This window comes from Apteryx mantelli, chromosome 15 (genome assembly GCF_036417845.1).
Source record: "Apteryx mantelli isolate bAptMan1 chromosome 15, bAptMan1.hap1, whole genome shotgun sequence".
Taxonomy (NCBI): domain Eukaryota; kingdom Metazoa; phylum Chordata; class Aves; order Apterygiformes; family Apterygidae; genus Apteryx; species Apteryx mantelli.
Window position 1 is genome coordinate 15,962,926 of NC_089992.1, and position 138,557 is coordinate 16,101,482.

The 138,557-nt window shown below is 39.1% G+C and overlaps 6 protein-coding genes and 1 long non-coding RNA gene across 20 annotated transcripts in view; 1 reads left to right on the forward strand and 6 right to left on the reverse strand.

The window, feature by feature from the left end:
- Nucleotides 1–5,376, reverse strand: part of RSL24D1 (ribosomal L24 domain containing 1) — an 8,552-nt gene extending 3,176 nt beyond the window's left edge. Inside the window, exons 1-3 of the mRNA XM_067305355.1 lie at nucleotides 5,252–5,376; nucleotides 2,574–2,687; nucleotides 237–309 (exon numbers count right to left, since the gene is read on the reverse strand). Of these exons, the coding sequence (XP_067161456.1) occupies nucleotides 237–309; nucleotides 2,574–2,687; nucleotides 5,252–5,332 (268 nt within the window). The 5' untranslated portion in view covers nucleotides 5,333–5,376. The remainder of the gene's footprint in view (nucleotides 1–236; nucleotides 310–2,573; nucleotides 2,688–5,251) is intronic.
- Nucleotides 5,377–10,106: 4,730 nt separating this feature from the next.
- RAB27A (RAB27A, member RAS oncogene family) lies at nucleotides 10,107–49,645 on the reverse strand. 5 transcript variants are annotated; one of them, XM_067305457.1, is made up of 8 exons: nucleotides 49,311–49,402; nucleotides 36,534–36,651; nucleotides 20,630–20,802; nucleotides 18,872–18,957; nucleotides 17,991–18,094; nucleotides 17,168–17,291; nucleotides 12,714–12,895; nucleotides 10,107–10,637 (listed from the first exon to the last, which is right to left on the reverse strand). In XM_067305457.1, the coding sequence occupies exons 3-8, from the start codon at nucleotides 20,780–20,782 to the stop codon at nucleotides 10,621–10,623; spliced, it is 666 nt and encodes a 221-aa protein (XP_067161558.1). In that variant the 5' UTR covers nucleotides 20,783–20,802; nucleotides 36,534–36,651; nucleotides 49,311–49,402; the 3' UTR covers nucleotides 10,107–10,620. The 5 variants fall into 5 exon arrangements, with proteins under 5 accessions (XP_067161558.1, XP_067161555.1, XP_067161557.1 ...); XM_067305454.1 differs by having other exon boundaries at nucleotides 12,660–12,895; XM_067305456.1 differs by lacking the exons at nucleotides 36,534–36,651; nucleotides 49,311–49,402 and adding an exon at nucleotides 49,633–49,645 and having other exon boundaries at nucleotides 12,660–12,895.
- Nucleotides 49,646–51,926: 2,281 nt separating this feature from the next.
- PIGB (phosphatidylinositol glycan anchor biosynthesis class B) lies at nucleotides 51,927–61,596 on the forward strand. Of its 3 annotated transcripts, none has more exons than XM_067305498.1 (12): nucleotides 51,927–52,107; nucleotides 52,192–52,325; nucleotides 52,633–52,752; nucleotides 53,337–53,441; nucleotides 53,607–53,737; nucleotides 54,305–54,445; nucleotides 54,868–54,919; nucleotides 55,367–55,578; nucleotides 56,878–56,942; nucleotides 59,327–59,537; nucleotides 60,353–60,533; nucleotides 61,106–61,596. In XM_067305498.1, exons 1-12 carry the CDS (start codon nucleotides 51,993–51,995, stop codon nucleotides 61,223–61,225), a joined length of 1,587 nt encoding a protein of 528 aa, XP_067161599.1. In that variant the 5' UTR covers nucleotides 51,927–51,992; the 3' UTR covers nucleotides 61,226–61,596. The 3 variants fall into 3 exon arrangements, with proteins under 3 accessions (XP_067161599.1, XP_067161602.1, XP_067161600.1); XM_067305501.1 differs by having other exon boundaries at nucleotides 55,520–55,578; XM_067305499.1 differs by lacking the exon at nucleotides 53,337–53,441 and having other exon boundaries at nucleotides 51,975–52,107.
- Nucleotides 61,597–61,853: 257 nt separating this feature from the next.
- CCPG1 (cell cycle progression 1) lies at nucleotides 61,854–89,882 on the reverse strand. 8 transcript variants are annotated; one of them, XM_067305493.1, is made up of 13 exons: nucleotides 89,788–89,882; nucleotides 87,197–87,233; nucleotides 86,362–86,737; nucleotides 85,679–85,758; nucleotides 82,512–82,583; nucleotides 76,990–77,101; nucleotides 75,855–75,934; nucleotides 75,465–75,666; nucleotides 74,365–74,460; nucleotides 71,031–71,285; nucleotides 67,364–67,485; nucleotides 64,301–65,706; nucleotides 61,854–62,328 (listed from the first exon to the last, which is right to left on the reverse strand). In XM_067305493.1, the coding sequence occupies exons 4-13, from the start codon at nucleotides 85,679–85,681 to the stop codon at nucleotides 62,151–62,153; spliced, it is 2,526 nt and encodes an 841-aa protein (XP_067161594.1). In that variant the 5' UTR covers nucleotides 85,682–85,758; nucleotides 86,362–86,737; nucleotides 87,197–87,233; nucleotides 89,788–89,882; the 3' UTR covers nucleotides 61,854–62,150. The 8 variants fall into 8 exon arrangements, with proteins under 8 accessions (XP_067161594.1, XP_067161593.1, XP_067161596.1 ...); XM_067305492.1 differs by having other exon boundaries at nucleotides 87,197–87,237; XM_067305495.1 differs by lacking the exon at nucleotides 85,679–85,758 and having other exon boundaries at nucleotides 87,197–87,237.
- Nucleotides 89,883–93,604: 3,722 nt separating this feature from the next.
- On the reverse strand, nucleotides 93,605–102,938 carry DNAAF4 (dynein axonemal assembly factor 4). Its single transcript, XM_013957262.2, has 9 exons — nucleotides 102,803–102,938; nucleotides 102,104–102,251; nucleotides 101,215–101,348; nucleotides 99,655–99,895; nucleotides 98,752–98,897; nucleotides 98,056–98,165; nucleotides 97,194–97,347; nucleotides 95,942–96,047; nucleotides 93,605–94,352 (listed from the first exon to the last, which is right to left on the reverse strand). Exons 1-9 carry the CDS (start codon nucleotides 102,923–102,925, stop codon nucleotides 94,243–94,245), a joined length of 1,272 nt encoding a protein of 423 aa, XP_013812716.1. The 5' UTR covers nucleotides 102,926–102,938; the 3' UTR covers nucleotides 93,605–94,242.
- Nucleotides 102,939–111,307: 8,369 nt separating this feature from the next.
- On the reverse strand, nucleotides 111,308–120,339 carry PYGO1 (pygopus family PHD finger 1). The gene is made up of 3 exons (XM_067305722.1): nucleotides 120,230–120,339; nucleotides 115,634–115,719; nucleotides 111,308–113,750 (listed from the first exon to the last, which is right to left on the reverse strand). Exons 1-3 carry the CDS (start codon nucleotides 120,276–120,278, stop codon nucleotides 112,629–112,631), a joined length of 1,257 nt encoding a protein of 418 aa, XP_067161823.1. The 5' UTR covers nucleotides 120,279–120,339; the 3' UTR covers nucleotides 111,308–112,628.
- A 5,829-nt stretch (nucleotides 120,340–126,168) lies between these two features.
- On the reverse strand, nucleotides 126,169–127,596 carry LOC106496457 (uncharacterized). The gene is made up of 3 exons (XR_001294608.1): nucleotides 127,563–127,596; nucleotides 126,273–126,359; nucleotides 126,169–126,181 (listed from the first exon to the last, which is right to left on the reverse strand). It is a non-coding gene; the product is annotated as an uncharacterized lncRNA (long non-coding RNA).
- Nucleotides 127,597–138,557: the final 10,961 nt, after the last annotated feature.

Sequence of the window (138,557 nt, forward strand, 5' to 3'; positions counted from 1 at the left end):
AGATTAATGCTGCACCTGGTTTTCTAACTGTTTTCTGAAAAAAAAAATTAAGTGAAAACCCACACCTGCTCACAACTCAACCCATCCTACATTAAGAATTTGGTCATGATTCCAGTACTTTCAAAGAACAATCACTACAAGCATCAATATTCTGTGAAGTCTTCTGAAAACATGTGCATGTAAAAGAAAATTTCACTGCTCACAGCTTGTCTTTTGCTTTTTCTAGGATGACTCACCAGTCTTGCTCCACAACTCTCTCTGATACTTCACTGGTTCATTTCTACGTTTTTCAAACTCAAATGAATTATCCTATATAAATAAAAAGTAAATACAGATTTACATACAGGAGCATACGTAGATCAATACATACTTATTGTAGCACTCATAATTATCAGATGTGATTTTTGTTTTTCTTTTAGAATCTCAATTCCTACACTTCAATGACCTTTGGAGATTAGCAAACTAGAAGGGAATATCAGAATGCTCAACCTCAAAATGCCAGACACCACAGTGATTTGTCTGCAGAGAATTATTTACCAAAATATCTCCCTGGGCTATTTTCTTTCTAACGAGACAAAAGGAACAGGGAAGTCCCAGTCTGGAGTATGAAATAAGGAGTAGACTAGACAGGTGGAAGGCAAAATTGACAAGATGAAGTGCTAAAAACATTTACTGCAGGTCAAACAATTTTTATTCAATAACCCATAATTTTTGAAAGGTTCAAAAAAGAAACATTGTCTTAAGGATATTAAAAAAATATAAAGTCATCTGAAATTGCAATATATTTTGATTTGATGATGTTCTGTATTTTTTAAGGGTTTGGACAGATTTTTTTTGCTAGGTATACTTAGTTTTATACGAAGTTTAACTGAAGATCTTTCCCTGACAACAGGATCTTTTTTGTAATGGTAGAGCAGAACTATCAGATCAGCTGATAATCTTCACTTGAGCAAAAGACAATGAGAGAAACAATATACAGTAGCAAGAAATGCCACATACGCACTCCCAAGCCATGCTCAATTACAAAGCTCTAGGACACACAGTATACTAACATCTACAGGTCGTTCTTCTCGTTCTTCCAAAAATTCCCTAAAATTCATTTTTAACAAACTGCCACACAGTACCACAACATCAGTCATTGCAGATTTTCTCCTAAACTGAGTCAGCTTTTACCTGTTACAACATACAGCATTGTTTTGTATCACACCACAAACATAGCCAAAGGAAATATCGTAAGAGTAGCAGACACTCAAAGTGCCAGGATCTCCTAAACTATGTGCATGAAGATATAGATAAACTACTGCTGCCTCACACTGGCCAATGGATCTTTTCAGTTCCAAAGCTGAGGGGACAACTGAATGACTGCACAAAAACACTGGAAGCTGGAATAAAGACAGTCCTTCAGAAATATCTTATGAACAACTGCCTGGAAAGCCTATGACCTTCTGAATGCCTTTTTTTTTTTTTAATATATATAAATCTTTTAAAAGAAGAACACTGAAATCCAGGAAAACAAGTAAATACAAGTAAAACAAGTAAATACATATAAGCTCTATCCAATGTGCTTAACTGTTCTAAGCAGTGACAACTATCACCTTCTTACAAACTACAGTATTTCTCATTACTACAAGCCTATTCAGACATCCCCCCAAAGCTTGCTTATGAAAGAATACTAACTGTACTAAAACAAAGCACTACTCTTATGTATTGTGTTTAACACATAGCATAGATATATTGGATCTCAAAATAAGAGCACTGTTTCACTTATTTAGACATGCATGAAGTAAATTTAAATTAAGATCTTAAATTCTTTTCAATAATGTAATTCAACTTAGCCAGGAAGAACTTGAAAGCAAACAGCACAATTACAAAAGATGGTAATTAAAGATGGCGCCTGAGAGTAACATCAAATAATAATAAAAAAAATCCTTCCCATAAGAAGATCCAGACAGCAGCAGATCATTGTATCAAAAATACATACTGAATTGTTAGTATTCTGTCAAAAAAGGGTAATTAAATCAGAGTAATCCATGAATTATTTAAGGATTGTCCTGCCAAATATACATATTTAGTGTTTTTACCACTGAAGTAACTTTGTCCTGAAACTTTAACATCCCATATGCTCTTATTGAAACTTTCCTATCCATGCAGAGACTCCTTCTATATATTCTAGGCTTTATGGAGATTTCAAAAGGTAACTGTCCTACATGGTTTTTTTATATATATACACACACACATATATATACATACATACACACACACACACACACATATATATATATAAAATATAGACTTCTGAAGGGTACCCCATAACCCAGATTATTGCTGGCTTCCACACTGAAGCTGAAAGGAGATGTGTTACAGTTGAGCTAAATGAATAAATCACTCCCAAGAAAAGTCTCACTTCGCCTTCCACAGTCCCTCCTTTCCCCCACTTACTCCATCGCTGGCACTCATCTAATCAGGTGGTAAAGCATTCAGCTAGCTAACCTAACCTGTCCGCAAGAGGAAGAGGTTTATTTTCTGCCATTTTAGTGAGTTAATGTGAAGTGTACACTGGTTTGTCTTCTTACCACTGTCAATTCTTTGCCAGCTGCTTTCCGGAAGGCTTTGGTCCATCTGATCTTTCTAGGATTTCGCTTCTTTTTAAAGTTTTTGTGGCATTTTGATTTGCAGAATCTAAATATCTTGAGAAAGAAGAAAAAGTTTACAGTCAAACTATGTTATTCCTGCACAGTTCCAAGCAAGTGTGATATCAAACACTTCTCTAACATCACCACTCATTGAAAATGACACTGACCTTTCAAATTTCGAAGGTTTAATTTGAGATATAGCTATTAAGTAACTACAAGGGATTTTATTTTTTATCATTCAGAAAATGAAACCGCACTTTGGTGATTACAGATGCTTTATTTTCATTCTCTGGTCAGCATACATAAATTTGTAGGGTTACAAAAAATTCTAAGGTTTGATTATAGCTGGCTATTTGCTTGGCTTGAAACCCAAAAGAAACATGTTAATACTCACTTTCTTTTCCTATCACAGATTACAGATTTCCCATATCTTAAGTGTTAAATAAAATATGGATCTTGTCCAGTAAGACTATACTATTCCAGAACACAAACTGTAAAATATGACACACAAAGAAGAATTACCAAAATTCATTCAAATTACACTGTATTCTTGAATTCAAGAATTCACAACAGCATAACCCTAGTTACCTGCTGGGTAATGGATTGAAAAAAGCAGCTCAATATTCATTTTCAAAGTAAATAAAAAGAAATTAGTCTGTAATATAGCTAAGTCCCATTGAAAATACCATTAATTTTCCAGAGCTTAAATATTACTAAAATCATGCTTTATTGCTTAAGGAGGCCTTTGAATAAATATGAACCTAGTAAGGTCATTCATGCCACACAGTGACCTTAAACTGCAAACAGCTTATATTTTCTAAGCCATTCTACATTTCTTTTAGAGTTAACATATACAGTTAATTTTCAATACATTAAATCAAACTTCACACTTTCATAAGAAAAAGAATAATGTTAAATATTTGCTCTAACGTTGTAGCATTAGTTTTATTTACTTTAAATTACAGAAAAGCAACGAACAGTTAAAGAGAGCTTCTCTCAAGCAGGTTCCCAATACTGCTTGATAAACTGTGCAATTACATCACGCAATAAAGCAAGCAGAGAAGCAGAGGAAGTTACTACAGACAAAATATTTCAAAGCAGTCTTTTATTCTGCCCATGAAATATTAGCTGTTGTACACCAGGCCTTCTCATTACTGGGAGAAGAATAAGCTAAAGATGTTCTGAAGCCTTTAATGGTTATCAAAACATAATACATGGGACAGCACAAGACTGTAACTACCACAGCATCACAAGAACTAATCCATAACAATTTTTTTTTCCCATTACATTGTTTCTAAATATTTTAGTCATGAAGACCTGACAAGTCAGTTTATTTCCTCCTCCTATATCTGGATCCCACTCTGGCACTCACAGCTTAAAATATCTTTTCTGAGTGTAACTATTGAAAAAGATGCAGAGTTTCAATTTTGTAACTATGTTATTCTAGACTCAGGTTAGGCATCTGGCACAGTTACCCATGAAAGTTCTGTATGTTTATCCAGAGAAAGTTTTCAGGTACACTAATGATGCCTAAAAGAATTTTCATTATGTGTACTTCGTATTACACATAAACTAATATTCAAATTATGTGACAAACAGCTGAGCTAAAGAACAATCTCCCATCTTTGACTCTCCCACATCCAACCGGCATTTTCCATTCAGAAGGAGTACATCGCTTTGGTGTGGCAGAACAGCAGTGAGACAAGAACAGGAAGGAGAGAAGAAACATAATCATATCCCTAGCTACAGTTCTTAATCCTCCCTGAATTTGTATATCACTTTGAACCACCCTTGGCTGTCTAGTATCCAAAGCAAAGCTGAAACTTTACTTAAAAATATTCAAACTAACATTCATTATTCATGAGTTTTAAAAAATCCCTTCTTCAACCATACCATAATTCCATTCCCACCTAATAATCACTTCTAAAGAAAGCATATACAAAAGAATATGAAATCTTTAGTTGATGTAATCATCTTCAAAAACATATTTTTCCCACTTTTACCACGTTTTTTCCTTTCTTTACTCAGTCAGATCTACGATCATCTTTTGCTCTTTTACAGGCAACCTGCTCACAACTAAACTTCTACTTTGCTGATCTTTTTTTTTAAACCTCATGGCCATTTTCTAGCAAACAGAACTGCTCAAGCTGTGACAGCGACGAGCGACAGAGCTGAACCCAGAGCTGTTTTGGCGTCTGCACAGCAGAAGGAAGCCGCCCGGGTAAGCCCCATTGCACGGCGGCTCCCGCAGCGCCCCGCGGCACTGACGGGCGCGGCAGAGCGCGGACTCGCCCCGCGGCGCCGCCCCGCGGCGCTCGCCCCCGGCCGCCGCGCGCCCCGGCCCGACAGCCGCCCCCGCCGAGGGGCCCGGGGACGCGAGGCAGCTACGCGCCCCGCCGCAGGGACACGAGCCTGCGGTTCCGGCGCGCAGCGCCGCGGACCCGGCTCGCCCAGGGGGCTCCCGCAGGTCGCTCCGCGCGCCGAGGCCGAGGCCGCCCCGGCCCGGCCCGGCCCGCCGCAGGCCCGGCCGCGCGGGAGTGAGGGGACAGCAGGGGACAGGAGAGGCCTGACCGGGCCGGGGCAAGGCCGGGAGCCGGCGCCGGCGCGGCGGGCGGTACCTTGCAGTCGTTGCGCACGAACATGACGCCGTGGCCCGGGTAGATGGGCCCCGAGCAGAAGTAGCACTTCTCGATCCGCATCGCCGCCCGCCCGCGCCGCGCCGGGCCGCCCGCCCCGCCGGAAGTGCGCGCCCGCCTGACCGGAAGCGGCGGGGCCCGCCGCCGCCGCCGCCTCCCGCCGCCGCGCCCCCTGCTGGCCGCGCCGCGCCGCCCCCCGCGGCCCAGCCCGCACGGGGAGAAGCAGCTGCGGCTGCAGCGGGCGCCGACGCAGGCGCCAGAGCAGGGGCAGCGCCTTTCACGTCGTGCCGCTGCCGCCCGGGCGGCACCCCGGTGTGCCCCGCTTCCCCACCGCGGTTTGGCTTCACGCAGCCGGGAGCAGAGCGAGCCCCAGGCCGCAGCGAGGCGTCTGGCGCGTGCAAGGCTTAATGACTAGAAGAGAGAAATTCCTTAGAACGGGTCTGGAAATGCCAGGTTTTCCTCAAAAACAAAACACAGAATTGAAGTTGGGAGAAACTATTGGACTGTATTGCATCCTTAAAAATAAGCTTTTCTCTTTCCCAGGTGACTCTTTACTTCCCTGAAGCAGAAGCTCACATCTTAGAGTGGAAATGAAATACAAATTATGAGATTTTGTGGTCAACTTGCATTTGATCATCTCTGGGTTCTCATTACAAAGACAAAATTCTATTTTAAATGGGAAAAATGAGTGAAGCAGAAATGGCCCAGTATTAACCTCAGGATAGAGACAGTAATTGAAGTAAAGGATGAGGAGTCAGATGTAGACTTTAAAATCTACAGCTGATTTGCTCTAGAATTCAGGCAAATCACTTCTTGCTCCATTTCCACATTTGTAAGATCTATGCTTTCTACAGGGGAATTAATTTTTTTAAGCAGAGTTTGAAGTACTATCTAAAACTGATGGCTCTACATCCATTACTCTAAGGAACCCCTTCCTCCCACTGCTCCCCCTCCTACAATGTTCCCCGTTTCTTGTGCAAAAACGTAAGTGCTGGGTGCCCTGCACCTTCCTAGACTGTTTGGGCCTGGACCGGGGTCTTCTCTCTGTTCCTTGTTCTCTGATCCTGGGGTGCTATCCCAGGCTCCGAGTCTGAACTCTTCCTCGGGCTGTGAGGCTCTAAAACCATGACTGCTGCTTCTCCATTTAGAAGGACCTAAGCATCAGAATCTGTTTGGAAAAATCCATGTGCTAAATAGCACATGCCTTTAGGGCTGTTTTTGTTTTCTGGTTTCTAGAACAATAAAAAAAGGGGGCTGCATCACAAAAGATGGAAGGAAGAAAACAAAAATTGCTTTAGTCGGGCAGATTCACCAACGTCATCAGCACAGAACTTGTCCCCGATCTGTCTGACAGCCAGGCCTCAGCCACATCCTACGGCAGGAGCCCCAGCTAGAGTGCATGACCGGTGACTAGCACTCACCCCAGCCCCCAGGAACAACAGCCTCAGCTGACTCCGCAAGCGAGATAGCACTGCACAGGATATTAGTCTCATGCTGCGTGCTGGAGGGAAGGCTCTGTGGCTGTGACAGAAAATGGCAACCCAGCTGATAAGAGGAAATAGTAGAGACACATAGACAAGACAATATTGGGAGGGAAGCTATGAAGACACCAAGTTTACAACTAGAGGCAAAACCACAAGGCAGTAAACAAGTTCACTTAGGTCTAGGGCAGCTGCGCTTTAGTATATGCAATTACAAGCCTTCTTCTCTTTCACTCTGATTAGTTTGAGTTTCCTGCCCATATGACCTTTTTCCCATGGGCTTATTTATTTCACTACAGACAGCTTGCTCCTGGCACAGTATTATATTGTGAGATCTTTGGTGGCTTCTATGATTTAAGCAGTGCAGATTAGACTCCGCTACCAATGCCTCCAACAGACAGATAAGATAGGAAGGCAAGCATTAACAATCAGATGTTTTTTTTCCTCAATACAGTTTTCATAACAAGGTGCTAATCTCCTTCAAATACATACTCAAAACAGAATCATTATGTTGAGGGTTTGAAGTGCTCACTCCTGAGCTTAAGGCAATGCAGACTGAAGATTACTGGAGTCAAAAATCTAGATTAATTATTGAAAAAGTGTATTTGACTTTACTCTCTTAACAGTTATTCACAGACAGAATTAGGTTTCCAGCTGGAAAACAGCCTTCCTGGAAGAGGAGGTTTTGCAGCAAAATGAATGGCTCATTTGTTTGGTTTTTAACACAGATTATTATGGCAAGGATTGTTTCACAAGATGTCTCAACACAATAACTCAATCAAACTTGTAACAAAGCTCCAATCTGCAAATACTTACGTACTTTTCTAGGTTTCCCAATAGGAAGGGTGCCAGCAACTCTCACATGCAGATACGCACTTATAGATTTGGGTTCATAAAGAACAGAATCATGTAGGTTGGAAAGGACTTCTGGAGGCCATCTAGACCAACCTCCTGCTCAAAGCAGGACAAATTACATCAGGTTGCTCAGGGCTCTGCCCTGACCAGTCAATTTTTGTTGTTGTTTTTTGTGGATTCCACAGCCTCTCTGGGCTCCTGTTCCAATGTGTCGCGTGAAAGGGAGGGACGGAAGGCCCTTCCTTATCTTTATAATTTACGTTTGCCTGCCAGAGCCCCCCTGTTTGAGGACTTTCCCTGGGTCAGTTTCGCAAAGTAAAAAGAATCTGTGTAATTTACATTTGCCTGCCAGAGCCCCCCTGTTTGAGGACTTTCCCTGAGACAGTTTCGCAAAGTAAAAAGAATAAGATTTTATTAAAGCGACAGATACAACAGGTTCGGAATTGCCGTTGATAAATGCACTTGCTGCTACAAATGTTCTTTCTATGAGCTCAAACTAACAATTAAGCGCTTTCAATAATAATATATTTTCCCGGGTAACGTCCGACGTTTGTCGGAGGCGCAAGTCTTACCAAAGAGGTGTCCCTGTTTGGGGGAGGGAGAAGGAGGCTCGCTCGTCAGCAATCTCCAGTGAACAGGTCGGCGGTTCAATTTTCTTCCCTTCCAAAAACTTTAGTGAGCTATCCTCTGTTTTATAGTTGCTGAAGGTGGGATGTGGAAGTGCGGCAGACATACTTCATTGGCTAGATTGCCATTTGCGCGGTTGTTGGGGGTATGCCCCCCTTATTTACATATCGTTATGCAGCAAAGGGTGTGATTTTTAATATGGTAAGCAGGGATAATGAGGCTGGGGGTACTATAGGTCAACAGTTAGTCTGTGAGCAGCAATTATTTTTTGGGATGCAACCCTTTGTGGTCAGGGGAGGACCGTGATACCTCCGTATCGCTCCCTCCTCCGCCGTGCAGCTGGAACAAGCTGTCTGGCCTTCACCAGCTAGTTCGTTACTCATGTTGCAAAAGGGTGATGTGCTTTGGCTGCCACGTACTGTTTTTCCCGTGTGCCCCCTTATCTTTCTCCCTGAATTCTCTCTTGTTCCCACACAATGTCTGCCCACCTGCATGGTCAAAAAATTTTCCTAATATCTAATCAAAATTTCCCCATGTACCAACTTATGTCTGTTGCCTCTTATCCTATCACTGTGCACCTCTAAGAAGGGTCTGGCTCCATCTTCAGTATCCCCTCCCCTTATACAGTTAAAGACAGCAGTAAGGTCTTCCTTAGCCTTCTCTTCCTAAGGCTGAGGAAACCCCCTGTGCTCCAGCCCATGGTGGCCCCTGCTGGACTCTCTGCAGTATGTCAACATCTTTCTCATACATCTCAACATCTTTCTCATTTTGGTGCCCAAAACAGGACACAGTGTTCCAGATGCCACAGGGGCACACTTTTGGCTCCTGGTCAACTTGCTGTTGATGGCCTTTTGCTGTTGGTTGTTGCAGTTGATGGCAGTGGTCTTTTCAAAAAATTGCTTTCCAGCCAGTCAACACCCAGCCAGTACTTCTGCATGGGGTCATTCCACCCCGGATGCAGGACTTTGCATTTGCCCTTGTTAAATATCATGAGGTTCATGTTAGCTCATTTCTCTAGCCTGTTGAGGAACCTCTGAACAGCAGCCCTGCCCTCCAGCATATATCATATCTGGGCATCTACATGGCTCTTCATGAAAGCAGCTGGTCTGAAAAATAAGGCTTCTCACCTTCGTAGAAGTGATAGGAGATTTTACAAAATGCATTGCCTGATTCTAATTACTCTGTACAGGCTATGTGCTCACATCAGCAGCTTTCTGAACATCCTATGAATGCAGAAGTGTAATAACTCCCTGCACTTGGCAAAAGATATCAGAATTACATGCCACCTCTGTTATTCCCATGAAGTTCATTCATTCAAGAAAAAGCAAGTTTGAGATGCTGCATAAGTCTTGGAAAGCAGGTCAGAAATGCTAACTAAGACGACTGTTAAGTACCAGCCATTTTAGTACTTTACTACAGTTGAGGATAGAATTAATCCAGAAACACCAACACACTAGGCAAAAGCCAGGATTATATGGAGTGGATGAGAGAAGTACGCTTTTGGTGACAGGAGGTACCTTCAAGTGTGCTGTCCAGCATGGATCATTCCTGTGGAGGAAGAATCTTGAGCCTCATTTTTTTTTTCCATCTGTTTGATATCTGTCTGCGCTCACTGGAGTCACTACTGTGCTTCAAATCTCGATCTTCTACGGGTTGGGCTCCTTGTGGCATCACACAGGATGCATCAGCCCCCATTGGACTGGTTCAGTCAGTGCCAGAGGGGAACACCAAGGAATACTCACGCCACAGAAGAAAACTTACAAGTATTTGAACTAAAAAAGCCATAAGGCACAGAGACAGTGCATTTACACAGGTTAACACTGAACTGAGACAAAGCAAAATGCTACAATTCAGTTCAACAGATGCAGACAAAGTTGAGATCAGGAATATTTAACTATTTTATAGTAGCAAGAAGTCCTGGGACAAAGCATCTTAATGCAAATGCTTTCCAAAACTTTCTGCTCCATTACAGAACTTAATAGTTTCATCTGATACAGGATGGAAACTTTTCTTGAAATAAAATTTCTCATCACATGAAAACTCTGATTTATTTTTTTTTTAAACCAGTGCTAGACTAGTAAGGATACTGTAATTCACAGTCGGTAAACATTCACCATGATTTCTCATGAAAGCTAAAAAGGAAGCAAAGTTTTGTCACAAAATAATTAAACTGAAGTGTACCACAAGATTTATGGCTTTACATCAAAGCAGTTTTATGTAGACTCTCTTTATACAGTAAATAGTTACATATAATATGCAGGACAAAAATATGACAGTTTCAGTATTTAATATCCAATTTAAATGTAGGTATCCAAAAGGAAAATTTTTTTTACACTTTTTTCAGTAGTCACTTAGCTCAGTAGTTGGCTGCAATAATCCTTACTGTTTTCAGGAACTGGATGGAGCTGTAAACACAAGAACTCCCATTAAAGTTAATGTATGACAAAGTTCCACTGCAACTCTCTGAAAAGCAGAGTTACTTTAAAACAAATTCAGACACTGAAGTACATTGAAATGTGTTGTGTTCTACAGTAAAGTTTAATACTCCACTGGTCAGAAACGTGATGATAACTTCAAAAGGCACTCTGAGTTAAACTACAGTAACTCCGGTCCACAAGCATTTTAGATTCTTGGTATTGTATAGTAGAAAAACTATATTTATTCAATACAAATTGCTTTAACCTCTGTCCTAGCAGTCAAATTATATTGCACTTTCAAATATTCTGTGTATGTTCTGATAAAAATCTAATATTTACATCTTGTGTTTGTTAAAGAAAAATACATTACTTTAAAATATTTTAATAACCAAGTTTTAACACTTATTTTTGTATTTCTAATATAACCAGAGGCTACGTCAAAGATACAATTTCATAATTAGCTCCTATTTTAGTAAACATTTTTGGTCCTTCAAAAAAATTTGTTATGTTGCAATTCATGTTGACAACTGATGTCAATGTTTGCCTGAACTTGCAGTAGCCAAACAGATAGAATATTTAAATAAATAAATACATAATTTCTAAAGTAGTAATAGCTTTGGAGTTTTGTAAACAAACAGTTATGGAAAGTCTGTAAAAAGACTCGGTTTGGCATGTTATGAATTTAATTGGCAATACTTTAGACTCTGCCAGGGTAGAAAACAGTTTGGTAGGCATATCTCAAATCAGTCTGGAAAAAATAAAAATAAAAAAATAAAAAATACTGATTGTTCCTTATGTTGTCATAAGAATAAATAAAAATGATCAAGGAGTAACATCATCCACTGAAACCAAAACAGATATTCATGTGATCTAAAAGAAAAAAAAAAAGGGGGGGAGGGGAAAAGCAACTCTATTCATTTTTAAACACAACCTAAAGGAAATGAACAAGTCATATACGATAACCAAGATTTACAGGATGCAAAGTTCGGCAGGTGAAAATGAGCACTATGAATTTACAGAAATACTGATTTAGACAGAACTGGTATCTTAGACAGCTACGTCTCACAGAAGACAATCATTGTTCATTTCTCAATCCAAATTCAAAGAAACATTCAAATCTGTGTTTGGTAAAACAAATTCAGCACAAAGCACTAGCCCTGATGAAATTTTGCTGACATCTAGGTTGCCCTACATTCCTGTTAGAACATGAGTGGTAATATAAAAGAAACATAACAGATGTACACTTATGCCATTTACATATAAATATATGTATATGCATATTCTAGAAATTCAGATGATGCCAGGAGGTCTCATACGTGTGTTGGATATATTTTATATAGTACAGCTGTAGTTTAAACGTTCAATTTCATAGCATACCCAAACTGGTTTAAATGTGCACCCGCTGTGCTTCTCTAGACAGTTTTTTATTCCATATAGAATAGTTCTCTTTTAGCTTTCATCACTAGAAGCTGATGGTTTGCAAGAGCAAAGAAAAACTATTTGTATGCTTTTGTGGAAAATGCAGGATTTGTTCTTTACTGTTGTTATTTATTGATGAAATGATGAAACATTTCTGTTCAAATAGAATCAAGAACTGTTCTGTTCAAAGTCAAGAACCCTGTTGGTAAACTTACTGTTAGTAGAGACTAAGAGCAGTCACAATATCTAATCTAAATGCTTAGTCTGTGTATTCAGTGGAGCCTTCAAATGGCAACTGAGAATCCAGTTCAGATGCCTACCCTTTCCTATTGCCCATACAGAGAATTTTTTCTAAGTTTGGTGATGAAAACTCCCCTCCTTCTCCTCCCTCCAAAGAAGAGAATTCAGGGAGCATCCAGTGTTACACCAAATTGATAAACCTCCGTCTTATCCGCTAATAAATTGCATACCTTCCAAGCAACAGCCAATGTTATTCAAAAGGAAACACCAAGAATTAATATAGCTTCATAATATAACTATATGATACTATTGGTCCATAGGTTAAACAGTTAAGCTGCAACTGTACTATACCTTAGCATACACATTAAATTCAATTGTTGTAACTGAGTTAGCAGCCACATTTGCCTTTTTCTTGCTCCTCGTTCAGTTGTTCTGTAGAGCTGTGCCCATTGGAGCGCACTACCCCTTCTGGGATCCAGGATTTATCCACACACCGTTCCATGCGCTTCATGATGAGGTCAAGCAGAGTATCGATGGCTTTGCTTACATTACTCCCATTAGCTGCACTGGTTTCAAAATATGGTATTCTGCAGAAGATTTAAAAAACCACAAATTTAAATCATACAGTTTATATTCACAGGAACAAAACCAATACATGATTACTGCCACATACTTAGAAAACACACAAAGGCTATTACTGATACTCCAGAGGAGAAAGGGTCTAAGTGCTCAGTGGTCTGAAATACAAACGAAATGGCTCACACTGTAGATGGGGCAGAAGGATAAGCATGAGGTTACATTGTAGAATCCACATTTTACAGAGAACCAGTAGGTATGAGTTCCCAAAGTCATGCTACTGAAGTCTGTTTTTCCAGTTCTGCTCACCCACAAGAGATTCAATTACTTTACATAGCCTTGTCTGCGTATCAGCATTCTCCTTACCCATCTCCACATCAGCTACAGCGCCAGTGCAAGACAGGAGTGCTAGCAGGCACGTTCCCCTGCAGGCGAGGCAGCAAAGACCCCGAATGTGGTGCTCTTGCCATCACTACAAAAGGTGTCACTGAACTGGGGCAACACTTGCTTTAAAATGCATGTCAACAGCCCCAACAGATGCAAAATGTTACTGCCTTAGAAGTGTATCTCCAGCATAGAAGAGTTAACGATAAGATATTCTTCCTTCTATTGAATTCACCAACCCCTCCCCCCCTAGGGAGCACTCCAATTCTCACATGCCCCCATCCATAGCAAATAACCACAGCCAAACATGAAAAAAAAACATGAGTAAGCTGCCAGGCATGCTGATCAGGGATCCAGATTTTGGGGGAAGCAGTGCATCCATGTTAAAATGGAGACTGCATACAGGATATTTTCTCCTCTCTTTTCATTGCTTTGAATGCCCTGTTCCTATCAAGATAGGAAAGGAGCAGATACAACTGTCAAGACAGATAAAGGAGAAAACAAAATGAACCAGGGGAATGGACAAGAGATACGAATTCAGGTTGTCAGGGTGAATGGACACAGAAGAAAGAACAAGAAGGGCAAGCAAAAGCATTATCAAGATAAAAGAAGGAGATGAACAAAGCTAGTACAAATGAAAAAAAGCTTAAGGAAGGGGAAGACTGAATAAAAGAAGATGATAATAGGGATGACTGAAAATACAAGTCAGAGGGGCAAAAGGAGGAATAAAAAAGCAGGATACAGGAATAGAAAGATGAGGATAATTATCTCCAGTGGATGCTTATGTACTTAAAGAGGTTGATGAGAAGGGGGCAAGAGTGTCAAAAGAGACAGGAGGAGAGTGATAAGCAAATAAAAAGTCTAGTGGATGTTGACGTTCACCAGGTTGAAGTTAGTCACTGCTTTGATGGAGGATGACTACAGATGGAAGAAGAGAACACCAAGCAGTAATAAGCAGTAGATGAATGCAGAATATTCTTTCCATTATTTTTTGAAGCATAAGGTTAGAAGAGTTAACTTTGGAGTCAAAGGGAAGAGGAGGAAGAGGAAGTAAGGGGAGGAAAATACTGGGGGTTTCTATCTGTACACTAATGCCAGGATAAACAAATGTAACTGGTGTCAGGAGCAATGGATAATAAATAAGTTCTTATTAAGAAGAAGGAGCCTGCAGACAGTGCCATGCCCCGAAGGACACCATTGCATTAACTAAATTTAATTCCAACTCCTGCCAGAAAAAAATTCTGACTCTGGCGTAACAGTGAAAGGGCAGATGCCTGCTGCAGTACTTTAAACTGTACCCTAAACCGGTAGGGGACCCTCATTTTAAAGGATTTTTACAGAGAGAGAAATGTATTATTTAAGGCTCCCTCCAATCATACCCATTTTAACACTAAGTTATGGCCCATGTTGTATCAGACCCGACCAGAGCATTTTCAAGCAAACACCTGTGTGCTTTCCCCAGCGTGCCCCCTCGCGCTGGGGAACTGCTCCCAGCAAGCGACTTCCAAATTCTCCTCAAACTCTTGCTTTTCTAGAAGACTTCTGAAAGCTCTTGACGACGTTTAGGCTGGGGTGTGGGGATACCACTTCCTGTGGTGCTGATTGCAATCCTCCGTGCCGCTGCATCTTGTTTCAACCATTTCAATTTGTTTCAACTGTAAACTCTATTTAAAAGGTTTATCCTGTGTTTGCACAGTGCTCGGCCCACCTAGGTCTTGGCTAACAACAACAGTGTGAGCACCTTGGCATCGGCCATACATTACCACTTTTCACGACTGCCGAGGGTCAGGGTGTTTCGACAGTTGCTCTGTAGGCTTCGGCCCTCGGTGCTCAGTGCTCCCCACAGGGTGGTGCTAGAGCAGCTACCTTAGGGCTGCTCCCCAAGTGATTGAAATAATCACTTCGTAACTTTAAGTATTTCTTGTTTATCTCTAATTTGCAAGACTCAGTGAGTGGTCAAAAATATTATACTCCTGTCTCAGTATCTATGTCTCCTATGAACATTTTCAAAACACATCACCTACTAGTACAAGGCCTTTCCACAGGAGCGATATTCAGGATCACACACTTCTGTCATGAGCAGACTGTTTGCTGTGGCAGGATTTATCTTGCTTCCTCCCAGCAGCATTTGGGAAAGTCGAGCAGCTATCCTGCCTCATCTCCACGGGGCAGAGAAGGCTGTAACTGCCTGCAGATTGGATGTGATCTATAACTTTGACTTTTAGTTCCCTATTCCTAAATTAGGTTGGCATTATCAGCCACCATGATAAACGTTTCATAAATCGCTTTTTGCAGAAGGTGAAGTGCCATGCAGAAAGATCTCTTTCAAATCTTTAAGAAATTGCTACATGCCATCTGTTGCTGTTCAATCCCAAAAGTTTTTGCTCCTTCATAAGCAGCCAGTTAAAATACCATATGCACTTGCTGTTAGCTGTGTAATGTGGAATTCAAACACGCATTTTGGTAGGAGGAGGAAAAAGGAAGCAGGTAATATTGCACTCAACCCATTTGTCTCTAATACACAATTAGCTTCAGATTTGCCTCCCTCCCATGATTCTTCAAGGTCAAGGAGAGCTAATTTGTGACTACCTCTGTGATAGCAAACAGTGTGGCATAACAGGACCAGGCCTGCAGAACAAGCCAAATAGGGCTGAGGACCCAAAGTTCACATTATAGGTGTTTTGCAGGTCTTTGGACCAGCGCTATTTCAATGCCCTGAACTGAATGCACATTAGCAGCTGGAACACATCTTCTGGTTTAGTTTTTATTTGAAAAGAAATCGAGTTCACACGCTACAAGGCTACTCCACAATGTGGATCAAACCATCGCAAATGGCTCAGAAGACTTACTTCAAAAATACATATCTGACCTTCACTAGAATGCAAATATAGTCCAAAGATGAGACTCATGGAATTGTTAACAGGGTAGAAGAGTCCTATGGAATTTACTATCAGAAGAATCCCATCAGAAGAAAGCTTTGCCACTGTTCCTTTAGGGACACATGACCAGTGCCAGTAGGGATGGGGAAAGGCAAGGCTGCTGTCTCCTTCAGCTGGCCTGACTGATGTGCAGTTTTGGGACTTCCAGGGAAAGATTAAGAGAGCAATTAGATGTCTTCAAGAAAACACGGCTGAGGATTGAGTACCTTTTGAGGACAGCTGCTAAGAACTCATCTAAGGTACAGGTCCAGCAAAATTCCTTGAACAGCTGAAGGAAATTCAAACAGCTGAGAAGAAAGGGCAAGGAGGGGAAAGGGCAGCACAGCACACCACGAACAGCTTGGGGAAGCACATGGGGAACTGTGGTCTGGACCAGAATCACTCTTTTGTAGGAACCCAGCACTCTATAAAATAAACTCTTGGGATGCCTGCAAGTGGTCCAGAGGCTCTCAAAGAAACTGAGGCAGCATGTTTCAACAGCCATGCCAGTTACAGCAGCTGCCCTACAACAAACTTTTGTGATAAAACTTAAACTGTAAATTAGGATATCATTGTTTAATACTATTCTTGTTTTCCTCAAAAATCTGAGAGAGATGGGTTCTCTGTGCCCTGTAGAAAGCCTCAGCACAGGCAAGAGCAAGTTATACCATTGTTATTCATCTGCCTTCCCAGCTAAATTCCACCTCTTTTCCAGAACATTTGTGAAATGATTTACTTTGTTTCCTACCAAGGAAAGAAGATCACTTGATCTCCAATGCAAGATTATTACAAAATCAAGTATGTATTTTTAGGCAAAGCAAAAAACATTGACCTCTGACAGAAACAAGATATTATACAGGCCAGTTAAGTGTTCTAAAATGCTTATTCTCACAATAACCTTCCAGTATACAGAAGTGGCACTAGAGAGAGCATATTTCATTTTGCTTTAAACAGAACAATAACTGGAAGGAAGTTACTTACCCATATTTTTCTGCAAGTTCCTTTGCCTCTTCTTCTTTCACCATTCTTTGGTCTTCCAGATCACTCTTGTTTCCACATAATACAATGTCAGGGTTTTCACAATATGCATGCATTTGTAGCTGACCTAACAACAACAACAAAAATCAGGCTCACATCTTGCTGTTCTCACTAAGAACATTAGTACATTTAAGGGGACACAAGAACTTCAGGAAGATGACTCTTAGAAAGAGAGAAAACAAGTGTATTCTCTGTTACCTAGCAGGATTTCTCCTATTGCACAGAGAAGTCAGAGAGCAGGTGGACATCCACTATCACACACCCAGTGAACAAGTTGGGAAGCAAGAGCCTGATAACATTAGCACAGAAGCTGTGTATTTGTAGCTTGAGGAGTTGTGCTCACCAAGCATCTTCAGTGAGCTGCTAGGAAGGGAGAAAGAATACTTTCCCTCTCCTGATGTGCCACGGGTTTGGGAACTGCTTCCCCTAGACACACCAGCCTAGCAACATTTGCTTTCCATTAAGCCTTGCTGGCAAAGCTGAAGCTGAAGCTTTGCATAGGCTTTCCACAGACTTAAATTCCTGAATGACACTACAGTCAGGGATACAAAGTTTTCTCAGCTTGCTTACATATACATTCAAAGCTGAATTTCAGGTAAGCACTAGACACTACCACTAACAGTTATTACAATTATGAATGCAACATTTACTTTCTTTTTCCCTAGAAAGCTTTAAAAAACAGAATTTTCAGTTCCAACTATTTCTCAGTAAGGCCTCCATATTTGCAAACATAGCCCTGCAAGCAAGAAAAAAAAAAAAGCCATACTTATCCAGTTCCTGACGTTGAGGAAGCTTTGCTCATTTGTCAGATCAAAGAGTAGAAGAAACCCCATTGCATCTCTGAAGAAAGCTGTTGTCAGGCTACGAAACCTAGACCATTGAGGTGAAGTTAGCTGGCACATCTGATAAGTTAATTTGAAAACATAACTGTATACAGTTATAAAACTGAGGTAACTTAAAACTCAACTAGCTAGAAAAAAATATTCATCATAATTATTTCTGCTGATGTGGAGATTGGCTAACATGAATTGCTAGCATTACTGTGGCCTGATCCAGGGCTCAGGAAGTCAAGGAGACCTTCCACTCAAGCCTGAGAGCTTTAGATCAAGCCCCATATTGTAAAGCACACCTTAATCAAGAAATTAGAAGAAGAGTAAAGTTCATACAACACTGAAATTTTTTACTGTGCAGATCAGTTCTTGATTTTAAGATAATCAGCTGCAAGGATGCTAGTCTTTTAATAGACAACTAGAAAAGAATCCTTTGACTTGACTTCATCTGTCTGACTTTCCCAAGACCTCAAGATATTCACAATAACAACAACAACAATAATAATAATAATTATAAAAGGTTTAGAAATAGCTACATTAATTGGCCATGAAAAAAGTACACTGAAGGTTTCCATAAGACAGAAAAAAATACAGTTTTAATGTTTTAATTTAGCACAGCTGTAACTTAATAAGTACCCATGGGAAACTGCTTCCACCACTGTTAAAACCAGAGTAAGAGCACTTATCTGTCAAGTCATACAACTAAAATACAACAATCAATAAATAAAATTCTTATACTTAGTTGTGTTTTGTCTAACTTCATGACAACCGCCTTACTTGCTAGATAGAGAAAAACAAACAAATAAAAACAACATACCTTTCCTGCCCTGCAGTATCCCAGAGCTGAAGATGTATCCTCTGTCCTCTGCCACTAATGCCATCTGGCCCATTGGGTCTATAGACCTACAAAAGGCAAGTTTGCAAGACAGCATTAGCAATCCATCCTCTATAGAACAGCAATAAAACCCTGATATTTAAAGTTGTTGAATGAAGCAAAACTAGCATTTCTGACTCAAGGCCCAACTACAGCTCAAACCTTCTGCTTTATATGACTTAGTAACAGGGTTGCATTTTAATTATGCATGTAGTTGAATATTTAAAAACAAGAGAAAAAGTGAAACTGGAGAAACAGTTTCCAATAGACCGTGGACTCCAAACAGATATTCAGAATGGCCATTGAGTTTCCTTAGGCAAGTTTACTTTTTTATTTCAATTTTCTATTTTTTACTATTATCTCATATCCTGTTCAAATTAAAATGTAATTATAAGAGAGCAACAATCAGATCATGCAATCTGGCAATATATTTGTACAACTAACAGAACCTCATTAGCAAACACAATATACTCATAAAGATAATGACATTTCTTCTTAACTGCCAAAAGACTGCTGAAAAAGAGCTGAGGGTAGATCTTATCATATTCTAGCTTATAAAAGCAGAAATTGGATGCTAATAATAAATGCTGAAGAGTTTACTCAGCACAAAAGCATAAATAAGGACATCTGTTAGCTTTGGAAGGATCAGATAAAAATAATATTCGTGTATTATAGAACACTTCAGGTTGGGTTGTCTTCTTTTCCTTGAACTATCATTGTACCTTAGATTACTGGAGATAGAAATATATCTTTAAGGACATGTAAGCTTGCTGAATTTGTGGATAATGTGAATCAGGTTGCTAAACATAATCCTTACTTTGAGTTACCAAATATATTAATCGAGTAACCCCACCACTTCTATTGTCCCAAAAAAGGAATACTAACTTATTCAAGAGACCAGCGTCTCATCAGGATATTTATTCCTTCCCACTACTGTGGTGCAAGTCACCCTTCGAAAGCCAGTTTACACAATGTCCATTTCACCATCCAGGTTTCTGGACGCTGGGGAAGTCGCAGTGGGCTGCACTGAAAGGTGTGTAACACTGCTGCAGGAGAAAGGAAAGGGCACAGTGCCACCTCCGTTCCTTAGGGCAGTAAGGACCAACATCCAATTGGTTATAACATAGTGTTCTGCGGCCTCAAATTAAAAATATGTTTGCCTTACATTTAACAACAACTCAAGAGTTAAAAAAGCCTTTCTATTTTGTTTTTCACAATTTTTCTCTGGTACTGGTAACTCCTTAGGAAGCGAGAACAACTCCTTTTACCATGATATACCATTTCATTCTCATTTTCTTAAATGGTTTTTAAATTAACATTGCAGTCTTTGGTCACTAGCCATTTCAGTTCAGAAACAGCAAAACCATTTTTATTTCAGCCCAATCAGTCCTTGCATAGAGAGGTCACCAACAGAAGTGCTACTTGGGGTAGTATGAGCACAGTTCACCAAGCAGCTGTGCTCATCAGCACTGGCTAGAGAGCAACGAGAGGTTGCTGAGAATCAGCTCTTCTTATTTTAAGTTTGGGGGAGCCAGGGGGGCAGACTACTTTCCTTATCAGGAGATTAATTACACAGTAACTGTGGATTGCATGCCTCCACACAAGCATCAGAAGGTTAGATTTTTTCAGAATAAAACCTAGCCATCATGAACATAAAGACAGCTATAGTTTTAAAGGAGCGTACTGTTTGTGAAAACTCACCACTCTCTTTTCCCGAAAGTCAATGCCCACCGTTGTGATAAATTTGGAATTAAATTTGCCGTCTGTGTACTGGTAAAGAAGGCTGGTCTTTCCTACTCCAGAATCACCAAGTGCTAGAAATTTGATGAGGTAATCGTAGTCCCCATCAGACATAGTGAGAATTCAGGAGACACCTTAGAAAGCAAAGCAAAAAGCATTAGTTATTCAACAACTGTGCTAAAGCATCTTTTGCCACATGTTTAAAATACAAATCACTATTTGAACTACAAAGAATCCAGTAGTGGGACCAATTCTGTACTCTTCTACACTGGTTTCACATTAAACTCTCAATTATGGCAGGTATCAGTATCAAGTCCAGCTGGAAAATACATCATTTATTTTTTATAACGCTCATCTTACTGCAAAGAGGTGGCAACACAATTTTAACTTCTTCAAGAAAGACCGAAAACCAAGGTCAAAGAAAACTCTTCAAGATATCTGTAGCATGACTTGCAGAACTGTTTTAATCTGTGTGGAAGCTGGAAGAAACTACTTTAAACATATCGGCAATATAATTCTGATCTTGCGTTCACTGTGAGATTATTAATATACAGGAATAATTCAGATCCCCCACAATATTTAAATAAAAAGGCACCATATTGCCTCAGACCTTAAACATTTATTGAACTTTTTGTGAATACATAACAAGAGGCTCTCAAAGTAGTTTAACTAAAGTTGGTTCATGTCTTCTTCTGTGTGATAATCATTTTCTATTAATAGCTATGTTTCAGTGTCAAAAAAGTCCTTTCATACCAGGAGGAAAAATAACCATGCAACATTTTCTTTCAGTTTGTAATGAAACAAGAGAACAATCTTCCAATTTTAAGTTTTATTCCCGGTAGTAGCAAATCATTTAAACTAAGTCTTGATATCTAAATGTCATTAAATAACACACACATTTTTCCATGGCCTATACACATTTAAGACATTTCCCTTTATTTTTTTTGCACCATTGAAACAATAATCACTTGTAAGATACACTCTGATCGAAGTGCAGTAACTAGCTAGAATTTACAACACAATCCCTGGAAATTTTAATGTACATTAGAAAGACTGATATAAGCGCACTAGTACTTTCCCGTTGAGCAGCTACTGAGCCTCACTTCCCCCAAAACAAACAGTAGTGAGCTGCCTTATGTTGTTTTCAAAGAAATGAATGCAAAAAGAGAAGCCTAAAATAACCACTCTAAAAACAGCAGAAATCTGGCATAAGACTGCCTTTTTTAAAGGAGGGAAATAAGTACCAAAATATACAAAAAGATAGATGATGAAATTAAAGACAAATTAAAATTTTCTGTTTGAAGTGTAAATAAGTATTATTAGAACTGCTTGTAGCTTGAACTAGATAAAACTACTCATTTCAGGTCATACACAGCAGCAGCTTGCATCAATGGCAAAACACCAATTCATTTCTTGAATATCAGTTCACAGCTTGAGGTTTGGAACAAAACTCCATATCTCAAGTATGTGGGTGTCAATCACCACCATTAAACTAAAGTCAGAATTATCTTTAAAGCCTTGACTTTATGTCAGTTCTGCTCTTGGTTACAAAACAGAACTGTGATTAGTTGACTTAGCCATTACTGGACTAACCATGATCCAGTGAAGACAACAGTTGAGTTTTACCAAGAAGTTCTCCAGCTGAAGCGTCAGTGGAAAGCGTTTGACACCTTACTGCCATCTCCAAGCTTGAAATCTCCCTTCTGCCAGTCAAAGCATATTTTACACTATGCCATCCACCACAGTGAAACCTTGAAGGACTAGGGCTTACCTAGTATTAGCTGACAGAGTTCACCCTCACTACCAAGCCACAGGCAGCTAATTCACTTTCCACTGTTGCATTTTAATATGATGTTTTGCAATAGAGTAAAAGGTTGGGGGAAAAAAAATGCACTAATCATTAACAGTGACCTTTTTACGTAAGTACACCAAAACTGCAGGTCTGCACTCACCATGTAGGTCTGCAAGAGTGGTCTATTCAAGCGAGTACGTGGAACAGACAGTGACACGCTGACGTAAGAAAATTTTTAACAGAAACGAAAAGCCCTTATTGATCTAATACATTCACACATACCAGCAAAAGTCTTTTTTGTTCTTCCTCAAGAAGGGAGAGGATAAAAAATAAAATAAAATAAAATCAGATCATCTACCTTGCAGCTCTACAAAGCCTCTTCTCATTGAAACACATTAGAAGAAAGGGAAAAATGTTTTAAAAAGCAAACATGCAGATTTTTATTAAAGATTAGATTTGGTTTAGACTTCCGCCTCTTATACAGTGCTCCTTTTGCCCTCAGATGTTCTGCCAAGAGTAAAGGGCTGTGTAAAATATAGGGCCCCTCTATTCAAGTTCATGTTATTTTAGCTTCAATACCCCTAAATCAATTATAGCTTAAAAAGGCAAATCTTATGACCAGTATATTATGCAAAGACAGGCTGGCATCATGGTTTTTATTATGCTATTGCCCTCAGACAGAAGTATTTGCCTTGTCTTCCTGATATTTTGTTAGCTAGCTGTAGGTATACAGAACATATCTCTGATAAGATAGGAATGATAGTGCCACCTGATCACTGTAAACTAATTTATGTTATAAGAAAGCTAGTTTATTTTGCACCCTGTTCAGGACCTTATGGAGGAAGAATGGGCACTACAGCAGTATCACTATTAGCGGCACGCACGGAGGCGTAGAAACCGTTCCGGTTCAGGCCTGCTAAGAGTTACAGTAAAACCTCAGTAACCCTCCACTGACCAGAGCTGGATGAAAACCTTTGGTTAGACATGGAGGGGTGGGGAACACCCTAAAGACATTACTATGTCATATCAGATTTGTAGAGTATCCATTTGTATAAGCATGCCACACCACGAGGACTACTTTAACCTCAATTCTCCATATGGCTGGTAACAAATGCAATTTGCAAATGACTGGTAGTGGACTAGGAGCTCTTCACAGCAGGTGCATAAAAACGTGTTCTCAGTGGTGATCTGGAGAAGGAAGTTCTCTCCTTTGGCTTTTGAAATGCACACACCTTTCGCTGCACCCCGTAATGTCACTCTATTATTCAAATATCTCCGGGGTGTGGTTCTTGTGAAACCCTGCACAGCTAACCTATCCTTGGAGACATGCAAAGAGTTATTTTCACAGCAGTTTCAAGCCTTGTCCTCCTCCCTGTACAAATATTTAAAAAGTGATCTCCACCCTCTGCTTCTAAGACTTGCAGTCCTAGGGGCCAGACACATCCAGCTCTCTGCTATAGAAATTAGCATATATTCACAGCAAAAGTATATTCATAGCAAAAACTGCTAAGGAGTCTTTAAAAGAAGTATTAAAGTTTCCAGTATTTCACATGCTGTTTACTTAGTTTTCTTTAATCTAATTTGTTATTACATGTGGCTATGCTTTCACAGCAGAATATTTACACGCGCATTCACAAAAGGACAGACGTGACAGAATCAAAAAGGAAGGCAGCTTCATGATCTAAGCCGCTGTTTTGAAACGCCTACCTCCCTGAACTCAACAGAAGACAACAGGCAGGATTTTACCCTGTCTCTGTAATTACTAGCTCAAAGGATCAGATCAGTTATACATCTTTCTAACTGGATAAGCTCACCTTCTTGCAATTCAACTTTAAAAACTTCAAAAATGTTAAGACACTTAAGAAATCCATCAAGCCTCTACTATTTGGCAGTTACCTGTTTCCTTGGTCAAAATTCTCTGTTCACCACTGCTTGTGTAGTCCATATAACGTAGCAGCTGCCACTCACCTCTGTCATACTCTCTATCTGTATATATCATATGGGAGACCTGTGTATTTTAAAATACAGGCCCTCCCCACTCTTCATTAAGTAACTGAAAGCTGTTTAACCAAGTCATGGACCTGTTACTATAAACTCATCCCATTTTTTTCTTGTCTTTCTATCCACATTTCTATACCTCTTGTATCAGAAGAGTGGGAAGAAGGAAGAATCAGAGAAAAGGGGTGATATAATTAGAATTTATCAGGTCTACAAAGAGGAAAAAAGTATGAAATCATTGTAGAATGATCATTTCCCAAAATTATTTTTAATAATAGTCCATAGCAAGCCCTCCAGGGTTTCTACTTTTGTAACCCCCCACCCCCTTGCATCCCTTTCAACTCCAGCATTGCACGTAGCCTAGCATGCAGATGGACAGGGACTACAAACAAGTACCACTGGCCTTTTACATTGCTGATGAGACCTCTACAGCTGTCACTTAGTCTGTGCAGGCATGACGGTCCCCATGGACCTCTCCCCACGCACATCCAGATCACGGTACCCTGCCAGAAGGGATGCTCCGCAAAGCAAGCGTCGCTCTTGCTCAGCGCAGTTCCCAGTCCCAGAGTTTCACATTAACGGGCATCAGTGTTACAGGCTCATATTTGTGCCTCCAGGACATAAGTATCAGAATCCTACTGTGCAATAAAACACTTGAGACTATGGCAGCATTGCTCCTGGATAAAATGAGGAAATTGGCTTGGCATGCAGGATTTCTCCCGTGCAGTACAGGACAGCGAATACACTCTCTGAACAAAAAGCCTTGAACAGAACATGCAATTCCCATGTCATTACACAGCTGGAGGAGGGAAGAAAATGAAGGGAGAACGAAGGCACAAAGTAATAATATAGGAAAACATAAGCAAAAATAAGCATTGATCTACAAATGAAAATTTACACAGACATACACAGTGAAAAATCTAGGAAATCTGTACATGCTCTTAATCAGACAGTCTTCAAGCACATCAATTTAAAATAAAGGACACCACTTACCCCAAACTCTGCTAAAGGAATAGTTAGGGCTAACTGAAGACACTACTGCTAGTAGGAGACTTTCGTAGCACCGCCTGTTCAGCGCACAGCCACCAGGCTTACGTGTCACCTGTTTGCATTCCTGCTGATGGGTGCTCGGAGATAAGAGGTGTGCCTCAGGTCTAAGGAGGGGGCTGCTTCACACTACAGCTGGGAAGCAATTACACAGTTCACATGTCCCATTTATTCCTAAAGGCAAACAGCATTTCAGAAGAGATTTATGCATGACCTACCTAGAAGCAGACACAAAATATCTGCTAAACCTGCCACAAGCCATAAAACATCTTTGTGCGAGAACATTTTTTGTCAGAAACAGTGTCGTCGTATTAATGATGCAGTATATGGATCACAACTGTCCAGTTCTGTTCATAGCTTTATGTCTTTTTCTCTCGGGTGAGAGGAGGATGACAGCAGCCTCTACTGTGAACTGCTGGTTTTTATCTTTCTGCCTTGTACACAGAGGTTTGAGCACATCTTGCTGCCCCTTTGGTACCATGGTGAAAGTCAGCTTTACCATAGATTTCTAAAGAAAACAACAGAAGAGTTATTCCTTGGCAAAGTCTGGAATGTAAAGGAATTAAATCTGACTGACTTCAGACCACACCTGCAACACCACCCATTTCACAAAGTAGTAATATGTATTTAAAGGAGACCATTTTAGACAAAAGGTAGAAAGAAAGGAAACGTTTCTTTTGGGGTCCTTTCCTCACCACTCCACTGAGCCCTCCAAGAGCAAAACACACTGTTCTGTATGAAAATATTACAATGAAACCATCTGACTCAACCCACTCAGACCCCTCATGCCAAATGAAGACGATTATTTATACATCTCAGACATCACCCTAGGATACTAGATCTGCAGCACAGCCAAAGCTATTTTCTAAATAGTATGATATATCATACAGAGACAATGATAAAGGCACAGAATAATTAGAATTTGCCAAGTAACACAGATTAGGCCTATAATTAATTCACATTTTAAGATATCACAGAATTTCATCACATTTTTCTTCTGGGGAGGGGGCAGACTCTTTTGTAGTCTCCAACATCTGCAAGTGTCACTGTTTTGAGGTAGATGTTGCAGACAAAGAAAGATGAATCATGTCTTGGCCTTGCTTCCTCTGTTCAGGAAAGCCTTGACCCTACTAGAATAGAGGGAAATGAACTGGGCTATGTCCTGGAGGTAGGAGCCACACTACAGCAAAGTCTGCACGTTCTCCGTGCAATGCAGAACAACCCACCAAAAAAGGCATGAGCGTAGTGAAGAAAAGAGATATATTCTTAGGGACCCATCCCAACAAGAGTAGCATGTAACAGGAGAAAGAGCCTCAGTCTGCTTTAAAAGCTTCCACTGTGTTCATATCTGATTGAGCCATATTTGTAAATATACTGTGAAAAAAAGTCTAAAAAAATGCTTTGAAAATGAAGGTTTCCCCAAATACGGCTATATTCTTAAAACAGCAGCTAAGGCTTCATGTTCATCATGAAAGAGTTGACGTGTATTGGAGGAAAGGAGTCCAAGCCCCACATGGACAGAAAGGGAAAACACTGCAGGTCTCTCAATAGGCAGTGTGTGAAAACAAGCACAGGGCAACAATGCAGTTGCACAGGTTGGAGCATTCTGCAAGTGCAAGTAAATTCACACTAAAAAAAAGCTTCTCACTTGGATGCTACGCAGACTTAATGAGCTAACTTCAATAGCTGTTTTCTACGTCACCGGATCCATCGCAGCAGAAGCCCAGAGAAGGTGCCCCGGCCAGCAAGGGAAGCCGTTCAGCGCCCCGGCGCCCCAGCACCCGGCAGGGACCGCGCTCCTGCCCGCACGGCCCAAGCGTGGCAAATGGCCTCACCCCGCTCTGCGGCAGCGGCGGCACCTCAGCGCCTGCAAAACTGGTCAATGTCAGACACTTGCCAGCTCTGTTGTAAACAAGGAACAGGGAGTTAAACGCACTTCCTTGCCAACACTTCATAAAAACTGCCCTTGGCTAAAAGCTGCCAGATACGTGCAAATGTGACACAAACAAATTATGACAATTTTTTTTTTTTTTAATCAAGCACCTGCTATACTGGGGGAAGAAAGTTAATAAATAAGCACTTCACAGTACTGAAATATTCTGAGCTCCATTATTTTTTTCTTAGGAAAACATATGACCTGTCTGGCTTTAATTTTGGCCAAAATGACATTTTCTGGGACTTCCCTGTAATATAAATAACAGGAAGGAAAATACGCTTTCCTCTCATAAATGAGAGGAAGAGATTCATTTACTCTGAACATTTATCTTTTGGTTACTCTCAATTGCTTTAACTTAACTTGACATTTCACCGTCATGCCCTTTTTAGCTTCAACTATTAAGGAATTACAAGGGATTAGATCATCAATATCTACGATTGCCTCTTTCTTGGAAGGATCCAAGTGATTTTGAGGGCGTTCAAGGTGCATATAGGATTCTGCAAAACCGTGTGCAAAAGATGAGTTGCAAAGCTTTAGTTTGCAAATGCTGATGTCACTTCTGTCTCAAGTGAAGATGTTCTACGACACTGTCAGCACTGCTGCAAGTGCAGAGTTCTGCATAGGAAGAACAAGAATTGACAGGCACGCAAAGCAACAAGAGATGTTACAACTAGAGATGCCAGACAAAACCATGATCTCCCAACCAGAAAGGAGGCACAGAAGGGGTAAGTTAAGCAACAGGTTTGCAGATGTGGTAAGAAACTTCTACCTTGCACAACAGGGCAGGCAAGAAAACGACAGATTCTGGATTTCATTTCCAGAAAGCAAGTGAAAACTAGGAATGGAGAAGACAGGAAAGGAAACAACAGTTAGTTTTGCAACTACATTTGCATTTCAGCATAACCAAACCAAAGAAAAGGAGGTTGAATTTCAGTAGAGGATGACTCAGAGTTGCATACAGGAATGAAAGGCAGGATGTAACTGGAAAAAATTAGAAAATAAAACCAGGAATGCTGCAGGGGATACTCTCAGCATCATCTGTACTGAAGTATCTCTGTGCAGTTTCAACCTCTCTGCACAAACACAGCAAAATCTCCTACATCAGTTTTTCTTTAACATTTATAGTGCTTCATGGTAAGAAAAGGCTGTAGCTAAATAAGGATTTGCAAAAGTGTCTGGTGAAAACAGTTAAACTCTTTGAGAAGAGCTGTGTTTTTTGTGAGAACAAGAGCTTCTGCCTCCCAGGTTACCTCTCTGAACCCCCACCAGCAGCCACTTTCAGGTTCTAGCAGTGAAGCAATGGTCATGCATGCGAGTAAGCACCAGAGTAGACAAAGCAAAGATTTTTTTAAAAACAGCTCCATACTGCTTACTCTTTCCTCAGCCATTCAGCTGTTCCTCTGTTAAGGTCATTGAGCCGTAATGCATCACAAGGTATCAAGCCATACTTTTCACTAACTTATAAATGTGAAACTCCAAGTGAGACCAGGCATCTTTCCTTAATTTGCCAATTCTAACTGCTTCAGGAAGGACCCAGCTCATGGCTTACCTACAACTTCAACTTAATATGTGCAGCACATCACAACACTGTATTTGCTCTTCATAATATTAGAGTGACATAGTCATACATAGACTTGCACATAATTTCCAACCCTTTCAACTTAATGAGTCTGGCTGAGAGGTGAGAAAAGTATATAGTCACCAAGAGCAACAAGAGCAGAAGTGCAGTTTATACAAACGTGCTGGTGGAGAAGTAAGGCTAGAAGGTTACAAGAAGAAATTAAGAGTATCACAGAGGTTTACAATTTCAGTGCGGCCAAATGGTCTCAAAGATACTGTGTCAGACCTTCGGACAGATGGACACAGATTTCCTAGGACAGGCTGATACCTCTCGGCCTCATTACAGCTCACTGGCCTAAAACTCTCCGCAAATCTCATGCTGGTGAGCTCCCTCTCCAAGGGGAGGTCAGGCCATTCAGGATGGCCGTATCCAGCTCCTCACAGAGCTCCATGTACCTGAGCCCACAACACAGGAGCTGCCAGGATTTCACCCACAGAGCTGTTCATATACACAAAAGCAAGGAAACACCCAGAAGACTGCCCACCCACCCATTCAGCAAACTGACAGGACTCCACGAGAGTAAGGAAAAAGGGTGTACTCCTAGTTCAGCCATCAGAAACAGCCACTGAAAGATAAAGAAGGTACTAAGAATCACACAGCATTACAGGAACTGAGCACGTCTTTAAGCATTGATTGCGTTTTCCTGGAGATAGAAATCTCCAGCAGATAGCTGGAATAAGCAGACAAATGAGAAAGCAGAGTACAAGGGATAGGAAAAGGTAAAAATCTAAAAACTGAAAAAGAAAACAACATGCACAGTTAGAATATGAGCATAGTGATATCTCAGAGAACATGTGTGCATGCACTCATGCTAAAGAAAGCATTAGATTTTATGCTCAGCCTCTGTGGATGATTCAGTAGACTGCCATACACAGTAGTAAGGCCAGGTTCTTTGTTTATGTCCCTCAAAGCACACACTCCGTAAACAGCCAGAGGAAAATATTCTTTAAAAATGTATATATAGTTTCATTCCTCCAGGGTAGGAAAGTTCTCAGCTGTCTTTTACCTTGTTTTGGAAGACAGATATCTGGAATACAGATAATGTCTCTCCAAAAGGTCACACTGCCAAACTCATGAAGGCTACAGGATGCATACTCCATTAGAGGGAAACGATCTGCCAGAGATAAATGATCGTGATTAGGTCATTAAGAGTCTATGGGGAAGGTCGGCAACAGACAACCCAAAGATACCTACCAATCACTGCTACATAAATCTGAAATCCACACAAATATGATACAAATTGGACTATAAAACAAAACTGCATAATTCACTTAATAAGCTGTGAGTAAGCATATGAAAGGGGTGGGGCAGGAAAGAGTTTCAGTGCAGAATTTAATCCACTCTTCTCATCCTTTGGATTTGGAAATACTTGTTTCTCTTGTTCTTTTAGGAGGTAAACTGCTCCTTGCTAATTGAGATTTTTGATTGGAAGATGCAACAAAAGTTACTTTGCTTTTTGCCAGCTGCCACTATTCCTTAGCATTATTGCTTTTCTACAACGTTACAATATGTCCTTATTTTTGGAGCAAGTTATTTGATTTAGTTCAACCACTGAGGGGCAGAGGGTGAGGTGGGGGAAGCAGCATATAGCATTTCCTGAATGCTGGTCTGGCTATTTATTTCTTGGTGGCTTCACAATTTTCTCATTGCTTAGATGACATAGAAGTGTCCAAAGATTTTTAAGTCCACCAGAAGTTACTCTGTCTACATCTGCCAAATAACAGGAAAACAGCTCACTGCCAGGCACTCTAACCCTTCTGGAGCACGACTGATGGCTCAGGTCACACTTCCAGCCACGAGTGAAAGGGTCCTGTCTCAGGCTGACAGCCTTTTCCTCAGAAAAATTACTGGCTATCAAAGTTATTGACTGAGCAACTAATCAATATCCATTTGTGATGAGCTGGAAAATCTGTATTATTTATGAATATTGGACATGACATTAGGAATACTAAGAAGTTATTTGTGGAAATATTCAATCAGAAAGGTTTCTTAAATGGATCCAGCAAAAAAGGCAAAATAAGTTTATAAATATCTGTGGGAAAATAAGGGAAACTGCCAGCTGAGAAATACCCTCTCTACTAACTAGAAAGTCTGTTCTTCCTATTCCTTAATCTAGAATCCAACATGCTCAGACTTGAAGTAAGAGGGACAGTCAGAGATGCAGAGCAGGGAATGGGTGCATGCAGATGGGGATGGAAGGAGGTGGCCAGACCGACAAAACCGAGGCTCACAGCAAGCATCCACTTCTGCCAAACTCTGACAAATCACAAGCTCTCAACAGAAGCAGTCTTGCAGGTGCTAAGCTCACTGGGCCAACTAGAGATTATGCTGGCAACCACCACGACGTGGATAAAGTCAGAGCCTTGCGGGCTGGCATCAAAGAAATGGAGAAGTGGGCCTCTTATTTGAATAATCTACTCTCAAAGGGTCTCAAGAAGGGCCTGAACCCTTGAATTCAGAGCCTGTAACAGCCGCTGTCTCAGAGACGTCTCTTCAGCCAGTTCTGTGCAGTGTTTTTTAGAAAATGTATGTCTGGAAACCAATTAGCATGCATGACGCTTTCATGTTTCGTAAATGCTATAAGAAGTTTAGAAATAATTTACTGAGCGTACTCTGGGTATAATTTGCTTGCTCCGTAATAAAACACCATTTCTGCCTGAAACGGACACAGGCCATAGTCAGGCACCTACTTCTTCTCTTCGAGAAGTTATTAACATGCAACAGAAAAGCAGAAGTCTTGATCTGTCACAGCAGGACAGAGTCATCTTTGGAGCACTGTTTGCAGCTCAAAGGTAACACTCAATCTTTTCCTCACAAAGCAAAGCTAAAACTACAGTATACTTTTTCATAAGAATTCAGAAGTCAGCCCACTCCTTCAACAAGTCACGAAATCTTTTACTTGTACAGTTGCAGAACTACAACAGACATTAACACTGTCCAGGCTTTCTACTGAGGGTCTGCAGTCTGCCAAAATGTTTAGACAGTCTTTTGGCAAAATGTTTGCCTCAACCCGTGTCCCAGCACAGCTTCTTTTCTAGAGCCTCAGGGAAGGCATAATTCAAAAGAAGCACCGATTAAGCGGGCTGAACAGCACAACACAAAGCTTCCATTCAAAAAGCCTGTTGTTTTTCAGCCCAAGTTGCCGACACTATTCATCTTGCTACTCTGATCAGAATCCCATATTCTTATGTGAATTATAATTCAACCTTGATACACAGCAAAGACAGTTCAGATACTCGGCACAGCAAATGAGTTCTTACACTAATTCTTCTCATGGGGGCATGCATGAGCCTTGCAAAGACAGCAAAGAGAATCACAAGCCTGGTGCCACCCTTTGTCTGTGTTATTTGTACCAGTTATTCTCTGCTTGCAGGCACCAAGCGGGCTGCAGAAGAGCACCCTGGCTGAAAGCTGGCAGCTGTTGCCAGGGTTTTTCATGCTGCAGATGCCTTCCTCGAGAATTCTTTCTTAAAATTTTATGCAGACATACAGTTTCCCTAAGTTTTGCTTTAACAAAGAGAATTGGCATACAATAACTGGAGATTTCCTACCTCTCCCCCACAAAACTTCAATTAAAATTTTCAGAATGTTTCTGCTATAGCTAAGCAACAGCTTAGCAACAGTGAGCTTACAGCTCAACTGAGGCACAAGGGTGCACCTCTATAACCTGTGTTTCAGAACAAATATACAAAGTTATTCTAAGAAAACAAACTACCAGTCATCAGATTTCTCTAATTGATCCCAGCAGTTCCTATATAAAAAAGTACATCAAAGAATCTCATATGCAGTTTTCACACCACGGTGGATTCAGTCTGCTTTCCTAACTGAACAGCAAGTATGAAATTCAGTAGTAAGGGTCAGAAAATCTCAAGTTAACTGTAACAACCTAACCTCACGTAGTGATTTATTAGTAACTCATATATTCTACAATATGACTAAGAAAGGCACCACACCTCTAAAATGCAACATAGGATATAAAGGGCAAGTAGGTATGAAAAAAATCTTTTCAGCTACAGATTTCTATCTACAAGTCACAAGAAGCTGAGAGCATGCAATGCACCGTCCAACAAAGTTTCTATTTCGAAAGACTACTAAAATAGGCAGTGCTGTTTCATCTTCTAATAAAACACTGACTTTAGTTTGCAGTGTTTGGTTGACTTCAAATCAGTGCATATGATTTCTTATAGAAGGAAATAAATATCTAGCAGTAAAATTACAATAAAAACAACTTCAGTAAGTGAAAAAGAAAATCTCGGTTAGCATTAATCAGTACAGCCCCACTGATTTTAGTGGAGCTATGCTAACACACACCTACCGAGACTCACTCTGAGAGAATTCCCAACTCAAAGATCCCCATTCTGCTTCTATTTATGTCAACAGTTGCACCATACTATATCAAAATTAAATTTCTGCAAAGAGACTTTATTCCTATGACACACGCCCTTCACAAAATTCAGAAGCAGGAGCTAAATTATTTCCTGGTTATGAAGCCAAACTTTATAGACCAAGGAAAAGTTACTCTAAGTTTTTCTCCTTAAAAAGTTATTTCTGCTTCCCTTTGACTGCAGCTCATTTCCTTGATTCTCCTAGGATCTGGTCCAGGTCTTCCTCTTAGGAACTGCTTGTAGGATGTTTTGATTTCATTGTTAAATTCTGTGTAGTTTCAGAACTTGCGTTGATTGTCTTTTTACAATTAAATAAAATAAAAAAAGGGCACAAAATTTACAATTTCTCTTTGAAGACCTTCTTATTTTCAGGATTAACAAATTCCTAACTGAATTAGTTTCCTAGTTTGTTTTTACCAGGCTTAATTACTTAGGCTGCTTTAACATACATGCTGGAACACAGCAAATACACCAAAACCCCATGGGAGTATGGGAGGGGAAAGAGGGGCAACACCACATGCTAAAATCTTGCCTTGTTTCAAATAATAGAATCCCAACACTATCAAAAGTTAATTTTTAAATAACTTAAGCTATTACACTAAATTCTAAAAAAAAAATCTCTACCCTGGAATGTGCTAGAAATAGCTTCTAAAACATGGAACATCCAACTTACACTTGTAATGCAATAATTGAAAAGCATTATTTAACAACAATAAACCACAGTGAAGCAAATAGGATAACCAATCTATCCAGCACAGCACAGGAAAAAAATTCCAGCAAGTCAAGCATCAGTGTTTACTAAAAGCTTTGTTCACAGTTATTTTATTTAAGCTTTTTCACATGCTGTAGATATTTGTAATGAAACAGCAAGAAGACATATTTGTGTAGCTACATTTATGAATTTGTCACCTTGTCCTCACAAACCTAGGGCAAGGGGTGACGATCAGGACTAGAGAAATTGTCTTAAGATACTTTATGCAAGACATCAGTTACAACTCTGGGAAAGTCTTGTGACTTTGCCACAGAAGTGGTGGAGAATACCGTTTTCTGTTCTCTGAACAATTCCTCCCTGGTTATTTACAGCCTGCAAAAGCTGGAAGTTTTGTCCTGCAACCTCGTTTAGAAACACACTGACAAATACTTAGGCTAGAAAGGATGCCCGATTATGAACTCATGCTTGGGATGGCAGTGTAATCAGATGGGCAGTTTCTAGTTTCTTCCCGATGAGATACAAAATACAGTAACAACATCCATCCCCCATATTTCCTTTTCCATAATTAATTTTCAGACTGAAACCACTACTAAATGATTAAGAAAGGCATATGAACTAGATGAGCTTTCATGGTTCTTTGCAGGCCATTTTTTTTAGTTAGAAAAGCACAACAGACTGTATAACAAACCATTTTTTTCCTTTTATCACTTACTACACGAGAGCAAACACACTGGTGTGCAATCCAGTTAAAAACACCACCACACTGAAGGAACTAGATTTCAAGAATCCTGCTAAAACAACCACAAAAAAAAAAAAAAAAAAAAAAAAAAAAGCTGAAAAAAATGCAATCCTGGGAAGACTGAAGTTATTTGTTAAATTGGGTCCAGTGTACTAAATAGTGTGGTAAAAATGAATAGAGGGATGGAAGTTCTGAAAAACTGCCACAACATAGTTTAGGAAAAGTGAGCGAATAGTCTGGCCTGGCATCTTCAGAAGTGAGCCAATTTGCCTTCTTGTTTCAAAACTGACCTTATTTAACAACAACAAAACACATGTATAAAATTCTGTTTTGGTTTAAAGTGCAAGTCAGCCTGAACCAAAAGTGTTTGGGTAGACTCAGCACAGAAAGTTTTCAAGGACAAAATACAAAATGAAAGTTTACACTGTAGTGTCAGCATAACTCATTTCTTTCCTCCTCCATTTTACGTTTTAGCCCATCAGTAAAAATCATGTTATTTGCCCAGATTTCCTCAAGAAATTTTTATAAAATGCAGCGATTCAACACACACCCTACCACCAGCATACAGCAGAATGCTTCCTTTCAGAAGTCATCTCCTTTTGCCCAGAAGGTCCAAGCCTGCACCAAAATCTACTAGCATAGATCTTCAAGGACATGCAGAGTCTCACTAACATAATGTTAATTGTTTATTAGGTATAATTTATCTTTATATATGGTAATGAGAGCATAGGATGTAAATGCAGGAAAAAGAAAGGTTCAAGCAGCACAACATTTAGAAATACTGAGTTACTTTGCTCTGTATTATAAGATGTTATTTGCACAGCATACTTTGCTATCCAGATCTAATTCCACCCTCTAACTATAGGACAGGTTTTATATAACCACACTAAGAAATGCCAGCTGACAGCGTGGGACCAGAAAGGGCATCTCATTGTTACTCAATCCAGACACTGGCCGTTGCAGTCATTTCTTTTAATCTCAGTGATAAACTTACCAAGGTTTGTCTTTAAACCAAGGAGATGTCTTTCCCTCAGTCTCCTACGAAGAGATTAAATCCAACTCACCTAACCTAGAACAGTACTGGTATGAACCAGAAGCACCTTCCCCGTGTACGGCACTGGCCTGAGACTGAATCCAAGATAATTAAAACAGCACTGTCCGGGTTTTTTGCTCTTAAACTTTGATACCACTCCAGAGGGAACATCCTCTTTCCATACCCTGTTAGAGCCCCCTGCTATTTTTGCTACCAGCACTCTCACAAACCCTTCCAGTTCACATCAACCATGACTGGTTCATGCTCCAAACATTTACCAACTGCCAAACCCAGGCAGCAAAAAACAATGACAAAGATATACCAAAGAGCTGCACTTTTGTTTGTCATTTAAATCCGAAGAATACGTTTTACATAAAACAGTATACTTCACAATTTTGTTTATTTTCCCCTCTAGAAAAGGAGGATTCAATAATGCTGAACGCACTCAAAATAAAAATATTTAAGTGCATTTGTCAGAAGTACAGCAAATCATTTTTTTGAAGCTCTTAACACAGTAAGAGTTGGTCATAGAAAAACTGTCAGCTCAAGAAAAATAATGTAATAAATCTTATGAAAATAAACAAGAGAAAGCATTTACATACCTCGGCTTAATAACAGCAAATGGATCTGTAGTTTTTCAAGTGTACTTCAGCAGTGAGTTTCCTGACACAGCTCAGATATCTTGAATACCATAGTCATGGAAAAAGAGCTGCTTTTCATCTACAGTTGGTATCAGCAGAGAGAGAAAATAAGAACAGTGTATTTTAGAACAACAGCTCTAAGATTTGCCCTGATGCGCAAGGCTGCTGGCTGCACAACCCCTGCCCACCTAATTACTTTCAGCTGCCTGTCATGTGGCCTTGCTGCCCGATCAAGCGCTCTCTTTTCCTCCCTTGAAAACTAAGCAATGTAGTTAACTTGGTCTCCCTAAACCATAACGATCATTGATCCTTTGCTTGAACTAGTGATCCGTCTCCCCTTCTTGTCAGAGGAAAGTGAAAGTTGCAATGTTTCATTAAAAAAAAAAAAAAAAAAACACACACACACAGAAAACATGGTAGATAGTAGTCTACTACGATGAGATGCAGCGAGCACAAAACAAAAGCACCCAAAACAGAACGCAGAGTTTCAGTTCAGAGCCTGCTTTTACGCCTTTACAGATGACAGAAGTAGCTACCTATAGCAGAACTAACGCACAGACACCATGGTAAGACCATGTGGAAAGGAGCTGGAGGTCCCCACTCGCGGAGGCCGGGGACATGACAGACACTAGCAGCAGAGAGGGAGAGAGGAGGACAAAACCAGTCTTGTCGTCACTGCGTGCAATCCAACAGATGTGAGCTTTTACAGATGATGACTTACTTGTCAAAAAACCTTGTCTTGGTTTCAACAAGAGTGGGGGAGTAAGAAAGGAAATTAAGAAAGTTTCTATTACTATTCTCCAGTCTTATTTACGAAGCGATGCAGATAGCCCGCCTGCTGCAACGTTTAACATATCCTTAACAGGTTCATCTACCAGCAACAAAGACAACTCCACAAGCTCCTTGATTCACTTGTCTCAGTGCTCAACTATCTCAACTACTTTCCTGCAAATCAAGACAATTTTAACTGCCCCTTCCTCAGTGAACATGTAAGTTTTGCTATACAGGGATGATGAACTATTATTTATGTTGGAACACTTTTTCTACATGCTACCTTAGCATTTTCCCTTCCAGATCTAATTAACATCAGTTTCTTTGACCATTTGTTATGGGTTATAATTTTTAAACCTCTAACCATTCCTGGCTCATTCCAATCCATCTATAAATTTCACCACAGTTTAAGAAGAATTTTAAAAGTCCCTTTTTTGCTCCCACACATAATAAAAATAAGTTGGCACTCAGTTTTGGGCAACATGAATATTTTCAACCTAGCCCTAACTACTTCCCTGATCAATACAGAATAACATTTGCTATTCCGAAGAAAAATTTAGACCACAGTGCACAAGAATATAACTATAACTGTTCTCGAGTGCAGAAAGAGGAACAGGATAAGAAGTGTTGACAGCCAAAGCAACAGTTCTTTTGCCATGTTGCAAACAGCCCTGGGGAACGGCTGCACACTGAACACACCAGCTGCTCGCCTGCGAGGCTCGACAGGCAATGGGAAAGGAGTTAAAGCTCTTCCACACATTTTGGCCATCTTTAAGGGGAAAACAATTTATAAATAGTTCTCAGACTTCAGCTTGTGATTTAAGGTAACAGATTAGGCTATTTAACTTTCCTCTGACCAACCTGCTATGAGGAATACCAAGTAATTTCCTCCCCACTCCTTCCAAAAAAGAAGTTTTCCAAAACAGAAAGACTTTGTTAGAAAGATACAGTCAAAATAAGCCTTATTTTGACTATGAGTGAAGTTACATTGATCTAGAACTACAGAATTAGTACCAAAATGGAGGGCTCCAATTTGCAAAGAGGGACAACATCAGTGCTGTTACTTAAAGGCTCTGTTTTTAAGGTAAAACACGTGCAGTGTTTCAGCAAATGCTTCGTGAACAGCTCAGCCGACCCTCCTGCAGAGGCAGGCAGTGCAAGCAAACGGTACGGCAGAGGCTGGAAGCAGGAACCACTGCAGCCAGCCCAAGGTAAGCCTTCCTCTCTCTCTCTCTCTCTCATCCTAATCTTAGGGATAAGAGATTGGACATTTTTAAAGTATATTTAGGAGATCACATTTATGACAGTAAAGTCCTGCGACAGTGAAATGTAGTTTGTACAGCTCTACAGAGGAATAGCCAGCTATGTTAGTTATTAACTTTTCCTGCAGTTTTTATGAAGCCTTTTTGACAAGACAGTCTGAATGTTCAGAATTTATGGCCTTCTTGTAAAAATTATCTATGCTGTACGGGTCTAGGAAGCTGGGAGGGAATTTGAAGACAAACACATTTGTACAGTGTGGAGCATTCTTCATCCCAAGCACCTGCAAACTTATTTCCACGTAGTCTGTGTTCTTGAGAAAAGCCATAACTGTCCAAATTGTCCTGTAGCAGGTGTTTTCCCAAGAAGAAAGTGCTAGATTGTTACCTGTCTTACCATGGTTCCAGCAGGGATTAGGACATCTGCCACTGGAGACAGAAATAGGGGAAAAAGAGGATCTAGCAACAGTCCATCTCAGATAATGCTGCAGAACAACTCTCCTCTGCTTCCAATGCAAAAAGCAGAGCCTGCCTAACATCAGTGTCAGCTGCCTCCAGTCACATCCCAATTACCGGACTCAGTTGAAGAGGTCTGTTCTTCCGGCACTCTGATCAGTTAATGGCTTTTTCCAACACTCTTACACTAAAAATTCACCATGCATTTACCAATGGCCCTACTGTAGCCTTCACCAGTACTTACAGTGGAGGCTCAACAACAGACTTGCAAAACTGTGGAATTTAAAACAGTCAGCAGGAAGCCAAGGGAAATGTTGTTCATCAGCATCCACAAATCTGATCTGTGCCATAAAACCTCTACTGGCAATCAAAGAGGAAACTTAAAAAAAAAAAAAAAAATCGGGGGGGGGGGGGACAACACGACCCACCACCAGGACACACTGCCTAAGAACTGATTAGCATATATGCTGTAAAGATCAAGAAGTGCCAGATCACATGCTATACAGCAATTATTTCCCAGTGAGAAAAGTAATCTACCAAATGCAAAGAGAAGAGGAGAGGAGAAAAAGTAAATAGAAAAAATACGAATAAGCTAACTGGTAAAAGTGGATTCCTGCAACCATACAGCAGAATTAGAACTGGATCCTTGAAAGAAAGACAGCTTCTTGGGAAAAGACATTCTGGAAAAAATTGGAAGATGTGATGCAAAGAACTGCAAAGGAAAGCTGACTGCGCTGACACTGAAGTTCAGCGCCGAGGAAAACTGACCAGCTGCCATGTGACTGAGCTTGCTACTTACTGCCACCGCAGTCCGTAAATGCAATAATATGCCAATATTCCAAGACAACACTAAAAAGACCTGAAAGGATGAGACAAAATTCATTATACTGATCTTTCTTTGCTTTCCTCATACCAACAGCCCTCCAAGAAAAAAAAAAGAAAAAAAAAATAGGCAACTCATACTCAGAAGATCAGTTTTCATGCCAGAAATGTAAAAGCTGAACAGTGCCAGCATCAAATCGTGCAATGTCCTTTCAGCGATTAAAATGAAAGTAGGTCAGGCAGCCCTCCTGCAACCCAAGAGGCACCTCTAAAGGCACAAAGTGACATATCTGCTAACTATTTGGCAACATCATGGAATAAAGTAAAACTTTTATGTTTTTTTGTTTCAACTATAAGCCAATCTAGGTAATTAATAGTGATCACCAGGAAGCCTTCTTTTAGAATTGCAAGAAATAAAGTATCAGCATGTTTAAGGTTGGTGGCTTTTTAAGCAAAAAATAGCTTCTTAAAAATAGCCTACTTCAAGTTAGACTCTAGATGAGTATCTTCGAAGGGTTAGAGTAGTCTCTCCAATAATAACACACAAATATAACACTAAGATAACACACATTTTAACAGCATCGATTTTGTTCTCATAGAACAACTTGCTGCCTAAAGGCAAGAATCTTTGCTAGCAATTGGGCACTCGACATCAGCACTTTGGAAAACCTCAGACAGAATTCTGTCATCCTTCTGCAGGAAAAACACCACAAGGTTGCTTCCAGCAAGCTAATCTGCTTGTATTTGAAGAACCAGCTAGTATCTCAGGAGAGACTAGTAAAATTATCCTAAACAAGTTCATCTAATTGATTTTATTGATTTGTCATTTTTGCTGAACAAGTTTATGGTCTCCACAATACTTTGTATTAATGATAATTTAGCCACAGTTTAGCTTGAGGCAAAGCCAAGAGTGCAGGTCCCTCCTACAGATCTGAATGAAAACGAAAATGTAAGGTTAATTTTTAATTCATGAAAAGCTTGGGCTCTTCTATCTCTCTATTTGATCAAGCTTTGCATTAAAGAGATGAACATCTATCATAAACACTGTTTTCCTTTAAAATTTCTGAGGGAGAACTCAGTATTCAGCATATGTAACAGAAGTCAATCAAGAGACTGTATTAGAGAAGGGTGAATCAGATGTTCTTGCTCTCTAATAAAGTTCTGAAATATTAGAAAGAAAATATTAGAAACAATACAGCATCCATGTACAAAGTGTTAAGACACCAAGAAATAGTGAACAAACAGTTATGAATTTAAAACAAAAATAAAATGGAATAGTTGTTCATGAAAACGAACAAGCATGATTGTTTTGACTGAACAAATTTGATCCTTTTCCACTTAGGAACTAGTATTTTCAACAACATTCACACTGCTCAAATTACCTCATTCTACTTACAAGAGTAAGATTTAAGTTAGAGATGGATGAAACACTTAGCAGGCTACAGCTCTTCTGTAGGTGCGACTTACATTGGTTTCATGTTTTGTAAATACTTATTAAATGGGTGCCTGATTTCATGAAGAGCATATCTGTAAGAGTAATGCACACGGATGGAAGTGCTCCTGCGTTTCGTTAAGAAGCTATAAATACACAATAATAATCTGATGTCTCTATCTTCGGTCTGAAGAGCTACAAAACCACTCATTTTAGATCAGCAATCTTTATCTACACATCAGAAGGGTTGATGAGTAGGTATATTTTTTAAATCAAAAAAGTTACAGTTTTACAGGAAGCTGTCATACCAATGCCAAGGAAGAGCAAGTGTACTACAGCTAGCTTAGAAAGAATTTTCAATGTTTTACAATCCTATAACATTAATACTGTTTTGCAAATTGCTTAGATATTTTTATCCATGCTTAAGCTTAATGGATACACATTTGTTCTTTGCACTGCCTGATCCTGTATGTCATCACCAAGTAAGAAAAAGACACTGATTTTTTTAAACTGATCTCAGCAGAGTCCTCTTTTGGACAGAGCTGGATTTTCTTCTTAACACAAACAAGACTGTGGACATCTTTTGTAAAACTAATAGGGCAAGTCATTTTTTATTCTCCCCATAAGAAGACGACAGTGTCTTTTCCACTTTAAATTCGTTCTGAAGAGGACAAGTTGAATGGCTTAGCTAATACCCGCTTGTTGAACTGTATTTCTACTATAATAACTGCAGTGTTCAACTGTAGCACACTGAATGCTAATCAAGGCAAGAATCTAATAAATTACAATTAGTTTCTAGGAATAGTTCCATCTACAGATAGCCTGAACTGGGGAAAAAATGTCAAGCCTGTCTATGGCTATTTTCAAAAGTGGTCTATACACTTAAGAGCCTATTGCCGTATGCTGTCAAACAAATTAGAATTTATTAGGTAATCTCAACTTAATGTCACCACCTTTTCTCCTATCAAGATGTCCATTAACATAATTAGCCAAGTAGCATTTGTTAAACTCCTTTTAGCATTCTTTCTAGGATGACAGGTAAAAACAAATATAGAATAAACTTTACAATACTTGATAGAAAGAAGCTTGCCTCTTCTGAGCTACAGAAAAAATAAAAAAATCCTGTTGTCATGTATTATTATTCAGCCTTCCATGCAATGAAGCATATGAAACCTCCCTGGATACCTGTAACTCTCATTTTTCCCCTCCACCATCTCTTAAACCACCAACATAATCATTAACATTACAGTTCCTTCATTCTCACATTTATTCAGTGGGTCCCTAAATTATGCATGCCTAACCTGACCAGTTAATCTTATTTCCTTTAGGGTGTTCCAGAGGAATCAGTGCATTTGTAGAGATGGTGATTCTGGAATAAATTATCAAAGTAGACCTACTCTTTCAGCTAAAACCAAAACTTCTCAACTTCCAGCTCTGTTGATCCTATTCCACTTCCTTTGTGACTGCCATTAAGAAAAATGTGACTGCTCCCATTTCTCAAGCTCCCACAGAACGCTAGGCTACAGAAACCCCCCCGAGGCTCAACTCACCATGCTGGAGCCTGAAGGCAGTTAAGTACTTCTTGGAGCAACACTCCGAACTTGCAATGCAAAAAACATAATGCTGAAATGAGGACATGCCTCTTAGACAGGTTTCCTAAGGAAACAAAGCTTAGACAGCTAGACAGAGAAATTGCATTTCTATCATTTCTGCCTTTTGCCCCAACGTTTGAAACTGTTGATCAATCTTAACCCTCTTTCACAGAGGGGAAGGAGCCACAAAGATAGGAAATTCCTATACACTTTGTGGAAAAATGGCAGCTGGATAAAGGAAAGAGACTCGGACGCATGTCTCCACTGAAGAGCTGGCAGTTACGACATAGCCTTTTACCAGTTCTGAGAGGCACCTGCCAGCCAGGCAACTAGCATAGGCATTGCTCCAGACCAGGCCAGCACATGCTGCCAATAGAGACTCATTCAATTTTACTGCATTTGCTTTCAATTTGCATTTAAAGACATTTTCTATTTCAACACAAATTCAATTTAAGCACATCTACTAGTAAAAATAAAATAAAATTAATAGAATAAAAACTAGTTGAATTTCTCTGTATTCGCAGTTCAAGTATCTTTCCTTATCTACTAGAAAACATGATTTCACTTTTGCAGCAGCCTCTTTTCATGGGTCTTTCAAAGCCTTCTCTTACATTTCTGCTGAAAAACAGCAGGATGTCAGGTCTCATCCTGTGCACTGGTTACCATATGCAAACAGTTCCAGAGAACTATCAAATAAAGATTTATTGTCATCTGTTCTATTTTATAGCTAAAGGACACTAGAAGAAAGAATACTAGTCCAGCAATTCTAACTTAGAAAATGTGTACTCAAACCAAAAATTATGAGAGTTTTGCTATCAAATTCAAAGAAATATGATAAAATTCTAACAGTGCTACTGTCAAACTTGGATGACACCAACTCTATACAGATACTCTCTTGTCTATCCTGGCACCATTGGGATGCAAGTAAGAATATGGCAAAATTAAGTGTAGCCAGACAGTTCATGCCCTAGCAGAAAAGACCTGTCAAGCTGAATCATTGTTAGGGAGAAAGTCAGCGGAGCATGTGCCGTTACACACACGGGATCTTCAAGTGCTGGCTGAGGAACACTGTTGCAGAGGGAAAACCCCAGCAGCTAGAGCCTAACCTGTCACCTGCACACCGAGGCACATTCAATCATGCCTGAAATGTGGTTTAGAACCAAACAAGGGGGGAAGAGGATAATTATGATTAACATTAAAATTTGAAATTAAAACAAAAACAAAACCAGACTATCCTAACTTTTTGCTATAATCCACATTTTGGATGTTAATTATGCTTCAATATAGCTTTGGAAAGCACCACCCATTGGCAATAACTGTAACAGCAATTTGTCTCTCATGCAAGCCTTACATTAACAGTCCATAAAACTGAGAACAACTTCACAGTGTGAGCTACTCCCACAGTTGTTAGATTTGAGTGCTATCCTAAAGTTTTCAAATGCAGCACACCACGCATGTCATGCAATTATCAGCAGCTGTCTGCAGAAGGAATGTAATTTCCCTCAGCAGCTACTAATACGAAGCATTATACTTGCAAGACTGGCTGAGACACAAAAGAAAACCAGAAAACTTGCATTTTTAATCATTAAACTAAACCAACTTTTCTCTTCTTCCTACCCAATATATTATCTACAAAGTCTTACTGAGCCCAGGTGCTACAATTCATTGCCAGAATGCTACATGTAATATTAGTCCTTATCACTGATAGCAGCCTTCAGTCCAGTCCAAATGTTCCCCTTCCCCAAGGATGTTATTGGAAAGGACTGTTTTCTTCCTTTCCAGTTCACATAGCAACCTTTTTCATTATAGCTCTTTGACTGAGCAGCTAAGAGGACTGAATGAAAAACCCAACGTAGTTATGAACATAATGAGATAGCAGGCTCTCAGACTGAAACCTGGTTGACTTTGGAGAGCGCATGCTGTTCACTTTCAAGGCTGTACACCAGCTACCAAGACACCCTAGTCACTGAAGGGTTTAATTAGAAATGGAATGATGCCTTTAAAACAGCCATACTTCTGCAAGAGAACATTCGTCACCTTCTAATAACATATGCTGCCCTGCCTGTCAATATGCTTAACAGAAGTACTACAAAAACGGTACCTCAGTTATCTTTAACCTCACTTTTGAGTTTTGCTGTTTCTAACTCAAATCTGAAATGGGCTAATGTACCTGAAACCTTGTCTGCCCTTTCCAACCACATGAGTGGGTCTAATAGGAGACACTACTTCTATCTGCTGTGCTTGTCTCACCTCAAAGAAGGGAAAAAAAAAAAGAAGAAGAATCTTGAGTATTATTACTTTGTTATTCATTCCTACAAATAGCCTTTTCAGCTGACAGTTATATGCACAACTACTAAGATGGCCAACTGCAAAACTGCAATCACAAACTCCAAAGTTAACCTGGATATAAGCTACTTGATTTGTATATGCAGGTATCTTACATGCATCTGATATTTTATTTGCACATAAAATATTTCAGCTGGATATACTCTTTACAATCCTTTCATTCACAGACCTGTTTTACACAAAGAATCACAGCAGACGTGTAGAGTGATTTTCAAAACACTATTTGCAAGTCCCAGTCAAGGAGTACGGTCCAGCTGGCAGCCTATGGGACATTTCTATCCAGCTCACTCCTTCCTCCCTCCAGGCAAGACAGAATCTGGGCCACAATGACGGCCCAAATTGTTATTGGGCCAATTGTTTGTGCCATTTAGTCTATTTATTTCTTGATGTTGAGAATCCAACTTACTGCCACTGTGTTTGCTTAGAAGAGGTGGGGCTGGAGGCACAAAAGGCTGCAGATGTTGGACCACCCATTATGCAATTCACACAGCTTCCTTGGCTGTCACCTGATAACAGGAGTTGTTCCCTTCTGAAGAATACGAATGGGGCCAAAACAGAGCTTTCTCCTACATCTTCCACAGCCTTCTTCACCTGCATAGCAGAGATCTTCTGACTTGCAATTGCACCTGTTGCTAGAAGGCTGCAGCTACCACTATATTGCACTGTATATGCACCAACTCAAGCATGAGCATAATTGCTCTCAGCCTTCATGCCTGCATCTTTGGTTCATTGGCAGGGCATCTGGTCACCTTGCAGGGTTCCAGGGTTCAGAGACCAAGAGCTGCCACAGTCCTGCCAGTCCTACAGCATCAGGAGCCCATTTGCTGCACAGACGCCGAGGCACACACACACATTTAACAAACTCTCTGGATCCCTCTCATGGAGGAGAAGCTATTCAGTGCCAGCTGCAGGTTTTATTTGGTGATCCTACGAATTCAAGTTTTAATTCAAAAAGATTACTCTTATACCTACCAACACCTTCCTCCACAAACTTCCAGAAAAGCTTTACTACTCCTCCTAAGCTCCTGTCTTCATAGCCGCTTTCTGCCCCTTTCCAGCCTTACTACCAGTCCTTACACTCTGTCTCCCAGAAGTGTCCATCTTACCCATTCTCTTCAGTGAAAACATCAGCCACAGAGAAAGGGAACGGCTATGGGAAGTGGGTTTGAAAACTCAGAAAAATAGCACTGCAATGCTTTACATCTTGATATTATCTTCACAGTTCTAAAAATGAAGACATTTGCCTTTTTTTTAAATATAGTTTAAAATACTGAAGAACTTGCCAGGCCAGCTGTAAGGAGCTCGCCGTATGTGAGAAGGATTCCAGCATCCAGTGCTACACAAAACTCTCACACATATATCACACTATCAACATCTTTTCAACACCTTGAAGTCACATCAACATCACAGGAAAAATTATACTGGTTTCATGTCATATTTTAATCTACATGGCAGAATTTAATCATCAAAGATTGTTAGATTGGAAAATAAATCACAGAAGCAGAGACAGCTTATTACAATAATAAAAAGTAAATTCTATTGTATTATTTATGGAAAAAAAGAATATTTCAGGAAAGAAATTAGGAGCTAGGACTCCTCATTTATCATGGCTTTACCTCCACTGGAGGTCAAAGGGTATGAACATAGCTGATTTAATGTGGTTCAAGTTAGTCCTGCCTCCTGACAGGGACACAGTTTTCAAACTAAAACAGATAAAAATCAGGAAAAAAAAATCTCAGGACCAAATGCTATTCCCAGAAAAATAAAATGGTTGGGAATATATTTGTATAGTAGAAAAAAAAAGTGTTTCTGCTCTAAAAAAAACACCCTGTTTTTTAAATAATTATGTCTTAACCCATGCTGTATTTAAACAGCTTTTCAGCCATGTTTGAAGTCAGTTCTGTAAACATGATTGTATCTCCAGCATGAGCAGTATCTGCGAGACAAGAGGAATGAAAGCAAGTTCTTGAGCGCTTCACATGCCCAGCCCAGCCCAGCCTGCAAATGCTTAGCTATAAATATGGAAGTTACCCTTTGAAATTAGTGAAATAAGATCAGACTTGAGTATCTGCAGGATCAGATCACATGTGCAAGGAAAAAGAGTACAATAAGGCAGCTTTAATATAGAAGAGAATATTTGATGATTAACTATTTAAATCAGAAGTTTAATACATTTTAAATGCACCTTGGTATAATTATTGGCTAAGCTATTAAATAACAAGGAAAATAAGAAATAGCAATTCTTTTCTCTCATCTCTAGTGCCTATTTTGCCTGTTTCTAAATTAAATTCTTGCTAGCTCTCTGTTGTGCTCTTAGTAAGGGCATTGATCTGTGAGCTCAGGGTTATGTGGATAACTGTCAGACTAATCAAAGACCATTGTGCCAGCACAGCAGATACCTGGCCATAAGAGAACAACTAAGAATCCACAAAAGACACAACAAGGGTTACTGCTTATAATACTTGTCTCTGTAAATGCTGCTAAAAGTCACTTAAGAACTCCTTTATCTCAACAATCTTCTCTTCGAAAGAAAAGGAAATGTGTAGTCAAGTGATAAAAAAAAAAAAGTCTTCCCATGTTTGAAGACAATGATGAAAACAAACTTACATTCCGTTTTCAGATATCTGGTTGCAGAAGAGAAATTTATTAACTGTAAAAATTATGATAACATAAGTTGTAGCCTCACCCAAAACTCCTTTTTGGGGCTAGAAATAAGGAGATGTAAAATTAGAACCCTGAACTAGAAACACAGGAACGTATTGTTCTTTTTTCCATCTTTTTAACCATACTTTTGAGACACCCATTTAGCATCACAAATACTATTCCTACAGTTACTTTTCAACTTTTGAAATGCACATTGTATTATGTGCTTTTTTCTGGGTGAAAAATACTTGGAACAGTCACAGAAGTGCTACAAACGCATGAAAAGAAACAAAGGCTAAGAGAATGATTATATGTAGGACTAAATTTCCAGGAAAAGGCATGCAGAATAGATTTTAGAAACCGATCAGCACTGCTAATAAAGTTCATCCACAGAAGCTGATAAATATTTTGTAGACTTTCAATAAAAACTGTAAGTATACAGAAAAATCATGTTTTCAGTCATACCTACCAGAATTCTTAACTCCAAATACACACATGTACCATCCTGATGAAAAAGTCGCAAGCACGAATGATTAGGAAAAGTGTTTGAGCAGACATACAATCAGAATGCTTAAAATACACATGATGCAGCTCTAAGGAGAGGCAAAAATTAAAGTCGGGTGTTTCTGACAGTTCCAGGCATGTCCTTTATACTTTGTAGCAGCATAAAAAAACACATATGTAATAGTACGATATAGTTACTTACAAATATAGAAAAAGGAAGGCAAAAGGTTTTTTTGATGTGTTTAGGCTTTCTTTAGATCTAAGATGATCAAAGCATTAGTTTAGCCCAGGCACTGAGGATCAGCTTAGCTAGACCTCTTGAACCCTTTTAGCAGGCAGGCAGGCTGTCAAACATGCAGCCTACGGAAAGAAGTTAACAGAGCTGTTGATACCCTATTAGGAGATTTAAGTACTGGCTAACTAGATAAAACACACTCATATTGTTCTCTCAATAACCCGCCATTCTCAAAGGCCGATTTTTAAAAATCAGACATGCAATCCAATTTTTTTTTTTTTTTTTTTTTTTAAGGAATGCACATCTTTACTTTTGGGAAACTTGCATTCGTCCACCGAGGCCCGGGAGGAACTGCTTGTACAGCTGTTTGCAGCAGCGCTTGCGAAGTTAAGGTCGTACACAGGTCGTCAAAGGGCCACGGCTTCAGACTGCTCTCCCCTCGGCTCGTGAATTAGGCCCATCGCTAAGAAAAACCACGCGTACACAACCGAGCCAAGCGGTCAGTCCCCCGGCGGCAGCGGGACCTGGGGGTGCGGGCAGCTCAGGAGCTCACGGGACACCTGAGCGGATCTGCGGGGCTCTCCCCGGGAGCAGAGCCCAGCGAAAGCACCCTTCTTTCCGCACTTCCCGGCTCGGCGTTGCGGCAACAGCAGAGCGCCCGGCCCCGCCGCGCCCTACCTGGCGGCCGCCGCCCGCTGCGCTCCCCCGACCAGGGGCCCAGCGCCCCCGGCTGCCTCCGCCACGCGCCCGTCCGGCGGCTGCCAGCGCCACTTCTCCGCCGCGCTCCCGTCACTTCCCGTGCGGCCGGCTCCGCCCCGGCGGCCGCGCCGGCCCCGCGGCGCCCGCTCGGGGGGGGGGGCGGCGCCCGCCCCGCCCCGCCCCGCGCCCGCCCCGCCCCGCGCCCGCCGGCCTTACCCGGCGCCCGCTCCGGGGGCGGCGCCCGCCCCGCCCCGCCCCGCCTCACGCCCGCCCCGCCCCTCACCGCGGCCGCCGGCCTTACCCGGACCTGCGGGATCCGCGGCGCAACGCCTTCTGCCTGCCCCGGCTCGCCGGCAGCTCTCATCGGACCGGCTCCGCGCCTCCTGCGAGTCGCTTTGCTCAGCCTCACGCAGCAGTTCTAATTAAACGAGTTGTACTCCTTTTCCGTCTCACTTTTCCTGAAAGCAGGTCGCATACCATTAAAAAAAAGAAGTCGTTACAGCAAGACAGGTTTTGAAGAGGAAATACTGGGTGCCGGGTAATTTCCAGCGCAGCCAGTTTGGTGAATTGTTTCCGCCCCCTGCCGGCTACCTTCCCTCAGCAGATGAAAGACTTTGCTGTTACCCAACACTCAGCTCGGCAAACCCACCTAAAATCTAGTAGTTTCAAGAAGTTAGCAAGCACGATCTTAAACTCAGTTGCCTCAATAGCCCTTTCTGTCTGCATCAGTTCAACTATTATCCTCTTTTTTGAGCATTTTTTAGTTCATTATCGTATCTTTACGGACCAGCTTCCAACCATTATGCTCACAAAGAAGGTACTTTGTAGACTCTCACCTATGATTTTTTTATAATAGTCTTTTCAACATATAATGTTCTCATAAACAAAACTTGCTGAAGCAAAGCCACCCCAGTGGTTTTTCTGCATTTGTACATACAATTGATTTGTGGCTCTTCTTCATGCCCCAAACTAGCCTTATTTTGCCCTCCTCCTCACCCGCATTGCCTAGTCCACCTACTGCTATCCTCTCACCTTCACTCCTGCAACACCTATCCACTGCCTCCACTCATCACACACTTCCATGGCCTTAAATAAAAGCACACCCCGGGAAAGGTTTTCCTCCTTTATGGTATCAAAGCAAGATTCTACAGTAAGACCAAAATCTGAAAGAGTTTCTCCTCAAAGATCTGCAGGCTTTTCATTTAGATTCATTAAAATCTTGAAATACCTACTGACCTCATTTCCTGTAGTCTCAGATTTTGCTTGCTTGGTCAGAGTGACGGGTTAGAGAAACGCTGCCTGCTGCGGGGCTAACACTGCTCTGCTGAACTGAAGCACTTCGCTAACTATGACCTGACTCTGGGCAAACTGCTCTCCCCAAAGAGCCTGTTAAATAGCCAGACCCACCCCAAGAGATGGATGGTGCAGCACAGCATGCCGTTCACAGCGGCTGGGGACGGACCAGAGAGCTCAGTCCACGTGCTCCATCTCCAGAGCGCTTCCAGCCACGGACGCCGCGTAAACGCCGTCCCCGTCGACGATCATGCATGGACACAGAGAGGTCAGGCAGTGCCAGACCCGAGGGGGGCTCAGCCATCCCTCCGCTCAGACCGCTCATCAGTGCTTCACCCAAATGGGCTCTTTTCCTCCTCTTCGTGTCTCTAGTTAAACATGGGAAAGGACTGGAATATGCATATGGGCATATGTGTGTGTGTGTGCACAGATATAAACATATATATATATAAATAAATATATATATGAATAAAAGCCAAGAACAGAGCTGGGTGCGGCTCCCTCACCAGCCACCAGCACAACCGCATTCCCACAGAGCAGAAATAAAGGACTGAACCAGCGACGAGTATTTGCATGAAAGTGGCATTTATAGAGGACCGATCAATGGCAAAGCACATCGGCATCGAACACAGCAGTACCACGGTGACTTTCCCAGCTCCAGACGGTTACAGGCCGGGACAGTGACGCGCCTCAAGCCGTTGGCACTTGGCGCACACGGAACGCGCCAGGCGGGGCTGGCACCGCGCACCCCCGGCAGCTGCCGCCGTTGCCGTCGCCTCGGGGCCGCCAGGAAGAAGGGGCCTCGGCGCGGGCGGCCACAGGCGGCTGCGGATCCACAGGCCAGGGCGGCCTCCTCCTCCTCGGCCGGGGTCGGGGCCTCTGTCCGGGCGCGGCCGCCTCAGGGCCTCTTCTCGGGGGCGCCGCCGGCGGGGGCGTGGCCGCCGGCGGGGGGGCGGGGCGGGAACACGGGCCCGTAGATGTAGAGCCCGCTGGCCACGCCCAGCGCCACGGCCAGCGCCACATGCCGCAGCGGCAGCCGCCCCCCCATGCCGGCAGGCGGCGCTGCAGCGTCCGGCCCGCCGCCGCCGCCGCCGCCGCCGCCGCCGCCGCCGCCGCACCTGCGCACCGAGACACGCGTCAGGCCCCGCAGGGCCACCCCGGACCACCCCGCCACGCGGGGCAGGGGCGCAAAGCGCGGCGCTCGCCGCCCCAGCCGCCCCCTGCCCGGCGGCGGCAACCGCTCACCTGAAGGACCGAGGAGACCACGGAGCGGCGGCCTCCCGCCCGCTAGACTGACCGGAAGGAAGTGCCCTGCTCTCCCACGGGCCCTGAGCTGGCGCATGCGCCGCGGCGCGCCCCGCCCCACGGATGGAGGCGGCCGGCGGGCTGCTGGCGCGGGCCCGGCCGCGGCGGGCTGAGGCGGTGCGACTCCGCAAGCGGCGGTCGGTGCTGTACGGCGCCCCCGGCGGGCGGCGCGGCGGCGGTAAGCGGCGGCGCGGGGCGGCAGGCGGCAAGCGGGGCGGGGGGTGCCGGCGGCGTGTCCCTGAGCCCGGCTGTGCTGCCGCAGGTCCGCCCGGCGAGAGCCCCTGGCTGGTGGCGCTGGCGGTGGCGCTGCGCGGGCTGAACTGCGCCCTGGTGCAGACGAGCTTCGTGCCCGACGAATACTGGCAGTCGCTGGAAGTTGCGCATCGCATGGTGTTCAAATATCCTTCGTTCGGGCAGCAGGAGCGAGCCACCGTTCAGCTTGCCCCGACGGCACCGTCGCCGGGGCAGTCGCGGGGGCGACGCTGCTCGGTTTCGCTCGTTTTGTACGTTTCTGTTACGCGGCGGAGTCACCGCTACTGTCCTGAGCGGGAGCAATGCTTGGACAGCTGTTAACTTAGTCAGTAACAAAAAAATCATTGCTTTGGGTCGCCAGGGTAAATGTTTTGATTGAGACAAGTCTGATACAGCTTAGGTAGTAACTTTTTTGTTTCAGTTGTTCACGATATATGTCCTTAATATTAATAATTATGGCTACCTGACTTGGGAATGGGAAAATGGCTTAAGGGGCTATTCATACCCACTGATCTTTGCGAGCATCTATAAAGTTTTACAGCTCCTGGCTAAGGATGATGTTCAACTGCTGGTAAGTATAATTATAATAAGAAATTTGGTCTGCTATTAAAATTTAATTTAAAAGCATTATATTTAAATTCACTATATTTTTGATCATTGTCCACATAACATACAAAGCCTAGAATCTGACAGTTAGACAGCTATGAGTGCACAGACTTCAAATTTGAAGACTCACTGAAGTTAACTGTTTTGCACGGGTGCAGAATCCATTCATAGAGCTCCAGTGACAGGATTGATGCCTGTGACTGCAGAGGGTTATTCCTGGCCTCCATCAGTCTTGAGTTTCACGCCAACATTGTTTGCCATTAGACCATCAACTCAGTATCAACAGCTACTTTTTCCCTCAATTGGACATGAATGACAAATTTTTTAAATTCTGCTCTGAATTTCTGAAAAATCTCAGTTGAACTTCAGATTTTCATTGATTGTTTTGGCAAAAATACTAGTCTAACCAAAGGATCATACTATTTTTCAAAAAAAAAAAAATGAAAAGCTATAGAGAATAATCACTAATTTCCTTAATATTTTCATGTTTGAACTTGGAATTTAACAGGTTCTGTTGCAAGTAAGAAAGTTTTCTTTTTGCTTATGTAGATATGGGTCCCTAGACTTGTCCAAGCACTTCTGGCAGCTTTCGCTGATGTGAAGCTTTATTCATTAGTGAGACACCTTGAAAATGCAGAAACAGCAAAGTGGGTGGTGAGTCTTAGCCTTCAAAAAATATTATACATGTTAACTAACACTGTCCATTGCAGTGTAAGGAATAGCGAAACGATAGAAGAATTATCACCTTTATTTACAACTACAGAATTTATTGTGTTAACATTTTTTCCTGTGCACCCTGTTGTTCATAATTATTTTCAGTACTTCTGCCAGCTGTGCTCCTGGTTTACATGGTATTCCTGTACCAGAACTCTAACAAACACCATGGAAACTCTTCTTACCATTTTTGCTCTTTCCTACTATCCAATAAAAGGTTCCAAGATGGGGAGCAGGTGAGAAACTTTCTACTAACAGTACTGGTAATCTTTGGCTTGGGATAATAGCAAGCAACTGATACCATTTGAAATGCTGCCTTTTGTCTTAAAACATAAAGTAACCAAAACGCCTTATTCACATAGCAAGAGTTGTTTTAGACCACGGAAGGAACAGCAATTGTGGTATTTCCTCAGGGGTTTTTTGGAAGCAGTGACATAGCTGGTATATAAAATGACTATTCTCCACTCCAATTCCTCTAAGTCAAAACATCACTTTATGGGAAATCTTAATTTAGACTTTAGAGGACTGGAATGTGTGGTCACTACTAACTTTCTTTACCAGGTATCTATTTTAAAACACATATGTCCTTCTAGTTAGAAACTCCATGTAGTAAAGTAATTATATGGTTGTCAGCTCTCCTAGCAAAACAAAGTATCTGCACTCAGAGAATCAAAGTTATCTGCAGTACATAGAACTTCTGGTCTGAGACATGACAATATTTAAATTGTTAAAATGTAACTGTCTGCAAAAGAAGCGATCAAAGCTTCTGATAAGTTTATTTTTCTTATGTTCCTTCATTCTAGTTGCAAATATTTAACTTTAATAGCATTTGCAATTGTTATTCGTCCCACCGCTGTTATTCCATGGATACCTTTAGTCTTCAATCATTTTTGGCAAGAACAGAAGAAAGCAGACCTCATCTTACACAACTGCATTCCAGTTGGGTAAGTCCTTTCTGAATTTAATAAACTGACTGTGCATAGCTTTATCTGAGGATCCATTTCACCACCGCATACTGCAGCAAAGACAGGAAACCCAAAAAAAGCTGATTTAAGGAAAGAACAAACTCCTTTTGCAAAAGCTTAAAGAGGAGCCATGCTCCCTTTAAATGACTGTGTATACTGCAAAAGAGCACACAGAGCAACTTCATGAGAAAAAGACATGAGCAGGATTTCAGCTTAATCTGGGATTGTTCCAAGGATCCTGGGTGACCGTGATGGCCACTGTAAAATGGCCAAGGGCATAGGTAATCTCAGAAGAGATTAGCAGCAACTGTTCAGAGAGTTTTGACAATCTAGAGAAAAGTACAATCTGGTACATAAACAATTCAACTGCTAATAATGCAACCAACTTTCCTTTTCTGCAGATTAGTCACAGTGGGAACCTCTTTAATAATTGACCGTGTGTTTTTTGGTAAGGTAAGATGCTCTAAACACAATTTTTAAGATAAAGGTTATTTTTAGCATTTTAACATGCACAGATGTTTCAGATTTCCCACTCCTTCATTGTCATATCTGTGACTTCTAATCCTTGTCTGTTTGGCCTATTACCTCTAAGTAATAAAACCTTAACCACAGACTTCTCAGTTATTTTAAATTGTCAGAATATTGTTTCAAATTAATAGGTTCAGCTCTCAATTAATTGAAACCTGTTATCAGCAAACTAGAAAACTTGTAGACTTCTGTTTTTAACTGCTAAAGACTATGAAGTCTGTGAGGAGTCTTAGTAGAAAAGAGGTAAGATTTTAAGTATGAATGAAAATTCTGTATCATTTAAGGGCAATGGTGACTATATAATTTAATTTATCTGTTGATTTTCACTTTGGATTCTTATTTAAATTTTTGTCCTCCTCCCCCATCTCCCAGTGGGTACTGGTTCAACTGAACTTCTTGAAATTCAATGTGCTGCAGAATTTGGGAACATTTTATGGTTCTCATCCTTGGCACTGGTACTTCACCCAGGGACTACCAGTTATCTTGGCTACCCATCTGCCTTTCTTTATTCATGGCTGTGTGCAGGCACCAAAAAGATATCGCATCTTTCTAATGGCAGTGATCTGGACGGTGTTAGTATACAGGTAATTTTTTGAAAGTGTCATAACTGTATTTCACTGGTTGTGTTCTTTTAATCAAAGCTTATGTCTTCTGTAGAACAAAAATAATGGTATTCAGGTTAAATAAGAAAACTTAAACTATCCAGCTACTCCAAGACTGCTGTCAATTATAGTTTCTCAAATTTTATCAAATCATATTTCTTGTATAATTAGCATACATCTATTTTTTAGAAGTGATTAGCCCCTTAAAATAATTCAGCATGAAATCCTAGGGAAAGTGAAAAAAATTCTGAATCACCTAACAGGTGTTTGCTGTAAGCAGCAGTAGGACTAGTTAGAAAACTGTTTACCTGATGCATATTAATGAAAATTGCATTTCATTTGGTTATTTAATATATCCTGAGTAAGACAAGAGGTTCTTAGACCCCTAAAACTTATTCCATTCACAAGTCTTACACACAGCTCTTAAGAACCTTTATTATAGGACTCTCTCATTTTAAGCTTAGAAGAAGGTAAGCTGTTCTAAAGCATCAGAATTGGCTGTAGATGAAATGCTTTCAAGCTCTTCATGTTGCCATTAAGCAACAGAAATTCTTAAAGGCAGAGAAAGATATGGCAGATTAATAAATACTAAGTAGTAAATAATATTCAGACTATAGCAGTAACAGAATACAGCCAAACAGTAGCGAGGCCACAAATAACATGTCTTCCTTCAGTCCAACTCAAAACCCTATTGACCTTCAGCCTTTTTTTCATCTCCCTCAGTCTTGTAAGAACCTGTTTCTTCTATTTTGGTTCCCTTGGCACAAGTCTTAACAGTAATCCAAAAAACCCTCAAAACTTGGCATGGGAAATAGTGTGGAAGCTGTGCATGCCAGCAAAATAATGCAAAGTTGTCTTAGCAGAGGTGAATGTTACTTTGTTAGATAAAAATACGTACTTACATCTTAGCTCACCATCCACACTTTCTTGCTTTGTATTACAGAAAACCAATTGGTAAAGTACTAGCTAGATTATCACATCTAGTATTCATAGACTCAAACCATTTAATTGCAGACAAATGTCAAATCACAGTAGCCAGGCACTTTTATTAGTATTCAGTTTAAACTGACCAAATAACCTTTTTAATTTGAACAAGTGAGATGTGTACTGATTGTGTTCTTGAAAAGTAATAGTTTGCATGTTTACTCTAAACTGATTAAATATCAAAAGCTTTTTCATATGTTTAAGTGCTCTTCTTTTAGTCCTGCGTGCTCTAAAACATATTTTGTCAACTGATGCATTTAACTTTCTTTCTGTAGTAGCATATCTGTTTTATTACAGCATGCTGAGCCATAAAGAATTCAGGTTCATCTACCCAGTGCTGCCATTTTGCATGGTTTTTTGTGGTAAGCATTTAGTTTTAAATGTCTTATAACTTTCCTTGTTTATAATTTAACCCAATATAGACTGTTAATAGTCAAGGTTTTGTATTTGACAAAGCTTTCTTAGAATGAGCCTAATCTTTGCTTACAGCTAGAAAAGACAGTAAAGAACAGCAAGTCACTGAAATACAGGTAGAGCATCCTTAGCATGGATAAAAGTATTTCCCGCAGAAAAAAGTTTAAGAATTGCATCACTTACTCCTAATTTTTTAGCAATGCCACCCTTACAGGGCCTTCCGTTCTTTTGTTCCTGCGTAGTATTTTTTCTTCATGCACTTCTCTCAAATATGCTGAAACACAAATGCCCTTATGAGTGTGCAAAAAGGAAATTCAGCTCTTAAAATTATCTGTTTTTAGATTCAGTTGTGTTAGTAGATGATGCTAGTCTTTCTGTCTGCTCTTGAGTAACCACCAGCTGGAGGCTATTTCCCACATAAGTTTGGGAGCAGTTAATTTGAGCACTTTTTCCTTCAGGCACAATAAGGTGAATTTGTTAAACTAGAAATACACCATTTAAACTAACATGATTAACTTTGAAATCAGGGATAGCTCACACAAACTGCTCCATTGGCATTTGAGGACTTTAATTTTTCTATCAGCACAGTTGGGTGTTGAAGAAAATCTGTCCACAGTTTAAACTGGAAGCTATATTGCTTCTGACAGCTAAGATTTTTCTAATGCATTAACAGCAACACTTGAAATACTCCCTTTTTTTGTTGTTGTTAAATACAGAAAAGAGCCTAATAAAGAAGTATTTTATATTTTACAACACCAAATATTAGCTAGACTAGCATAACATCTACAGAAAAAGTGACATCATGGTATAAAACCGAGTAAGCTAAAAAGTTACAAAGGAAAGATTAAGACTTCTAGAATATGCAGTTGTATAGCTTTAGTTTAAAATGCAAGTTCAAAACAGATGAACCAAAGAATCCTGTGTGATTTTATTTAACCTATTTTGTTAGTCTAATCAAAAGTAAATCTTATTTCAATAATTTTGTTCGCTACAGAGACCAGATATGTAATATGCCTTGGCTTAGTTCAACATCCAGTTCAATAGCAGATTTAAGATAACTAGTTCTACTTCTGCATGCAGAAAAACTCCAGTCAGATCACTTCTCTCTTTTATGTTGTTAATATCCCTCTTAACTTTCATGTTTATATGGGAATGAGGACATTTTCTTAATTTATCAAGAGCTAAATACCATCTGCTTGGATACTTTAGTAATGAAAAGACAACAAAAGATTTCTGATAACTCGGTGGTTACAAAGCAGTCTTTAAATTGCTGAAAATGTTATATATAAAAGCAGTAAAAAAGCTCGTTAATTTTAAAATCCTTTCCAAGCACACCTAAAGATAAGCTAGCAGTGTTTCACAAAAGCTGAAAAGAAAAAATGCCTATAATAGAATGTTTCCACTGGTGTTTAAACCACAGACTAATTACGGGACTTTGTTTTCATCTGAGATAAAGATCTACAATTTGTTAGAACACAGACCAACTGAAGACTATAATTTAATGTATTTCTTCTGAAACATGCCTATTCTAACTTGTTTTTTTTGATTCAGTAAAGGTGAATCAAAAGAAGAACTAGACTGCATAAAATACTTTCATCTCATAAGACTGAGAACAAGCACATAAGGGTCTTCAGATAGGTTAGAACAGGAAGGTGTCTTCTGTGAAAGGTTTATCCAAGGTTGTGGCTGTGAGAAACAGGTTCCTACAGCTATCTCCCATCAGGAGAAATGTCTCTCTTCCTAGTATTAGTTCCTTCAATAAAGGGGGGAAAACATGGAGAAAGATGGAGGAATAAGCTTTTCCAAGGGCAGTGACTCAGAAACTAGTAACAATAAGGACCATACCAAATTTATGAAGGGAATGCTGTAGCTATCAGCATGTTAGAGAAAAAGAATGCCAGTTGGCCAGTAGCAGAGCATGTCATTCATTCTAGCTCTACTTGGACATTTGTAAACCAGAACACATCAGTAAGTCATCACACGTCATTCATGCAAACTACTGAATGGACTATTACATCCTCACAATAAATGAAAGTTCAGCTCTAAAGAGGTAAAGCACTGGCTTTGAAATTTTACTTCTAGATTCCAAGAGACAGGTACAGGCTTAACATTTACATTGTTATATCCAACAAGAGGACAAAGTTTAACCTTTGAATTTCCATTCAAACAGTAAAGACTGGAGAGGACAGTGTATTAAGAAAATACTTCAAAACAAGGTATTGCTTTAAATTGAGTAATGATTTTCCAGTAAATTATACTACTTTCATAAAAGACTGTATGTGAAATTGTTAGTATTTACCTATCTCTAAAACTTACTTTTATGTTTCTCTAGGATATTCTTTGAAACATTTGAAAGCCTGCAAGAAATCTGCAGCAAGTTTCCTGCTTTTATCAAACTTGCTCCCAGCCCTGTATACAGGCTTGATTCACCAGCGAGGCTCTCTTGACGTTATGAGTCATGTACAGCAACTGTGTAATAACTCTTACCAGTCACAAGCTTCCATCTTCATCATGATGCCATGCCACTCTACTCCATTTTACAGGTAATAAAAATAGCTAATAGAGTGCATAATATTAAAATTCATGTACTTAAGCAGAAATTAAGTTTTTTTTCCCCAAACTTAATAAATTGAGATGAATAAATGAACACAGGAAAGGTTTGGGTTTTTTTTTATACAGTTAATATAGAATGAATTGGGAAAATGAAATAAATGCTTACTCCACAGAATAAAATGCAGCATCTAGTGGGTTTTTTTGTTTTTTTTGTTTGTTTGTTTTGGTTTTTTTTAATGGCTTTGCACAAGGATATGCAGTAGTCCTATGCAGTAGTCAGGTAGTCCTGATTTCTGACAGTAATTCATATTGCTTCATTGTGATAACTTTTGTAGCAAAATTAAAAACTACTTGTTACAATCAGAATGTTATTTTAATTTTGCCTTCATTTCTGCTACTAGAAGGTAAAGAAATGTAATTATAACATACAATGACTGAAGTCACTTTTCCAAGAATTTTGCAGTGCATCAAGTTAGTAAACAAAACATCAAGGCAGATTTACAAAGTGAAGCTGATGTTGAAAAGTACCTTTTATTTAAGGAATTGATGTTATGCAGATGGTGTTTTTGTTAAGATAAATCTGCCTTCTGTGAACTGCTAAAAATATAGTCACAAGAGCTTGGATCTGAATGTACTCATTGAACTTGTTCTTTCATATAAAATACAGAAGGAAAGAAAACATTATGGCTCAGGGGAAAAAAAGTAATTATTCCACCTTCTTTATCTTTAGGTGATGAGTCATTTCAAGTCTTGGATTTTGGTCAGTTTATCCAGAAATGTTTTGTTTTGTTTTTTTTCTCCCTAGCCACGTTCATTGTCCTCTAAAAATGAGATTCCTTCAGTGTCCCCCGGACCTAACTGGAAATAAGAGCTATATTGATGAAGCAGATTTATTTTACTCTAATCCACTTGCCTGGCTCAATGAGGAGTTTTACAATGATACGTTATTACCCAGCCACTTGATCTTCTTCAGTGTGCTAGAACAGGTATGGTAACTGCAAGGATCTAGTCTTGAAGGCAAGTTACAAAAGAAATTAAGGTAGAGTTATAATTAAGGTTTTGAAAGCTATTGTCCATAGCTTTTTAAAACACATAACTTTATTAAAACCCTCTAGTTCATAATATAGTATACCCACTGTTCCAGTGATATGTATTTAGCATTCATGTATGCCCTCTGCGCAAATTCTACATGCCATAAAGTATTCTTTTATGGAATTTTCCTCAAGCCATACTAAAAATGTGTAGTCTGTTCCCATAATTATATGCTTTTAAGTAAGTGACTTTATAGACACATAAAAAGTAACAAGGCTTCTAGTCAGAGTATGCTTTCCCCTCAATTCTTTTACAAAGTCTGTGTACTCAACTCTGTCTGGTGAAGATCCACTCCTGATAGGATCAAACAGGATAGGAATCTCTTGTTCCAGCAGCCTTTCCTAAATAAAGGACAAAACTTCCAGGTGGTAGTTGAATTGATGGTTTCCAGAAGACTTTGGAACACAGTTTTGATGCTTCCAAATACAGTTTTTGACTATGCAAACTCATATATGTTCATTTACAGGAAATATCATCATTTCTAGCTTTAAAGGACTATGAGAAATCTGCCACTGTCTTTCACACTCATGTACCTCAAGGACGAGTTGGAAGCCACATCTATGTCTACAGAAAAAAGCTGAAATGAATCATACCTGAAGATCAGTTTCTAGACTTAAGACCTAATGAAAGCAGTTTTACATAGTTGTACTATGCTTAAAAGATTTTATACTGCAGAAAAGAGAGGGTAGTGAGTCTGAAACCGGGTAAGTAAAACTGGGGAGTTTGATTAGGCAGCTATTGACAGTTTTGAAACATCTAAACCTTTTCCTGAAGGTAGCTTCAGTGGCAATATTGGGGGGGAGGGGGGCTAGAAACACAACACTAGAGAACATCATCAAGACCAAAGCTATCACATGACTATTTCTACAGTAAGAAATCAGATAAGACTGGACCATTTTTTTATATGACTGTATAGCTATGCTAGATTTGTTTTATAAATAAAGACTTTTACCCACACTGTCTCTTTATTTTTCTTCCACAATATGCAGATATGCAAGACATTTCAAGTGCTTAAATCAGCAAGCTGATTAGAGTGCAGCACAGCAAATTTTTCACAATTCAACAGGCTCTTGAATCCCCAAAAGACAAGAAACAAGTATAAGATTACAAGACACTAACATACATTGCCATAACATCCTATTTTTTGAAGGATGAGATGAAGTTATTATATCAAACACTGGAGTTAATTATGGGTACATTATGCATGACTCAAGCTTGAACTACACTAATGGAATGCAATTAAGCATATTTTTCATACACAAGTCATTGCATGCCTAGTTTCTGTAACAATACTGCTGGTACCCAAACTATCATCACTTCCAAAGAACAGTTAAAGCAACAGTACAGAATATGCAAATTAGAAAGCTTGACTTCTGCCTCTTAACAACAATGTAAAAGTCAAATCATTTAGAGTAAAAGCTTGCATCTTGCTACTTTGTTGAAAAACAATTAGTTTTCAGAGAGGATGTGAATTATTCATTTTAATCTTATTTTTACTGTACATAAATTACTTAATATTTTGGATCAAAGGGTAATTGCCCCAATTCTATTTCAAGATTTGCCATGTGTCTTCCATTACTGCGACCATGTTTATACCATTTACCTTCTCTTTTATTACGGTGGTGGTACTTCTGAGCTTGTTTTTCATGTCTGGAATTTTCAGTTTGTGTAAAAGGCCTTTTAGGTTGACTGCAAGGAGTAAACAAAAGCTTATTACTACTCTTAAGAAAACACCTCTCTAAAAGCATTTTGAAACAAAATTACATTGTCAAGAACAGCTTTTAATAGGGCGAGGTTGGCTGAAAAGAAAAATTCAAATCAGTATTGGGAAATAGTCCTTTCTGTTGTAAAGCAAATAGGTAGATTTGTTGTTGTTTTTTGTTTTTGTTTTTTTTACCATCATTAAGATAGTGCATTTAAAAGTAATTGTCCGTTTCTAAAAATAGAAGTGCTCTGCAGCTGGTTGCCCAAAGTTCTATAAAGAATAAGCCAGGTGAACAGCTCTCTACCATGATGCTTGAGTAGAGGTCTGAATCTATGATTTTTCAGTTATTCTATTCCATTCTGCTCTAGAAAATAATGAAAACTTCCTAGAAACTTACAAAAACATAGTTCATAAACACAGGCACTTCAGGGAGTTTCATGTACATAACTACAATCAGAACTTTACTATAAAGAGAAGGCTGGTGATGATGAAACACTATTGCTCACCTGTTGTGGTTTCTGATGCAAAGAGTTCCAACAGGACATAATACTGTGCTCTTAGCCTATGATTATAAGATAGGCTTCTGCTAAATTGAGGTAAGGCTATTATCCTTAATGTAATACAAAATTTTGTATGATACTATCAGTAAACAGATTTAAAATTCTCTTTCTGCAAACTGAATGAAAGTGCTCAAAAATTAAGTATATAAATTAATCAAAAATTAAAGTCCGTTGTCATAATGAATGGATAAGAGGTACTTGAACTATAAATAAAACTATCACCTATGACATTGTCATGTATTTTTTAAAACTACACATTAGAAAATGCTTTTTAACTGATAGAAGTATCATCCTCAGTGCTCAACCTTTCATAAGAAAAAGTACTACATCACATAAGATTAAATAATCCCAAACTAGTTAAGTATTCAGATATCTTCCTGCAAAAAACACATGAAATAGTAAACAGCGCAAATCCAAAAGATAAACCTTACTAAAGAACTGCATCTTGATCTAAATATTAAATATGCTTTGCACTGAATATGAGCATGGGGAAAAGTTGTGTTATGTCCAGGACACCTAATTTTTAAATATATAATATACATAAGTTTAAAAAGGTTTTTTCTTGCGTGATCAGAATAAACATTAGCACAAGAGAATGAGCAATCAATTTTGTAGTAATAGTGACATTAAAGTCCACATAAAATGTATAAACGTAATTGTTCCAGAAAGTGCAAGTTCCACATAATGCATTAAGGTTGTTTGTTTGCTTAATTTTCTTTCACCTATGTCTATGCAGTAGAAACAGTCCATTATCTCTAGCTCCTTTGGGCCAGCCAGGCAGTATACTGCAACTGCTCCCCAGAAGCATTGAGAATAGCATGAAATACAGGAAACCATGTAGCAGTGTGGGAAACAATTCATGTCAAGGTCTTTTGTATGTAAAGTCTGAACAAAATTTAGTCAGGGTCAAGATCTGAACAGGAGAGCCATTTGAGTAGCTCTGCTCTATTCAGCACTGTGCTAAGCTACACAAGAGTATGGAAACTCCTGCAGAGCCAGCAGGGAAGCTATCTGCCAGAACAGCACTTTGAGACTGCTTCAAATATACCTGAAAACCTCCCCATTTAAGGAAGGACAAGGAAGTCTTACAAGTTAATGTTTCTTGTGAGATGGCCTACCTGATGGAATGAAAAACTATCATAGCTGTTGAGTCTAGAGTAAGTAGTCCTACTTGCAGCTACACAGTTTTCTAAAGGACTCAGTGAAAATATTAGACTGTGCTATGTAGAGTGGATCCGTAGTACATCTCCCAGCCTAACATCCAAAAAAAAAAAATATATATATATATATATATCTGTCTCAAAGGTCAGAAGACCACCTACTAAAACAAGGCAGCTAGTTGTCTTTACAAAGATTACTTCATTTTGTTAACAGTTCAGGAAACATGGAAACAAACCTGGGTCCATATTGGGGTGAATTATCATAGTGAAAGTAGTATCTGTAGATGTATTTGTCCAAATCTTCAAACACTTTTTCATTATTATTTTGATATTCCTTCATATCTTCCAGGTAATCCTTGATATCATTAACAAAGTCAGTGAACAGCATCTGGTCATGTATAAAGACCCCATTATGAAAAAACTTATTGATGAAATTTTCTAGTTCTCTCCAGTGATGGAAGTTATCTACAACTTGTTGCAAATACTTTTTCATGAGCTGATTAAATTCATCCACCCTGATAGGATCTGATACTCTGTTAAAGAGACTAATGAATTCTTGATGAGCACATTCAAAAATACCAGAGCAGCCCTTTAGGACAAACTGATGTTTCCTATTACACACAGGGTCATTGAGACATTTCTGTGAATTTGTATCTTTTTCAAACATTGTAAACTGATGTTTTCTTCCATCTTTGAATTCTTTTGGCATGTTGGGTCCTCTGTAGTGCATGTGCTTCAGATTCTCACGAGAGTTATGTTCTCGGTAAACAGTTTTAGCTTTCTTGTTTGCCTCGTATCTTTTATTGTTTGATTTCTTCTCCTTTTCATCAAAGATGTTTTTTGTGGTATCTTTGAAGTGTCTGAATGTAGATTTTACAGAATCTGAGAATTTTTTCAGGTTTTCTTTCACTGCTTCTTTAGCCTGCTTAATCTTTTCTTTATGGTGTCTTACAAACTCTTTTGTGGAATTTTTCATAGCATCAAAAGTTTCTTTAACTGAACCAAAAAATGATTCTTTTGATTTCTTTTTAGTCTTACTTTGCCCTTTAACACCTTTCTTTTGTCCTTTCTCATTCATTTCCTGTTTTTCAGTTTGGTCTTTTGCTTCAACATACAGCTTCTCCCATAAGTCAGAGCGTTGTTGCTCAAAGTTTAGCTTTTTTTCTAGTTCTACTAGTCTTCCTCGCAAAGTTTCTATTTCTTCGTTTTCTTTTAGTGTATCATCATCATTAGCATTGTCAGGCATTTGATGAGAACTTAACTGTTCCAGTTCTTTTTTTAATGCTTCTGTAACATGACGTTCTTTGTCCAGTTCTCTCCTTAACATCTGTGCTTCTGCAAAGAGCGTTTCCTTTTGCCTAAGAAAGTTATAGTTTTTTTGCTTTTCCTCTTCCAAATGTTCCCTTAGTTTCTGATTTTCCATGACAATAGACTCAGTGCTAGTACCTTTATCTTCTAAGTTTCTAATTTGTTGTCTTAGCTTCCTTAATTCTTCCTGAAGCGAGGCCAAAGCTTTTTCTTCTTTCTCTAGAGATTCTCTTAAGTGCTGATTTTCCACAGCAAGACTTTTTTTCTGAGATTCAGAAGACTTCTTCTCCACCTCAGCAGAGGTCAAACATATGGCAAGATCTCCCTTGAGTGACTAATACAAACAAAAAGAAAATGAGCAAAAATATTATGATTAGCATTGTTACACTTTTAACTAGAAAGATGAAAGACCAAGGTATTCCAGGCAAAGTTTACTTGTTGCTTTGGATACAGTGGCACATGCTACAGCAAGATGAAAAAATAGAGCTAGTTTGTTTATCTCAAATATATACACACAAACACTTTCTTGGCAACAAAGACCATGTGAGAGGCTCCCACTTCCAGCTAGAGATTATCACCCCTTGTTTGTACTGATTTAACTGACTGTAAGATAGTAAACTAGATACCTGAACTGATCCAGCCTCAAAAGAAAGAGAAATGAAAAAATGTTCCTGTTTGCTATTGTTTTATAGTCAGCAATCTGGGTTTACAGTATAGCCACATAAATACATTAACAGAAGCAAGGACATTAAGAAGCAACTGAGGCAGAAATTCAGGAACTGATTTTGAACCACATTTGTTGCTGAAAAATGTGTTCATGTAACTATAATACAAGAGGATCTCCCTAATCTCTTGGCATCCTTGAGAACTCTTAAACATATTCTATTATGTGTAAATATTGCTGTCAGCAACATAAAGTGTTAAAAAATAAGACCCCCTACAAAGCACTCCCTAATCTTACCTATGAATTATCTAGAGATGACAAAGTAAAATACACATTACTGAGTATTTGAAAAATTAATAACCTTTGACAGTTTAGAAAGCAAATTCCTAAAACCTGTAGGTTCAACATATAACAGGTTGTTACTAGCATGGTTCTCCTTCAGCCATCTTCATTGATGAAACCCTGGCATTATGTCATACGGAAAGAGAGAGTCTACCCAGATAACTCCTAGATATTACCTAGAACTGCATATATGAAAAAGTCTGTTTAAACAGATTCCAGTGCCAAATAACAGACACAGAAGATCACAGAGCATATGCTGTATGTGCTCGGAAAAAGAAAGTTAACAAGTAGATTCCCCCATGTTCTGTTTTAGCCGGTTTCTAGACAGACTTAACATGTAACCATATATACAGCTCTATGTTACTCTGAATCTCAAAATAACAAAATCAATAATTTCACAGCCATTCAATGAAGGAAACGAGTCAGCCTAGTTGTCACTGCTATCTCTTCTTTCAACAGGAGAGTGTCTGACTTTTCTGCCATTTTGAGCCCCTTTTTAAAGGATTTCTAAAGGACTAATCCTAAAAATATCCTACATATATGCTATAATTCCTAATCAAAGAATCATAACAAGGAAATTAACTTAGACTAAACACAGACACCCTTATGAGAAGAAAGCAACCAACTAGGGATATTTTTTTAAAAAGCCATGATACAGAACATCTGTATTTCACTGTTCTCTTAAAATATGTAAACAGAGTCAAATTGGTAATATATATTCTTTCTGAGCTGTCAGTATCTTGACTCTCAGAACCCAAGCTATGTATCATCGCCTGCTGACCTCAGTGACACCTGCTTTATATCTTATTTCAACCTTTGATCAAATTACAAAAACTTCATCAAGAGTTTGGTGGGGTGGGGAACAAAATGACATTCTCAAAACTTTAAAGAAATGTATATAACGCATTTGTGTGATAAATTAATTCACCTCTGTGTAAACTCCACAGGGACACAAGAATAATCACATGACTTAACTCATACCTACCCCTGCTTTATGATGTGCTTTATCTCCCTGCTCTTGTTGGCACTGGTAAAGGTCATCTTTCATATCTTTTAATTCACGTGTCTTTGTTACCAGCTGCTGACGTTTCTGGATCTGTATTGTACCTACAAAAATAAAACTTCTTTTGATAGTCTGACTCAAAGTAGATAGAGAGAGGAGAAGACCAACCTAAACATCATCTTTATTTTCTCTGCAAATTCAGGATCATTCTTACCTTGTAATTTCCACTCAGTACTTACTAAAACCAGTTTAACACAGCAAAGATTATAAAACCAAATTGTTACATACTGATTCTGTATCTTCCAATGGGAAACAATTTCTCAGACAGACCCCAGAATTCTCCATTACACTGTCTTTTGTTTGGTGAAAACAAATGAAGGAAGATTTTGAACACTATATAGAACTAAGTTAGATATAAATCAAGCAAAAGTTATGCAGGAAAGGATGTGTGTGATTTTTTTGTAATTATTTAGTAACATGCAAGCCAACCAGGATAAAAGAAGAGAGCATTAATCCAAGCATTAACCACTTTGGAACTACAGCTTTCACTGTTAAAGTTGCATTAATTATAGGATACTGGCACAGTATTTAAACTTTCATGGAGAAACACAATTCTTAAACACTGCTTGCAAAGAAGCAAGTATTTGCAGGCCCAATCTTGTCATTCTCATCCATTACAGTGAAGGTTGAATAATTCAGCAAAGATCCTGTCTTTCAATTGTCAGCTGCTGAGACATGCTCTTTTTCTGAAAATCATCTTCATTGTACTAGCCCCTAAAAATTACTATTACATAACACTTCTTCACCAGTACTGCCCTACCTACGGTTGTACGTGGTTTTTAAAGCTCAAACAGTGATGCAGTTTTCATTTTTTTGCTTTTAAAATTCTCTTGGTTCTACAGCAGATGGCAACAACAATTTTTAGGTATTTCTTTCCAACTCAACGCAACATGTGCAGAGTTAAATTTCTGTATTGGGGGAGGGGTTAATATTAAAAAGAAGTTGAGTAAATGCTATTATGCTGAGGTATTTTTGTGCTGTCTTAAGTTCTACTTAGCATATTGTCAAGTATGAACTTGAAGTAATAGAGTGCTCTATTAAAACAAGTTTTAACTGAATACTTCAACTCAAAGGGGAAATGATTTGTATACCGCAATGATTTTCAGTTCACACAGCCCTAAAAAACATCAGTTGGAAGGGTATATCCCCATATAAATGAATTTAAAAATACTAACAGATTTATCTTTTATAGGTCCTTTTGAAGAAGTCTGTTGGTCCTAAGAATCTGAAGACCACATCGGAAAAATCACTATTTAGTGTAAGGGGTTCATGTTAAAAGAAACCTGAATTACCAAAGACAAAATTTACTGTTTCTCTTTTTCTCAAGACAGAATCATCATTCACATGGAATAAGCAAAAAAGACAACCAACAACACAGAAAGGGTTATGAAGTCACTAAAAAAGCATGTAATGAGGTACCATTTCTCATTAATTCCTTTGTATCTTTAGCCGCTACCGCAGGTCACAACATACTTCATATTATCCAAGTAGTCTGCCAAATCCCTAGCATTAAGGTAATATTCTTTTTTGTGGTTTCTTGTTAAAGAAAAAAAGTTTACATGGAACATCTGAATGTCCAAGGAGAGACTTCCTATTGACAAGATTTTCCTAACTTCAGCTCTTCCCGTTACCTATTGTTCCTGGATACCTTGCCCTCTTTGAGCTCCTGATTCTTTCTCAATCTTCAGATCTCCTTCCTAGAATATCCCAAAGCCAGGTAACGCAGTTTTATCTTGGTAAGGATAGAACTATTGATTAAAACCTAAACCTAGTTGTCTTCTACATCCTTAAACATGAAATGGGATAGGTCTTACCGAGAGCTCCAGGACTCATTTAAAGAGGAAAGGCTGTCCTGCTACTGACCAAAAAAGTGTAATTTCATAAAAAGTAACCCTTTCAAATCCTCTTAAACAATAATTAGCCTAGCACTAAAAGAATGTTGTCAAACACATTTGTTCCAGACTGAATCATGAAAAATGCAAAAAGAAATCCATCTCCCCACAGGAGTACTTCACAAGTGTTAAAAAAAGTACAGAAAGCAGGGTTTGACTTCCTCTCTAGAAGCAGAAAGATTAACCAACACATAACCATGAAGAACTTTCACTTGAAGAAGCATAAACTAAAACCACACAGAATTGTCTTATTTTTGCTGAGAGAAAAAAAATCAGTGGTGAGAATTTCTATCTAGAAATACAGATTCAATGAATGAACAAGTAGAAATGAATCCCTTAACAAAGATGGGGCCTTAATACATTTACAAAACATATTTCTCATCCATACATCTCAAAGTTCTTACAAAGGACAATACTTATCATTAATCCCAACTTAAATAAAAAGCAATAAACAGGAATGAAACCACTTCCTCAAGTTACTGCAGCAAAGCGCCATCAAAGATAGGTCTAGTCATTCTATTCCTCTGTGCTTCTAGCATGCCAATACACATCAATCAGTTTTCTCACCAACTATTACTAGCTGCAACTGCAAGCAAGTGCTAAATAAAAGGTATTTTACATGACTGAATTAGTCACTCTTGCAATCCTGCATATGCTAGTAAATGCTAAGACTTGATTTTTTTTTTTTAATTAACATAAGTATACATACACACACACATATACAGACACATGCACACAATTTAATCTGAATGCAAGCCCAGCATTCACAATAACTCATGACTCTTACCTTCAGGTTTACCTAAGAACAGAAAAAAACACGTTCAAGTGAAAATTACTATAAGTCTTCCAAAATAAATGTCAAAACTTACAGACTTCTAACAACTAGCAAAAATTAAGCCCAATTAAAATTGTATTTCCAGTCTCATATGGAATCACAAGTCTTTTTACTAAGACATTTTTTCACATAAGACTAAAAATACTCATGAGGACCTGAAAAATAAAGGCTCTATCACTTTTATCACTTGGAATATGAATTACAGGATCAGGATTGTACTAGGCAGATTTAGATCAGTACTGAATTCTGTTATTTTGTTAAATGTAGCTAACAAAACCTGCATAATGCTCAGGCTTGAAACATAATAGAAAAGAATCAACTTTAGGCCATACACTAAGAACACAGAGAAATTGCTGCTATCTTGGATTCACTGAGTCACTCTGGAATTGCAAGGACAACTATAGCATATTTTTTTCACTATAGAGAAAAAAAACATTGATACTATGAACTGCCGTAAAATTATGCCTATCCCTTACATTTATTAGTTGAGTAAATATTGGACAAAAGTCTGAAATGGCTCTCTGAATCTTCTTGGGAATGACAGCATTACCACAAATTTATTTCAAAAGAAAAAAAATGTGAAAAATGAAGCATACACACTGCATTATGAGAAGAACAAGAAATTTCTATCTGGAAGAACAAACAAATAAAAATTCATTTTTATTTAATTGTAATGTGGTATATATTAAATATAAACGCTTGCTGAAGGGCCCCCTTATACTATGCATACATTAGCTGTTGCTTTTTCTTGTTTTTAAGGTTTATATCGTTAGAGAATAAGAAAAATCAGAACCAAAATAAAATGGTATTTGTTAAGTAAATAAGCTGTCAGCTCTATGTATTTCATTTTCTATAAACTCACCATAGAAGTGTCCAAAGCCCATGCTGATTGCTATCACCAAAGCTAGTATGATGCATCTGTTAAGGCCACCACTGAACTGGCGCTTCTGCTGTTGTTCTCCGGAAGGTTCGGACTCCGGCTCAGCAGACGGCCCACCCTCAGACTCGGAGCTAGAGATCAGCCTCTTCTTAGCCCGACGTCTTCGTACTGTGGGACTAGACTGGTTGCTAGTTTCATCACTACTTGATTCATCATTGCTAGCCTGAGATGAAAAAACTGAAAACCGACATAGAACAGTCCTTAAAATGCATTAATTGTTGCTTTTAAATTTAATTTAAATCAAGTACAAAAATACATCATACTTATGCAAAATGTATTTGGCATTTGTCTTTGAGAACATTATATAATATTCAGCATAAACTATCATATAGAGAATTTTTTTATTTTGTTTTATTGCAGAATGTTCGGTCTCAAAGGTAAAAATTCAGTTTTTAAAGGAAAAGACAGGTAATCTAGACAAAATTATAAGGAAAAACAGCATGGCAGTTGCCCATGCCTTATAATTCACCCATTAGAAAATGTTTTTTCCAGATTACTTCTTAAAGCATCTACATTTACTGCCTCTGCAAATTCTTGTGAAGTAGAAAGGTTAAGAACTCAGTTTTCCTTCTCTTATAGGTATTGAGACTGAACTATTTCATAATAAAAGAGCAACAGTCACTAAAATAAAACCTACGAAAAGGCATAGACATGGTTTTATTATAATCTGTCATTTAAACCACTTCATTCCATGATCTACATCAACTGTAGACAAAAAATTCCATTAAAGTTTCATTAATATAGATATTATAATGCAGCTGAATAAAGCTTTGCATTACAAATGTATTTAAATATGTTTATTGCTTACCTTTAATAGTCGCCATCTACTACCTATAAAATATTTAATCTACTTTCCAAAAAAGTCATTTTCAACCACAGAAAAGAAACCACTCAGATGCCCCTGCCTAGTACTCTAGATCCAAACAGCTTTTACTACCTCACAGATGTTTTCGAAGATTGGATCAGCAAAGATCAGAAAAACAAATTCTAACCATAAAAACCGTCTCTCATAGCATTTTTGTAAAATCATTCTTTGTATGTTCACGACCCTATGACCCAGAAGTCATACATTCTAACTGGGAAAACAACACCAGAGCTGTATTTGCTCCTTGCTGTTAGTGGTACGAAGCAGTAAATACTTACTACACAATACTGTAAAAAAATTGATGTAATCCAGCATATAAGCACTGATTATTTAATTTCTCTCCTCTGACAGCATCACTTTCAAGCATAAGGCAAATACCAACGGGGGCAGCAGAATGAATAGGAAACTTTCAAACATCTATGTTCAAGTACCTAACTCACATGCCTGAAATAGATTCAATGTGGTCAATGAAGCCTCCAGCACACAATGAAGTCTTCCTACTTGGGAAAGTAAGGTTCTAAATTTGATGCCTGCAGTTACATGATGCTAACACCCCTTCAAGAAATATGGCTGTTCATTCTCACATCTGAAATCACCACTCAAATTTAAAAATCTAGTTTTTGTCTTTGAACATTCCACAAGTGAAAACCATTTGTTTAAGCAAAGCCATGCACATATCACTGAATAGACCAGAATACAAAGCAATGCTAGCCATAATCTAAGGAAAGCATTATCATTTAAGATTCTTCACCAAAAATAAATTCCAGCTTACCAGAAATGATTACAGCCACCCCATAAAAGATTATCAAGTAGTATCTGGAATACTAATATGTCTAATTTCTGACTTTTGCGGACAAGCAACATGTTAGATAGCAAAAGATAACTTCCTCCTTACCAGAAAATCCATTTTTAGTCAAATCAGACTGACCAAGCAGGCATTGCAATAAAGACAAACCACTTAACACAGCTTACTTGACATGCAGATTCTTAAATGCATTTATATAACCTGACAGAAAAGGACACTATTTTAGAACAAGCCATTTAAGCAGACGCAACCTTCCCCAATGCTGGAGAAGACGGACAAGCATCCAGAAATGACTCTGTGAGGTGAGAAATATTCTTACTAGAATGCAGAGGTCAGACATATAAAGGATTATACAGGAAGAGTTTAATGAGATGGTGTTATTTTTGCTTATTTGGTTTTTCAAGGTTGTTTCAATAACCAAAGCAGCTTACACATATGGAATACAAAAGTGGTTAAGGAACAAGCTGCTCCTAAACAAATGGGAAATTCTTTGGTATATACCAAAGAACAAAAAATAGGGGGAAAAAAATGATCAGAGAGCAAGCAGAAGAAGCTTAAGACACTTACAACCATTGAAAAGCACTTAACTGGCAAGCTGTCAGCAGCGTTACCCTTTCAGGCAAGGGTGACATTGCCTTACAGCAGCTGTAAGAATTCAGTACAAAGCTGTACTGTAACAGTCATAGAATGAAAAGGAGTACAAAAGAAACGAAGTGCGATCACAGGAGCGGTCCAAAACGTTAGCTTCTGCTGTGATTTTAAAGGGTCAGATCTACACTAGAAACTAGGCAATATAACAGTGTCAACTATGGATATGATTTTTTCTTTGTCATTTCTGTACGGACACATTTCAAGAGCAGATGCAGTTTATTTCAGTATGTGAGTGCTTTTGCTAGTTAACTTACTTCATTCATGAGGCAGTATTAAAACATTTCTGTTTGCATGGTTGAAAGGGCCTGCACTTACATAAGGAGGGTTTGCCAGTACAGCAGTAGCAGAAAATCTGTCCTTGTAGACATTTTAGTATCTACTTCAGGAAAATCTAAAGTTCATCCTTTTCTCCACACAACAGAAAACTCAACAAGAACTTAGTGAATGACAAGCATTTCCATTAGCAAAAAGATGCCATGAACATTTTGACTGCTAAAACTCTGGCACTTTAAACAAATGCAAAAGTACTCAAGACATTTTTTACAATACTTGGTCAATCAAATGCACTGTATTAAAGACCAGGTTGAAATCAGCTTAAGAAATTAGAAGGAATAAATTCTTCTCATCAGCCACACATACATTTGGAATTCAGCAAATACTATTCATTTACAGGGTCGAGCGTAAGTCTTAAAATTTATTAAAAAAAAATACTTTTGCTCATTCCAAATAAACATATAAATTTAACACTTCTCAAAAAGCAAACAAAACAGAATGACAGCTTAGCCAAATTCTCGAGTAAAGACTGGCTTTCTGCATCTGTTTGGAATATCACTACTATAAGATCAAGTCAAGTTGGTACTGATAATTTTAACAACACTCCATGCAAGCCATAAGCAATCAGCTTTACACAAGCTGATCACATTTAATCACACCACCTTGGAAAGGAAGACTGCGAGACACATGCTCTTTCACCTCATTGCCCCATCCCCTTACACAATCAGGAATCTTCCTCAGCTTCTCCAGCCAACTGACTTTTGTGTACAAAAACAGGAAGAAAAAAGAACATATTTTTAGAATTCTGCCCTAAAAGGAAAAAAAAAATGAAACTACATTTTAAATTAAAAATCAAGTCAAATCATCTATAAGATTTAAAGATGACGACAGTTTTGTCACTAATGATCACTGTTCATAATTGGATGCTAAGCAGTCAGTTTCTGATTCCAATGGATACTATAAGTATATACAAACCTCTGAAGAGGCCTAATTCTACTTCTGAGATAAAACATTGGTTTAAAAAAAAAACAAAAAAAAAAACAAAAACCACACTTCTCCTGTAATAAACTTACTTTGGAAGGTAAAAATCAATAATACAAAGGTGTTACAGATATTAGAAGTTCTATGAAAGAGAATAAAGAGAACAGAAGAGATGACAAATAAGCAGCCAAATGGAATTAAAAAGGAGGACTAGAGAAGAGTAACACAATAATAATTTTTTAATTGGCCAAATTTTCATATCCTTCCTCTTGAATAACCTGCATTGCAACACTGTTAGATACTGGGAAGATCTTTAAAAATATATTCTACGTAGGTATGAAAGTAAGTAAAAAGTGTTTGTAGTTATGCTGCTACTAGTCTTCAGCGCCCCAAAAATCCATTCTATCCCAGTAGTCATCTGTGTCAACTTTCCAAAAGCCCTCAAAATTGCCAAGAAAAAGGTTATAATTTTTCTGTGAGCTAAAAGTTATTTTAATTCTCTAAAACATGCTAGAAATTTATCCTGTATTTGAAATAGTGAACACTTCATGGGAGAGGAATGCTTTCAAAGTTACTAATTCTGAAAAACATTACAGACATTATTTGGACAAAATCTGAAAGTCGGGGCAAACAGAGTTGTCCCAGAAATTGCAAGTATTTGGACATGTACCCAAAAGGGGATTTCTTTTCCTCTCTCCAAACAAAGAAGGCTCCCTGAGCAAAATTTTTTTCTCCTGGTGACATTTTTGCACATAGTGGCTTAGGAATTTACTGCTCTTACCAGTTTCTGGTTGAGAGAATGCATACTGGCTGCTAGAGGAGGAACCCATGTTAAAATCCTCCGAGCTTCGAGCTTCTTCACCATGAGCTAGATCTTTCTCCTGAGTTTGAGTTTCGTCCACTTTTGGAGTTTCAAGTGTAACAATGTCGGAATCATCACTAACAGTCCCAACACAGGAACCATCATCAGGCACTCTCTTTCCCTAAGAAAATGGAGAATGTAAAAATTATTCAAATATTTACAATACAGAGTAATTTAAAAATATAGCAAGAGTTTGTAATGCTTTAAAAAAGGAAAATTAGTATCTTTATTTTAATGCCTTCAAAACATTACTTGGCATTGCAAGATGGGACTCACAGCAGCCTCTGAATAACATAACACATAATTTACCTCAGGAACTGTCTTGGTTTCGTCAAAGGCAGAGAGACTGGTTTCTACCACTGGTACCACTCCATCATTGTTGCACTGAGCTATAAAATTAAAAAAAAACCAAAAAACAAAAAACCCACACACCATCAAAAAATAAAACAAGGGATTAAAACAAGTAATTCTACAAAGCATCCTCAATCCTATATAACATTAGAATGTGTAATAATGTAGGAGATTTTTATTATGCACTCATATCAGGAAAGGTTTTCTGAAAAAACATTAAATCTTGTCTTTAATCTCTCTCCAACAAGCATCAGAACCAGTTTGTCATTATATAATACAGTGGTTGGAGAACACTTAAACTCTTAAGTGCTCATACTGATAATACTCTAAATAACCTATGTAAAAAAAGCAGTTAGATTAAAAAATATATATTATATATATACATACACATACACACACACACTCTAAGTTAACAGGATACCACAATACACTTGCACGGTGAAATAGTTAAAATATTGTTCAGATAGTTATTAGAATTTGAGTGTCTAGTCTTGGTTTTGCTAGGAGAGGCTATGAATTTGGAAACACAGCCAAGTTGAAATGTAGTTGGTAACATACTGAACCGGTGTCAGTTCTCATCCCAGTATTAACATATTGATTATTAAATTTAACAATTAAAACATAAAATTGAAGGATTTTCATCATATGAATATGCACTAGGATTTGCACTTCCAACTCAAGAAATGCTAATGCAGTGTCACAATGTTATTTTTAGACATAAAAAAAGTCTGATGGTTCCTTCCAAATTACTCTTATTTGACTTATGAGATTATTAAGGAATGTTTACTATATTAACACTTCTTTTATCGAAAGAACTATAGTAAAGTATCTTCCAACTACACTAGTGCATACTACTCTCTATAAGAAGTCTAAAGTATTGATAGAATGAAAGACATTATACTAATTATAATATTTTTTTCTTAAAATAGAAATAAAGTTGATTACTGAATATTTTCCACAACAATGATAAAACAAGTACTTTGACAGAGACCTGGAAAGTATATTGTCTCTATTAAAATTACTAATTTTGTGCCAATGCTACAACAGATACTTGCATTTTTTAAATGGAACTGCTCCCCTTTTAAGTTCTCACCTCTGAAATCAATTGGTTGCTCTTCTTGCAAAGAAACATATTCTTCAGAGACAAATTCACGGTTACCACTTGCGCTTCCATTTTCTGAAGTCACTGTTTCTATATCAGAACCCTGAAGTTAAAGAGTTTTAAATGAGCTTTACTGACACAAAGCCTGTTAACTGTGAAGTAGTAGGAAAGGGTCACAAAGAAAACAGAACATTAATAATAAAAATGAACTGACTAAAGAGAAAAATAATAACCTTTAAAATTAAAGATGATCTTCAGAAGCTAAAGAAAAGCGAGAGAAATATTCAGTAGCTAGGAATCAAATCTTAATATGTAACACTCCAAATGACCATGACTGAAAAAAGGCAGAGAAACACAATTCTAGAAAAAAAATGCAATTTAGACATCATGAAATTAACAGCTATACCAGGTATTCCAAATTGATTATTTCCTATTAATTTCATTAGACTATTTATTAAATGGAATTTAGAGAAAGAGAGGATGTTACCACCTGAGTTTTGAATATGGGACCAAACTCTAGCATGTAAGCCCATGTGTTGTATGTGAATACACACACGCAGAAAATGGAACATCCAGCATACCAACATGAACACTAAGAAGTACTAATATAGAGGAAAAATATGTATACCCCTACTCCATCTCAATTCCCATCAGTAATTTTGAATGGCTCTTTTACTAGTAAATCTCTGACACCAGAACAACAAATACATGCGAGTTCAACAACACTGGATTACAGAACAGTTTTATACCATCTCTAAATTGGATTTCTGTCTTTAATGCAGACAGAAGCCTTAGGTACTAGTCAGCTGCAAGTTAGCTGCAAGTCAGCAACAACCTCAGAGCAAAACAGAAACTGAAGATTAAGAAAACTAGGGGACTACAGGGCACATAATTCCATCAGTATGATTGACGACCCCTAGTATTCGATCATCATATTGTAATTTTCTGTTTAAAGTAACTGGTGGAACATGAGTATGGTTATTAGAAAAGTAAAAATTTGCAAAACCTAACTGGAAAATACTAATTCACTCTGATCCAAAAACAACTTGAGCTGTTTTTGTAAACAGAGCTAGTTATTTTTGTAACAGCAGGTGTGAAATTTCAGCAGTAGTGATACGTTCGGATCAGTTTCGCTGTCTGCCTCAGGTCAGTAGTTAAGCAAACATGCTTGCTTTAATTTTTAAGAGGAGACTGTACTTCAGGAAGATTAGGTACCTCAAAAAGACTTGCAATAAGATATATTTTACAATCATATTACAAAGTTATTTTCTTTAAAAAAAAATCAACTGCAAATAACTTATTAAAATGTGAATGAAACCTCAAAAAAGAAAATACAAGATTCTTTGTGTCTTTATGGGCAAATATGTATGCAGATTTGTTATATGACAATTGTCCTCAGGTGTCATAGACATTATTTTCATTTCTTAAATTGGGGAGGAAGAAAAGAGTAACGAAAACTATTTACTTTACCCAGGCTCCACAACAAGACAGACATCAGGCATATAGCTTAAGTATATTAAAATTTTAGTTAAAATGCATAGGAACCTGGCTTGCTGAGTATGAGGTAAGTCATCCTTTTTTAAACACATGTAGTCTGCTGGGGATGTCTAAGCTCTCTCACTCAGTTAACTTGTTGCTAGACCTCCGTCACCCTTCCATTCCATCAATAGCAAAGAGTCTGTGAAAGGATATTGTCTACTCACTAGACTCCATTCTTGTGCCTCTTTTGACTCCAAAATTAGCAGCTCCTCTTTTATGAGTAGTCCAAAGATAAAGTAGGTATTTAATTCAGCATGCACAGTTGTCAGTTCTTTGCAATTACAAGATCTAGCTACTTGAGATTTTTCACTTCACTTGGTGCCTTTACAAAGGCAAGACAAATCCACAAACTAATTCTGTGTTGCCTCATCAATACAGGTTAAAATAATGCAAAATAAAATAATAAAATTATGTTCCTAATTTCTTTGTCTAATCCTTAGCTCCATCCCTTTCTTAAATATCCAAATCATTTTCCGCAAAGTACACAGTAGTTCATGTCATACACCCCGCCATCAATAACGGGCGTGTAAGAGGGGTACCTAATGATCCCATTCATGCCGCTTCCATCATGCTCAAACCCCAAGCTGCCTTGCCAAGAGAAGGTCAACAATGAGTTCCTACATGCCACGGTGGGAGGCATTACCCGTGTCTTCCCACCCCGATACAATGTTCTGCTTTGACTTGACAAATTCCTGCCTTCCTATAATCTTCTGTTACATTGATTTACTCAGACTGTATAATTTGCTTTTAGTCACAGGGTAAAATATCCATCACAACTACGAAAATAAAACTTGCACTTCACTGCAGAGTAACACAACTGTTCTAGCCAATTCCTCAATCCTGTTAGGAATTAGAAGTCTGTAAAGTCTGTCAGTCTGTGCACTCCTGTATCTAGCTTGGTCTCTAGTACTGGAGTGAGTGGGCTGTCTGGTTTTCTTTTGCTGACAGGATTCCCCACTTGCCAGCCAACCCAGAACAAGGTAAGAAAGTTTTCACCATCCCTTAAATACCACCTTGTTACAAACAAAAATGAAACTATGGCTCAACATTTAAAAGCCAAAAACCACGTATGTTTACCACTATTGCTTTTGAAACTTAACTAAGCTTTCAAAACCTGAGTACTATCACCAGTTTGTAATAGTTTGTGTTTCAGATTGCCTTGATTTTCATCATAATCTGCAAATAGAGAGTGCAGAGAGAAGGAAAAACAACTGATCACTTCTCAGGATCTTTACTGTCATCTCCTATTTTTCTCCTATGAACATTGTAGCTCAAGTATTGTTCCTAGAGAATGTTTTGGAACAAGCAACAAGAAGATCCAGACAGTCAGTATGTTAACAGGTAAGAGTCATTCCATTAAAATATTCTCTGAGGATTCTGGCTTAATAACTTGCTCAATTTACAGGATGAGACTGAGTAAGAGCAACCACAAATCAGCGAAGATCAGAAGAGCTACAAAAATCTTTAGTCCTAAAAAGAAATAACACTTTGGAGATCCAGACTAAGATGTAGGACCTTTCTCAGAGTTTCTAAAGAACCTAGACCTGCCTCACTCATCACTAGGAGAAAGTAAAATAAAACATTCCTCTTACCTAACCTCAAGTGCCTACACCTGAGCAAATTGTCCAAGTCACCTTTATAATCAATACAGTCACTGCAATCAAGACAGCAAATCATTTGATCAAATACAAACGTCTACCTCAGGATAAGAATTCCTGCTCTCTAAACTCCATTGACTGTATTGACTTAACCTATACAATGTAAACTTAGAAACTAAGATCCGATTCAGACACCTATACTGCGGCCACCTAGGCAACACTGAATCCTGTCCCAACAGACCTTTCATTGTTTCAGGTTTTTTGGCCTAAAGCTTTATTCTCCTATGAATTAAAAATGACTTTTAAGAAAGCCATTGTCATTTAATACAACTAGTCAAACATCAGAAGGTAAGAAACATAAACAACCAAATTAAGCCAGAACTGCAGAAACAGAATAGCGACTTTGCAAATAGCTATACCCCAGATCTTCCTCAAAGAAGGAGGGAATTCATAGCAAATAAAAGTGTGACTAATAAATGAAGCCACAGTAGAGACCAAAAGAGCAACAGAAACACAACTAGCCCTACAAATGTGACAGAGCCCCACACATTAATTGTGCAGATTTTGAAAGAGACCAAATATTTTGAAACAAGAACTTTTTTTTTCCTTGCACACATAGCCTGTTAGCTCTTTTTGTCTGCTGCCACACAATCTACCATCATAACTTTCTTATATTCAGTAATTAGATTGCTTTTGTATATTGCCTTATGGAACATGCTTCTTCAGTGACATTCTACCTAATGAAAAAAAAGCACCATTCTCTTAGTTGCTGCCACTAGCTCAATCCTGCACTGCTACATGAATTCCTCCTCCACAAGAAGTCAACATCTAGATTACTTCTGGATATTTTAGGCCTTGTTCCCTTCTGCCTGTAAAACAGGGCCAAGGAAACTCAGAACTCCAGCATGAATAACATAGAGCTTGTACTACAAGCTGCTGCTAGTCCCTGGAAAAAACAAGAGAAAGTCTCTCCATAACTCAGTGCTTCACACAGAAAAATCCTTTACCACCTCTGAAGTTCTTTCAGGCTGTAACAGTTTTCAAGACATTCCACACTGAAGAACGGCAGCCCTCACCAATCATCATTTTCAGTTCTGAGACTGCTATACTTCTTATTCTTGACCTTATGATGCAAGGTTGGCTAGAAATATCAGCTGCCCTGCCCCCCCATCACTCCATTTCTCAAGAAAGCTAAGAAAAGTTGGTATTCCTTTACTTATTGTAGCCTCCCTCAGATTCTGCTTGAGGCAAAAGAGACCTGCGTCACTACCGGGAAAATTTCAGGCTCCCATTGATCCTGTTTCAGGATCCTGTTGATCTAGGATATGGAATATATAATTATATGCTCTCTGTAACATATCCCTCTCCAGGAGATTTCCAACCAGTCCTTCTTGGGACCCTATTTCTAGAGATCCCCTTGAGTTTCTGTATCTTTCCTTCTCAGTGCAGAACTGCGTCCAACACAGATGGAAGTGCTTAAAAACCTTCTCTTGTGCACCCAGTAGATTTATGTGCCTCTTTTTCCAAAACTGGCTAAACATTCTGTAAGCAGAGTCAGGTAATACAGAAGGTTAGAGGCAGCACATCTCGGAGATTTTTTTATGCCAGCACTCAACCTCCTGATATACCAGTTCAGAGGCTCAAGCTGAGGATGGAGAAGCCCAAATAAGAACAAAAGCAATTGCTTATACACAAATAAAGGTATAAAGATAATGGCTGTAGCATGTTCATGAGCCTTGAAAACACCTTTAAATAATATCCTAGTCAACCAGTGGATTCTTGTCCTTCTCACATTTTTTTCATAATCAGAAAGACAAAATCTAAAGACAGAGGGCTGTTCCTAAACAGCAGCTGCTGAAGCCAGGAACAGGTAGCTTAGTGGTGTAACAGACTTGGAGAAAACACCGAATCATTTCCTTCCTGCATTAGATATTTTTCCTGCCCACCACTACCTCCTTTTTGGGGGGAGAAAAGGAGAAGGAAAAAGAAGAAATATATTAACAACAACAGATAGATTACACAAAGTCAATGTTTTCAGAAAAGACGGAACAAAAAGAGAACATCTCACTAAATTTCTATCAGTTCTTCAAAGTACAACCTATGTAACCGTTATTTTAAAAAAATATTCAAGTCTGTATCAGCTATAGTACCAGGGTATAAATTTTTAAACACTAGTTTTAAAATTATATTTTCTTATTTAAAAGCATCTCTTCTATATCCTCTGCTGGCATGCAATATCCACACAAAACAGAAACCATAAAAATGGAAACAGCATTTTACTGTACATGATGAGTCTCTTATGTTACTGTATATGGCGATACTGTTTATATGGCAAGTCTTAAATTTATTTAACATCATTAATTTGAGATCAGATACCTCATGATTGATGACAGTCCAGCCACAAGATGAATCACTATCACTGGAATTTTCAGACATTTTCAAAGCAAGCTGCAAGTAAAAGTAGATTCTTTTAATATGCAAGATATATAGTCTCACTGCTAAAAATTTAAAAAAAAAAAAAAGAAGAAGAAGAAGAAGAATCCACTCATGATGCTATGGAATACTATACATTAACTTATACTCTGTTATTCTGGAATTAAAAAAAGAGTTCAAGTTTAGAAAGAAAATATAGTATTTTGTACATGTTCAATATTACCTTTATTATGCTTGGAGCAAATATGGCTTTGCTAGGTACATACCTATTTTCGCCAGCTAAAAAAAAACTCTTAGATTGGCCAAAAAAAAAAAAAAAAAAGCACATATGCAAGGCTAGCCATTAAATCAGTAATTAAATTTAAAACTTGTCTATTTGTAGTATCATTGCATAAGATGTGTTTCAGTAGATGAAGAGATTTCTGAATGTTGTATGTGCAGGAGCTATGATTTATTCAAGAAGAATCTCTTTTCTACTTTTTTTGGAGGGAATATGAAGTAGGATCTTTTAGAACTACTTCACACCAATTAGCGGACAAAATAACTCTTCATATTTCTTTCATCTTTTCAAGTGCCTTTAAACATACAGATTTAGGAAAATGTGGAAGAGTACTTGGAGAGTATGGAAACAGGGCAAAAAAACCTGAAGTACAAATTTTACTTGCTACTATACTGATGGATGACTTAGGTAGTTATTTCAGAAAAGAGCTGTGCAGCTGCAGCTGTCTGTTTACTCTGTATCACTGGTAAAGGAGAACATTTATTATTGTTACATTTTAAACTAAAATTACATTTTAAAATGAAATAGACTATACATTTACAAAATATAAGCAAACCTTCAACTATAATACCTAAATATGCCCGTGTGACTACAAATTTGCACAACAATATGAATCTTCCATTTAAGTTTCTTAAACATACAGTGAACATTTGTCTAATATCTCTGCATTAAGTTAGTTATTATACATAATATATTTTCCTCATCAACTAAGACATTTGGGATTCTTCTAGAAATGGGGAAATGATGAGACTCATATCCAGATTATAAAGCAAAAATATTAATTAGCAATCAATGTATGTATCAAACATATAGAGAAACATATATTCCATTTATTATGGAGTCCTACTTTGAATATGGTTGGCATTGTCCTTTAGATCTTTTCCCTCTTTCGTTAATGCTTTTCCTGAAACATCAGCTAGGAAACATCAGGGGGGTTTTGTTGTTGTTGTTGTTGTTGTTTTTTTAAGGCTTACTATATAACATTCTTCAATCACTGAAATAACAAAAGCCCAAACAGCAAAGACTGCATTCCAGAGTCCTCATAAGATTGTAACCTTTGCTTTGTGTCATTAAATCCTTTAGAATTTGACCAGGTGTTCATCAGCTGCATACCTTTCAAAGGAAGGTAACTACCAGTATCAGAACTTGTCAACTATCAGAAATATTGCCAGCTACATTGCAAAAACTGAACTGGTGATCTCAGATGATTGGCTTAGAAGTCTCAAATCCTAAAAAGTACAAATCAGTGGTTTGTTCTTGGTTTCTTTTTGGAGAGTAAAGGGAAGAGGAGAAGAATTATAAAATTGTTCCTTGTGATAATTCATAATATAAATTGAATATTATATTGCTGTTATTCAAATGTCAACATTGTAGCTCAAAAGAGCACATAGTTGAACACTTACAACTTTTCACTGTCATTTTGCAGCGCCTAAGAATTACTTGCCACTCTTAGAGTAACACAAATCATAGCAGTGAGTCACCTCACTAAAGCATCTATAATAAGGCAATTGTTACTGTAAAATCTTTTCAGTATATGAACACCACAAATGCTCCACCTAGTACTTGAACCAAAGCTACTCAGATAGATAGAAAAAAGGTATACAGGAAAGTGAGAGAGAAAACAGACTATGAAAAACAAGAAAAAAAAAATACAAGGAACAAAAAAATAAAAAAATGCAAAAAATTCAGATGAATGGAGTGCTTTGTGGCAATAATCCTACCATGCAACGTATAAATGAGACTAATACCTAACACTGTTGTTGTTTTGTTTTGTTTTACTCCAAAACATTATGGTAACAACTTGTTCAAAAAGAAAATGTCTCTATAAGACAGTACTTCGTATTTTTAACTGAAACACCAGTGCAGTTACTGAGTTTCCAACTCTCTTATCCCAAAGGACCAGAGCCAAGTTAAAGTTATACAAATGAAAGGTATAATCTGGTGATTGAGAGGAACAAGGATCTTAGAGCTCCAGAAAGAATGCAAAAGACATTAGACAAGACAAAAAGAAAAAGTCAAAAATTTGCCCCAAAAGTATATATTTGGATTTCACAAATCTATCCTCTAACATACAGACAGGATGGGAGAAATTGCTAACCACTAAAATACTAAAACAGTGAACTGCTGCAAGGAATGATAATAAAATCATTTCAGGTGGTTGTATTACCAACATCAAAACTCCCGCCTAGAATTTGGTAGTTTTGTTCTTAAGTATATCTTCAAATAATGCCAAAACTCTAAATAACTGTTTTAATAAATATTTCAATTCTTAAAATTATCTTCAAAAAATTCTCTTTAGTATAAAAATATTCCCTCTTAATTATTCTACAGTTCACTGACTAGAGTGATCATAAGAGTTCCAAATTTACTCTTTGAAAATTAAGCCTTTTGCTTATCCATAACAATACAGTTTGGGGCAATTATAATACAGATGGCATTATAGAGTCCTCACAAGCACATCTCGCCTCTGATCTCCACTGTGGAAGAGAGGATATATTCAGGCTGTGTTTTCATGACACAGTAAATTCAGTTTTAGTGCATCTCAGTGCTAGATGAACAATGAAGCCACATACTGTAAAGCAAATCCTTTCATAGACAAGAAATACCTCTTGGTACAAGTGCACTTGCAAATTTTGAAAGGGTAACTTTGTAACAGCAGACTCTATGCCGGACAAAGTATCATCTGTCTTCCTCTAGCTAGCTAAGCACTTCACACAGGCCCTGGCTAACTCCACATAAATGCTATTGTGCGCTCCCTCTCCATCCAGACCACAACGATCCTGCCAGGTAACCCAGCACAGCATAAAACCAATTCTAATGAATACATAACCATGGCCTCAGGTTCCACAGAGCATTAAACATCTGTCTTCCTTGCTCAAACCATAGCCTCAGGACCTAGCCATGTGGAACCTGCATAACAAAAATATTAAAAAACAAACATAGGGATGAGCAGCCAAACTATCATTATTTTCTATCACAGACAGGCTTTGATAACAGAGTTTTAAAGTTACTTGTATCTAAACAGAATATTTTACTAACATTACATAGTTTACTGCATACAGATAAATGAATCTTCAAACCATGAAATCTTTTAATAGCAAGCAAAAGAACACAATAAAAAAAGAATAATTAAAAAAAAATTCAGGTTGATGGGTATAACTGCTCGACTTATCGAAACGATATGACAGACGACATGACATCTGACTGAAAGGCACCTCTTAGGGTGACTATATTCCTAAAAGCAGATTCTGCAGACATGCATGTTTAAAATGGTTATCAAAGGTAAGGCCTTTTATTAATTATAATTAGCTCTAAAAGAATAAAACAGCCTGAGAAGCTTTAACAAAAAAAAAAAAAGCACAATATCTAGATACAGTACTCACATTAACTGTAATCAGCAAATAGAGTAAATGGCATATTTCTGTAAAGTAAGGTTAATAAAGCATAACAGAGTCATAACTAAATCCAAGATCAAATACTGTATTTCAGTTTACTACGGGAATAAAGACTAACCTTAGCTCAATGGCCAGATTCACCTCCTCACAAAATCCTCTCCAGCTTGTATTCTCAGTCACCAAAGGACAAAGATCCGCTAAGAGCAGATAGACTTTTTTTCTAACAGCCCAGAGATGCTGGATACTGTTGGCATTGCCTTCTTAGACGGAGGGTATTCAAAAAAAAAAAAAGTAGTTTTGGGCAGGACGGACAAAAAAAAACACGCAAATTTACTATCAAATTATGAAGATGCTAATGGATCTAGTACAACTGCAACAGGGATAAAGAGCCACGAAATTTGCTCCAGTTTTCAGAAATAAAGTTTTGCTCAGAGGCCTCCTCTAGCTTCACAGGACATATTCGGTGGAGGAATTAAGTCAGCCTGATTGTCTACCTGAAAAAAAAAATGTTGCAATCTTGAAAGACCTTGTCTAACTCAGCAATTTGGATTAGGCAAAAGAACTGTCATGCAGTAAATATATTCCAGTCTATACATCAAACAGGAAACAGAAAATCTCTCTATGCATCAGAACAGTTACCAAAGTAATAATTTAATATTAAAGACAGTGTTCAAATTTGGAAGTTTTCACTTTACAGCCTATGTTATCATATAATACAAAAACTCATTTTCTTCCACCTCAGATACATTAGAAACTGCAGAATAAAAATGTAACTATGCTGCATAACTTAAACCATTACATACTCTTATAAATCACATTAAATGGTTGTAGGTAGATTTTGAGGATTTTTTGCAGCTGAAATACATTTCATACAGATAAAAGCTAGAAGAACATAGCAAGTAACCTAACACCATAAACATGGAGCATTCCCAAACTGTATTTAAGAAACTTACAGAGATGTGTCTTCACTGGGCCAGAAGCTGATCCAATCTGTCTATGCATACAAAAAATAATACCTTTGTAATTAGTATTTTTTAATTAATTTGTAATTAGTAATACCTTTGTAACTGTAATTAATATCGGGAAAAATTTTAAGACATTCTGCTTTCAATATCCCTTTCAATATCCCTTCTACATCAATTGCAATGTTCCAATGCAAGGTTACAGTCTCAAGAATCCAACTGATTAAAAAATTCCTTTTCCATTCCACAGCCAGCACCTACTACAAACTTTTTTTTTTGGTTTAATGATCACCATTAATAAAACATCCTATAGTAAGTATACAGTCATCAAATATTATGGTAATAACAAGAAAAATAATGTACTGGATTTTTTTTCAATAACAGCACTATGAAGCAATATTTGGGCATATGAAACACTGGAAAAGTTTAACTCAGAAAAGGTACCGTTTCAGCTTGTTCCTAAATTAAGAAAATAAAAGCTTATACAGCTGCACTCTGTCTGCCTGTATGCCCATCCATCTGTTCAACTACCACCAAACTATCAGCCTTGTTTCTTATGGGTCCATCGGGCAACTCCAGCCAAATCTGACAGAGAAATAAATCTCTAACACTATTACATTCCTACAGCTTTGGGGTTTTGCTGTTTATTTTAATATATAATTCGAAATAACCACATTCATGTTGCTACTGAAGGCAGAGCTACAGGGTGATCCAGACACTTTATCTGTTCTGGTTGCCTTATTGGCTGGTCACTCAGCACCCTGGTCTTCCACCAGCTTGTCTCCCAGCATGCAGGAGGCACCAGACCTGCTGCTCCATGGGTGCTCTCTCATCCATTCAGCAAGCACAAGTTGGTCAGGATATACACAAAGAAAACTAGAGAACAAGGGAAGCTGAGGACATGGTTGAGGACTGAGATTATTGTGGTGATGGTCTGTAGATAGGTAAGAAACTAAGGAGAAGAAACTGGAGATTTGGGGTTGCTGGAGGATATTTCACATCTCCTGTGTGCCAAACCAACACAGAACCAAAAATAAATAAATAAATTTTAAAAAGCCATTTCATTGGTTTGGCTTCTCATTAAATAACTTCATTGCCATTGTTTTTCTAAAGAGAAGTTACAGATCAATTTTTTTTTTCCTCCATAAGCCAGCTTAAATTGCAAAGATGATTCTAGGCCCCAAAATGACCTACACCCTCACTGGTACTTCCTTTTAAATTTCAAGATAGACAAAATAAATATCTATCATATTCAGAGTTCAACCTTTACATATTCTTGCTGGAAAATCTGAAATTTGAACTACTTTCCTTAACCTTAGTGAAATGCAAACAGAAGTTTACAGCATGAAAGTTTACAGGCATGGTTTTCCTCCATTCTTTTATTTTAAATTTAAACACCCAGAGAAAAACTTTGACTCCATTAAATGTTTTCATAACCTTTTAAAGTTACCTAGTCTGCTATCATTTTATGCAACATGACCGCTCTTAATTGAATTCATCAGAAGAAATAGTACCCAGTAAAATATATTTTAAAATAATACTAGTATATTTGTTTTGCTGATAACATATTATCACATGTTATCCCATATATATGTATGTGTTTATATTATACCACATCCTATTTTTCCCGTGTGAAGCAAAATAAATACCAACCTCAGCAAGAATAACTATCCCAATCTAAACAAAACTCCAGGTTCTTCTATCTTAAAACAAAATTTGCTAGACTAGAAAGCCCTGAACAAATGTTGGCAAAGAAGATGATGAGCGACAATTTTCGTCAGAGTTTGCTGTGTTATTATTTTAAATAGAAACTAGAGACTCTTCTAGTGTAGTTTCTTTGTTCCACAGCAGAAATAAAAATATGTTATAGCAGTATTATATCCCAGGGTTTTGATGCAGGTTCATATTATTTCTACTAAGCTGTTCAATTTGTTTCTCAAATTAACATTTTTCTATTTAGTAACTCCTACAGATCCTTTCCTTAGGATATTAGTATATTTTCACAACAATGCAAATGTGGCTGCTAAAAACCAGTCAACCCCGAAACACAGCCCTTCCTGCTCAGCACCCTACCGTGTATATGTATGTTTATCTTTTACACGTGTTATTAAATTACACCTGCGACAGGAGGTGGCACCGGGCCAGAGCGGTTTAAGCAACAATAACCCACTTTATGAAACCCGACGCCCGCGCCGGGCAGCGACAGCGGCGCGGGTGATGAAACGGTCGGAAGTTGGCAAAGGGGGCGCGTGACAGTGCCGCGGCGGCACGGGCGCTACCCGCCGCCTCCACCCGCCGCCCCGCCCCGCCCGGCCCGCTCCGTCGCCCGGCCCGGCCCGCTCCGCCGCCCGGCAGCGCAGCAGGTCACCCCTCGCTCTCGCCGCAGCCGCCCCCGGCGCCCCCCGGGCCCGGCCCCGCGGAGAAGCCCCGGCGCCCCCGGCCCCCCTCAGCGCCGCGGCGCAGCTCTCCCCGCCAGGGGCTCCTCGGGAGGACAGCGCTCTGCGGGCAGCCCCGGGAGGGGGAGGCGGCGGCCGCCCCCCGCTGGGAGCCGGCCCCGGGGCCCGGGCTGCGCCGCCACCTACCTCAGCGCGGCCCCCAGCGGGGCTCGGGACGGACGAGGGGCGCCGCCGGCTCGAGCCTCCAGTGACGCCGTCTCAAAACAACACCGGCCCGCCGGCGCCTGCGCACCGCGCCGCCGCCCCGCGGCACCCTGGAGAGCGTAGTCCGCGCCCCGCGCCCGCCCGCCGGCCCGCGCCCGCCGCGAACTACAACAACCAGGGTGCACCGCGGCGGGCGTCCGGCGGCCCCCGCTGCTATGGCAACGCCGCGCCGCAGGTGCCGGGCGGGACCGGAGAGGGGCGAGGGCAGCGGGACTGCCCGGCGGGGGGAGCTGCAACGCTTGGAGGACGCGCGCGGCAAGGGGGCCCTTTTCGGCTCCAGCTCCACGGTAACGGGGCCCCACCGGGGCAGGGGAAGGGGCCTGGCAGCCGGGACCAGAACTACGTGCTTCTGTCCCGGACGGGTGGGAAACCACCCTGAGGAGCTGCGCGTTAGCTGCTCGGGGAAGCTTCCCGGGGCAGGAGCGCCGGGGGGCCCCGCCAGGGGTCCAGTATTGATTCAAAAAATAAACAGGGAAAAACAGGCCTCATTAATAAACCAAATAAAGGAACAGTCCGATTTTTTTTTTTTTTTTTTGCTTAAGAGTTTTATCTAAGCAAGTCATTTAAATGTTTTATCTTTTACATGATAGAGAAACAAGGAAAAAAATATTCCTTGAACACCTAAAGAGCAGCAGGTTCAGACTGGCTTGCTCAGCAAAACTGAGGCAACTTATTCAGTGCAGTCTTACGATAATGCTCATCAATATAACATTAGAGCACTTTCCATTAATATAGTAAGATTTATCTGTCATGTTGATGCTTTCCCTACAGGGAAAAAAAGAAATACATGTATGTGAACACAAGCTAGGAGAGGCTGTAATTTGAAGATTTGTTTAGGGTGTTTTTTTAGCATACATATTGCTATGTATTAGAAAAGGAAAGTTCAAAACCGAAACAAAACCACCCACAAACCACCCTTACTACATCCTTTTCTTAGCTGTATTTTTATTATCCTTACTAATTATTTATACCAAAAATGATATTTTTACACTCAAGATTATCACTAAAGCAGAAAATGCAAATCTACTTTTGTTACCATATTTCAGTCTCATTATTAGTCCATTTATCACTGTCCACTGCTTACTAAATAAGGGCAAAAGTTAGTGTTACAGTTCCCGACTCTCCACTCTGCATCTATTTCAATACACATCTTGAGCAACAGTTTGACCACAAACATTTAGCAAATTTGAAAAGTTTTACCATCATTTGAAAGCCTGACTGAATCCATCTCTTCACTAGGAAGAGATGACTTCTGCTGAGAAGCTGCCATCAAGTTCCAACACTGAGATAAAACAACCTCCTCATCTGCCTCTCTGCGCAAATCCTGGAAATCCTGTGTTTTCCTGTATGCTGGACCCCAAAACACTCACAACCAATAGTTTTTTGACAAAGCCTCAGATTTTATTGTTTAAAACAACCTCAAGTGAGTATGGTGCTATACCACCTACCTCACAGATGGTACCTTGTACTTACCATCCAAAGGATCAGACATTTTCAACCCATTTACTCACCTGTGGGTCATTTAGAAATAGCAATTTAAACACTGCCCTTGACAGAAGTAGGGTATGTGACTACCCAAATTTGCAGCACACTCTGTAAAAATGCATCTCTGTCATTTTTGTATGTGTTTATTTAAAGACTAGGCACTTAACCTTAGGAAAACAAATTTCAATTTATTTCAGTCATTCCGGGACTAACCTGTCAATATATGATTCAGTTTGGTTTTGTTGGTCCAAGTACGATGTATCCAGCAGGATGCAGTCCGTTGGATAATACCCTTGTCTGAATCAGACCTAAACCCATAAAAATAAAACTCCTGAAACTAGAATGATAAATGTGTAACTAATTTATAGAAAGTGTTAAGTGCCAGAGAAATTGACCTAAAGGCTTGCTTAATTAAAGTATTTTCTGGTTTAAAAACTATGCCAGTCTCCACGTTTCTATATCGCAAGGCACAAATATCAACATCATGCATATGACTGATATGCTATACACACCATCAACTGAAGTGTTGAAGTCAGAAGCTTTATAATAACCATTTGCTCCCCATACAATCAGATGAGACAGGTAGGCATTATTCATCCCAGCAAACACATTTGCCACTCTAACCTTAAAAGATGACACTTTCTATTTCATAGCTGCCACTTCCAAATTAACAGCTGAAAATTAACTATCGAACTCCATTATATCCAGCACTGTATTAAAGCTTTGAAAGTATCATAATACCTTGGGGCAATTTTCTTTCCTGTTCCACTCACTTCACACTGAATGGTGTTGCAAAGCAAATGGGAATCATTCACACAACCCCCAGCTAAAAGTTCTCCTTGAAGAAGAGGGTGTCCATGAAACGTGGAGCCATTCTAACCAATTCCAGTTTGCTCTTCTTCCTAACGTGTGGGCCAAGGAAAGAAAGAGGCTGTAGAAAAAGGTGCCTGTCTACATCCAAAATAGTCTTTAGGGGCCATAACCAATAGCTACAATATAAATAGCCAATACAGATATATACTGATTGTTCTAACAGGCTCTGGAACCAAAACAGAGAATCAGGAACCTATTAGCAGCTTCTGCTTCTTTGCATTTTCTTATCTCCACTTCCCCTCACTAGTGTATGGAAGAAAATAGTCATATTTTAGTAAGTATAACATTACACTCAACTGAGGCACTAAAGCTCCTGTATTGCCCCCCTACCAGCTGCCACAAATTAAGTATTTTCACCTCATTCCATTGCAATGCAGTAGGTATCTGCAGAAAAGGAGGAACAGCAGCTATCCTACCCACTTCTGCCTCATCTCAGCACTCCTCTTAAGGCTCTAGGTGAAGTAGCTGGAGGCAGCATCTGCAACTTTCTTACTGTACCAAAAGTATAAAAATTGCAGAGGGTAACTTAAGTCTGCATAATAAATATTTTCTTCTAAACAGAAACTTGAGCGTTGTAAATGGTATTCAGGAAACAAATTGAAGTGGAAAATTCAGAAGTCCACAAAAACTGCTACTGAAAAGAACGTATTTGAAATACTCACGATTTGGATAAAACATGTAGATAACAAAACCGTTTCAAGCCCAGTGTTACAGGTTGTCGTAAATAAAAATACTAAAGTATTTATAAACAATACCATTCTATATTACATTCTTTCACTACCCAAAATAGGTGCACAGGTGCACAACTTCAAAACACACTATCATGCTTCATTTTGTTTCACAACACTTGTAACCTGACCAGGGTGCTCCTTTTCGAAAACCTTTAATTGCATCAGTTTTCCTAAGATACTGGTCAATGTCAACAGAGTACAGATTAAAATAGTAGCTCAGGAAATATATATTCTTATATAGTTACCAATGTTTTTGATTTAGAATAGCTACATTGTAAGATTACTAATTGTACTAGGATGGAAAAAAGTAAGTCATATCATATTCATTGATAAGACAATTACCTCAGTATTAATTTACCATTACACTGCAATACAACACTACAGATTTGCAGTTTTTCCAATAAACTTGTTTGGTCAGCCCAATAAAAAATTTCAAAATGACTATAAATATTTAATGTACATTACTTACTGCTAAAAAGAATGTTCTGCACTGCATAACATCTACCTCTAACCTCCCAGGCTTAGATTTTCCAAACTGGATGCGTGAATTAGAACATCTCAATACAATGTTTTAGTTTCAGATGTGCCAAACAGTACAGACACTAAGAAAAGAGGACAGCACGAAAAAAAAAAGGGGGGGGTGGCTTTCAGTCTTCTGTAGGAATTATGAGTGCTTAATAGGCATAAAAATTCAGACTGTTTATATAATACCAAATTTTACAACATCCAAGTCTGAGAGACTTCTAAGCAGATATATTTTGGAATATTTCCTATTGCAAATCCATATAAAATGTCAGTACTATATGAAATAAGTTTAGAAATTTCATATTTCACAACAGATGTTTTCACTAGTATCCACGACCACATAACCATTTCAGTTTTGGTGGAGAAAGAAAGATAAGAAGTTAACAGTGTTGACCATAGGTAGCTACTGAAGTTGTTTGAAAATCCATTGTTTAGATTCAGTAGATATTTTCAGACAAATATTTTGTTTAGTTATGAGTAATTTTTAATTAAGTCCAAAAAGTATGCTTTATTATTCAGATGACCCAATCTTTCATAGAAAGTAAATACATGACAAGTTTGGACCAAAATGCTATAAAATGTATCCAAAAATCTCTCTTACACTACTATACTTTCCAAAAACTATAATGCATATATCTAATCTTTTACCAGTTTTGTAGCTGTTCTGAGTGTAACAGCAAAATGTCTTGTTAACAACGTACTGGGCAGAATGTGAACCAAAACTCCTTCTCCTCAAAATTTCTTACTTTTTTTTTTTTTCTTTTTATGAGTCTCGCAATGTTCCTTGAATTATGTGTCGAATCTTCTCAGCATCTTTTTGTATGATTTTATTTTTAGGATCAATCTTGAGAGCTGCTTCATAATCCTGGAGACCTAGTATAGATGCATTAAAAAGAACGTCAGTCAAAGCCGCAATACGTGATCCTCTTCAGCAACTAACTGGAAATAACAGCTACCTAGTTATATGCATAATAAGTATTGCTCTTGAATTTTAGATAATGCTATTGAGTACAATGGAATCAGAACAACATTATGCTTAACTTTGTCAGTAAATATTTTATTTATATTATTTTTAAACATTTTAGTGGAAACATTACACTCTACTACATAAACATTTTCAGTTACTGAAACATGAAAACAGAGCCTTTTCACACATATATATACACATGGTGGTCAACTAACTGCTTTCTTTGGGTTAAAGACTTTTCACAGTCTACGGCTTCTACCTGCAGATAATCTTGCAATTTTTGAAGGTATACCATTTGGTTAATAAATACAGAAATGAGCACTGCAGTCCAGTCAAGCAGATTCTATACCAGAATCACAGTCTAAATTAAAGCATAAACATACTCGACATTTACCATACATGCATTCTGCAGGAAACAGAAAAAATTAAAGACAGAATGAAAGTGCATGGAAACAAGAACAAATACATGAATTGTGAATACTATAGCTTATGAAAACATGTAAGAACAGGAAGGAACATCACATAAGATCGTGTTCATTTTTTTTATAAGGTTTTCACAAGCAAATGAAGCTGTAAGGGCATGGCAAAGGGATTCAGAGGTAGAAAAAGATGAGAGGAGTTAGAAAAATATTAGTATTTCAACAGTGACATTTTGAATATTATTCTCTTCCTCTTATCATCTTACATTTCTAACTTTGCCTTGCAAAACCAAACTTACACTGCTAGATAACTCAGTAGGGATACTGTTAATTCAGATATGTTCACACAGATTACATTTTGCTCATGAATACAGATTTCATGTATAGGTTTATAATGATATGTTACTGAGCTCTTCACAACTAAATACTTTTGAAATATTTAAGAGGAAAAATACTATTTTTTTTTTAGTAAATATGTTCTATAGTTGCTAATACTGTAAATATAAAACAAATCTCAAAACCAATACAATTTGCTTCATGAACAGCAAAACTATTGCAACCTAGTTTCACATCAGCTTGTATCCTACATTTGAACGCTCCCCAATGTAAAAAAACTCATCTCCCACACGTATCTTTCTCTGACCTCTCATTCATTGCTCAGTAACACCAACATCTCTTTTCCTTGGCTACCAAGTTGTTTTGTTCAAAAGGTTGATCACTGCCTGTTATGCATACAAAGACCAACTACCCAACCGACCAAAGACAGGACACACAATTCACTAAAGCCATTTCCTCATTTTCCTCAGTTTTCCTAAAACTTAAAAAAAAAATTTCAAGTGGGATTGAAATTAGCCAATAAATTAAAATAAAAAATTAAGGTCAGTCATATAAAGGTTCATAATGAACAGAGACACAGATTGTGTAGGCCTCCTTTAGTGTTCCTCCTGAAAAAATAAAGGTGTGAGCAGTCTTACTGAACTTACCAGAATTATTTGCATATGTCATCCTAAATACATGCATAAGTGTTCACAAGTGCATAAATAAATGCATAAGCATTCACAAATTCAGGATCTTACCTTCAGCATATAATTCTAGCTGACAAAATGCTGTTCCACGTCTCACATATGCTTTCACTCGAGCGTTCTCATTATCAGGAACAGGTGGCATCAGCAATTCTAATGCCTTTACAAATGAAAATGCCCAAAATATTTATAGTCAGATGCCCTATATTCTGGCTTTTCTCATTTATATATACACTCTCGCCTAAAAAATACTTCTCAGATTTAACTATGTAGCCTGTGAATCTAGTCACTAAGATTTGTATCTGTCACCCTGAAGCTGCAATTTTATAAATATAATGTCACTGCCTTGGCTAAAAACTGGCACATACCATGTTAGTGTTATTTACAATCAACTAATTTATTCTATTTTCAAATATGAGAGTACCTACTACACTACAAACAAAGTATTTAAAAAGTGCATGTGTTGTAGCACTTTTTACTAGAAAAAAGTTTCAAGCCTCAAGTAATTTTCACACAGTTTTCTTCAAGTTATTCAGGTACCATTTGAGACCACTCTACTCTGTCATTCCACAAATAATGGTTGCTAAAACATAGAGATGATCCAGCCTTTCTTAAAAAAAACACATTTGTTTGGTTGTTTGGGGTGGGGGGGAGGGCGAGGGGGAGGAAGTTAGCTATCTTCCTCATAACTACCACCTTTTTTCTTTCCTCCCACCAAATGAAGAACAATACAACATACGAGGAAAAACTTCTTCACTGTGAGGGTGACAGAGCACTGGAACAGGTTGCCCAGAGAGGTTGTGGAGTCTCCTTCTCTGGAGATATTCAAACCCGCCTGGATGCAATCCTGTGCAACGTGCTCTAGGTGACCCTGCTTGAGCAGGGGGGTTGGACTAGATGATCTCCAGAGGTCCCTTCCAACCTCAACCACTCTGTGATTCTGTGATATTACAAAATGTATTTGGGTATATGCTGTATTTTTTCTGCTGCAAGTAGTCTTCTTTTCAAGTGTAGATATTCCTACAATATTTTTCCCATGAAGAAATTGGTACTGCATCAATATACCTCCGTTGAGCTCCAATGTGTCAGAACATTTATTTTAATACAGTTCTGAAATTTCATTAGTCAAGCACTTAATGTCAAATTTTAATCTTTCACCATGGCTTCATTATCTCCATTTTGAATTTAAAATTTTGAATTTAAAAGCTATTTAGTGATCTGCTTGAAACAGAAACTACCCATTGCTATAATAGATCATAAACATGTATAAGATGACAGTCTGAAAACCTGTATGATATATTTATACCTTAGAGGAATCTTCAATGGCTTTGTGTAAATTTCTCAGTTTAAGGTGGCAAGCAGCACGATTCAGATACAATACTGGAAGCTTATTGTTTAGCCGGACTGCAAGGTTATATGCATTTACAGCTGCAAGATAGTTTCCTGTTGCAAACATTTTGCTAAGTGTATAACAAAAAGTAAAACATACATTTTAAACAAGGTGCAACATCACCAAATGAATATTTACTTATTGTTAATATTAACAATTCATTTGTTAATTTAAAATTTAAGCAGTTTTTCATTAAAAAATGGTCATTTATAACCTTTTCAACATAGAGGAAATTCAGTTAAATTTAATGCTGACAACATAGCATATAGATATCCAACTTGACAAAAAGAAAAGTCATTGCTTAAAAGCAATGAAGAATAGCAAAAGGAGGACACAGGACTGGCGTTAAAGCTATACATGTCTGATTATGATTGCCTAATCTAACCTTTTTGTATGACATGGCTATATAAACATACCAATATTTGTATCAAATTCCTGAAGTTTGTTTTAAACAGATGTTTAATCTCTCAATTGCAAAAAAAAAAAAAAAAGTGACAGGAAATCTGCTTAGGTATAATCTTCCACTAATTAACTGTCTCAGTATTAAAATGTGCATCGTGTGCTTACAATGAATTTGTCCATCATGAGCTTCACCAGTTGGATCTCATGACTCTCTATCAACTTAAACCCTACACACAATCAATAAATTCTCCCCTATGTAGGCATTCATCACCTGTGTCTAGGATAAATAGAAAAATCTCTTAACCGAACAACAGCCACACACTATGTAACTAATAAATTTGATTTTAAATGCATCTTCAAGTGGAGTTTAACTCACTTTCCTTTGTCCTTTAACCAATCTGGATTCTTTTCCTCTTCTTTTAAATCTTCCAGCTCAGATAAATCAGCATTTATTGCTCTTCGAGCTTCTGCTTGCTTATTTAGCCACTGTAAGTATACAATATGAATGTATTACTTCTGCAGGAAAATTTAAATCCAAAAAAGTATTTTGCTTTCATCTGTTCATTCACTCCTACCAAAATAATTCTCTTTACTACATATTTTTGGACAGAGATATGAAAAGTTCCAAGTTTCACCAAATATTTTATTATTGTGAGTGAAATAAGGTTACTGCATAGCCAATACATTTTTGTTTGCTTGTTTGTTTTGGAACTTCCAAAAGTGACTGTTTGTGTTCATCCAGTAGAATTCAGCAGAAATAACTGTGAACTTCTTCTAAAAAAGACAGAACTTAAAGAAGCTTAAAGACAAGAATAAAGAAATTTCAAAACTTGTACCTAATGGAATTCAACTAATATTGCAATTTTTTTCCAAAAAAAAACCCCAAAACATAAGAATATGCAATTTATTATTCTGCACAATCAAAAGCTTGGTAAAAATAATTTAGATATAAAATCATTTCTTTAAATAGTAATTTAAATAAGACTGCCTTCCTTGGAAGATGGAAATATTGCAAAACTTCCATCTTGGATGATAGTGAAAGCACCACACTAAACCAGAGAACAACCCTTACCTCTTCCTCTTCTGCTACCCGAGATTCACGTAGAGCTGTAGGAAAAACCCGTGATGTAAAGTTGATTTTAATTGTACGAGCAGATCGAGGTGCTGGTAACTGTTCTTCCTTTAAATTCTCTGAAAACATACTATCGGACCCAGGACCTGCAAAGAGAATTAGAGTACTAGAAATTAAAAATAAAGCAAAAGTTTTTGGGTTTTTTTTCCAATTTTTCTATCAAATTCCTAAGTACACCTAATTTAGCATTCTGCACATTAGAAATAAACCTCAAGCTGTTGCTTGAGAACAAGTTCAGACTTGTTCTTTTGAAGGAAAGGTTCTTAAAAGGTTTGTTCTTACTGTATTATACAACCTATTTACTGGCTACATTATCTGTCACAAGTGAACTAAAATTCCTGTGACATCAACATCTCTGGCACTTGTGGTGGGCCAAGTTCAACAGCTAAAACTAACCTTACCAAAACAAACAAAAAAACCCACAAAAATGAATACTTTTCTGCTGGTTTAGCTTCCTGAACCAGCTCTCTGTGTACCAAGATAAGGGCTAGAGAGAGCAAAAGGAGACTTCTTTATGTGGCAACTTGTAGATAGTTCAGATGTAACATGAACTTCACCTTCAGAGAGACTGCATTACACTGTTAGAAACACCGTCTGCCTTACTTTTCTAAAGCTTGGAACAAAACCTGCCCTCATATTTCCAACAACTTAAAAGGGAGCTAAGAACTCACATGCCTTAGCTCAATAAAGAGACAGAAAATAAAGACACAAAAATAACCCCAAACTAAAAGAATTTGTTCAGTATGGTATGTGGAGACAAAGATAAATGATGAACTAGGAACATCCAGGAATAAAGTTATATCATGCTTTGAAGAATGACAAAATATACTCCAGCAACACAACCTTTAGTAGGTTTGACTCTGGTCTTAGAAGTTCCTTCATTAGGAATCCTAGGTTTGTTTATTTTTTCCTTTTTCCTCTCCTTTAATTTTTCTGCTTCTTGATGAAGTTCCTCTTCTCTTTGTATCCTCTTTTGTCTCTCAATATCTGTTTGCTGATTTTTCCATAACTCCAATTCCCTAGTGACCTTTTGCCGCTCCTGTTCTTTCAGATCTTCAATTCTTTTTCTTTCTGCTTCTTCTAGCTGTTTGTAGGATAAAACTGAGATAGTAACATCTGATAATAATAAGAGAACTGAGTAAAAGATACCATTATTTCCCAGTTTCATATGCCAAACCCAGCGTAATCATTAATGCAATGATACAAGCAAAGTTATTAAAGATGCTGAAAAATGAATGGGAAAGTAAAGAATTTCGAGTAGCTATGTTTTAACTATTTTACCACCACTACTATTGATATGATTTAGAAATATTCAGAAATAAAGTTTTACTTGCATTTTAAAGAATGATAACATATACTCCATCAATAAAACCTTCAGTAGGTTTTTCTGTCACCTTAGAAGTTCCTTCATTCCAGTTCAACACACAAAGTATGCTGTTCACATAGCTCCTTTATTCTGCGAGAAATACTTTTTTTTTAACCTACTTGCCTACTTTACCTACTTTATCATACTTGATATTAAAGCTCTTCCTGCCTTTGATTCATGCAATAGTTCCAGCAAAAATTATTATGATTACTTTACTAAGGGACCTAACAAAAACCTTCTAAGAGGTCCTAATCACTGGTGATACTGGAAGATCACACTGTACTGTTCAAGAGCAAGAGTATTGCTTCAAAATCCTAGCCATATTCCAGCTCAGGATCTTTGGAATATACAGAACTGTAAAATATATAGCTTCATTTTAACACACTATTTGTTATTTCCCCTCTTCTTTTTTAAGATCTTACTACATACGTAGAACAGCTACCACCCTTCTACTGACAAAAATCAATAGCTGAATTTCATTCCTGGTCAAAATAATTCTGCATATGCAATCTTAGAAGCTCGTTGTTTACTTCTAAATTTTTTTTAAACACAAATGAAATGACCAGACTTTTTATATATATGAAAATTTTTTCTGGGGGGGGAAAAAAAAGGAAGTGTCTTAAAAAATACATAAAATGCAGAAGAACTAAACATCACACAAAAAGGTAGTAATAACAGGTCCAGTGTAACAAATAACAATGAATAAATAAGATTTTTAAAGTCAATATATATTTCAGTGACAAATGATTGAACACCTGCACTACTGCAAATGCCACAAAAATTTAAGTTTTGCCAAATTATTGTACTCTCCTTTCAACTGACAAAAATCTGAGCTCCTCACCAAAAATTTTCATTGGCATTACTAATGAAAAAGTGACAACTGCCAAGTATCCTTTGGTATCATTCTCATAAATACATTTTAAATACAAAGAAGAAAGATTCTCCACTACTGTAATAAAGATGAGTATCAAACATCTGCCAAATTAGCTGGCAACTGCTCACATTTGCACATCTGGTAGAGGTCCTTGTAAGCTTACCTTCATCGTGGCCTCCAAAGCATATTTTTTATGTTCCTGTTTTGTAACTTTTTTTGCTTCTGCCTCTTCTTTTGCCTTTTCATGGGCTTTTAGAACAGCATTCTCTCTTAGATATTGCAGTTTCTCCTTGTTAGCTGGGAACAAAACAAAACAAAAAAGCTAGTAATTTAGGTCTGAAGTTCTATTGTCATGTACCACGTTCATAAAGAAGTCCAAGTTATTTCATCTGAGAAAGGGCAACAAAACATGGCTCAAATTCCACAAAGCGGTCTCTATCAAGCCCACCTCTGAAAAAGAAAACCAGGATTTACTTAAACACAAAACATGCTCACCAGAACCAGTGGATGTTTTGTATTCAGCTGTTTTCCTCTACTTTCCAATTTTAACAATGAACAACGTGGTTTAACTTTGCAGAGATCCAGCAGCAGAAATTTCACAGTTTGTTATGGTTTTCAAGGTTACAGCAGAGAACTGTTTCCCCCCTCCACAATGGGCTTTTCCGGTAATTTAGATCTCTTCTCAGCACTTCAGCAAAAAAACACAACAGTGACCCCCAAAAGTTAGTTTTTGAAGGTGAATGTGAAACTGGTAAGACTACAAATATCACCTGCAATTTTCTTGAAGTGGTGGCAGGCAACTCGGAATGAGTGGAGTATGATACAAGATCCTCAACTAACACCATGCTTTTCAGTGACAGATTAGAGTTCATAAACTTTCTGAAATTTACTGATATGACACATGCAAAGCCATCTGTGTAGGTAAAGGTAGTACTTTTTGTAGATCAAATAATGTAATTAGAAAAGCAGAGAATTTCCAAACACTTCAGAAAAAGAGTTTTGACAGTTTGGGTTCTTTATACATAACTTACTTCTCACAAAAGAGAACTTACCATTTTCGATCATTAGTGAATCCCACATGGCTATTTCTTTTTTATACAAAGTGAAGAAAATGACTCCATTTCCAATCTTTGCTGTGCTATTTGTGTCATCAATAGGAGCATGTAGAATGGCTTCAAATAAGAAGGGAGGGATGCTTACCTATAAAAATAACAAATGTGTACTAATACTAAAAGTTTCTATTACATATCAAGTAAATATTCAAAATGTTCAGTATATGCAGTAAACCTCAAGAAACAAATGCTACTAACAAAACCGTAATTTGCTTAGTATGCAGTATGGAGACCATATATTTTATTACACCAAGTAAGAGATGGAAAAAATTGTTCTTCAGAAGCAGTAGACTTCAAATTTTGAATTATTATTCATAGTTTAATCAGATGTGGATAATTCAGACCAGTTATGACAGAAAAGGCAGTCAGTAGCTGCCGAGTAGAGTGTTTGTAAGGAGAAGACTGGTGATAAAGCGACCGTCTCCAGTGTGATAGGTATTTAACAGCCTGCAGCACACAAAGAGAGAAGACGATGCCAGAGATTATAAAATTGGCGGTGCTGCCATGGCGTGTTGAGCGTGTGCTTTTTAGCGGGGCTATAAACTAACGCCAAGGCACCGCCCCGCGGAGGCGAGGGAAGGGCGAGGGCCGCGGAGCGAGCCGGGGGCCGAGCGGCAAGGCGGGCCGCGGCCGCCCCACCTTGAGGTACTGGTCGGTGCAGAAGATGTTGGCCGGGGTGGCCCGAACGCCCCGCAGCGGCAGCGAGAGGTACACGGCCGAGTCGGTCTGCCGCCAGCTGTAGTCCCGCAGCCACACCGGCATGGCGGCGGCGGTCGCTAGGGGCGCTCCGCCGGCGTTGCTAGGGGATGAGGGAGCGCTTCCGCTGCTCTCCGAGAGCACTTCCGGGCTCCGCAGCGCCGCGCCCTCGACAGCCGGTCGCCGGGTCCCCAGGGCCTCGTCCAATGCGGCCCCAGGAGAGCGCGGGGCGCGGTGCAGGCTGGGAGTTGTGGTCCGCCGGGGCGGGCTAGCGAGTCCCGCCGGGAGGGCCCCAGCCGCTGCCCAAGAAACAGCACTAAAACGGGCGGCGGAAGGAAACGGGGGCAACGAAAGGCGCGCAGGGAAGGGGAGAGCCGCGCGCTCAGGCCCGCTGCAGCGGCGGGGCGGCCCGGCGGCTTCCCGGGGCCCCCGGAGCCGCCTGAGGGCCGCCTGCGCCGGGCCCTGCCGCAGAGCCGGCGCCTTGCTGACGGCTCACCGAGTCCTGAGGGAGAACAGTGCTGTTCGAGCTCTGACTGACTGCCTGGAGATGGAGGCCATCCAAGACAGCACGAGGGAAGCATTCTTCACTTTTGAAGTCCTGTAGACGGCTTAAAACAATAAAAACCATCCATGGGGCTCAAAATAACAGTGCTGATGTGAAGGAAGCTGTAAGTTTATATAAGCAAGATTAGCTGACAAAATCCTGCTATAGATGCTGATCCATTTACTTACCAAAGACACGAAGCAACGCACACGGTTCTGGTTTTCATCACTCACACCTAAACAGAGTAGGAGGGAATGCAACTCTTATTATCCAAGCACATTTCCATAAAAAAAACAGACTGTTATTAGTTTGAGAATTTCTGGTAAAAACTATCAAAAGCTGAGTACTGATTTAGCAATACACTGAAACTACCAGATGTCCCCTAAATAATTAGGTCATCCTTGCAACTCCACGCTATTGCCTTACAGAGTTCTGTCTGTTTCCTTGTCCTTATCACAAACTCCAGAGGTAATTTGCACATTGTTGCTCAACCTTTCTCAAACAAACAATAACAATATATTTGCCAAAATAAAGTCTAGGGTATAGAAGCAAGCATTTCAGGGGAATGTCGGTCAAAAGGCAAGCCAAACACATCTGGATAAATATTCGGGTATGCTCAAGTTCCCCAAAAGTATACAATTACTTGGAACTATTTGAAAAAAATCCAAAAGAACCAGAAAGTCTTGTCTTCCCCTTCTTTTTTCTAATGTGGCCAAGAGAGATTAACATTGCACACATCAGTTAAGACTTCTGATTTATCATTTAAGATTTATGTTATAACATAAAGATTTCATGTTTTAATAGCTATATTCCAAAGCAATGTTCAAGTGGTAGTGGTTACTAAGAGCTAACTACCGCTGTTCATTGCTGCAACATATAAATAGGTATCACAGAGATTTAAAACTTTCAGAGCAAGAAATGCATCCTAATTGATATGATCTCTTGATTATTCTCCACCCTCATTCACCAAGATCAATATCATCAGTTGCTTGCATGGACTGGAATCTCAGATCTGAATTAAATTCCTCATTCCAAGAACATTCAAAGGCATAAGGGAAAAAAGATTTAACTGAAAGGCAAAGTGCCTTTTATTATTTTATTTTAACTTGCATAATACAGAACTTCTGACTAATGGCACATCTGCAGCACTGAACAGGAGCCTTGCTTTCAAGTTCGGTGGAAGAAGATGAGACTTCTTTTTGTTTCTAGTTCTGTACCTAGACTTAAACAAGATGTCCTCATAAGCAGACAGATTTCAGTCTGAGAAACAGGGGAGGCAGGGGGAAATTAAAGGCTGAGGAAAGATTCTCCATGTGAAGACCAGCCTCTTCTTGTTTTAAAGAGAACACAAGACAGGCTTATTTAATATCTCTTAGTTGTTGTATTGAGAGACAATGAACTTGACACAAGTTGAGGAAAGGATGAAACGATGAACTTCTAAACATCCTTTCTGTGCCATTCTGGATTTTACAGACCTCAGTCTCCACTCTAAGAGATGGCTTTTTTCTAGAAAGAGTCTTAGTTTACTTAATGATTTCTTTTACATAACGTTATCTTCCTTGCCACCTCTGAATCCTTCCAGTTCTACTATATTAAGATTGGAGAGGCTAAAACTGCACACAGTTAAAATCCTGCTTCCCTTTTTCCTAGATGAAGTAATGGAAGAGCATTTTGTTTTTGAATCAGGGTGTTAAATAGCAGCACTGGCTAGAATGATTATAATGTAATAGTAACTCAAAATTCCCTACTAGTCCAGAATGTAGCTGTAGTCACCCAGAATGTATCCTTCAGTTTTGGAGAGTTCATTCACAGACAATAAGGAGTCTTACATCTGTTGAATGCTGTCTTCTGCTTAGGCTATCAAGGTGTTGTTTTAGTTTAATCAGTGAGAAAGTACTACACAGAAGCAGCTTATTACTTATTCCTGACAGAAAGAACACACTGTATATACAACACAGGCCATAATTATGGTTACCTATATTTTGTTCTTGAGTTACAGATAATAGCTCCAGTACCTAAGAAAAAAAAATGTCTGTTTTCTTAAGAGCTAGATCTCCAATGCAAAAATTACATATTTCACTTGGAGAATACTTACAGTAAATGTCACTATCAAATTTCTAAGTTAATGTAGCAGATTTAGCTGATATACCACATATAGAAATGGGACTGAGCAAGGTCTTGGATCAACTTTGTAGATCATGTACATACCTGCAGAAACACCACCTACTTCATATGCATTTGACATTGCTAGTTTACCTGGAAAAGGGACTGAGCTCTTGCTATGACACTTTGGCAAAATAAACCATGTGAGAATTATCGTACCAGACTAGAGGTCCATTCAGGATCTTTCTTCTGTTGGCACTAACTTGCTAGGCAAAAGTGCCAGAAACAAGGAGATAAAATACCCCCTCAAAAACTTTATTCTTAAATTGCCATCTCCTGTGCTCTGAAGGATGGAGACTTACATCCCTGTCAAATCTTATTTTACTAATACTCCTTTGGACCTTCTGGTTGTCTATATATCTACACACACACACACACACACACACACACACCCTCTTTTGGGGGTTAGCTCATTTCTAATGGCTTCAGAGGCTTTAATATATAGAAAAAAAAATCCTTTTATTAGCTTACATTTTCTTATCTTTAATTTAATAAATGACCTTTTCCCATCCTTTCTAAATTCTCTCCCCTTTCTCTTATCCATCCATATTATTAAAAAGAACAGGAATATATTCTGAGATGCTTTTTATTCCAGTGAACACTGTTTTGTGGGTGTGGCTTGGGCCCAAACTAGTTGCTTTTAAAGATTATCATTAAGGTGCTGATTCACTATGTGTTAGTTTGACATTTCAACAAACAACAGGAATAGTTTAGTATGAATTTTGCAAATTAAAATAAATAATAATTCTTTGCATAATCTCTTTCCAAATGCAGAAAGCTCTACAATCCCCGCAGCCAAACAATACCTGAGCCCTTCTCATCCTGTAAGAAAGAAATGGGGCTCAGGGTGCGAGACCTCTTCTAATCTGCTTTAAAGTTACTCTAAATTAATGCCACTACAGAACAGCAGACAACTCGACGAGAGGTAGGAGCTGTCTTTTCTGATCAATATGACCTCAAACTGTTTCTTGCCCTGGATTACACCCAATCCAAATGCACCCTCACAGGCAAAAACATTAGAAAAGTTAATCTATGCATTACATCATCTTCAGGAAATCAACAGGCAATCTCCCCACAAAAATTAGCTTTATTTTCAAAGAAACTGAAACCAGAAAACAGAAAGCAACAAAGTTACATACAGTGCTGGACAAAATCTGCCATATACATTTTCCAAGAATGGTTGATTTAGATCCTGATATATCTTCTTCTAAAGGGTCAAATATCACATCATTATTAACAAAAAATTTAAATGTCAACATTCTTAATCAGCTCATATTTTGTACTGTTTGGATGGCAGTAGATTGGTAACTTGCCTTTTTCAACTAGTCTTTAACACTGAAAGGAGAATGCCAACAAAGATACCAAGTCAGAAGGCCCTAAAGAATACAGTGTCTGTTCTAAAGGCCATATACAAAAGCTTGGTGGAGGGACTGGCTATGAAGTAAAAATCCCTCAACAACTACACATTATTTCACATTTCAGAAAAAAAAAAAAAAACACCTATCATGAAAGGCAAAGATATTAAAGAACAAGTATAGGTATAAAAAAGCTCACCCTCCTTAAATTATATGAAAGCTTAGACTGAGCCTGTTCTTTGTTAAACATCCAGGTAACAGCAGACGAGATTAGTGTCTAGGAACAGACACAACATCTCTCGTGACTCCAGTCACCAAACTGTCTCCAATACAGCAATTTCTGAAGTACAGTGCACAACCTCTGAGGGAAAAGATGAGGCTGAATCAGAAATTATTTTTGAGACACAGTTTGTTTAAACACAAAAAGGAAAACCATCATGTATGTTAAACAATAAAACAATAGGTATTCCCTATGATCTTGGTATAAGCTGTTTCTGAACCAATAAACTAAGGGCCACAGTGAATACTCTTTAAGCTACAGGCAGCACCTCAAAGGGGCTGAACACCATTCACAATTAACGTGCAACACTAGGGCATAAGGGATCCTTTATTTCCATGTAAAGCATAAGCCAACAAGAAATTATAGGAGTTCCATACAAAGAAGTGAATGTGTGTAACTCAAGATGTAGTGTAGCATAGTTATATTGCCTTAAGATTTCTGTTAAGTACACTTAATTTTCCAAATTTAAGGAAGTCTATTCTAATATAGAAAGCTTCAGACAAAACTTAGCAATTGCAGAATAATTTTAAAATACATCCAGTTCTCCATCCTCCTGCATATATCTAATCACATCCAATAGCTAAAAAATTACATGTTTTTTAAAACAAGTATGGAGCGTTAGAATAGGATGTTCACAATCATAAGCCTACTATCAAGTGTTCACTCATTTGTCAGCGGATAACATTAAAGAATTCATACTAATGTTATGGCAACAAGATGACACTGCACATAAATGCTGCATGTTCTGAAAGGTATTCAGTTTTAATTATCATGAATTGCTACCATCTATCATACCTCATTCTATGCAAGATACCAGGCCAGCTACCAATCCATAAACAATAATGTTTCATATACTTCATAGAGTAGCTTAAAACACATCATGATATGAAATAATTTGTATTACATAGTAATTTAATCCCTGGCCACAGGGTTAATGTTGGACAAAGTCTGGAAACTTTTTTCCAATTTGAATTACATACATTAACTTTGCCACACACCACAGCACTAATGCATGTATTACTTCAGACATGCTCTAATTTAAAATTAAAACAAAAAGCTGTTGCAAAAATACATGTCACCAATGTGGAACACATTCAAGATTGTATAAAAAGTACTGAACTGATATCCCAAAACAGGTATATTTAAGCAGTACATAAGGAAAGATTAGTTTTAATATGAAACAGTCATTTAAGTCACATACAACATGATAAGAAGCATGACTTCCTTTTTAAAAAAATGTTACACCAATACTTTTACTGGCAGGCAATGTTTATATATAAAATGAAAAGGATATATTTTATGCAGATGTGTATTATCTGTGTTAAGTTGGAAGAAAGAAAAATGTTAAAGAGGTGCTACATTTGAACACCACTGATCTTGCAAAAATCTCAAATCACAAAAAGCATTTTACCTAAGAATATCTAAAAAAAGCCATGGGTCCAGAACTGCAAAGACTTCAAAGTGGTCTTGGCTTTGTGCATGCAGTTCTACTGACTTCATTAAGAATTCTCACATGCTTGAAGTTAAGCCCGAAGTGTGCTTAGAGAATTAGTGCTTAGTCAAAAAAATCAGAAGTGGCAAAGTATGTTCCTGTTTGAGCAGCCCAAAATATAATAACAAAATTATACTTTTGTTTTAAATAGAGCAAACTTATCATATTACCTTTTAATTCTTTAGTATCTTTCATCTGAAGATCTCAAATAATTACTAATCCTCTAAACACCCTTGGGAAGTAAGCTTTAGTCCAATCTTATGAAAGAACAGATGGAGGCACAAACAGTTAACCTCTTTGCCTCAAGCTGCACAAGGGATCAGTAAAACAGCAAGAAACAGGATTTTTGATACCCGGTTTCTAGCCTATAAGCAGCACTGCCACTTACTCTGACACTAATAACGAGTATTTTAAAAGGTTAAATTACATATTTTCTCATTTAAAACTGGTCTCTGGCAAAAAGCAAGTATGCCAGTATTAAGGGCTGTTCAATCCAGTTATAGCTGTTTACTTCAGCCTAGGGAGAAAAGCAGGGGGGGGGGGGGGGGGCGGGTAGCACAGACTACACTTACAAGCATGACAGAGAGCTGTTTAAAAAGGACACAGGCATTTCCCACAAAAATCTTCAGGTTTGTAAGATTTACAAAATCTTTGCAATATTTTGGTGTGCAGCACCAGTGCAGTCTGAATCACTAATAACGAAAGAATCACATGATAGTTCAATACAAATTGTTTCATGTAGAGTATTACAAAAACTCACCTATTCTAATCAGCCCTCCCTCCCTCCCTCCCATCAACCCTTCTATAACTAATTTCTAATTCTACCCAGCTGACATTTTCCTATTACCTTACTAATAAGACATGATTGCTGTTTTTCCTGTGCATACTTGAACTACTGCTAGTCAATACATCCAGAGAAAAAACGAAGTGTAATTCTCTCTCTAGGTAAAGAATCCAGGTATACCAAGAGCGTATCAGTAGGGCAAGCATATTGGCTAGATGATTTTTTGAGATCCTGTTCAGTCCTATTTCTATGATCAGTGCTGTAAGAAGTTTTGTTTTGTTTTATTTGATATTTTAAAAGTGGCATTTACTAATGCCTTGAATTTGTAAGTTAATATATGCAGAAAATTCACTGGGTTACAAACCCAACATGGTACCAGTTTAGAAAAACTGAAATCATTTGTTAGAATAACTTTCACAAATACACAATTTAGGCCTTATAAAATTATATTCCAGTAATTTTTTTAAGTTCATAAGAACACTATATTTGTATTCTAATGTCTTGCTAACTAATATAGAAAGCACTTACCTAACGACATAGGATTGATTGAAAAGATTTCAAGAAATACATAGCTATTTTAAATATAGTGTCTGCTCCAAAATCTTAAAACATTAATTGGACTTCTGAGAACAAATGCCCTGAAACATCTTCTCACGTTAGGAATTGGGGGCAGGGGTGTAGGGTATTGTGAACAGCATGCTTGGATAATAGTATCATCACCAGATCTTCTACTGAATTTCCGAACATTGAGACAAAATTCTGATTTGATTTACATTGCTGTAATTCAGAACCAGCTCCATAAGCTTCACAGTGCAAATTGTTGCAACAGGAATAATTCTATTTCCCACAGGAACAAACTTATCTAAACAAGGTTTGGTTTAGCTTCTACTTTAGATACCAAAAGGAAATTCTAACTGAAGTCAATCAGTTACTAGGAAAACTACTGAAGACATTTCTTCAGAGTTAGTTTCTTTTTTTTGTTGTTTTGTGTTTTTTTTTTTTTAATATAACACCCCTAACAAAACAAAACTAAGTTTAATCTCTGTACTAAACAAAGCAAATAGTGCTGAAAACAGAAGCCCTGAATCTGCATTACGCTTTCTTTATGTCTCCATACAGGAAATCCTCAAGATACGAATTGTCTCGTTCACACTTTGGACGTTATTTCCTCTTTCCTGATGAGGGGTAAGACACAAACGAGGAGGATACTGCACTTAATGTTTCTCTGGTAAAAGATGGTATATAAAACTTCTCCATATTAAAATAAAAGGGTTATGTATATCTGCAGAAAGAGAAATGCATCTCCCAGGAAAGTTTATTACTACAGTAGAGCCCATTTAATTCAAACACAAAGGTGAACTGGCAAGCAGCAATTATTTTTCACTCATTAGCACACCTTACCGTAAAAACTACCTTTATATATACACATTTGTATTCTATATAGGCTCTTACATTACTCATCACCACAGATCTGAACACCACCTACCACATTAAGGAATATGACTAGTACCTCTAATGCTTGCAATATGATTTAGTTTTCAAATGACTGGCAATTAAAACTTCCCATCAGTGGTGAGTATTATGAGCAGAGTCTGTTATCAGAGTACCACCTTTTATTAAGTAAAACCAAACAAATAACACCAAAAAAACCCCCTTCTTTCTACAGAAAAACTCATTTTCAATTGCATATACAACTTTACCAAACTAGTCGCTTAGGCTAAAATGTTCAAGGCTAGATGCTCACCCATATTAACCAAAAAAAAAAAAAAAAAAAATCAGTTATTTGAGATCAAGAATACAATCAAATTACCTATATTAAAAAGGAATTCTTACAATCACACATGAGGCTCTAGTGCCATTCATGCTTTTTAGTAGGATTTCAAGTTTAGCAAAGAAGCTAAACTTCCAATTACTCACTCTTGATACGCGGTAAACTCGCATCCCTTAATGTGAGTTGTTTTTTTCTTCACCCTAGATTTTTCTTGTTTTTCCCCAAAACTGAAAGACTGGCTAAGGCAGTGGTGAGATTTCAGTTTTAAGATTTTGCTGGCCAAATTATCTTGCAGTTCAGTCTGTGCTGAGCACACTCCATTCCTTCACACCCTTCTTCATGCCAGGTGGTCTGTGTAAGCTCAGGATGACTGAGCAGGCTCTAGTTCAAAGCCCTAGGAGATGGGCAGGACTTTCTCTACATTAGTTCATTCACAATTCTTGGGCAGCACCAAAGCTGGAGACGAGAACTATCAATGAGAAAGGAGCAGAGGTGCATAACTGAACAATGACAACAGAAGCAGAGACTGTACCCTGACGTGTATGCTTAAGATAAATGAATTAAGGTTGCATATGCAACCCTAGTTTTGGTATTCTCTAGATTTAAAGCATTGGACTTTGTAAGCTTGATCTTTTCCAACTTTTTAAATGCCAACGTATTTGTAACTATTTCTAAGTAGTGCAAGACCTTGCAGGAGTCCTCAGCAATTAAGTATTTGCTGAGAAGTCAAAGAGCTCATTGCCTTTTCAAGGAAATATAAAGGTATGAGAGTTAGTGGGCTCCATTGTGTTGCTAGGCATGAAGTCAAATATAAAAATAGTGTTAATGCATTATTTAAAAAAGAAGATTCAGTTATTTGACATATGAAGTCCTCTGTATTTATCCCTAAAATAAAAACCATTAGTACAGCACATTTCTCCATGTCACCTCCACTACCTTCAAAGAAAGGTTAGCAAGAATATCAGTAATGGACATTCACCAATAATAATAATAAAAGTAATGAGCACCTGCAAGTATAGTACCATCAAAACTGAGCACTAAGTGCTAGTTTTAGTTAACATGCTAACACTAGTGAATAGAGGCTATTCACACAGGCACGTTTCTGCCTTCAATAAAATTCTGAATGCACATCCTCCTTCTGATCAGATGTCAGTTATGTTTTACAAGATCAAGTGTTTCTTGTTTCTGATTAAACAGTAGAACATTTGCACACCTAAAACTAAGAGTACCAAAACTGAGATGTAAGTTTTAATGAAAACAGATTAAGGAAAAAAGATAATAGCAATCAAACAGAACTGATTGTCTGCAGAAAGTGAAATACCCAATTTGTAACCAAACCTTTGTAACAAGTATTTCAGCCACTACCACCAATTCATGTTGTTAGCCATCCGTATTCAATGCAGGTGGTCCTGCAGTTTCCCTTGTGCGCATTAACTGGACATCCTTGTCAGCCATACATGTATCACAGCCCCATACTGCTGATGCTTCTGCTGTAAGCAGGCCATAAGCTGACTCAGTCATGCCTGTGCAGATTCGATGAAACCATTTTTGACAAGAGGCTTCACATAAGATGGCATCCTGGTCATCGTTAACTTCATGTGTACAAATTCCACATGGATAGACTGGTTCAGAGGATGAGTGACCATGACGACTGGGATGAAGGGGCGTTTTGCTGCTCTTTTCAGAGTTACATCCTTCAGTGGTACCTCGAGGCTGGCGGGACTTACTCTGAGTCCCATTTGAATGACCAGGGTTAGTGTTTTCAGCACTATTAGAATGGCTGTTATCCTGATTTACCACATTGTTTCGAGTAACATTTTTTAGGTCACTGTTACCTTGACTTACAATGTCCTCTGTCCTGTGATGATGCTGATGAGTAGCAGTGTTCTGGCTGGATGCTTTGCTTGCACCTTGACTAAAGTCTTGCTTTTGTGCCGATGATTTTGTCTGGCTGTAAGTGTTTGGTGGAGGAACAAAAGAATGGTTTGAATCTAGCTGAGAATTTGGGAAATTTTGATTATTTCCAGGACCAAAGTTAGATGGCACATCAGGGTGAGGTATCTGACTAGAATGACCAAAGTTCTCAGCAGGATTTGGTCTGAAATGTTGACCAGGAATACTGACATTTTGATTTATCTGACCACCACTGTAAGGTGGTTGATTCCCAAAACCTGGGTTATCATGTGGACCGAAGCTGAAAGAGTGGGGTCGACTAAAACCCATTCCCACAGGGTTTTGAGGAAGGGGGTGTGGCTGGTTTCTGAGAGAATAAGAACCACCATATGGCGAGGACACTCTGGGCAGCATGTGAGGTGGCATTCTGAAAGTGTTATAGCCTCCAAAGCCAGGATAACCAGGATTACTAAAATATGGATTTCCTGAAGGAAGTGGTTTATAAGACACAGTATTATAGTTGTCATCAAATGGATTTGCAGCTACAAGGTGGTCAGAGCTTGGATTCGGCGGTGGAGCATATTCAGATGGAGGAGGAAACGATGATCCCTAAAAATATTTTAAATACAACATTTTAATTAGTTTTAATATGTCTCTGCAAGAAGACCAACCACAAAGGTCCTGGATTAGCAGCACTACTGCTGAAAGTACCATTCAGCTGTTATGTAAAGCTCACCACTGTACCCTGCCAGGCTATCTGAAATTTCAGTGGGGAGGCAAGAGATGAGTTTGGGTCCCAGATAACAGTGATTTATAGTAATTTATATACCATAAAAATAGTATATAAAATTAGTATATAAATTACAGTAGTTTATATACTATAAAAATAGTATAGTATTTTAAGAATTGTGCAGATGCACAACCATGCTGCTGAAAATACTACTTAATGTATAACTTCTGTTTCTTCATCTTTTACTCCAGAAAAGAGGAACAGAGAAAACAATGTGTTATTTAAACATACATGCACAAAATGTTTCAAATGCTTTAAAGAGCAGATTTGGAGCATTTCCTTAGTTTAATTTGGGGATCAATTTACTGAATATACACCTCTTAAGACACCCCACTTCTGTAAGGATATACACATGTAAAATACTAATGTTACTATATTTCCCCCCCCCCCAAAAAAAAAAAAGTATATAGGAGTCTGCATATGGGAATTTTCTATCTTCTATGTACCAGATAAAGGTGCCCCCTCTGCCTATGAGCATTCAGTGGTTGTCAGGATGGTCCGGACAGTATCATCAGTAGGCATAAAAATACAAAGAATTTTGGTTACAAGGAATAATCATATGTTTTGGAGCTCAGAGGCTGCTTAAATGTCATCAGAGTGGCTATACAATTGAATCTCATTCTAGACTAGCCTGTGGGGAACATCTAGCCAGTTCACTCTCACCTCTGTCCCTGATGCTACCTGTACTCACAGAATGTGCATTTCACCCTAAGTTTTGATAACCAAAGACTGAAGAAAATTCTTTTTCCCCATGTTTCTACTGTCCTGAAAGTTTTGAACATGGTAAGAGAAGACAAGAAACTAATCTGTTCTCTCTACAGTTATCATCATTCCAGAGCAGAGGAAAGCTCACCAACAGAGAGATCCGAAAGCCTGAAATTATCTCAGAGCAGGTTTCACCATGACTATTTTAAAACAACAACAACAACAAAAAATTAAGAAAACAGATCCTCATCTAAATGGAATCTGGATAGGCCTAACAGAAAGTGATAGTTTGACCTGTGTAAATAAAATTACTCTCATTGGGCAGTACAAAATTAACAGATACTCTCATTCATACAGCTGAATGAACACAAAGAAAAATTCTGCGTTATAGGTATCTAATTGCTTTACATGTTTTGTAGCTAGGCTTCCTTTTCTGGAAATAGCAACTATATAGAAATGCCAAATTGTAGAGATTCACTGGAAAGGAGCCGAACCTGCCGCATAGCTTTTGCTTGAAAAGCGCTTGGAAAATATGCCAAAAGCTTGATCGAAACATTAAACTGTACAGATCCATTAGCTGTATTAGCCATTACACATATAGGAGTAAGGGTAAGAAGAAAAGTAGTCTCATGGCAGCTAATCATTTTGTACAGGTTTCTACCAATGGTTACGAAGTCATTAAAATAAAATGTGTCTCAGAATCAAATCCATATGGTCAAACACAGTCATTTCAGTCTCACTGCACTCCTCCCTTTATAGGACTTTGGCAACCTACAGAGATCTAAAATAACTTTGATGAGAGTAACTAGGGTTATGAAGTTTCATAAAGATGACAAGAGAGTGGAGATTTCAACTTAGCATTTACATAAAAAATATTTTAGTAATGCTTCTATTTCTGAGAATAGACTGATATTCTGAACAGTGAGACAGTCATATTAGCAAACAACATCTGAGTACACTATTTATTAAGAAATCAAAAGAACCAGAGACAATTTACCTGTGTATTTGCTTTGCGCTTTTTCTTATCAGGGCTTCCAAGCTGTACTCCGGGTCCTCCTAACCCATCCAATCCACTGTCACCACCTACAAAATTTCAATCAGTGCAATACTGCATTAGTTTCCTTACAGACTGTACTTTAAGTCTTTGTCTGTCACATCAACAGACAGCCATTACAAATACTGAACTTTCATTAATTCTGGTGCCTTGCATTACAAGCCCTCAAGGAGCATACCTGGAGGTAAAAGGTAGCATATCTCATATACAGCTATCCAATGCCATTAGGACTCCAATGTCCGATTCACACTCATTACAGTTAGAATAAATATTTCCATTTACTTTATGTTTATCAGTCCCTCCGTTCTTAACATCTCTTCTTCACTAGTCAGAAGTATTTCTTATTTGCATAAAACTTTCAAGCCAACTGCTTAAAACCATGCCTAAGATTCACCACCTATTTAACCTACACAGACATGGCATTCATCAGCCTCATTCTACCAACCCACAACAGTATGTTACAATATGCCGAGAAGGAAAAAAAGCAAACAGTAGCAGATCTATGAAAGAAAACCACTGAAAACTTGCCATATTGTTTAGACAGATCTCCAGTTTATCAGATCTAAATTTCTTTAAATGCAAGACTTCAAACAAAAAGACACCTGCCAAAAATAATGAGACGGGTTCACTTAGATTCTGCCCTCCTGTGCAGAAAACTCATAGAATAATTAAGCACTGCCACTCTGGCACAAAAAGAGATAAAGAATGCTCATTTTACAGATCACTTGATTTCACTTTGAGCAATACAAAGAAATATCTATCCTTGACATGACACTCATCTCCACCTTTCATAAGAGTGGGACAAGCTCCAAAAGTTGTATAAATCATGACTTTCATTTTTAAAAATCTAATAAGACTATAGAGAAAAAGAAGAGATTCTAGTACATTCCTCATTATCCCAGTAGGTTTGCCTTTGTGGGGTTCAAGTCAATTTGCCTTCATTTGGGAATGTAAAGATGACCCTTGAGCCAAAGTATAAAAATCACTTTCAGATGATACAAAAGCAACACATTAAGATATTAACATCATTACATTAACAAACTGTATGTTATTACAGTTTTCTCTGGGCCTATTAAAATAATAGCTTGTTTACTTAAAAAACATATATAGAGAGAAAAATTATTCTTTGTTACTGAGAACAGTAAAATGTCAGCAACAGAACATAAAAATTGTAATATTATTTGTTTAAAACTCATATTGAAAATACAAGTCAAATGTTATCAAGATACATGCTGCTGCACACACAGATTTCTCTATTACCAAAAACAACCTGAAGATAACTGTGAATTACGGATAGTGTTATGCAAAGAAGCATAATGTATAACATTAAACAGCTCTACATTAGACAAGTATGCCCAGCAGATAGTTAAACCAGCTTTAGGACTGTACAGTAAAGTAACACCAAATCTCCCACATAGAGAAGAACTAGACCTATCGTATACAAACTAGAATATCCAAGAGTTATTTCAAGTACTGCTGATGAAAGGATGCCTGTAACTACCTATTGAGACAGATTTTCACTCCTAGCACCCCCCCACACACACACACTTTTTTTTTTTTCCTCTGGACTGAAGAGGTTTCAGGGAAATTACCAGTCCTACCTCCAATAAAAATCCAGCCCTGCCTCTACTTTAATAAGTTCTGTTTAGCTTTGGCTGTTGCTGCTGAAATTTAATCTCATTTTTTATATATGTAATTCCCAAAACATTTCATTACTCATTCAGAAGATAAATGGACATCCCAAATCAACAGCTATCATTACTGGCAAATTTTAAGCCTGAATTTCAAAGACTATGACATGAAGTCTTGATCATGTTCCGAAAATAAATTCATGTTTGAGCATAATGTATCACAGTACAACCTACCATGAGGGTAACTGGGGATTACTCTGAAACAGAGGTCCTTTTTGCCTTGCTTTAGAATGCAGAATTCTGCACATACTTCAGAGTGCTATGAAGCACTGCAACCCCATTAATATAGATAAATAATCACCGTATAAATTATATACAAATGTCCCTTAACTTTCAACCCTATAAATCATCTGCCTGGTAAACTCGTAGCTCTAAACTCTCCCCACAGTTTCCATCATCTTCTTCTCTAGGATTCTTATAAGCATATCCTAACTTCAAAGGGACAGTATTGTGAATCCCCATCTTCGCAACCGCATAAAGTGTTCTCCTGTTTATGGCACTGTACTGCTGATAGCAAAAATATTACAAATATTTAAATTTCTTGTAATTAAATTCAACAGCTAGTAACACATAAATTAATAAGTTTACGACCAAGTAGAATGCTGAGGACCATATTAAAGTGCTCACTGTTTTATGTTATTATAACTTAAAACTTTATAAAATTAAGTATAAATTTATTCTCTGGGATCTGATCCTTCAAATATGTAAGCATATAAATATTAGAATTCCAGTGATAATTCCCAGTCATTTCCATACGGATTACTTACGTGAGTAAAGCCACTCCTATGCCTAGGTTTGCAGGACTGGGTACTATGTATGAAAACGAACAAAGCTTTTGTATTTTCAGTTCTCACTGTGTGAGGCCAATGATTTAAGTTAACCCTATGAATTTATATTTCCCCTATGGATTTTATAATGATTTAATTTATACATGAAAGGAAATTGAATGTTAGTCCTAGCACACCTCCAAAAAAGAGTGAATAAGGGTTATTTTCATGCAGCCAAAATAAACTTTCCTGAAAGTCACTTTTGATACCTACCACACAGACTTTTCATTAAAATGGGTACTGAGCATTTCAGAACGTTGTGATATTTGCACTAATTGGTCAAAAAATTATTTTTATCATTTGAGACTAGTTTTCCAGGAAAAAAAAAATGCTCTTTTTGTCTGAGACATCATATATATAGATGAATTTAGAGATAAAAATACGTATCTGGTAACTATTCCTCTTTTGCATTATGGATAAAAGGTATTTCAGCCATTTGAGTTTGTGAAATTCAGAGGGATAAGTCCCATATTCTCTTCAATTTCAGATATGCATATACACAAGATAGACATTTCCAGTTTTAGTCAGAAGAACTGAAATTTGCAGTTTAGTTTACGCATGAACAGATTATCATTTTGTATATAATATGCGCTGTACTTAATATACTGCGAATAAACCATGGACTTAAGATTCATACCCACTGACAAACCCCTCTAGATTTTTACAGGATGGGTGCCACAGTCTTTTTACATTGTGCTTTATCTAAGTAAGAATGTTTTCCCAAGAAATATAAATGGCCAATTATACTTTCAAACAGGAAGCTAAAAGAGTCTAATTTTAATCAGGTTTAGTGAGCCTATCCTGTGGCCCTGATCCTGTAAACAGTTTTGATATTAAGCAGTAATCCCATTGAACTCAATGGGTAACTCAGGCATGTGAAACTCTGTATGTGCTTAAATATTTGCAGAATCAGGGCTTGAGAGTGGAGGAGTTTAATGAATCCCAGTCTCCTTTGTAACACTGCTGCATATTTCCATTCTCAAGGCTGCAAAACAGCTGTTACTAGAATAGTTTTAGAAAAGTGAACTGCAAATCAATGGCAGTATGCATAGCAGAATCCTCACCTTTCCCCACTTAACACAACCATAAAAAGCTTAAAACATCAAGAACAATAGAATTCCAGGGGCAAAGCGGGAGCGGAGAGAAGAGAAGCAATAAATACCAGGTTTTATAATTTCGCCACAATTTTCATCCAACTAGGTAATCCTACCGTCTTCCATTATTTCATTCAGGGATATATTTCTGCTTTTAATCACTGTAAGGATACAACTACCATAGTTGCTACTGCCCTTTAAAGTCCGTTGTGCAGCCGAAAACAGGAGAGATATCGTTTATCTACCCTTTTCCCGATGCATTTCAAAGAAATGCGTACTCCAAAGCTCACTAGAGCCGTACAACGGCACTGTTAATAAAACAAACAAAAAAAAAATCGGGAAATTTTTCGCGTGGCAAAAAGAAAAAAAAGGGAATCCCGACTAAAATCAAATACTAGACCAACATTCAAGGGTGAAGGAGTGAAAACCCAAGTGTAATTTATGGGCTCTGCATCAACACTACCTCGGACATGTGGCACAGCCGACGTATTCCCTTGCACCAACAGTATGCACACTGCATACTAATAGGCAGCACCTCCCGAAAAACAGCACGGCAGCAACCGCGCACCGCCCGGCCCCGCGCCCGCACCGAGCCCCGACTTCTGCATTCCGAGGCCCGGCGGCGGCGGGCGCCTGGGGGCCGGGCCGGGCCGGGCCCCGCCGTGCAAACTTAGCGCGGCTCCGGCGCCGCCCGGCCCCGCCGCCGCCGCCGCCGCCGCGGGGACCGGCCCGCGCCGCGCGGGGGGCGGCAGCCGGCAACGGGGCGCCCCGATCCCGGCCCCGGCGGGCTGGGGAGCCCGGCGGGCGGCGGCGCTCGGGGCCGGCCGGTGCGCGCATCCCGCGGCGCTGCGCGGCCGGCCGGCCAGCCGCCCTCCTCCTCCTCCCCCCGGGAGTTAGGCCCCGGCGGCCGCCCCGGCCTCCCCGCACCTCGGGATCTCTTCAGCGCGATGGGGTCCTTCTCCTGTTCCGCTGACATTACAGACCGCGGCGCATGGCTCCCAGGGCGGCAGGAATCGGGGCTCTTTGATGCTGCTGCCGCCGCCGCCGCCGCCGGCCCGCACCCCGCCCCCGCCGCCCCCGCCTCCTCCGCCGCCACCCCCGCCCGCCGCTGCCGTAGCCGCCGCCGCCCCAGCCGCGGAGCCGCCAGACTTTGCAAAGTTTGGGAGCGGGAGGGCGCCGCGGCGGCCCTGCGGCGGCGGCGGCCGGGCGAGGCGGGCCGCGGCGAGCGGCGGGCCGCGGCCGGCGCCGCCTGCGGGCTACGCGGGGGCCCGCGGAGCGCCGCGCCGGCCCCCGCCGGCTGCGCGCACCCGCCTCACTCGGCTCCCGCCGCCGGCGCCGCCAGGCCCCGCGGCCCCGCACAGCGCCCCCTGCGGGGACCAGCGCCGCTCGCCGCGCCGGCCCTCCCGGCGGGCCGCAGCGGGGGACGGCGGGGCTGCGGCGGGGCGTCCCGCGCCCTCCGCGGCCCTGCCGTGGACGCGGCCCTTCCCGCGGGGCCCCCGGCCGCCGCCGCCCCTCAGGCGGCCGCGCGGAACAAAGGCGCCGCTGCCGCCACCCTCCGCGCGGCCGCCGCGGGCCTCGCTGGCGGCGGGAGAGCCGGGGGCCGTTGGGGCGAGCGGGGCGGGGGGAGGGGAGGGGGCGCCGCCCGCCCGCCCGCTCGCTCACTGAGGGGGACGAGGGGGAGCGGGAGAGGCGCGGCGCGCTGCTCCTGTCGGCGTGTCCCGGGGCCGTGCGCCCTCACGCCTGGCCTGGCCTGGCCTGGCCTGGCCTGGCTGCGCGGACGGTGACCTCTCAAATCCCAGCCTGGGTGTCTTGTCCGCTTTCCGTGGCCTCGCAGCTCGCCGCTCGTGCAGCGCGTGCTGTGGGCCCGCGTGGCGCCGGGCGCTGCTGGCAGCCCACGCGTGGGCTCGGCGGCCGGCGGTGCGTGGCAGGCAGGTCCATGCCGACGTGGCCGCCCGGCCCAGGCTCCGGCCTGGCTGCTTTGGAGGAGACGTGACCCGCTGGGCCCGACCGTTGGCCGTCAAAATGGCAGTAGCTGCTCTGAACTCTCAAGAAAAGCAAGGGGAGAGGTCAGTCGCCTCTGTCATTGCTGTAATTCTGTAACTCTGTAATTCTGTGGAAATACATACATTTTTCCACAGTTTTCTGCCTTCCAAAATGGTTGCAGTTCAGTGGTGTTCCATGCTCGATATGTGCAAACCTCTCTGGGGACAGAAGGCATTCTGTCCATACGGGAATGGTAACCAAGTTCAGCCTGTGCCACCCCCTGGCCTCCCTTCAGAAATTTAGGAAGAAAAACACTTTGCTCATGTCAGTGCTATATTAACAGATACTTTAGACAGTCGTGCAAATACACCTCAAGTTTTCACTCACCCGGTTTTAGCACCAGAGAATATGAGGAGGAGGCTTTAAAAGACACGTGCCCTTATTTAGTGTACTGGGTACTAGCTTCATATATTCCCTAAAGCAAAAAGGTCAAAAGAAGAGTGAGGAGGATGGGCTGGTCCTAGAATAAAAAGGAGAAAACTGGATTTACAAGGGCTAATGAGTGATTTGGCTAGTTAAGTTTGTAACAGGTACAGAAAAAAAGTCTCTTCTTTTTGTGCTATCCAGTAATAAACAAAAGAACATTTTAGCAGAATAATGGCAAATTCATGCAGGAAAAAAAACGCAACATTCACTCCCTATGAGAAGTTTTCTGTAGAAGTTTGAAAGGGTTTTGTATAACCTACAATGGCTTTTGCCCTATGACATGCCCAAATGTAGTATTTTGCACCAGGGGCTTCTTTTTCTTTCCCATTTTTTCAGTGTTTTGCACAGTAGAATCCTCATTCTTGACCAAAACTATTAAACAATTGTATTAAAATAAGTATGTTTTGAATAAGAATTTATTTTCCCTCAACTGAAACAAAGGTGTCACGGTGCAAAGTATCTGTTTTTTGCAAATACCTTATTCTCCATTATACAGCAGCATTATTTCTTTACATAGCTTCATGTTAAATAGATAGTTGTGACTTTTCCAGTATTTGGAATGCATTTTCTGGAAGAAAGTGATGTTTGTGTAAAGGCTAAGGTATCGGTGTTTTTACTTTTATATTATTTTGCATTTCTGTTCGAAATAAAGTGAAGAAAGAAGTTAGGCTTTTTATATCATTTCTGTCCTTCCCTAGACATCGTTTTTATTTGTCCACAATCTCTTACTTTGCAGCAATCCCAAAATGCATGTACCTTGAAATATAGCATATTGCCAATATTCTCTTGGGATCTTCTGCTTAATTTTGTGTAATCTTGCTGAAGTATAGCTTGTTATTAGCTAGCTAGGTGGGTGTGAGCTAGTCTGTATTTGGAGGAAGATGTAATGCATCTTATCTGTGAAGAGATTTGCATTTTCTGTGATGGAGGTAGCTGTAGGCCTAGATGATTCTCCTAGGACTGCATGAGCTTTTGTGCAAGGCTGCCTTGTGATAGCATGTAGGCTGTAATTATGAATGCGCAGATTGATGTCACTGAGTCTATGAAGGTTTCTAGGGGGAGACTGTCTGCATCAGAAATGTGAGCAGGGAATTCTGATTTTGCCCACTACTCTGGTTGCAAAAAATTAAATCTGTTTTGCTGTTCAACCAAATTCGGCTTTAACTTGTGCTCAGGTTTTTAGTGTGTGGTCTGTGAAATTCTGTGGGACTGACTTTTCACTTCTGAAGCTACATTTGAAATGGCTGAGGTGGTGAGTGTTTGAAGTGAATTAATTCACTTGCCCAGGATGCCTGCACCAACATCTCAAACATTCCAAAAAAGTCAATGAAAACTGTAATTATGATACAGTTCTGGCCACCTGATCACCTTGCTGCTCATTGGTGGTCCTAAAATTACTGCAGCATTTCTTTCTCTTAAAACTTAGCATTAATTAAGAAAGCTTAGGAAGGACCTAATAGCAACCTTCCAATACCTAAATGGAGGTTACCAAGAAGACAGAGACAGGTACTAAAGTGCACAGCAGGAGAACAGGAGACAACGGTCATAAATTGAAAAAAAGAAGGTTCTGACTGGATATGACAGAAAAAAATCATTATGAGGCCAATCAAGCATTGGGCCGGGAGCCCAGAGAGGTTATGGAATCTGTTCTTTTTTAGGATTTTTAGGACCCAACTGGGCAAAACTCAGAGCAGCCTGGCCTGACTTCAGTGTTGACCTTGCTTTGCGCAGGAGGTTGGAGTAGAGACTTCCAAGAGGATTCTTTTCCAACCTGAATGATTCTGTGATTCTGAGTTAATTTTCTTCTTCTTAACAATAACTAAAGTTCTTGCTTCCTGCTGGAGTACTCAGTTGTGAACCATTACTATTTTTTAAAGTTTAATATTTTATAGCTCACCTGACTGTTGAAAAAGGTGAATTCAGTGAGATAACAGTAACTTCAATCACATGTGACACATCAGGCCTTAAAATGTTACTTTGTGTAGAAAGTTATTTTAGGTGATTTCTAGGTTCTTTGCCTTCTGAATTCATGTTTAAAAAAAGGCTATTGAAAGAGCTTTTCTGTACAAACTACGAGGAGTTAAAGGAAGTTCTTTTGTCAGTCACGACTGACTTTGTCATAGCGTCTGAACTTTCAATGCTGCACTGCATCATCAGAAGGAGAGAAATAACAATGAGACATGGATCCACAACATAGTGTTGTCATCTAAAGGGTTTATACTACATCCTTCACATGCATATACTGCATATCTCAGGAGCAAACAGAGTAGTGTAGTAGTCCATTTTAACAACATATGAATGTATAAATGTATGCTAATGGAAAAATATAAACACCTCAGAGAAATTTACTGAAATGAAAAGAACTCCAAAAGGAAGAAGTGAAAACTTCATTCTGTTTGATTTTATAGGGGACAAGATTTCATCCTAGAGGAATAAAATTAGGAGAGAAAAAGGAAGTGTGTCATCAGAAGAAAAAAATAATAGAAGTAGCTGCCTGAAATTCGTAACTCTGCCACTTCCAGTACCAGGGGAAAATACAAGTTTTCTTTTCATGTAGGTCATATATGTTATGTAATAGAGCACAGAGCTTTAACCTATCACGGTGACCTTGATATATCAACTCCATCACAGAAAGTATCCTGTGCAGTGAGACAAATACACCCCCTATGCAGTGTGCAATGCACATAATACACCTGGAACTCCTCCAGGCTCATGTACAGGCACAGTGCCTCCAGCCTGCTTGGGCAGCATCAGGATACCATGTGTGCACGAGGAGACTCGGCAGCACGCGGGCAGGCATTCTGGCATGTGGAAACCTAAGCCAAATTGCCAGTACTCTCTTCTTCCACCTGGACAGAAAATGTTGAATTGAAGAAAGGGAACACATTTGGGGGAAATTTTGTTGTGATAGCCCTAGCTAATAACAGTCTTTCATCATCAGTAGATTCTATTCCCCCACCTACTATATGAGAAAAAAATAAATAAAATCAATAGTTCATTTTTATAAAAGGCCCTTTTTCATGTTATTACAAATTAAAGTGCTAGTTCTACAAACAGTTACTATACATATTTCACGATACCACTGTGACAAATAGGACTATTTATCAAGGCTGAAGGGAGTCTCTGTCAGGCCCAAGACAACATTAAAAATCTCTTTTTCTTGTTATGCCAGACTATTAGGCCTCTTCCTCCAGACTCATTTGTTCTCCTCCTCCACATCTCCCTCTTTCATGATAGTAAAACTAAACACATGCATAAGTGTTTATAAGTTATACAGAGATGTTCTTTTTATGGCTTTTTAGTCTAGCTGCATATGCATCTGGTATCTTACTGGAAAGATTTGTTCAACCAGGTCCCTTCTAGATCTATCAGATGCAGCACATCTCCCTTTCAGTCTCAGGGATTGTAACTGTAACTAAAAGAGTTTGAGCACAAATCATTGGAGCTATTTCAGTGCAAATTGCTTGCCTACTGGTGAACGATACATCTGTTAGGGTGATGTAAACCAGGTCTCACAAGCTGACGTCTGTTTAATTTCTGCTTTTAATCAACAAAAATTAAGAATGTCTGAACTTTTGCATTAAGCAATCATCTGCATAATACAAAGTACAAAACAAAATATAATCAGGTTTCAACTTTAATCTAAAATGAATACAAAACTGTTTGTAGGAAAAAAGCACAGAACAGATTGCTTTACCAGTTATTGCATGAAAGAATGTAAGAGTTTTTCCTCTAGCCAATTGCATTAGTTTTCTTCCATATGATGCACTATATAGCTTGAAATCAAGTAAAAAGCTTAAGAATGATCATGCCTTTGTCTAATCACATAACAAATCACTGGCTGATGATACATTTTTCTAAACCTTCTGAGACAAGTTATTCATGTGCTGATCAAAATAAAGTCCCAGAAATGTGTACTAAGGGCACTCTAATGTCCTATCTGTACTGGAGCAAAATTATTAACATTCAAAACAAACTTTTGGACAGTTCTTAAACTCAGCATGGCCAGCTGTTTTTTTTTTTTTGAGTGCACACCTACCTTTTCCAGCTTACAGTTATAAAATAAACCAACATACAAGCATTTAAAAGAAAAAAGTTTCAATGTGCTTAGACACTCTTGCCAACAACACTTAGCAGTGCAATTCATGACAGATAAAACCCCTAAAATTTATCCAACATTTAAAAACTATAAGATTTTATCGCCAATATGTAAAAATTAATAAATATAGAACCTAAACATTTACAACATGAAGAAGGACATCTGATTATTTAGGAACCTAAGTTCATTATTACGTTTATTTGTATACCAAAGTACAAAAGTTTTGACAAATCCAGTGGATTTATATATATGCGTAAAAACCTCATTTGATCTTCTTGTCATCAAAGAACATATTTCTTTCCCCTCTTCCTCTGGGATAAGTAAAATTGAACTTTCAGTTTGTCGTGTTAAAGCTATTGAGGTAATACATTTTAAAAAGAGATAAATATGAGTTTAACAAACCTTTGTAGACTGCTCTTTAAAATGGACTATTTCCTTACTCAAAGAAGTGTTCTTCTGTTGAGCAATGAATAGTGGAATGGGGACACTCTGTGGGGAAATGAAAGAAATGCAATTTCTTACTCTTTCTGGATTATCATCTTTAATCCTTTCCACTTTCCTGTTTATCATGATTTGATGAAAAGAGAAGCATGCATTTATTTCCTGTATTTACTCTCTCTCAAGAGTTCTCTCAAGAGCTCTTTCTGGTTTTCTGCAAAGGCCACGCTGATCTTTGCAATAATTGGTTATGAATGTGCTCTTGGATCCAGACTCTCTTAATGACTTTGCTGAGAGTTACAAAGTTTGTATCCTGTAAAAACACCAGCAAGCCTTGTCCCAGGCTGTCCTATGCATCAGTGCATTTGTAAGTAATTAAATTGAGGCGATGACTTTGCTGGGATTTTCATTGTAGAATTGCCAAAGTGAAATCTTTGCTATGAAGCTAAAGGAGTAATAGTGATAAGCTAGTAGAGCATCTTGCAGTAAAAGCTCACCAGTCTTAGGACATTTGTCTGGATATTCTGTCATCTCAGGCCTGTGCCTCTGTACTAGCTGAGAGTTGGCTGCAATAAGAGGTCCGGACAGGCATGGTGCTTTCTGACCCTTCTTATCTGTCTGCTTGTACTAGACGGACTCTTGCTGAATATGATTTCTCTTTTCTCTTACACAATGCCACCACCTCTTTATACAAAGTTTTGCAACCCATATTCAGTTGACAGGATTTGCATCTGAAGAAACTTACACACACACAAATACATTTGTTTTGTTATATGGTTCTGCATTTTGTGGTTTTGAAGAGTGCAATTCACAGGCCATCAATTCAGTGGTGCTGTCTCTGGGATGCATCAGGGCCATTGAACATTGCTGACTGAAGTCCTTTTTTTCAAGCACTAGGTGTGCCTGTCCACTAAGAGTTAATGACGTATGGAAACCGCAGCTCAGAGAATCAGGCAGAGTCACTAAGCATAGCAGAGCCTCTCAGCACCTCTCCAGGCTGTTCCTGATTATGTGATACCACTATGTGCAACCTCTGTCCACAGCACAGTTGCTCTAACCCTAGTTACAGGTGGGTAAATAATCTCTTTTTACACTACAGGAGAGACAGTCAGTACCTTACTGCTCTGGTGAAGGAACATGCCAAGGAATAGATTTAACCCATGGATTTGCAATCCAGTATCTTCAGTTAAAACCAACAAGTATTAGTAATGAGACAAAATACTGTTGCTCAGCTCATGGTTATAAAACTCCAACCTTAGATTTAGATGCCAGATGTGTCTGATGTTACTGTTCTGGTTTCTCTTTGGGGGACTTCTGTATTAATCTTGCTTTGTTGCTTAGCCTCTCCTATTTTAGGGATGATGGGGTACATCTGATCTCTGTAGGAAGGATATGGATAGAGAGTTGAGAATGGGGGCAAATTTTAGCAAGAATATGTCTATCAAAAGGAACAACTTTACAGTCACATCAGATAAATTGTATCATTTGCCCTTCCCTCCATCCAGAACAGTAGTTGAGTTTTTCAACTACAATTATGTTTCTAAGAAATTAAGAGCAGGATGCTCAGAAGCCAGCTGTATATTAAAACAGCAACCAGGACCAAAATCTTAGTACAAAAATGCCATTAATGTTACAGATATTATTATTACAGTAGACCTCATGTATCTGCAGTAATTACCAAGCATTTCCACAATTAGCAGGTAAACAAGGAAATGTAGTTAGAAGACAATCAAGGGGACTGGCGCATGACAGTATGTGCTATGCAATTTGTTTTGTCAATTATAGCTTAGTTTTAATTTTTTAAGGATAATGTTTATTGGAATACAGTAGCAAGCACCCTTAAATCTACTTTGAACAAGTAACAATGTCTGAGTAACAGGAGATCTGCCAGGAAGAAGCAGAAACCAACTAGTGTCAGAATTTTGGGGTTTGTGGACTATTAAAGGAAAATGCAGCTAAAGCAACAAGAAAATAATTTTCTAACTGAAAGAAAACATATCACAAACATGCAATTGTTAGAAAATGCATTAAAAAGCCCACTATGAAATCTCAGAATTGTGCCATCCTTTAAGAGGAAATTAGGAATCAAACTTAGTTACCTCATTTGTTTATTATACAGGAAGAGTAGGGAAGAACACAAGAACAAATAACTAAATATACCTAAGCACAGTGTGACCTAGTTACATAGATGCTTCATTCACCCATTACATCTGAGAGCAGCTTCCCTAATCCCCGGGCTAAAATTCATGGGAAATCCAGGATTTAAAAAAATGAATGTAAAACTAATTATTTAAAATATATGCACTATCTGCCTGTAAACACCATGCTGGATTAAATTGCTTGACATGTATTATGCCTAATGGGTACGATTTGAAATCTGAAATCTACAGGATAGAGAATTCAGGGAGCTATACTTCTGTTTCTAGAAGAATCCTGTCATTTAGTTATCTGCAACTGCAGGGTGGGGCTATGAGTTTTGACCTTGGTGGGCTACAAAGAGAAACATCATCAAAAAACCGCAAAACCCTGTTGAACACTACACCAAGTTGTGGAGTGCTCCTATTAAAAGGCTGTTTCCAGTCAACCCAACTACAAATGGCCATCTAATCACTCAGGCTGATGTTTCAGAATCATAGGACATGGTGCAAGCCAGCACACTCTGCTCGGCACTGGGGTGCTTGTCCCATCTGTAGCTGGTCCTCAAAAGCTAAACACTGAGGCAATCTGGGCTCACATGAACCTCTGAACCTTTTGCAATGACAGAAGTGAATTCTTACCCGGCTGACTAATTCTAGGCAGTGCTACAAGGACTTCTAATTTGCAGATCCTCTTCACTGATTTTTATCTTACCATATGTAGATCACAAAACTAGAGATGGAGTATAAAAAAAAGAGGGCACTTTAATATAGTCATTTTTATGTAAAGTGCTGTAAAAGCCAGTATCAGAATTCTGTTCTCTTACGAACTAAAGGTTGTTTTGCTTTTCATTTTGTAGAAGAATTTTCATTGAAATACTTAGAACTCAAGCTTGGAGTTAACTTGTTCTTTGAAGCTGGAAATCTTGATTTCAAGTAATTCATTATGCCTTAACTTTGTGGGTTTTGTGTAAAGCAAAGCCAGATTGTTTTATTTGGTAGAGACTGAGCAAGCTGTTATTGACTCTTAAATATTCAGGATCTATTCCAAAGTGTGATGGTTGCTAACATGAATGATATCATTTTAATGGAAATTAATTGTATTTTTATTTTACAGTCTGTGCTGTAAACTATCTTACTTCCAACATCAATTGCATAACCTAACATAGGGAAGGCTGTGAGCAAGCAGGCTAGTGGGAATGGTTTCAGCTAATATCACTATGAACTGCAAAAAGTGAGGAGCCAGCATACATTAACCTCTGCCACTTTTACCCCAGTGATAGCCTTCAGCAAAACAGAGGAGTTAATTTCCTAGACCAGCAGAGCAAAATCCATATCGTTACAGGCTGTAGTGAGCTGTAGTGAGAGCAACACTTCCACTTTCATGTGGTGCAAGAGCCTGACAGCCTAGCCAGAAATCTACTGCTTTGCTCATGATAATCTTTTTCTCCAAGTATACTGCCATGCAACTAAAAGGAAATTCAAAACCATTCTGTTAACATGACCTCTGGGGAGTTCCCAGTCTATTTATTTCAAAGTAAAGCAGAATCCAGTGTTTTGGGTATTGCTTTCACACTTCACCCACAGCAGTATAATAGGAAACATATTCTCAGTCACCCACAAAAATCACTTTCCTCCTTCAAAATTGCAGAACATCACAGAACCTAAGATCCCCTGGACCTGCCTGGAACCTTGTTCATCTTCCAGTTGGTGCTTGAGCTATCTCTCCAGAGAAATCCTGAGGAAATCAGACAACCTTGCAGCACTGTCTGAAAACCGTCACAAATTGTTCTGGTAGGCCAAACAGGCATTCATGCCGCATCTCACTAAAATGCTAATTTTAGCAGTTCAACCAGGCCATACCAAGACTGAGTGTCCCAAATAACTGCCATTGCCATGACAGTAGGGGCAGAAGAAGTCTCTCAGAAAGCAGCTGGCACCCAAACCTTTGCTAGCCCCAGAATTCTTGCTAGCCAAAACAGATCTTATGGCCTTAGGATGTCTGTGCATGGTATCTTTCAGTGAGGTGCAGCTAGATGCTGAATTATTTGCATTTTCTGTATGTCTTAATGGTGCATTCTGGTGTAAATCACTATAATCTACAAGCAATAATCTAATCCACAACAGTATTTATGGCATTGAAATAAAGCTAAAGAAAAGTTACTCTCAGCTTTCAGGCACAAACAATACAGTATCTCTTTGTCAAACCTGAGCTTTGTTTATCTGACATGCTAGCATGCAGGCATGTGCGGAGAGGAGCATTCAAATCCCATCCTCTTCACCGCTGTGTGTGTTGAGGCGGAGAAGGTGAAGCCAATTCCTAATACATTAATTACAGAAAAAATAGGGCACTGCAACATGGACAGCAACAGCATTATAATCTACAGCTTCCCTCTTACTGGCAGAGAATATATTCAGTGCGCTCTACTGTCCAGCACTGTTCCTAAAACCATGTGCACAGATGAAGGAAGAAGGAGACTGGGCTGCACAGAGCCAACATATATTAGAATTAAAATATGTGCATAGGTTAATCCTACTGATAACAAGTGTTTATGCATACCCAAACAGAAAACCCAATTAGATTTACTTGTAAATTTTTAGAAAAATAACTTATTTAAGGAATAAATGTAAGGAAAATAGATGTAACAAAAAGCCTGGCTTTAGGTTCAAAGGAGATTCCACACCTGCAGTTGCCAGAGCGCCAGATTTGGAGGAGAACCAGGCTTGTTTTAGTCATATACGCTTTCAGTTTAGGTCTTGGGGCATGCAGCACCATTAAGGCATGGTGCTCTGTGTAGTAGAGGCAGCCAGTTCCAGTGACTGTGCTTCTTAACAGAGATGTCTTTTAACTGCTGAGTGAAAGGATAAGGACAGAGAGAGAAAGGGGAGGAGTTCATCCATGAACAACTGCTGCTCACCTGGCATAGCACAAGTGATGTTTCACATACTGCAATCCTGATGTATTGCTATAGTCACAGGTAGAGAGAATCCTTTCCCTCTCTGGTCCCTGCTTTCCTGCCTGTTGGGGGCTGAGCAACCTGCAAAGTATGGCAGAGAGTTGGCCTTTGTATTCTAAAGTCTCAGTCCTTTTCTCAAAAAAAAACAGCTAAGTGAAAATAGTAGCTTCATGTCTCTGATAACCTGAACAAAGAAATAACAACATTGTGATTTCAATTAATGTAGACACTCAATGCAAGTGGCCCACAGAGCTGAATGGGAGAGCTCACCTGTCTGAAGCTCAGATGCTCGGGCTGGTGGCAGACCGCAAGCAGGTGGTACAGCATCAGGTCACAGACCAAGGCTTCACTTTGAAGTTTTTCTTTGCAATGATGACTCCTTGAAAGATGTGGGTTTATTATTTATTTATTGCTAATGAGAATGAAGATTCTGGAGTGTAAAAATGTACCTGTACTAATCAGCAGTAACATAATCAGGAACTGCAGGTGGTTGCCATTCTTCCTTAGAAAAAGAACGACATCTCTGGTGGACTGCATTAGTAGATGTTGCATATCACTGGACGGTTGAAGGCTGATTACTCCCCAGCTGTTTGAGATGCTTTATTATGCTCTTTTTAAAATTTAATACATTTGTTATATTTAACATTTATTCATTTTTATAAATGCACTGTTAAGATTCTTTATTTTTTTCAGCATGGGCTACACTTTCTCAATTACCTCTGAATAATTATATTTCAGTGTGCCTTTATTCACATGTACGGAAGACTAAATTTTGGTTTAGAGTTTGTTTACAAATAGACATTACAGTTAGTGCTGTAATACTCCCAGGGATAACTGTCATATAAGCTACCCCACTATGCAGAACTGTTTTATAAGCAGACTCTGCAGATAAGAACAGCCGTGGTTCATAATGAAGCAGTATGAGGCTTTTTAGATTTCCTTTGTCATCTGAGAGTTTAAAAGGAAAGAAAGACATCATGTTTTTAGTGTAGAATCCAGGGAACCTAATTCATCAGCAGAAGATGCTGCCTGGGTAGGAAGGCTCATTCCCTGGCTACTGGTAGCTCTTAGCAGCTGCCCCATAAGGGAAATACACTTCTTACCCTTGGAGATGTGCTACTCTGTAGGAAACATCTGCTCACTAGCCCTTCCAAGAGGCATCAGTTCCCCAGGGAAATGTTTCTTTGGTTGTTGACACTGCCTTACCAGAGCCCTCTCTGCTGGACCCCTCAGGTTGACACAAATCCCACTTACAGCAGCAATGGTGAGGTGCAGAATTTGCCGTAAAGTCAATATTACGGTGTTTATAAGTAGAATAAATCTTGGAGGCCCTCTTAACCCTGTGGCCACAAGCCTGCACTGACTTAGGCATACACACCTGGCCAAGGAAGTTCCCATCTTTATTTCTTCCTTGGTAGAGAGAGATTTGGAATGTGCCACTGTGGTGGAAAGTATTAGTACAAGACTTTTCTCTACGGCTTTGGGGGCTTCTCCTACCAGCTGGCCACAGTCCACTGATGCTTTCTGAAGTGGTGGCAGAGGAGGTGAAGAAGAAGGTTGGAGAAAGTAACTTTAAAGTCCACAGTGACAGTGGGGTAGTGACTTTGCCAATTCAAGGGCTGGAACAATCTTTCTGCTATGTGGCTGCCTGCCTGGGACCTCCAGCACCAAACAGACAAGCAAGAATCATAAGGGTGACAGGATAATGCTGGAGATGTCCTGATGAATAGGACTAAGAACAGGAAAGAGAAGAGGGGCTCATCTGTTTTAAGCCTGGCCCAGCATCATATCTGTATCTGCAGCTTTAATAAGATCATTAATCTCCATCTTTTTCTCCATATTGTTGACTGGGGAGTTTGTGTTTTGCACTGTGGATGTTAATTAGTGGGTCTATAATGCAGTGTGTGACTAGGTGGGAAATAGTTGTCAATGTTATTTCTGATTAATGTTTTGCATATTCCTGGGAGTTTCTGGGTTCAGAATGCATTTAGAAAGGTAGAATCATCTCATCAAGCACTCAAGAGAGCCAGTTTGGTAGCCATAAAGAGACTAACTGCCCAGGCAACAGCTCAATTACATGGCCTTTCTGCCAAAGGGGTGGTTACAGAGATCAGAAGAAAAGGGCCAAGGGGAAAGTTACTGGACTGGCCCTGGGGAACAACTAAGGAAAAGGGTTATCGGGATACTGGGACTGACCACAGAGTCACCTTGTGCATCTGCAAATGAATCCTCACACTTGAAAAGATATAAACCAGTTTTACCTGAGTGTTGGATGGGGATGGTGAACTTCAGGCACAACCTGCCAAGAAAGATACAGGGTTTCAGAAGGAAGTTGGCAATGGACATAGCAAAACTGCACTTACTCAAAGACTGGTACTGCAAGCCAGGTACTTTCTCCTTGGGAAGGAGGAGAAGTTTGATTACCAGTAAGAAGAGTTACTTGAAATAGGAAGTCCATGTGCACATCTGCTCTGTGCCTTTCTTTTACTAAAGGCCACCCCGACGTAGGCATAAAAGGTGCATCCATGTCCTGATAAGGCCAAATTTGCTTGATGCTATCTCAGTTCCCTCTCAGCTGTAGAAACACCACATAGCCAGATGCTAGAAGGAGTTGGAGAACAGAAATGAATACATATGTGATAACATGTTTGCAGAACTTTGATTACTGGAAAAAAACAACCCCTTTTTCTGTTCAGGTGATACTGCACACATCCATTCACACCCTGGGTGATTCCAAGCAGTAACCGTGCACAGTCACAACCCTCTTTAGGGTCTCAGAGTCCTTCAAAACAAACAGTTACTGTTGAGCCATGCTACAAAGTACTGTATCAGCTCTAGACATACCTACACAATATGTAATATTAACAAAAATATAAGTGAAGCTCCAGTAAGGTGCTTGACAGATATTAGGGATGGAGAGAATGAGGCCACTGATGTAGCTTGAGGAATGATGGAAAACGGTCTGAGGAGACATGGAGTTCCACCTTAGTAGTTTCTTTGGAGGCCTTAATGCAGTCTGCTATCCGTTTTGACAACTCATTTTATTAAACAGGTTCATCAAAAAACTTCTTGTTGGATCTGTCAGCTATCAACATGAACAGCCTTGGGGACTGCCTGTGGGAACAAAGAGAGTGCTGTTCATGTTGTGAGTATGAAGTACAGCCTCGGAACTAGAAATACAAAGTTTCAAAAGAAAATAGGTGCAATAATTCTGGCGAAATTCAGAAACTGTCTAGGGAAGAAAATTAGGAGGAGTGTCTTTGCAGAGACATTCTGTCCCAAGGAAGACAGGGGAAAGAAAGGTGTGTGGCTGGGTGAAAATTAGCCACATGGATGTGTGTGCCTCCCTCTTTCTTAACAGAAGCAATTCCTCCATCAGGAAGAGTACCTGAGAGCGCATGTTGCTTGGAGCAAAAAAGATGGTCCCATAAGAGACTTAAATAACAAATGTTAAACAACAAGTTGTCAGGTCCCACTGAGAACTGACAGCTTCAAAGAAGCTGAAGTGATCCCTTAGGACCTTCATTACCATGGTGCAAGAGAACATAAAGATTCCACTGTTGTACTGAAGAGGGGAATTAGTGCTAATTAAACTTTGATAGCACTGACTAAGTCCAGATTCCTCTCCCTTCAATTGGAGTCTAGCACAAAAGACTGGAAAGAAGAGATTGACCTGTTTAATGTTGGACCAAGAACCAGGTAGAGCTGGTAGGTAGATCTTCGAGGGCTTTCCCAGCTAAAAATAAAGATTTTTTTAAGGAAAGAACACACTAGTGTTTTTTATGGAAAGACACACTAGTGATGAGAACCGGGCAGCACCTAAGTCACAGGATTAGGCACAGTCAGACTGAAATGACATATTATTTCAGAGTTCTTCATAAGCAGGTCTAGGTGAAGAGGCAGGCTCATCAAAGCTCCTCCAAAATGGACAAACTAGAGCCTGAAACTGTAAACGCCCCTGGCTGTTGCTGGGTGACCACAGTAACTAGCTGTATCTGCTCTCATGTTACTTTACCAGCATTCTAGGGAACAAAAGAGCTGGGAGAAGTATATATCCATTTCTCTGCCCATGAGATCAGAATGTCCAACAAGGTCCAACAGGGACCAGAACACTTACTGTTAGTAACCAGTATAGAGACAGTTTTACCCTGGAATGACTGCACTCCTCACAGATGACCTCCAGGATGTTGGCTTGTATTTACGACTCAGTGCTGAGAACTTGAATTAGCTCAGCATATTCAGAGTGTGCTGGAGATGGATGAATGCCATATGAATTTGATGGTGCTCCAGTTCCACAGGTCAACTTCTTCCTCCCAAGAACTGACAGGATTTTGCTACATTTTGCTTACTGACGTTGATAGTGTTGTCTGTCATCATGTGGGGAGGCTATCCTTGCGGATGTTGAAGCAATGCAAAGCATCCACAGTAACAGATCTGCATGGAGGAATGAATTGGAGGACTCCTCTGTAGACGTTAGGTGACCCTGTCCCAGGAAGGACCATCTCATAGCAAGAATATTGCCATTTATAGCCTGAGGAAGTATTTGTTTAGAAATTATATTGTCTGAAGGCAGTGTGTAATCCTCAAACATGTTGTCTGGGATGGTAAACTATCTCATTATGGTGAGAAGACAAAACATCTAGACAAAGATTCAAGCCCTGCAGGTCTGAAAGCCTCCTAGAGTAGGAAGGCCTTCCCTGATTTGTCCAATGGATGGGATGAGATGCAATAAAACTTCTGGAGACTTACCTGAGGACCTAGTTTTTCTAACACAGAAGTATTTGAACAGACTGAAAGAACTGTTCTGTCTGAAAGCCTCTTGGGAGTTGGTTATCCAGGTAAGGGATGAAAAGATACCCTCTTCTGAGATCGGCTTCTCTTTCTGAGAGCATCATGGCAAAAAGCATCAGTGCTACAGAGACAGATCTTGTACTGGCACGGTCCTCACTGTGAAGTGTAGATGTTTTCTGTGTGATGCACAAATGAAAATATGAAAGTCGGTGAGAAAAATACATTAGTTCCCTTATGGCTAAGGTAACATTTTCCAGTATCACCATCCCTCAATATGTAATTAAAGGTTTTTAGGTTTCTTAAAAACAAGATAAAACATCCTCCAGTTTTTGATATTGGAAAGCACATAAAACTCTCCTTGCAGTGTGCAGGAACTGTTCCTGTAACACTCAGGTTCAATGGAGAGGGCACTTCCTGTCTGCAGAAGAGGAAAGATTGACAGATGTTGCAAGAATTGGAAATATGCCCTTCACCCAAAAACTACAGGTTCACTTAGTCTGTGAAAGAGCTGCAGAAAGTAAACAACAGCTTCTGAAGAGGCTGTGAAATCACAGCTATAAATGGGACATAGACTGGAAATGAGGAATCTCACTGCAAAGAAGTGCTTCAACAAAGGCAACGGAGAGGAAAGAAGGGAGCGCCACCGGTACTCCTGTCCCCTGTGCTCCCACTCCTCGTGGCAGGGAGAGCTGGGTCTCAGGATATGCTCCAAGGTAATGTGAACACTGTGCCGATAGTCACCCAAGGACAGAAAGTAGTATTTCTTGCAGATAAGAAAATTCCACACCCTGCTGGGCAGAAAGGACAAAAGAACAGCATAATGGGGAGAGATTACATGCTCTGTTCCTTGTTTATGTAAAATATTTTAGATGTTTTTTAAAGCCAGCATTTTTCTATTAGTCCATATAACCATTTGTTTACCCATCCCAAAATACAGTCAAAATCAGAAGTAAATGTATTCAAAAGTGTTTTTTTCCTGGGCATACAAGGAAGAATGAACATTTATTTTAAAATGCTCTTCAATTCTTAATACAATACTGTGATTTCAAAGCTTTGAAATACCTGTGAAATGTCTTTTCTTTCCCTTTAAGAGAATTTAGTGCCAGTGAAGAATACCAGTCTTTTATTCTGTCTAGAGAATAATATAGATTAAAAGCCAAAGTCAGACCTACAGAAACATTGCAAGAGTTCAGTTTCCATTGCTGTTTTGTTTTTATCCTCTCTAGAGACCCTGTAAACAACAGCAGTAATTACTGTGGTTTCATTACTGGTAGTATAAGATTTGCATGGGCACCACTACCCTAAATCCAACTCTGTCCACCCAACTCACTAAACAGCCTGGGCTCTGTTTCCGTTGCATTCAAGTGGCAATCAATAATCAATCTGCTAGCAATACAAATATTTAAATCCCTATAGAACACAATTTCCTTGCTAATTTAACCTAGTTTATTTTCATCTAGAATGTAGTCATCTGTGACTAACAGATGACCAACAGCAATTGCATTTTCAGAGTCTTGCCGTATGTCAATATACCAGGTTCAATAGCTAACAGGTGTAAAAATGCTGGGAGTAAAGTCATTGGTGCAGCTTTGTTAGCAGCTTTCCAAACTTTGACAAGAACAATTGTGCTTAGAACCACATCTTTCACACCCTGTGAAAATAAGCCATAACAGAGATCTTGAGTGGTTGCTTGACAGTGGTAGGATAGATATGTTTTTTTTCAGGTGGGAAATGATTCCAGGTACATCAATGGCATTTGAGTCCATGCTTGGGAAACTTATAAGAATTTGCAATGATAAGGCATGTGCAGTTTACTCTCTACCTAGTTTTATGACTGACATGCCACAGTTTCCATAACTGCTCAGCCTAAAATGGGGCACTGTATTTATTATGGCTTCCTTGTTTTGAGCTATTAGTCAGAGACACTAAAAATAAAATACTTTTAAAGTAGCACTTTTACTAAGGAAAACTTTTATTTAAACTGTGCAATCAATCAATATTCAGACAGCAGTTTCATAAACATTTGGCATTTAAACTTCTATTAATTTTTGGCATGACGTTGGGGTAGCATATAAACAACCCTGGAGGGGAAAAGAAGAACCAACACACTAGATAACATTCACTAAAATGCTATAAAGAGAAAAACAAATCCACATTATTAAACAAAATATTTTTTAAAAAAACATTAAAAAGTTACATTCAAATCAGGGCAAACATTAGCCTCCCTCATGCAATGGAATTCACAGAGCTGATCCCCTGAGACAAATATAAAATTAATACAATTCAGCTCCATCCTCCATTAGCCAGTCAGCCATTGCTGCCCTTAGAAGAAAATGGCACACGGAGTGAAAGGATCCAGAACACCA

What these genes read in the sequence shown, in the direction of transcription:
- RAB27A (XM_067305456.1), bottom strand. Translation starts at nt 20,782, where the DNA reads ATGTCTGATGGGGACTACGATTACCTCATCAAATTTCTAGCACTTGGT. An exon ending in GATACTGCAGGGCAGGAAAG is followed by an intron (nt 18,095 to 18,871) that starts GTATGTTGTTTT and finishes TCAATGGTCTAG; the next exon opens with GTTTCGTAGCCTGACAACAG. An exon ending in CAACGTCAGGAACTGGATAA is followed by an intron (nt 17,292 to 17,990) that starts GTATGGCTTTTT and finishes TGTTGTTGTTAG; the next exon opens with GTCAGCTACAAATGCATGCA.
- CCPG1 (XM_067305490.1), bottom strand. An exon ending in AAACCAAGACAGTTCCTGAG is followed by an intron (nt 75,667 to 75,854) that starts GTAAATTATGTG and finishes CCATTTTCTTAG; the next exon opens with GGAAAGAGAGTGCCTGATGA. An exon ending in ATTCTCTCAACCAGAAACTG is followed by an intron (nt 74,461 to 75,464) that starts GTAAGAGCAGTA and finishes TGTACACAAAAG; the next exon opens with TCAGTTGGCTGGAGAAGCTG.
- PYGO1 (XM_067305722.1), bottom strand. Translation starts at nt 120,278, where the DNA reads ATGTCAGCGGAACAGGAGAAGGACCCCATCGCGCTGAAGAGATCCCGA. An exon ending in CGCGCTGAAGAGATCCCGAG is followed by an intron (nt 115,720 to 120,229) that starts GTGCGGGGAGGC and finishes GAAATTTTGTAG; the next exon opens with GTGGTGACAGTGGATTGGAT. An exon ending in AGCGCAAAGCAAATACACAG is followed by an intron (nt 113,751 to 115,633) that starts GTAAATTGTCTC and finishes AAATATTTTTAG; the next exon opens with GGATCATCGTTTCCTCCTCC.
- PIGB (XM_067305498.1), top strand. Translation starts at nt 51,993, where the DNA reads ATGGAGGCGGCCGGCGGGCTGCTGGCGCGGGCCCGGCCGCGGCGGGCT. An exon ending in CACTCTACTCCATTTTACAG is followed by an intron (nt 59,538 to 60,352) that starts GTAATAAAAATA and finishes TTTTCTCCCTAG; the next exon opens with CCACGTTCATTGTCCTCTAA. An exon ending in TCTTCAGTGTGCTAGAACAG is followed by an intron (nt 60,534 to 61,105) that starts GTATGGTAACTG and finishes GTTCATTTACAG; the next exon opens with GAAATATCATCATTTCTAGC.
- DNAAF4 (XM_013957262.2), bottom strand. Translation starts at nt 102,925, where the DNA reads ATGCCGGTGTGGCTGCGGGACTACAGCTGGCGGCAGACCGACTCGGCC. An exon ending in GCACCGACCAGTACCTCAAG is followed by an intron (nt 102,252 to 102,802) that starts GTGGGGCGGCCG and finishes TTATTTTTATAG; the next exon opens with GTAAGCATCCCTCCCTTCTT. An exon ending in GCTAGAATTATATGCTGAAG is followed by an intron (nt 94,353 to 95,941) that starts GTAAGATCCTGA and finishes CATCTATACTAG; the next exon opens with GTCTCCAGGATTATGAAGCA.